The 144,179-nt window shown below is 35.9% G+C and overlaps 2 protein-coding genes across 2 annotated transcripts; one reads left to right on the top strand and one right to left on the bottom strand.

Annotated features, from left to right (window-relative positions):
- Positions 1-25,862: 25,862 nt before the first annotated feature.
- On the bottom strand, positions 25,863-126,776 carry PLCZ1 (phospholipase C zeta 1). The gene is given in 16 exon segments (XM_020994333.2): positions 25,863-25,984; positions 30,610-30,759; positions 51,025-51,142; positions 56,829-56,998; positions 59,794-59,910; positions 76,968-77,124; positions 81,267-81,497; positions 87,206-87,355; positions 95,829-95,973; positions 97,919-98,019; positions 98,022-98,105; positions 100,726-100,748; positions 106,620-106,848; positions 123,774-123,897; positions 126,053-126,199; positions 126,630-126,776. Coding segments are annotated over 15 exon segments (1,896 nt in total). The 5' UTR covers positions 126,064-126,199; positions 126,630-126,776; the 3' UTR covers positions 25,863-25,898.
- A 46-nt stretch (positions 126,777-126,822) lies between these two features.
- Positions 126,823-128,215, top strand: CAPZA3 (capping actin protein of muscle Z-line subunit alpha 3). The gene has a single exon (XM_020994372.2). It carries the CDS (start codon positions 126,973-126,975, stop codon positions 127,873-127,875), a length of 903 nt encoding a protein of 300 aa, XP_020850031.1. The 5' UTR covers positions 126,823-126,972; the 3' UTR covers positions 127,876-128,215.
- The last annotated feature ends 15,964 nt before the right edge of the window (positions 128,216-144,179 follow it).

The following is a 144,179-nucleotide window of genomic DNA, read 5'->3' as shown; positions in this document are numbered from 1 at the left end:
AGAAATCAACAGACAGAGAAAGAGATTAATAAGACCTTGGAAGTGGTCTCATGAGGGCTTGTTACAGTGCATATTGAATTATTAAGTGGTCAGTCTCTATTCTTCAGTCTTCTTTCACCCATTTAGGACCTTCTGAGTTGAAACCAGTGTAAGGCAAATAAGGCTTTGCAATGGGAATAGCAAAATTTATAGAGTGATAAATCGGTGGTACAGGAATGTAGGGAGAGTGGCATTAGTCTCTAGGCCCACCAGTACTCTAGGTTCTGTTCTTCAAAGCATCAGGGTCAAGAGGAAGTCAGAGCTAGACATCTCATTTTTCCTCTTTGCTAAAAAGGAAGAAAGAAAGAAAGAAAGAAAGAAAGAAAGAAAGAAAGAAAGAAAGAAAGAAAGAAAGAAAGAAAGGAAGGAAGGAAGGAAGGAAGGAAGGAAGGAAGGAAGGAAAAAGGAAGGAAGGAAGAGGAAGGAAGGAAGGAAGGAAGGAAGGAAGGAAGGAAGGAAGGAAGGAAGGAAGGAAGGAAGGAAGGAAGGAAGGAAGAAAGGAGACGTCTCGGTCCCAAATTGAGACCAAAGGGGAAACATAGAAATGGAAATAATTAAAAATCTTCCCATTAGACTTGAAGGACTGTGGAACCATGGAATTGGAACAGTGTGACATCAAGGCTAGTGCACATGCTGATATAGACAATAGGGACCCCAAACAATATGCTTCCTTTTGTCATATTTCCATTTCATGTCTTTCTCCATGGCTACCCCTCCCCCCCCCAAGAATGCAAAGAGATGATTAGTCTGGGTCAGGTAGAAAGGGCAAGTTACTGATTCCACTGCCTAATCTTGACCCTTTGCCACTCTCTTCCTGGGAATACACCTTACCCATTGTCAATGAGAAGACAAGGTGGTTTCTCAGTGTCCTACCTGCATGTAGACAAAAATGTTAATGATGGAGGGAAAAGGCCATTGAGCATACCTTCCTCCCTCCCATGCTTTCCAAGTTGCATAGGTCACACTTAGTCTAACTATCATTTAGGTATCAATAAATCAATAAGCATTTATTAAATATCTACTGGTGTCATGCACTGTACTAAGTGATTGGGATACAAAGAGAGTGAAAAAGTCCTTGCTTTCAAGGAGTTTATATTCTAACAGAAAAACAAAAACAAATAGGCACACACAAAATACATAGAGAGCAGAAGGAAACAGAGGGGAAGGATCTAGAACATGGGAGAACTGGCAGAGACATCTTGCATTTGAGCTGATTGTTGGAGTAATAAAAGCACAAGCCACAAGAGCGTGGAATCAGCTGTACAGATATAACCACTGTAATGTGACTATAGCAAGAGCTTCTCCAAAACTGCAAATGTCCTCAATCAAGGGAAGTTACAGATCTATCATTGACACAGTTCCCAACTGCCGTTCCACTCATACTCCAGGAGGATTACAGATTGTTACAAGTCGACCAGGTGACAAAGTACTAAACTTGGATTCAGGAAAACCTGAATTCAAATTCAGACTCAGATATTTATTAGCTCTATGTCAGTGTGTGATCCTGAAGAAATCATTCAATCTCAATATGCCTCAGTTTTTTTATCTATACAATTGGGATAATAATAACAGGAACTTCCCAGAATTGTTGTGAGAATAAAATAAGATAGTGCTTTGTGAATGTCAGAGATATATAAATGCTTGTTATTAATAATGGTTGTTGTTGTTGAAGCTAGGTCATCTAAGAGATGGAAGTAGAAGAGAAGAGAGTTGCATGTAAGGGGAACAGCCATTGCAAGTTGACTTGGGAGGTGAAGTACTCTGTTGGAGGAACAGCAAATAGGCTAGTATAGCTGAATTGTAGAATATGTAAAGGAGACACAGAGGTTCCCAAAGTTATGTGGCCTACTACCCCCTTTGCAAAAAAAAAAAAATTTACTCAGCACCCCACCCCCAGCCAAATCTACTTTCTTTAACCTTTTGATGGTTTTGTTTGTTTTGTTTTGTTTTAAATTTGCGTCATTTCAAACTACTACACCTTGCCCCCATGATTCCAGCACACACACACACACACACACACACACACACACACACACACACACACACACACACACAGGGCAGTATCGCCCACTTTGGAAACCTATGCAAGTGTATAAGAAGAAAAAGTAAGAGGCCAGGTTGTGAAGAGCTTTACAAGCTAAACAAAGAATTTCCAATTTAATCCTGAAGGTATAATTAAGAAGTAATTGCCCTATTTCTCTCCATTTTACATCCAAACTCCTTTTTAAAAAAAATCCTTCTAAGCTCCTTACCTTCTCTTCCACTCCTATCAATCACTTCTCAATCCCTTGTAATATGGCTTCTAACCTCTCAACTGAAACTGTTTTTCCCAAAGTAATTAAGGATCTCTTGATAACTATGTAAGGGTATGGTGGATTGAATCAATCAATCAACCCACCCTACTTAAAGTAACTAACAGTATGCTCTTGCCATGATACCTTTATCAGGTGAAAATATTTATTTTGAAACAGTCAATCAATCAAAGGGATTAAAGGAGACACTAAAAGTCTTTAATCAGTTTGAAAGGAGTAAAAGCACTGGATTAAATAAAATGGCATTACACAGGAAATGTGCTAGGATTGGCTGAAGAGAGTGGGTCAGTCATACCCTTGGGAGCCTTGATAAAATAGCATGCCAGTTTGAAACCCAGAATTCAAACAGTAAATCAGTCCAGTGGAGAAAACATTTCCAACCAAACCTCGGAAGGAATGACTTTTGCTAGAGGAGAGAGCCTCCATCTCATCTTTACCCCATCTTGACCAAAGAACGACCTTGGAAGTTTGGCAGATTTGAATCGTCCAGTGGTATCCTTCCAGTGTCTCTGGAATAACAATGCCTGGCAGCAGTGTGTATATTGGGATCCAAGACCAGACTAAATTCACTGAGAAAAAAGAGCTTCCAGATTCTGCAAGGAACCCCACAGAAAGCAATCCTATGCCCAAAGGGAACAGAATGAGGACCCCACAAAGAGAAGAAGAGGATTTCTAGCACCCAGGAGCTGTGAGTCAGTAGAGTCTTACTCTACCACCTTAGAAAATACATGTTTCTAAAAGCTAATTAAGCCTGGCTGGCTAATTAATATCAATTAATAATCAATGGGAGAGAATCCTGAGCGATACTAGTAGGTATTTGTGAGCTATACTAGTAAAGAAAATCAACCACAATCCCTCAGATGACTTACCATTTGCACCGTGAAGGGTAACCCCAGACCTCCCCCTGGCCCCAGTTCACTAGTCCAGCAATCATTGAAAGACTAGCTCTTTAGCTAAAACACACAGCCTTTTTTCAGTAGTTCTTATCCTTCTTGGCCTCTCTTCAGCTTTTGACTACTCCAATCCTATAAAAAATTTTTCCTCTCCTAGCTTCTGTGACAGAATTTTTTCCTGGTTCTGTTGCTGTCCACTTCCCAGTCTCAGTCTTCCTTTTACTAGATTATCATCCACACCTCACATCCTAACTATGGATGTCCACCAGGGTTCCTACCTGGATGTGTTCTTTTCTCTTCTCTCTCATCATCCCCTTTTGGTTATCTCATAAGCTCATGAGGATTTATCATCTCTTTGCAGCTGACTTCCAAATCTATATAACTAGTGAAAGCCCTCTCCTGAATTAAATCTAGTTCCATTATTCCAGCTACTGTTGGCTATCACTAACTGGCTGTCCTTTAGACATTTTAAACCTAACATGTCCCAAATAGAACTCATTACCTTATTCCCTAAACCTACACTTTCTCCAAGGGCTATTCCTATTAAAGGCACCATAATCCACTCAGTAACTGAGATTTACAATGTTAGCAACAGTTTTTTACTCTTTTCTCTACCTCACCGGTCATATCCAATCTACAAAAATGTTTTAAGCTGCCTCCACCGAGTTCAGACTTTTCTCATCTCTTGTCTAGACAGTTGCAGTAGCCTAACATTTTGCAAAGGACTATAGCCATAGTCTCACATCTTTCCTTTTCCCAATCTGTGCTCCATAAAGCTGCCCCCAAAATTTCCCTAATGCACAAATCCGAAGATGTCACTCTGTTGCCTAAAAACATTCAGGGGCTCTATAATGTCTCTAGAATAAGATTAAAACTCTTCACAGGCTGCCTCAAATATATATATATATATATATATATATATATATATATATATATATATATATATATATATATATATACATATATATGTATGTATATATATACATATACATACATATATATGTATATATGTATGTATGTGTATATATACACATACATATACATACACATATGTATGTGTATATGTGTGCATGTATATATTTTTTTTTCTTACTACACTTGGTAATCTGTCTCCCATTTCAGTATTTTTATATGAGTTATTCTTCCTGAATGGAATATGCTACCTACTCATCTTTGTCTCTCAGAATCCCTTGCTTCCTTCAAGGCACATCTCATGTGGTATATCCTTTGGGTTGTCCTTCCTGAGACCCATGGTTGTTATTCATCACTCCCCCTCCAAATGATTATATGTATACCTACTTGTTAATATGGGCAGGTAGGTGGTTCAGTGGATCAAGTGTTGGGCCCGCAGTCAAGAACATTCATTTTCCTGAATTCAAATCTGGCCTCAGACAATTACTAGTTGTGTGACCCTGGGCACATCACTTATCCCTGTGTGCCTTAGTTTCTTCATCATCTGTAAAATGAACTGGAGAAGGAAATGGGAAGGTACTATAGTATCTTTGCCAAGAAAACCTCAGAGGAAGCCACGAAGAACAGGACATGACTCAAAACCACTGAACAACAACAAACAACAGAGTCTGTTTATATGTTATAAATGTGTGTGTGGCCATATCATAGTGCACATTGAGTTGTCTGGTGGTAAATAGTAGCTCTTCAATCTTCTCTCACCTTAACATTTAGTTCTCTCGGTACTGAAACCAGGGTGAAGCAATCAGGGTTTTGCCCCAAGCTGAAGCAAATTTGGAGACTGACTAATTGTTGCTTTGGGAACACTGTAGGAGAAGCAGATAAGATGCAAAATGGAATGTTTCTGTAAAGCTCCTAATAGAATGGAAGCTTCTTGGGGGTACAGACTATTCGGCATTTTGTCTTTGTTATCCCAGTGCCTAATACAGTACTTTATACATAGTAGACACTGAATAAAAGTTTGTTGGATTTAATTAGAATGAGAGTTAACAGATAATCCACAGGGCTGAGCTCCTCCCCTCTCCCTAACCTTTTAGTGCTCTGGGGTCTCAGTCTCCTGCCTCCTCCCCTCCCCCACTGAAGGCTCCATCCCTGTCTCTTGCCCCAAGAGTAAAAGTTTCTAGGTATGGCTCTGGAGTCTTTAGCATAGTGTGAGTATTTGATCAAATGAGACAATACTTGAAAAGCACCTAGCAAAGTGCCTGACACACAGCAGATGCTATGTAAGTGCTAGTTATTATTATTTATTATTATTTAACCCCTAATTATTATATATATTTAGGTGTAGTGAGTGAAACGAGTGGGAAAAATGTTGAACGAATCTGAGGACCTGAGTTCATATTCCACGTTTAACCCTTCACTACTGGTGTGTCCCTGGGCAAGTCAATTATCCCTTTCAAGCCTAAGGTTTCTGATCTGTAAAACCAAGGAGCTGGACAAGTCAACCTCTAAGGTCTCTTCTATCTCTAATACTCTAATGCTATGATCCAATGGATTTGGAATTAGAAGATGTCAGTGTGAGTCCCATTGCTGACTCAGCAGCTTGTGTGACTGTCCCATGCATTTTTTCATGTCTCCTGCAATGGAGCACTCAAAGCTGGAGTGTTCAAATACATTCCTTTAATAAAAACACATCAATCTCTAGGTAAAAATATAAATACCTTTAAATAACAACTCAAAACAAATTCTAGAGGAGCATATTTCACAAAAAGTATGGAGTGAAACAATTTTCCAGCCCAAGACAAGTTAGAAGTTTAGCAGGAAAGGTCTGTTGCACCAGGGTGAACGAGGAGCTCAGTCCAGGACAGCCTGTGCTAGACAGACCAGGCCCCAGCAAACCAGGGGCAGCCCTCAAGGTGACTGAATCAGTGGCAGCAGTGGTGGTTTCCAGATCTGTCACCCCACAGATGGTAAGAGGATTGGACAACAGGTCAGAAGAGGATTTACAGGGGTCCCTTTGCTGGTACCAGGGGCAGGACTCTGTTGCATCACCTGTACTTGGATCTGGGTCACAATCCTCAGTCTTAGTCACAGTGTGAGGAGGAACAGTAGCACAGAAGAACTTGTAGGTACTGGTCATAGTTCCAGGGTTGAAAAGAGTGCTTGTGGCCACTCACAAACCAGTGCCCAGTACAGAACAGTAGTAAACACACCTCTCCCTAGATCATACCACCTTGGAAGAGCCAAAAACTTACAGGTCCTCAGAATTATCTCTGAAAAAAGCTGCACAAAAAAAAATCTGAAACTTGGGACAGTGCTCCCTCCCCTTGGGAAGCAGAGCCCCACTTTAGCACAGAGTTAAAAGTCAAGAAATAACTGGAAAATGAGCAAACAACAGAAAAAAAAAATTCTGAGCCCAGAAAGTTAACTATGGTGGCAAGGAAAATCAAAACACACTCAGAAGACAACAAAGTCAAAATTCCTGCATCCAAAGCCTCAAAGAAAAATATGAATTGGTCTCAGTCCATGAAAGAGCTCAAAAAGGATTTCAAAAATCAAGCAAGAGAGGTAGAGGAAAAATTGGAAAGAGAAATGAGAGAGATACAAGAAAATGATGAAAATAGTCAACAGCTTGGTAAAGGAGGCACATACAAAAAAAAAATACTAAAGAAAATAACACCTTAAAAAAATAGGATAGGCCAAAAGGTAAAAGCAGAACAAAAATCCAAAGAAAAGAAGAATGCCTCGAAAAGCAGAATTGGCCAAGTAGAAAAAGATACACAAAAATTCACTGAAGAGAACTCCTTGAAAAATAGAACTGACCACATGGAAAAGGAGGTACAAAAGCTTACTGAAGAAAATAATTCTTGAAAAGTTAGAATTGGGCAAGTGGAAGCTAATGATTCCATGAAACATCAAGAAACAATCAAAAAAAATTGAAGGAATGAAAAAAGAAAGACTGTGAAATATCTCATTGGAAAAACAACTAACATGGAAAAGAGACCCAGGAGAGATAATTTAAGAATTATTGTACTACCTGAAAGCTCTGATCAAAAAAAGGGCCTAGATATCATCTTTCAAGAAACTATCAAGGAAACTGCCCTGATATTTTAGAACCAAAGGTTCTATTGAAATTGAAAGAAATTGAAAGAATCCACTAATCACCTCCTAAAAGAGATCCCAAAATAAAAGCTGCCAAGAATATTATAGCCATGTTCCAGACTTCCCAAACAAGGAAAAAATACTACAAACACTATAAAAAAAGAAACAATTCAAATATTGTGGTGCCACAGTCAGGATAGCACCAGATTTAGTAGCTTTTACGTTAAAGGATTAGAGGGCTTCAAATATGATATTCCAGAGGGCTAAAGAGCAAGGACTACAACCAAGAATCATCTACCCAGGGGAAAAACAGATATTCAGTGCAACAGAGGACTTTAAAGCATTCCTGCTGAAAACACCAGAGTTGAATAGAAAATTCAACTTTCAAATACAAGATGCAAAAGAAGCATAAAAAGGTAAACAGGAAAGAGAAATCATAAGGGATTCTGTAAGGTTAAACTGTTTATATTCCTACATGGGAAAATTATATTTATATTTATTTATAACTCCTAAAAACATTCTCATTATTAGGGCAGTTAAAAGGAGTATACATAGACAGAAAGCAGAGGTGTGACTTGAACACGATGGTATGATTATCTAAAAATAAAACAAAATTAAGTTTTTTCTCTTGAGATGGGTAGTATCTTTCATCATTAGCCCTGCAGAAAGAAGTATGTACTGGGAGAAGGGGAAAGGGAGAGATAGAATGGGATAAATTATCTGACATAAAAAGGCCTGAAAGAGATTTTACAGTAGAGGAGGAAATGGGGGAAAAGAGAGGGAGTACACAAACCTTGCTCTCATCAGAATTGGCTCAAAGAAAGAATAATTTACACACCGAGTTGGGTGTAGAAATCTAAGTTACCATATAGGAAAGTAGGAAGGGAAGGGCATAAGAGAAGGGGGGAACTGACAGAAGGGAGGGAAGTTTGGGGGAGGTAAAAGTTAGAAGCAAAACACTTTTGAGAATGGACAAGGTAAAAGGGAAGAGAGAGTAGGATAAATAGGGAAAATAGGATGGAGGAAAATACATAATAATCATAAGTGAAAAAAATTTACAGCAAGTTTCTCTAATAAAGATCTTATTTCTATAATATATTGAGAACTGAGTCAAATTTATAGAAATAAAAGCCATTCCTCAACTGATAAATGGTCAAAGAATATGTACAAGCAGTTTTCAGATGAAGTAATCAAAGCTATCTATAGTCATATGAAAAAAATGCTCTAAATCACTATTGATTATAGAAATGCAAATTAAAACAACTCTGAGCTACCACCTGAAAACTGTCAGGATCGCTAATATGACAGAAAAAGAAAATGACAAATGTTGGAGGGGATGTGGAAAAATTAAAATGCTAATTATTATTGGTGAAGTTATATACTGATTCAGCCGTTCTGGAGAGCAATTTTGGAACTATGCCTGAAAGGTTTTAAAATCATGCATACCCTTTGACCAAGCAATACCACTACTAGGTCTGTATCCCAAAGAGATTTTTTTAAAAAAAGGAAAAGGACCTATTGTACAAAAATATTTGTAGCAGTTCCTTTTAGTGGTAGCAAAGAATTGGAAATTGAGGGGATGACCATCAATTGGGGAATGCCTGAACAAGATGTATACAATTGTGATAGAATACTGTTGTGCTATAAGAAATGATGAGCAGGCTGATTTCAGAAAAGCATGGACTTACATGAACTGATGCAAAGTGAAATGAGCAGAATCAGTAATCATAGTAAACCATCATGCAAATTATGTACAAAGTAACAGCAATTATGCATGATGGTTTACTATGAATAACAGCTATTCTCAGCAATACAATGATCCAAGACAATTCTGTAGGGCTAATGATGAAAGACACTATCCATCTCAAGAGAAAAAACCAGTAGAGTCTGAATGCAGATCAAAGATACTTTTTCTTTACTTTATTTTTCTTGGGATTTTTTCTGTTTTTTCATTCAAGTGTTATTTACATGGAAGTGTGTTTTGCATGACTACACATGTATAACTATGTTAAGTTGCTTGCTATCTCAATGAGGGGCAGGGGAGGGAAGGAGAATTTAAAGCTCAAAGTTTGAAAAAAAATTGAATTGTTTTTAGATGTAATTGGGGAAAAAAACAAATTATTAAATAAAGGGGAAAAAAACAATCTACCAGGAAGAGAAAAAGAAATTCAAAATAGCTGCAAGAAGATTAAAAACTGGCAAGGAAATTCCCTGTGGTGTTAGGAACTCTCTGCCGACACCCTAAACTGTTTTTATAACCTTGTTGCCCCAAAGACCCACAACTAAGTAGCATATTAGTCCTCTGGGGTGATGGGGCGGGGCGGGGGGGGGGTGGGGGAGGGTGTGGAGGAGACAGGAAGTAGAAGTTAACCCAAACTGCCCCAGGTCTACTCCATTGCTTTTTGGCACACAAGAACCTCAAACTGCTGTAAAAGTCAGGCATTTAACTCAAGCCTCGCCAGTTCCACCAGTATCCTGGCCCACAAGATAGGCCACAAACAAATCACTTCACCTTTCTGGACTTATTTCCTGACCTGGAAAATGAAGATGTTAGATTACCTCCCTGCGTGAAGAGGAAATCTCTTAAACTCTCTGAGACTTCGCTTCTTCACCTTCAAATCAAGAGGATTAGATCAGATATTTCCATTACATTTGCATGTATATATTGTGTATATGTGTATACATTCCTTTAAGTGTCAAATATTAGGATCCTATGATGATCTTAAGTCACTTCACCATTCTGAATTTCAGTTTCTTCTGTAAAATCAGTGATAATAGTACCTATAATATCAAATATAATATTTGATTTTTTAATCAAATTTTTTCCTTACTCATGCAAAAGTTCTTTGCAACTCCCCTATTTAATTCTGGTACAAAAGTTCATTTTTATGTGAATAAAACACTTTTTAAATACTGAAAGCATTATATAAATGTGAACTATTATTGTTAGCAATAGTGATTATTATTAATGATAAGGTTGACTGTTTCTTCTGCCTGAAGTGATAATTGTGTAATTCCTGGGCTGCTAAGATTTTGAAATTTCCTACTTAGTGTATCTTTATTACTATGATTGCAGGTAGACAACACAGATTTATCTTTCAATATATTTCTGTGTATATACACTAAAAAGCTGGGGGAGTTGGAGAGCAGGCTAGAAGGAAGCAGTGGCTGTAGTAGGCTGAAGGTGGTGATGCATGCTTGGTCAGCTGGGACTGCTAAGATATAATGAGCTCTCCCCAGTAGCCCAAACCGTGAAATTATGCTTTACCACGCTGTTCCTGCCATCTTGTCTTGCTATTGTCTGGGCTGTGCCCTATCAACTACACCTATAGCTAGCTCCTGCCTTGTGCCTATGTTTTCCTAATTGACTACAACTCATTTAGTCAATCAATAAGAACTTTTTTAGCACATACAATGTGCCACACACTTTGATAAGCTCTGAAGATACAAAGAAAAATGAAAACATAGTCCTTGCCCCTAGGGAACTCAAGAATCTAACATGGAAGACAACATGCAACCATATGCAAACACTTACATATATGTAGAGGGAGATCTATCTTTTTATGATATAGACATACGGATAGAAATCTCTATATGGGTATACACATTTGTGTGTGTATATATATATATATATATATATATACATATATATACATATATATGTATACATATATATATATATAATTCATTGCACTTTCTACAAAAAGCCTTTCCCATTTCCTGTAATGCTAGTGTCTTCTCTGTGAGATTGCCCCTGACATACATGCATATACATATGTGTGTTCGCATATATACACATATTTGATGTACATATACATACACATATGCTTTTATATATCATGTATGTGTTCACACATATATTGCTGATATCTTCCCTTTGTATCCCCAATTATAATCAGAGGTGATCTCAAAGTGTAATCCAGGTTCCAGAAACAAAGGAGTGTCTTCCAAGAGGAACTGGAAGGATGCCAGAGTAACTTTATCATAGAGTATGTAGAAGGGAATAAAATGAAAGGAGACTGGCAAGGTAGGAGAAGATCAGATTTCAAAAGATTTTAAAAGCCAAACAGAAGATTTTTATTTGATCCTGAAGAAAATAATGAGTCATTGGAGTTTATTGAGTAGAGGAGTGACAGTCAGACTAGTACTTTTGAAAGATCACTGGAAACTGAAAGAAGAATATACCAGAATGGGAAGAGATTTGAGGCAGGAAGATATACCAGATGTGCCTAAACCAGTGTAGTGGCAATGTCACAAGAGAGAAGGAAACATACAAAAGATGTTATGAAAGTAAAGCAGGTAGATTTAACAACAAATTATATATAATAGGTAGAAGACAGCAAAGAGTCAGGACAATACCTAGGTTTTGTGCCTGAGGGACTGGGAAGATGGTGATGGAATCTTCAGGAAAGATTGGAAGATGGGAGGGCTTGAGGGGAAAGATAAGGGTGCAATGATAAATATTTAATGATCAGTTCTGCAGGAAAAAAAATACATATGACACATTTTTAAAGTTTAATTTGCACCATTAATATTTTCTCCATCACATTCTTAATTCTAGAAGCAGCTATGTGGTTGAGTGGATAGAGCTCTGGGACTGGAATCTAAAAGACTTGAGTTTAAAGCAGACACTTGACTAGTTGTATGACCCTGGTCAGTTATTTAACCTCTATGTATCTCAGTTCAACTGTAAAATGGGGGTAATAATGGCACATACATCTCAGAGCTGTCATGAAGATTAAATGAGATATTTGTACTTAGCACAGTCCCTGTTCTATAGTAAATGCTAGATGGTTTTTTAAAGATAGACAGGTAGATAGTCAATAGACTTATCTATACATATTGAGGGTATCACAAAAGTCTTAGTGTATTTTTAAGCTCTCTCTATATACATTTACATATAGAATATACCTGCATAATAGCTGAGGTGTATGGAGTGTTCAGGTGTTCACACCCTTGGTGTGAGGGCTTTCCAATCCCTTTCCAGAGCAACTCATCCACATTTGGTGCCTAACTGATTCATCTAACTCTCACCTGTGGCTTCAAGAAGCTGTAGCATGTACAGCAGCCACACCCCAGTAAACCGTCTTACCGACAGGCTAAACCGGGTTGAGAATAACAGACAGACCTCATAACTGCTGATGAGTTAGGGCAATATCTACCCCGAGCGTGTGAAGGCTTTCCCTAGTGGAACAAGCAGATCAAAACAATTTGTTCCAATGGACATGAAAGTGGCTGAAGCAGGCACTGTGGAGCTCTTAGGGTTTGGTCAGGCAGCTAAGACAGGAAGGTCATCCACTGCATCCCAGGCCATTGCCAGTTGTCTTGACTTTTGTCCTGCACTGAGCTTCAGCGACTCTGGAAGAGAGAGTGAGGTTGATGGCTTTGTTCAACTCTGCCTCACTTAAATCCAATTCACACACAAATCAAGACATCACCTGTGATGTCATTGGTCCTCTTCAAAAATGAAGGACAAACAACAATCACAACATATATGTATAATATTATATAATATAATATTACATTATATTATAATTATATTATTGTATTATATGTAGTACACATAAGTATTGTGTATTTTGTGTCTTTTTTAATTACACAGTGATAGTTTATTCCATTAAAAACACATCAATTAAAGCAGAATGGACTGTCCTATGTATGCTGATCTTTTAAAATGCTGTTCTGCTTTAAAGTTAAATTGAATTCACTGGAGCTGTCTTGCATTTTATTTTTCCTCTCATCCCCTACCTCCTTCACACACACACACACACACACACACACACACACACACACACCTCCCAACCACCCATGTACCAGGATCATTTCCCTAGTGTTGATTTTTAGTGGCAAAATCAAAATGATACTTCATTCTTGGTGCTTTAATCACATCTACCTCCTGCTGGGAGCCTTGTAGTGATTTTGTCATATATTATCAAGATAAAGTTCATCACCACTCACAGAATTACTTAGCAAACTTATTTCCCTACTGCACTTTTCCTTTTCTTTACTCTGTTCAAAGAAAGCTGTCCACTTCACTCTTATCAACTGATACCTGATTATATTCAGTTTTATTAACTTGGGTGCTTAATTATGCAAGTCCGTGATTGTCTTTCTTCACATTTTCTTCCAAGATATGTAAATATTTTCCTAATGATTTTGAGAAAGAAATAACTAAGTTGATATTTTGGGGTTTAATATATTTATACATCTATGGGCATTTACTATACCTTGCTTTGCAAACCAGGTATGCAAACCAGGACTTAAAGAGAAAATTCACAAGAATTTATATTTACAATGATTTTTCTGATCACAGCTATGCTTAAATATATCTAAGATTATAAATATATACCATTATATCCATTATGACTTGAATAATAATAACAAATAGTAATAATAAAGTAATAACTTTAAAGTTTTCAAAGCTGTTTGCATACCTTATCTCATTTGAGCTTCACAACAACCTTTTGAGGTATACACTACAAGTATTATCTTGATTTTGCAGAAGGTGAAATAATGGCTCTAAGATAGTAATTGATTAGCTTATGTCTAGTCAATTAGTCTTGACATAGTTATAATACTGAAGTGAGTTTGAGCTCTTGTCATTCTGACCACAAATCTTACTTTTTATTCTCACTTCAGTGATTCCCATTTAATGGTTTTCAAACTCTTTGGGGGTTCTAATGATAGTCCAAGGACCTCACACCAAAAATTCTTTAATGATGGCACCAGAATTCCAAAGCTAAGAGGGTTCTGCTGCTGACAGGTGCTTATAATATATTTAGGTCTTTCATGTGTTGATTGTACTAAATGTCTGGTGAGATCCCTTCCAATTCTCAAATTCTGCAATTGTGGGGGCAGGGGGAATGGAGAATGGGAACACATGTTTCAGGGAAAGGAGAATATGATTTTTTTATACGTTGTAATGCAGGAAGTACTTGAGCACTTTAGTTAATAACAGGCCATTAAATAAGACCATATAACATAAGTGGAGCTGTATATAGTAAACCCTCTTCCCACATACCAACTGATGACACAATGGATATCTTGTTCTTTGGGGGGGGTCCTGGATCCCTTTCTCTAAGATAGGTAAAAATAGAGTGATTCTCCTTTATGTGATATAGATTATCCTTTTTAAAGAAATATTTATTTTTTGTCTGTACAATATTAACATTTATTCTGTAGTTCTGCTCTTCCCCTAAAGCTTCATTAAGGCATAGAGTTGACTTGGGGTTCTCAAAGTCTATGTCACTAAAGCACAAACTCTAGCAGGCACTTTCCAAGCTGGAAAGGCTTTGGGATATGGACCCAGATATGTACTGCCTTAAGACTAACCTAACTAAAAAAAAAAAAATTTTTAATTTAAAAAAAACTAACCTAACTAAGAAGGCTGGCCATCAGGTAGTGATTTTGTTTAACCACAGAATCTCGTGAAGACAAGTTATCAAGGAGCTGACGGTCTCTGATTTTCTTGCATGCAGAGGAAGGACTCTCAGCAATAAAATCAAATAATCTTTTTAATATTAAAAGAGTTATTTTGCCATTGTTCTGCCAAAAGTATATTTGGTTACTGGCCTAAAGAAAGATAATATTAAAATAAAGTCTTTTAGATCTAAGATTCTCTATGTCATATAACTAAATACATTCTTCTTCCTAAATCTACCCTCTGGATTCATTGGGAAAATTGATCAGACATTAAAATTAATGAAGTATGGGATGTTTAATATGATTATATATGTATATGTGTATATATGTGTATATATGTATATATACATATTATATATATACATATATATACATATATATATACATATGTATATATAAATTATATATGTATATATACATATTATATATATACATATGTATATATATATATACATATGTATATATAAATTATATATACCCACATCACCTTCCTCTCAAACATGAAGCTCCCAAAATCACAACCCAAATTTCAAGATACTCTGTGGGTCTTTTTCCACTCATTACAATAGCTCACAATTTACTCTCTCCCCATGTGTTAATTTTTTTTCTAGTCAACCAGAGGACAGGATTATTTCAAAGGCATACTGGAATATCATAAAAAGAAAAGAAATACTAGACCCCTGCAACACTATATACTTAGGACACTCTCCCACAAAGACACATATCATCAATGGGAGTAAAGGGCATCATTAGATGTTGTCATGATGAGAACACGTGTAGGTAGGGCACAATTCATGCCTTTGCCACTTCAGAGCCACTGATATCTTCTGGTGATCTCTTCACAGGGTTTTCTGTAGGGGTGTAGTGCTTTCTTCTGGGCTTACCCCCAGACGTCATGTTGCATTTCTGCTGCTCCCTGATGGGTATCATATCTCCACTTCTCTGCCTTTCTTTCTCTCCTAGATGTTCCTCTTTTCTTATAGGCAAGTAACTACTCTGGTTCTATGGTATCTGCTGCTGAGTGCCAGCACCCTCTGGGCTTCAACTCTTTAGGGTGAGCTACCACCTCAGCCTGATGACTAGAAAATATCTATCTGATAAGGACTGACTGATAGCTCTTCAGGCATAACCAGAACACATCTGGTTTATAAAAGCCAGGTAGAATGGCCTCAGATCAGAAATAAGTGTTTTGCTTTTAACCCTATATCTGAACTTTAGATCAAAATAACTTTGTTCCAAAAAAGCTGACAGGATTAGAAATTCCCAAGACCCTCTCTGGTTTTCCAGGACAAAAAAGAGGCAAGGTCATTGTTCTCCACCCACTCGACCTAAATTTATTATGAGTATCTGTCAGCAGCAGAACCCTCTTAGCTTAGGAATTCTGGTGCTCTATTTTAGTTATTGAGGGTGTGGGGTGATGGACAGAATCTTACTGTCTCTTTATCCATACACACATGCACACATACACACACATGCACACACATATACACACACACATACACGTTGTAGTTACTCCATGACACATTCTTGTGTCTTTGTCCTAAAATCACTTAAAATAAAAATGCATTTTACCACTACAGAATATATGCAAGACAGTGAATGTATTTAAACTAAATGTCCTGTCTTAGAAGTACCTGAATAATTATGTGGTAAAAATATCATTTTTGTTACAGTATGAGAGAGAAAATGCTGTCGAGAACACTGGCACTCTTTTTTGCTGCAATGATTTGCATATCCTGCTTAGTAGACGTGCTCTGATTATTTTAAGATGATAGCTTACAACCTATCATCTTAAAATGATGCATATCAAATCTCAGAGTTAATTCTTTGGTCTCTCATTCTTTTGGTGGCATGTGCTGCTGAAAATGATTTTAGCACAGAATTGATGTGGCAGGAGAGCAAAGGAAGAACAAAATAAAGCAACAAATAAACATACTGGACTTAAATCAATTTGTTTTTCTATTTGTTGTTATTGTTCAGTCAATTATGTCCTACTCTCTGTGACCCCAGTTGGAGTTTCTTGGCAAAGACGCTGAAGCAGTGTGCCATTTCCTTCTCCAGCTCATTTTACAAGATGGGGAAACTGAGGCAAACAGGGCTAAGTAAGTTGCCCAGGGTCACACAACTAGTAAGTATCTGAGGACAGATTTGATAGATCTGATTGATCACAAAGATAAATGTTCCAGACTCCAGGCCCATCACTCTATCTGCCATGCTACCAAACCCCCCTGGATTTTTATGTATGGATCCTAAAGGTAGTTTCTCTGTGCACGCATGTATGCATGTATGCTTTAAACTACAATTCATTATAAACAGTAAAGAAGGATGCTGGATGATGATGTACAGTGGAAAATTGCTGATTTTAAACATAAAGACAGTACTCTCTATCAGGACTTGCTTTGTTTCCCACCTTCCTTTCTAAATTATAATTTCTCTTGCTATATTTTCAAATTCATTTTTAATATCTATAATTTCTCTCTTTAAATCCTTCCTTTGAGAGGCAATGTGCATAGGAGATAGAATGTTAGACCTGGAGTTAGGAAGAGTTGGGTTGAAAATCCACTTCTAACACTTAATAGCTATGTGAGTATAAGCAAGTCACTTAATTTCTCTGATCCTATGGCAATTCTCTAAGAAAATAAAATTTGGACACATTGTAATTTGTGATACTAGAAGGAGTTTAAAATTATAGAGCAGTCAATTCTTGATATCAGTAAAGTCTGAACATGGTTTTTAAAGAAATAGTTGAATTAGTATGGCAGTGTTCTGGCTATATAGATGAATATTGGCTAACCTAGCTTTCCTTCATCATCTCAAACAGTAAGATTTGTGTCAGGTAAAACAAATGGATGACAAAAAAGAAGGAAAAGGAAATAAATTCTTACAAAAAAAAAAGCTGACAGAAAATAAAACAACCTTAAGACTAAAGAGATGAATAAACAAGAAAGATCCATGTGTATAAGTAAAAAGACATGCCAAGGTGGGCAAGATTGGAGGAGAAATATCCAGAAGAAAAATAATGAAACAGAAACTATGGGCCTCCAGAAGCTGAGACAGAACAGATGGAAGTGTAACATGTACTAAGGAGATTCAAAAGAATCCCTGGAGTTGTTGAGAAGTTTAATTGAAGAACTAAAGCATGAGAAATGTCAATGATCTCTGATTTTCTTCATGTTCATGTTTATTGATATTTGTAAAGTTCATAATGGAAAGAAAAAATGTTAAAACAAAAAAAGAAAATAAATCTTGCCTACTAGGTTATGACATTCCCTTAGACATGCATCAATACTTATGTCTTAGATAGGAACCACTGTTAGACAGTGACCTCAGCCTAGAATGCAATAGAGGGAGTAGACTGAGCAGGATTAAATTTGGAAAATTGTATTATAAGGTGAGAGCATTGCTGAAGTGTAAAATGGATAATTTCAATAACTTTGAAGTTTTCTTGTATAAATAAAAACAATGTAGCCAAGAATAGAAGAAATGCAGAAAATTGTGGGGAAACTTTCATATCTCTGAAATATCTTTCAATCTCTCAGATAGGATGTGATTGTATTGGAATATTGCTGCGGTGTAGGAAATGATGAGCTGGTTGAACCTATGAAGGAAGATACTATCCACCTTCAGAGAAAGAGATGACAAATAGAAATATGCACAGTATGATTTTGCATATATGTGTATGAGTGTATATGTGTGTATATGTTTATAAACATCTATGTGTTTGTGTATGCACACATATACATATATGTGTGTATATATGCATTTAAGTGTAGCCTTCTTTGGGGGGAGGAAAAGAGAGGTGAAATAAAGTAAAAAGTGCACAGCGGAGAACAAAATAAGACCTAAAAGGAGGCAAAGAAAAGCTGGGTAGTGGTGAAAACAATGTTTAGTACTTATTATACAGGTTTTCTTGAAATGGGAATTTGTTGTTTTATATTGAATACTCTCTTACGTTCTGCTGTGCACATGGCAATGTTCTTTTTTTCTTTTCTTATTTTGTATTTAAGTTTAAAATGAATAAAAAATTACAAAAAAAAGAAAAAAGAAAATTATGTAATGCTTTCAAATAATTTTTTGTACTGCTTTATAGCTTCATCATGGAATGTCATAATCTTAGAAGAAGCAAATTTGCAAATAATCTAAAGAGAATGGCTGAAAATATTTCCCTTAAGTACCACAAAATAAAGTAGTTCATCTGTACTTTTTAACTCCTTCTACTGTCATATATTATAATATCTCCATAATTTATAGTCTGAGGGAATTACCGGAGGTTCAGAGAGGTTAGATAACTTACCTATATTCACACAGCTATTAGGTATCAAAAATGGGTTTACAACTCAGCTCTTCCTGATTCCAAGTCCAAAATTCTATCTACCTATGCACATTGCTTCTCAATGGAAGAAATTTGGAAGACAATTATAGCTCTTAAAAATAATCTGGGAAGATAAACAAAAGAATGGATGGTTTAGAATGGAAAGTGGGAAATATTAATAGTGAATCTGTTGAAAAACTGAATAGCATGGACAGAATGGAAAAATGCAGAATTACAAAAAAAAAATGTTAGATCGAAGTAATGACAGCAAAATTAGAAGAAAACATAAGTTCTCTAAGGACTAGAGCAATTACATATCCAAACAAAAATATTAGGAAAAAATTAATATATTTGGCAACTATTGAATGGGATTTTTAGGAGTATACTTTTTTTTTTCAGCATCAAATAGCACCTTTACAAAAATTAATCATGTGTTAGGTAATAATGCAAAAAAAACACAAAAATTTTAAAGCTGGATTGCCCCTTGAGAATTCTAATAAGCATCAGACAGTAAAATGTATTTTAATTATGTGGATTGGTTATATAAAATTGAAAATCTTTGCAGAACAAAATCAGTGCAATTGGTATATGAGGAATAACTATTGATGAGAAAATAAGTTGCATAAAATATTTCTGTTAAAGGTTAATATACAAGATTTTAGAACTAACACAAATATATAAGCAAAAGCCATTGAATAAGTAGTGAAAGGATATACCAGTTTTCAGTAAAGAATTTCAAACTATTAACAATCATAATTATTAATATTAAAAGATATAAAAGTCAAACACCTCTGAAGTTGTACTTCATTCCAAAATAAAATATCAAAGATGACAAAATTTAGGAGTTATCAGTTTTGGAGGGGTTATAAAAAAACAGACATTGATTGGTGGAGCTAGAATATGTTCCAACCGTTCTGGAAAGCAATTTAAAATTTTACAAAGAAATTGATTAAAATGTCTATGCCCTCTGACCCAGAGTCTCATTAGGAGCCATATGCCCTGAGGATATTAAAGATAGAAAGGTGTCATATACACCAACATACTCATGGCAACATTTTATAATGTAGCAGAGATCTGAAAGCAAGATCCATAAATTAAGAATGTGATCAGTTAATTATGGAATATGGAAGTAATGGAATATTGCTATACCATAAGTAATAACAAACATGAAAAATTAAAAACAAAACCAGAAAGACTAATATGAACTGATGCAGGTTGAAAGAAGAACCAGGAAAACATTTTACATAATATCTACATAAAGATAAATGGAAATAACAAATGAAACAATGCCATAGGAATACAATGACTAAGATTGTCTCTAAAGATAACATGGGAAAATACACAATACTCAGTACTTCAAAGAGGTTAAGGACTATAGGTATGAAACATTATATAACCTGTTAGATAGTTGTTGTATGTTGATGTATGTTGATTATGTTTTTTAACATAATCTTTATTATGAGAGATTATTCAATGGTTAGTGGAGAGGGGAGAGAAATAAAAATAGGGTGATATAAAAACAAAAGATATTCATAAAAAATTAAATGTTAATATTTTTAAAAATTGATTTACTCTATATTGTGGATCTGCTTTCATTGATATGGCTCCCTCCCACTAGACATATTCTTATTTCCTCTGCTTCTTCATAGTTTGCATTTGTCATACAGGGATTTGTTGCCCACTAGTTTATAAAAGGTAGTAAATTTCTGGTATGTAATTCTAGCCATTTAATTGAGTCTTTCAAGGTATCCTGTAGATGCTAATGCTGTACAGTTTCTACCATTTGACTATATAATTTGCAATATCAATAAGACTCATTATTGGATAATTTTTCTATACTTTTTGATGGCAATAACATGATCATGAATCACTATCATATGCCTTTGTTTTTATAAATAAATCTATATTGCTCAGTCATTTCTCTCATGTTTTTCTGTTAACATGCTATTAGTGGATATCACATATGGAGTTTCTTTGCATTCTACTCTTGGCTCTTCATTATTTCATAATCTCTGTCTGGAGATAAGCCACTTCTGGTTATATTCAACAAATCCAGTAGCTGTCAATCTTCACTGTTGCTCCATAATTTATTAACCTTGTAAAATTTTCTGTTTAAACACTTCTAAAACTGTTGTTTATCCATTTTACTTTGTCAAAAATATTCATGGTATAGTATAAGTGGCAATTGCTCTAATTATGTTTTTCCCATTAAGCATTGACTTCGAGGGGCCAATTTGTCCATCAACTTATACAGTCTCAGTTTTCTTCTGTCCTTGTGCTCAATGTATCTTACTTGTAGATGACTAAGGCTTCTGAAAGTATTACTGCTATCCATTGGTCAGATTTAACTGCCAGGTTCAAACTCAAAGCTTTTAGTATCTGTTCTTCTTTATTGCAGATTAAAAATCTTATACTTAATTTCCAAATGACATTTTGATCATATTAGAGAATGTTTCCACAAGATGAGATTGGTGTTTAATGTATTTTTCATTGCAGTCATATAACTTGGTCTCAACCTTTTATGGTTTGGTATGACTCCCTCTTTTTGAAACTATATTCAGTTCTATTCAGGAGCAAGGATAATGGATTGCTAGGCACAAACACAGTGATCTTAACCATGGCCCCAGATGATGTCATTTTATATCAATTTTTTTTGCCATTGGTGTGTGTCCACTTTTCCCTGTGGACATGTGTTATTATTTATGGAAGTATTTACATATTTGTAATACATGACCAAGCCATGAGTATAGAACTAAGCATTACAATAATTTTTAAAAAGGTAATACAAATGTTATTCTGCTTTCAGGTGGCTTGTTCAATAGTCACCAAAAAAATAACGAGTTGATTTTTTCACATCTAAAATTTGGGGACACACCCCTTTTACTCTTCAACCAATGGAGTGTTTCTATTTAAATATCTATAGACTGAGCAGTAAACACTGAATGCTTTGTAACAAGTACATAAACAGACAATCACTGGTGGAATGGGATCAGACTTGTGTAAGAAAAAATTGGCAAAGTGCCTTGCTAGTAATTTGTACATCACTATAAAACAATTGAGCCAATAATTTTGAATCTTATCCTGGCTTACCACTTTCTTTTTCTGCAGGAAAGCTCACCTCCTTTGAGGTAATAGTTCTGTCATCCATTATATTGATAATATGCAAGATTTCAGTTTGCATTTCTCAGCCTATATAAATTCATACATATATATATATATATATATATATATATATATACACACACACACATATATATATATAAATTATCTAAATGTTTATGTGTGCATATATGTATTATTCATGTGTATATACATGCATATGCAAACACATATTCCTATATTTTCTATATGAACTACGTTATTTAACACATATGAAAAGTATATGTGTTACGTATAAACATATAATGTAGATGCATGTGTATGTGTATATAACTTTATAAGTACATCTATACACATATTGCACATATATATATGTATATATATATATATATACATATTTTAGCTTGATGTAAGAATATTTCTATAGCATACAATCAAGCATATTTGCCTCAATTTCTTTTGGGATCTGCTCATATTTTCTAGCATGGCAAAAGATGATACTGGTTGAAAACAGAAATAGCCTCAAAAGTAGTCTAGATAAATTTACACCTAATAGACCCATTATTCATCAATCAAGGGAAGGTAGACTATACGGAGATATGTTCCTGTCTTTTGAATTCAATGTTAAGGATGACAACATGTCCTTTAGTGCTATTTTGATAGAAGAGATATGGGCTGAACAAACCACGAGCATGCTTTGTCCACTTTATTTTCTCCTTATCTTTCCTTTTTTCCCTTTATTTCATCACTTTGCCTGCTTTCTTTTGATATTTTTGTATGATAGCACTCTTCCTATTGCTCTTCAGTTTGGGTTTTTTTATCATTTTTTTTCAAGGAAATCTGACTCCAGCTTTATAGAACGGTCTTGTGGGTGATATTCTTGGAAAATATTGTAGGGCCAGCTAGGTGGCACAGTGGATTAGAGCACCAGCCCTGAAGTCACGAGGACCTGAGTTCAAATCTGGCCTCAGACCAAACACTTGACACTGTATAGCTGTGTGACCCTGGGCAAGTCATTTAATCCCAATTGCCTCGCAAAAAAAAAAAAATTGTGTCACTGAAGTTAGAAATAACTAATTAATAAGAAATAAGTTAGAAATAATACATGGATATACACATCCAATAATTCATCATTTTTAAAGTTCTCATTTTGCTAGCCCTACAGATTTGTTTCTGCGTTCCATCTATTTTGTGTACATCTCATATGTACCTACTTATGTATATGTTGTCTCCTTCATTAGAATATAAGATCCTTGAGGATAGGGATTGTTTTTGCCTCGATTTTGTTGAATCCTCAACACTTAGCACAGTTTCTGGCACATAATAAGCACTTAATACTGTATGTTGATTATTTAATTAATTTATTTGGAAGAAATCAATCACCACTATATTGCTCTAGAAACTCCTTATGGCCAAAGCTTCCTGCACCATTTCCATATCTTTACCACTAATCCTCCCAGAAACTAATATCACATCCCAGGTTGCAGAACCTACTCACAGGGAATACATAGCGGATTTCTCCTCATGTATCTGAGAGATAGTTTTTAAAATCCTCAATCTTCTCTAGAAAGTGAAGTCCCCTTTACAGATTTCTCATGTAAAAAAAAAGTATGTAATACTATACAAAAAAAAAGAAATATAAAATCAAAAGTGAAGGAAATAAACAACTTGAAGATTACAGATTTTCCTTAAAATTATGTTCCAACAATGTAGCAGCATGTACAGAATGTAATAGTGATTGGGAGACTTTCTTGGAGGGCAGTGAGAAATAGCAAAAAGACATTGTAGACAATAAAAATTTGTCTAAAGGAAAGTAAGAGAGAAAAATCTATCTATCTCATTTCTACTGATCATAGAGTCTCTCAGTTCTACAGACAATTCTTTAAACTATGTTGCAGAGAAGATGCTCACTTGCATCAGTAGAGGAAGTAGACTCATTCCCAGGTTCTCTCTATCAATAAAATCATAGTTCTAGTCCCTATCTCTACCTTTCTTTCTTTCTTTCTCTCTTTCTGATTCCGTAAACTATTGCCATGAAGAGACACTGGTGATTCACTCTTTCATCTTCAAAGAACACAAGGACGAGCTGTGGCAGGTTTATGGTTCTCCGACAGGCTATGCAGATAGGCAGCAAGTGAAAATGACTATCAAGTAACAACCTGAGAAATTAAAGATAACCTAGCCAAGAGTTCAATAAAACAGCCCAGCAAGTGGTCAAACATTCCAGCAATGAGATCGAAACAGGAGAACCTAGGAATAATGACATATAGTATTGATAGTACCTGTTTATTCTTCCTAGTGTCCCCAAGAATGAAAATTGGTAAATTGATAGACTTTCAAATTTTTTTTATTTTTAAGAAGCATTTATTAAGTTCCTATCATCTGCCAGGCATTATGCTAAGCACTTCACAAATACCTCATTTTATTCTCACAACCACCCTAGGAGGTAAATGTTGTTTTCATCCTCACTTTACAGATAAGGAAACTGAGGCAGACCAAGGTTTAGTGGCTTAACTATGGTCACACATCCAGTAAATGACTGAGGCCATATTTGAGTTCAGTTCTTCCTGATTCCAAGCCAAATGCTCTAGCCACTGAACCACTCAACTGTTTTGACAACCTCAGAAGTTTCTAGTTGTTGTGTTTGTCCTTCATTCTCTAAGAGGACCATGACATCAGGGAGATGATGACATGGCTTGCAAATGACTGATTTGAGTGAGGGAGAACTATGCAAGATCACCAGCCTCACTTTCTCCTCCCCAGAGCCATCTAGGTCCAGTGGCCAGATATTCATCAGGACAACTGGAGATGGATTCAAGAACAAGAATTAGTGGTGGAATTTTAATAGAAAAACTTTTAGTCTTAAGTGTAAAAAATGTAAATAATTAACATACTATCATGCTGGAGAGTTCATTTTGTGTTTTGCTGGGCAGCAGCAGATGGTTCTACTTATGCAAAAAGTCATTATAGTCACCCTTCATGTTGATGTAGGATATTTATTAAGTTTCCACAGTCTGGTATGTGAGGTATATGACATTCTGAAAGGCATAATCTTATTGCTGTCAGGAAGGTCAGAATATGAAGTAGAACAGAAGTTATATTTAAAAGTGAAGAGTAACAATATGTACATGCATTGAAAAATTTTAAAATTTATAAAATGATAACTCAGCAAGACGAGACAGAATTATACATAAAGACCATATACAAGGAAATTGTATACGGTTATAATGAAAAGTCAATTTAATAGACCTTCATAAAATGTCTGTGTAATTCAAATTAAATAATCAAATCTTTTTTATATTTATGTCTGAGAAGGTGGCTAATTAATTTTGAGGAAATAGGGCACAAAGAATCTGACAATTTAATTTCAACAACTAAATATACTATGTAAAAGTCAGACATTTTTAGATTCCTCACTCCATTTATACTGCTAAATATTTTACAACCATTTCATTTCCTTTTTCTTTTCTTTCTTTTTTTAGTCCAGATTTATTATTTCACTAATGATGGGAGCTCTGGTGAGGAAACTCCCTCTATCAATGCAGTTAGGCAATTATTCTGAAATTCTCAACTTAGAGAAGTTACATGGGGAGCCAAGAAGCTAAGTAACTTGCCTAGTGTCACATAGACAACCTGTGTCAGAGAGGAAGCTTGAACTCATCTCTTCTTGATCCTCAGGACAGCTTAGTGGCTGCTACTTCATAGTTGATCAAAATATGGAGAAATTACTTACATGTCAATAAAAAGAATAAGGACATCATCTTTTTTTTTGCTTTATTGAGCTGCATAGCATGTACAATACTGTAAATTCTATTTATGGTACCACACATAAACAAATAGTGATGCAGGGTCAAGATTGTCACCTGTTTTGGAAAATAGAGGAATAGTGCGATAACCTGTAATGAAATCATAATTGGTTAGAAAAATGAAAGTAAGTAAATTAAAGGTTGCTATAGTACTACTACAGAAAAAGAATGATTTTTTGGCTAGGCAAATAAAGAATAACACAAAACATGTTTTAAATCTGCCAAAATAAAATGATCAGCTTCTATTCTTATATAGTCCTCTGTTTAGCATAGTTTTGATATCTATTAATGATAGAGAACCAGTACAATTAGAGTTGAATGTTTGAGTGGAGTGATGTGGCCTAATTATTGAAGAAGGATATCAAAAATGGTTGATAGTGAGATTTTTCTTTGAAGCAGCTGTAAGATGCTATATAGTCTCTGGGATCTACTCCTGGAGAAAGGGGACTGATTTGACCACTACCTCCCTTCTTCCATTAAAGCCACTGGACCTTTATCAACCACAGTCAAGTGAGCCTAAAATCAGTAAGTGGCATCATAAGTAGAGGCTCCATCAATTTAATACAAGGACCTTTTTGTTGATGTATTGATTGACTTCTGTTAGTTCCTACCTACACAACTACCCCAGACTTGCGGCCAACAATACTTCCAATCTGTGTTCCAACCTCTTATTCTCTTACTCTTTGTGATCTCAAACCACTGTCTGACCAGACATAAACTCTTCTTTACCAAAGATCTGTCCCTTCCTCTTATAATTCTTTCACTTCCTGGTGCTATTTGAAACTGATCTGTCCTCTGAGGAAAACACTCCCCTTATCCACCCTCTCCAATCCTGGTCGTTTCTTCCCTAATCTCCCCACCCCAAAAAAGCAGGACAAGGAAGAGGAAAATAACATGCTCTTTTCTCTCCACTGCCATGTCTAGATCCTCTGTCACTGTTATTTGACAACCTCTCTTTGCTTAAAGTTCATCCTATCTTGATCCTTGTAGCTGCCATTTATTTGGACATATCTTCCTCAATGACTTCACCACCTGATTTATGATCTTCATCTCCAAACCATACTCTAACAACATCTTTAATAGCTTCAATAGTCATACTGATGACCCTTCTAATTGGCTTCTTCTTTCCTTAATATCCTAAACTCCCATGATCACCATCTTCATACTATATTGGCCATTCAAGAACCATACGTTATACATAACCATCAGTCCAAAATCCTTACCTTCAAGATCTCAAACTGAAATTCCTTTCTGATCTCAGTTTCCTGTTCAGAAGAGTCTCCCTTGGACTCACTTTTCCTAAACCTTCACTTTACCTTCATTGAGAATTCCTGTCCCTCAATCTCTCTTTTTTCTTAGTTTGTCATTTTTTTTCTGGTCACATTTCCTTCCATTTACTCTAAGGTCAACCACTTCAGCATGCTCTTCTCCAGTTTGTGTTTACCTTACTCCCTGACTTTCTTCTATTCCTGTTCTGTCCCAAACCTACTTCTGAGATGTCAAAAACTGTTGGAAGAATTAAAAAAAAAAAACAGTGCACTGATGCTTTATGCTATCTACCCTTAACCGGGTCCCTTTTCCTACAATACAATCATTTTATTTATCTCTTACTGATTTCCAAAAGGTGGGATTTTATAAGAGATTATGCTTGGACATGGAATAGTAAGACTTGAGGTTAAATCTTATTTCTTAAACTTATTGAACTATATGACTTCTCTGATTCTCAAGCAACTCACAAGAAAATAAGTTATAGACAAGTTGTGATCTACATTATGGATAGAGTTTTGCACTCTGCATTGGTAGAAAGAATGTTAACTATGTTCTGTTTGCATGAAGGACAGATCTGGTGAGAGTTTGGGAGAAGAGAATTCTTTTTGTTTCCAGCTTTTATTTTTTTCAGCCAAAGACAAGGTTTATTAGAATATCCATTATATTGGGCAGACTCTTAAGGAGTCTGAACATTAGTAAATTATTGGCTAGATTTTAAGAATCTAAGCTGTGGCTGGATTGTAAGAATTCCGACAGTGGCTGGATTATAAGAATCTAAGCAGTGGCTAGATTTTAGGAATCTGAGCCTGTTTCCAGCTTTTAGAGAGGACACAAATTATTCCAGCTCTCTTCAGAGAGGTCCCTGGAGGAAAAAAAAGATTTTAGGAAGAAGCCAACATGTAGAGAAGCCAGTACCTTGAGCATGTCCTTATATTCAACTTATATCACCAGAGACTTCAGGGAACTTCTGTTTGAGTGAAATTAGGGACTATCTCTCTTTTGGTTGAAATAAGATATCTCATTCCCAGTGAGAAGTTCAATTGCTCTTTATATTGTCTGGCAAATTCTAATCTGTATAACTTCTTTAATCACTGTTTACTATCACTTTGGAAAAATAGGTTTGTGGTGATTTTTGCATAACTAAAATTTGGTAGGAAGGAAGTCAAACCTGTGGATACAACCTTGGAAACACTTTTCTATTAAAACTTAACCACTAGGAAAGTGGCTTGAACCTAGAAATTATTTCTCCTGGACTAGCAAGATTCCATCCTGATATTCCCTCTCTGATGAAAGCAGAGAGGCTAGCTTCATGCCCCCATTCTTTTGCTCCCTTCCTGATAAGAATCAGTCTCCTTTGAAGAAGGATGGGTGATATTCCATAGGTATCAATTCCTGTTTCCCTTTGCATCACGTTTTGGTAACCCTTGTGGACATACACATAATGTACATGTTAAGCATTCACACCTTACACTGACATAAACCACCAGTCCTTTATGTGTTGAAGTATATTACCTACAAATCCTCCCGCCAAAGCTCTTCAAACTCTCTCTTTTCTTAAGCCCCCAAATGCACCCTGTCCTCCTTTCCTAACTGATTCAGTTTTTTACCTCTCTAATGAATCTTTCACACCAAACTCAAAGTGATCTTTTTGATTCTTAGGTCTAATCAAGTCACACCCTTGCTCAAATGCTTCCAATATCTCCTGCTTATCTTCAGTAGTGGTATCAGTCTCAAAGAGAAATGGATCTTTATGGGGCAGCATATTGATTAAGGAAATCACAAGTTGTCATTATTTATGTTATATACTATCTGTAATTATTTTTCTTAAACATTCCCCAATTACTTTTTAACCTGATTTTCTTTAAATTCAGACTTTTCTAGGCAGCTGGTAACCCTTAGACCTTAAATTTGACACCTGTGGTCTACAGGATGCTAACTCTTGCATTATGGCATAAAGTTCTTTCCTGTATGACCTAGCCTACTAGACTTGCTAGTCATTTCCTGGATTCATACTACTTTTTCCTACTTCTGTTTTATATCCCTTTAACTCCCAACATATCTGACTGTTGAAATATTTTCTTTCCTTTAAGACTCAACTCAGAAGCCTTTCCTGATAAGTCTCACTAAAGAAAATCTCTCCTTCTGAATTTTTCATGTCTGTTTGACTTTTCCTAGGAACTTTACCCCCCATTTTAACTTGTATTACAATTATCTGTAAACACATCCACCCACCCCCACCTATATTGCATGTTCCTTAAAGAGAGGCAATATTTCACTTTTTGTCTTTGTAACCCCAATACCAAGAAAAGTACCTGCCAAATCATAAACACTTAAATGTTTATTGAATTGAATTTAACACTAAGATTTATCAAGAATTTGCTCAGATAAAGGTAAGAAGAGTAGGCTGTCCAATAATGGGAGCTGTGAATTAGACCATGAGTTCCTTGAGGAGACAGGTTGTGTTTTTTGCCTTTCTTTGCATCTCCAGTGCTTAGCACAGTGCCTGGCATGTAGTAATCACTTAAAAATATGTGTTAACTGATTGCTAAGGACTGAGATTAAACTACAAGAATATTTTCAATTTGTGAAACTGATGCCTTTTCCATTTGTTACTATCCCCATGCCTCACTATTGTTTTTCCTATAGTGCTTTTTTGTTATCAAGATATAATACTAGAAAAGTCCAACCATTTAAAAATGTTAATACATCTGTCATTTCTGGTCTACTCTGCAATAACCCCAAGTCAAGTCCACAACGCTTATCACACAAACAATTTTAACATGCTTCTATATCATATCCCTCCCTCTAGCCTTTCCTATATCCAATTTATCCTGCTTTCAGATGACAAATTACACTTCCTAAGGAATCTGACCGTGTCACTCTCTAGTGAAATATATCGAAGAAGCTCCCTCTTGGATAAAATCTATACCCAGCCTGACATTTAAGGCCCTCAATAATTTGGCCTCAACTTACATTTCCAGCCTTTATAGTATTTTTTTTCACATTACTCCCTTTCATGTCACACTGAACTTCTAGATTATTTCTGTTCTTTCCTACCTCAATGATTTCATGCAAGCTGTCCTCCACGCCTGCAGTGGATTTCCTCCATATTGCCACCTCTTAAAACCCTGATCTGCCTTCAAGATTCAGTTTATGGTTTTTTTTTCTTCCATTAAGTCTTCCCTAATCTAAAATTGAAAATGTTGCTCCTCATACTAATTGGAGAATTTTGGCTAAACCAATCTTTACCCACATGACATTCCTCCTGGTATCATGCTTATTTTTGCATATGTTATCTTCTCTATTAGCCTTAAAGCTTTACAATGGTATGGACCAAGTTGTCTTTGATTGTTATATCAATAGTGCTTAGCATATTATTGAATTACACATTGGCAGTACTTAATATATGTTTGTTGAAACTGAAATATTAGTTTTAGAAGAATTACCTTTATCCATGCATAGCAGTGGTAATGTGTATTGTCCGAGAAATTCATTTGAACCTATTGTAGACTGATTTTCAGCAACAAAGCGTATTAGGGCCATTTCTGGGGCATGGATGGTAAATGTGAAAGTTTCATTCCACTGAGGAGTAAAAGCTGAAATATAAAATAACAGATTGTAGTCAAAGAAATAATGTTTGGATAAAATAAAAGGTTAATTTATGTTTATAGCTTTTCCTCCATACCCTTACAAGACTAATATTGCCAAGAAAATTTGTTACATCTCATTTATGATCCTATTTAATCATCTTTTTTTTCAAATTTAGGATGACTGATAACATCTGTTTCTACTATTATTTTTAAATATTCTCAACATTCTCTCCAAAAATGAATATTTTCATATACAAAAACAGAAAAAGATAATTAAATGTGAAATGAAAAAATTTCTATTATAAACAGATTACTTTAAAAAATTAGAATGTGAGAAATTCAAAATGTTCTTTCAAAGATGCCTTGCTTGTCTGTATTTCTTTCTGAACTTCTGTCTGTTCTCCTCTGTGCATTATTTTTAAAATGTTTCAATGAGCAGCTTTTCTTTCTTTTCTTTTTTGGGGCAATACTGTTGTGGTTTCCCCCATGTTTTCCCCAAAATATAATTCTTATGACCAACAAATAATCAAACCAAATAAATTCACACATTTGCTGTGTCCAAAAATGTATGTCTCATTCAGTATCTTGAGGCCATTATTATTCTATGCCACAAGAAGTGGGTAATCTGTTTCATTCATCGCTGATCCTTTTGAGTCATAATCAGTAATTTGATTAATCAGAGGACTCCTATTTGTTTTCCTTTATAATATTTGTTACCACCTAAATAGTTCTACCTGGTTCTTTGGTTTATGAGCCTAGATATGGAATAGCTGGATCAAAGAGTGTTTGCAGTTTGGTGATTTGGGGGGAAGAGTTCCAAATTGTTTTCCAGAATGACTACACCAAAGCACACCAGTAGGTCTGTTTTCCTGGATTCCCTCCAACAATTTTCATTTTCCTTTTTTATCTTTACCTATCTGATAGCTGTCAAAATTCTTTAAAATTTCATTTCAGTCAATTAATAAATACTAAGTGCCTATTATGTAATAGGCACTTATTATGTAATAAGTGCTGGGGATACAAATATAGAGGGAAAAAAGACAGTTCTTGACCACAAGGAACTTACAATTTAAAGAGGGAAGGTAACATACAAAAGGAAACTAAAAAGGAAGAAAGAGAGTGGGAAAGAAGGTACCTGCTTGAGAGTAAAATGAAGTCTAGTGCAAAGGTGTGTAGCTAATGGGAAATGAAGAAAGGGCTAGCTTGGAAGTCCTCTTTAAATAGAGGTTTTGAGAGTACTTCTTTGCTCTTCTCCCCAGCCCTCCAATCAGAGGGGCAGAAGATACTGATAAAGTATGAGTACCAGGGATAATTAATCTCCCAGAATAATTTCTCTAATTATTAGTAATCACAAGTATTTTTTTCACATGAGCTTTGCAAACTTGGATGTCTTTAGACAATTGCCTGTTCATATAATTTAACTTTATTTTAAAATGTCTGTCATTTTTTAAAATAAATTTTTATGTCTTTTTTTGCATAATCGTAGCTGGACTTAATATCCTTCCTCCTCCTTTGCCAAATAGCCATTCCATATAGCAAAAAATAATTTTCAAAGTCACAAAAGAAGAAAAATCAGCATAACTGATCAACAAATTGAAAAAAGTCATAAAACATATTCAATGTACAACAACTGTAGACCTCCAGCCTCCATGAAAGGGTGGGTTGAAGGTATTTTCATATGTCTTCATTCAAGTCATGCATGATTTTAATAATTTTATTAATCATTTGATTTTTTGTAGACACTTTTTTTTCCCATTTATATTACTGTAGTCATTGTACATATAGTTTTCTTGGCTCTGTTTACTTCACTATTAATCAGTTCGTGTAGATCTTTCCATGCTTCTCTGTATTCATCACATCCATAATTTCTTGCAGCACAGTAATATTTTGTTACATTTAGGTACCACAATTTGTTTAGCCATTCCCAAAGCAATGAATATCTACTTTGCTTCCTGCTCTTTGCTATCACAAAAAAATGATGCTAGAAATATTTCGATGGAGAGAACCAAACAAACTCAATGTTGTATCATTGCCATCATTTTGTACAGCTGCCAGAGTTAAGTCTCATTTTCCAGCAGGTCATGTAATTTCAAGGAAGTCATTTATTATTGTACTACTAGCAGTTTTGCAGGATGCAGGTGGATGCAACCAATCAGAGTCCCCAAACTCTGGAAAGTCACTAAATCTAAAAATAGTAATATTAAAAATAGTAACTTTACTATAGAAGCAATTGTAAATCTCTTTTTAGGGACCTTCTGCCTACTGAGGGGGTCCTGGACCCATTGCATGCCTTGTTAATAAATTGCATAGCTCAGACTTTGTTTCCTGATTTATTATAAATTCACTCACAACGGGTGTTTATGGGAACTTTCTCCTTATAATGGTTTCCTTGGGGTATTAGCCCAGTAATGAAGTCTCTGGTTCAAAGAGAATAAACATTTTAGTCATTTTATTTGCATAATTCCAAAATTATTTCCAATATGGCTGTACCATTTATCAGCTCCATCAACAATGTATTTGTGTACTAATTACCCCACAACCCCTCCAACATTGACTATTGTTATTTTTGTTGTCTTTTCTATAGAAATTTTCAGGGAATGAGGTGACACCTCAGAGTTATTTTATTTACATTTCTGTTATTAATGGTGATTTGGAGCGTTCTTTCATGCAACTGTGAGTACTCTTCAATATTTCTGTTGAGAACTGTTTATATCCTTAATCACTCATTTATTGGGAATGGCTATTAGTTATATATGTGCATATCTATTTGTTGATTTTATATGTATGTGTATATATATATATGTATGTATGTGTGTGTACAGTTCTTTTTTGTCATTGACAGAATCATCCCCAGATATTTTATGCATTTTGAAGTTATTTGGGATGAGATTTCCCTTTCTATTTTTGTTTCTTAGATTTTGTTAATATTATATAGAAATGATACTGATTTTGAGCATTTATTTTGCAACCTACAACTCTCCTGAAGCTGTCAATTGTCCTATTAGTACCTTTGCTGATTCCCTAGGATTTTCTAAGCAAACTATGTTATCATCAACAAATAAAGATAGTTTTATCTTCTGTTTGTCTATGTGTATGCCTTTAATTTCTTTCTCTTATCTTATTGTTGTTGCTAAAATTTATAGAACCATATCAAATAATAGTAAGGAGAATAAGCATCTTTTCTTTACTCTCATATTTATTAGAAAAGGTTCTGGTATATCCCTACTGGATATGATGTTTGATTTTGATTTCAAATAAATGATTTTTGTATTAAAATTTCTCTATGCTTACACTTTATAATGTTTTTAGTGCTTTACAATGATTAACTCATTGTATCCTCACAACAACTCTGGGAATCCCCATTTTATAGATAAAGAAACTGAAGCAAATGGGTTAAGTGAATCACCCAAGATCACACAGCTGGTCAGAGGCAGGATTTGAATTTGAGATCTTCCTGAGTGACTTCTGGGAGTGGTGCCAAGATGATAAAGTAGAGGAAGAACTACAGCCAAGCTTTCTCAACATTCCCATCTAAACAGCCTTAATATAATGCCTTCAAATTGAATCCTGGAGCAAGAGAGCCAACAAAAGGTCAGAGTGAGGCATTCTTCCACCCCAAGACAACTTAAGAGGTCTGAAAGATAGGTCTGTGACACTGGGGAAAGGACTAGGACAGAACCCATGTGGATGTAACATCAGTGAAAAGACTTTATGGTAGTGACAGAGGTTTGGGAACTCTCATTCCAGAGATGGTAAGAGCATCAGGCAACTAGTCAGAAAAATATTACAGGGGAAACATGTGCTAGCATTGGGTGCAGGATAGGATGCTGTTTAGCAACTCAATTGCCCATAGTCACTCCCAGATCACAGTTCAAAAGTGGAGAGGAGCATTTTTAGTTATGAAGGGAGCAAGGGACTTAAGGAACAGTATTCCTTGCCGTTCAAGGAGGGAGAGGCCCTGAGGAGCATTGTCAATTATAATCCCAGGGGAGCAGGGACCCTGAGGAGTAATATCGCTTGCCATCTCAAGGAAACAGGTATTCTTCTTCAGTAAGGACTAAAGCACAGACCAGGAAAGCAATAATGACACCTCTCCACAGATCACACCACCTAAAGAGCACAGAAAACTTCCATACACCTAGAACTAGTTCTAGAAACAACAGTGCAAAAAAAAGTATGAAGCCTGGGACACTACTCACTCCAAACCCCCACTCAAGTAACAGAGCTCAACTTTAACACAAAGTTCCAAGTGAAGAAATAGGCTGATAAAATAAGCAAACAAAAAAAAATGACCCTAAAAAGCTACTATGGTGATAGAAGAGATCAAAATATTAACTTAAAAGACAATGATGTCAAAAGAACTGCAGACAAAGACTCAAAAGAAAAAAAAATGAATCGAACAGATTCCTAGAAAAGGTTTAAAAATTATTTTACTAATCACATAAGAGTGGTAGAGGAAAAATTGGGAAAATAAATGAGAGAGATATAGGAAAAACTATGAAAAGGTAATTGGTTGTTGTCCTTTGTTCTTGAAGAGGACCAAAATGACATCGTTACATTGGAGTCAAGGTACCATCTGCCCAACTCTGCATGATCAGAGCTTGGAAGGCTCTACTACAGGTTGGGCACAAGTGGTCTATACGAACTTTCGGAGTGGAGATATATTTGCACATCTCATATTTCTTTTGAGCTACTGCAATTCTGCTTTGCTCATGGAGCATAATACCTTCTTTGATGTGGACATTTCATGCTGGGTGGTCCTTTGCCAGTGTCTCCCATGTCACACAATCAATTCCAAAGTTCTTCAGAGAGGCCTGAGAGTGTCTTGTATCATTTTTTTCTGACTACCATGTGAGCATCTGCCTTATGTGAGTTCTTTGTAAAATAGTCTTTTAGGCAAATGTACATTTGGCATTCAAACAATGTAGCCAGCCCATAGGAGTTGCGCTTTCTTCAGTAGAGCTTGTATACTTGGCAGTTTAGCTTAAGCAAGGACCTCAGTGTCTGGTACCTTGTCCTGACAAGTGATCTTCATAATTTTCCTAAGATAATTTCAGTAGAAGCAATTTAGCTTCCTGGCATGGTGCTGATACACTGTCCAGATTTCACAGTCATACAGCAATGAGGTCAGCACAATGGCTTTGTAGCCCTTCAATCTGGTGGGCAGTCTAACATCTCTTCTCTCCCACACTTTCCTTCAGAGCCTTCAGAGCATCAACCTCATTATCTATGTGTACATTCATGAAAAAATGTTCTAAAGTAAGTAAATTTATCCACAATACTCAAAATAGCTTCACTTTCTATAACTGATGGTTCTATGGATGGATGGTGTGGTGCCGGCTGGTGGAGAACCTGTGTTTTCTTGATCTTCATTATTAGGCCAAAATTAGCATAAGTGACAGACAATCAATCTATACTTTGTTGCATCTCAGCCTCAGAGGCTGCGTTGAGTGCACAATTAACAGCTTGGTAAAAGAGGCACAAAAAAGAAATACTAAATAAAATAACACCTTAAAAAATAGAATTGGCCAAATGGAAAAAGAGGCACAAAAGTTCATGGTAGAAAGTAATTGCTTTAAATTTAAAATTGGGCAAATGGAAGGTAATGACTCTATGAGACATGAAGAAACAATAAAACTAAGTCAAAAGAGAAAAAATGGAAGATCATGTGAATTATCTCATTGGAAAAACAGCTGAACTGGTAAATAGATTAGGGAGATAAAGATTGATATCATAAATAAATTGAGAGAGCTTGGAAAATCTCACTTGTCAGATCTATGCATAAGGAAAGAGGTTATGAACAAGAGATAAAGAGGATTATCAGAAGAAACGTTGATAATTTTGATTACATGTAATTAAAATAAAAAGGGTTTTCACAAATAAAACAAGTACAGTCAGAGTTAGAAGGAAAGCAGGAAATTGGGGAGGGGAATTTATAACACTTTTCTCGGTAAAGGCCTCATTTCTCAGATATATAGAGAATGGAGACAAATTTCTAAAAATAAGAGCTATTCCCCAATTAATAAATGGTCAAAGGACATGAACCAACAATTTTCTTTTTCTTTTTATTACTAAAACTTAAATATATAATAAGAAAAGAAAAAGACACATTATAAATGTCTTAAATACAAAATAAGAAAAGGAAAAAAAGCATGTCATGTGCACAGCAGAACATGAGAGGATTTAAAGTATATAGCATTGTTTCCATTTCAAGAAAGCCCATATAATAAATACTATGCATTGTGTTGAGAGCTGTCCATCTTTTCTTTGCTTCCTTGTAGTTTCTTTTGTTCTCTACTATGTACTTTTTACTTTGTTCTTTTTTCCCCCTTCCTCCCTTCCAATTAAGTACAGATATATTTATATATAAATATATACATACACATCTACATATCTACACACACATACATATATACATACATGCATATATAGACATATATTTTCCTTAACAAATTCTACTTCAGATCTTTGTGTTTATATTTGTGCTTATCTCTTATTTCCTGTCCCTCCTAACTCCTCTACTTTACTTCTACCTCTACCTTCCCCTCCTATTACTTAACCTACACCCCTAGAACAATCCCTCCCTTTTCTCCCTTTCCCATAAATGTAAACACCCTTCTATACCCCACTTTGACTATTCCCTCCTCGCCTCTAGAGCTCCCTCCCTTATCCTTCCAAGGATTCCTCCCTTATCCTCTCATTTCCATTAATCTAAATACACTTCTATACCCTGTCTTTAATATATTCCCTCACCCTCAATTCTAGAGATCCCTCCTTCACCCTCTACCCTTTCCCTATCTGCTTAGAGTTTTATTTCTTTCTGAATTTAGAAGACTTTCATACTCTTCTAGATACATATGTATTGTTCCCTCTTGAACCCATTCCCAATGAAAGTAGGTTTCCAGAATTAAAAGCCCTCCTCCTCCATCTAATTCCTCTATGTTGGTTCTTCTTCTCACATCTCATTTGTATAACTACTCTTTTCGGCCAGAAGTCCAGCTCTTTTACTCTTCAATATATAGTGTTCCAAGACCTGCAGTCATTTAGTGTCACTGCTGCTAGGTCTTGTGTGATTCTCCTTGTGGCACCACCATGTGTAAATCGTTTTTTTCTTGTTGCTCATAATATTTTATCCTTGAGCTGGGGTTTCAGAATTTGACTATGACATTCCAGTGGCTTTTTGCTGATCAGTAGATTTTTTTTTTATTTCTACTTTTCTCTCTTGTTCTGATGCTTCAGGACAATTTTCTTTAATTATTTCTTATGTTATTATGTCCAGAGTCTTTTTTTTTATCATAGCTTTCAGGCAGTCTGATTACTCTTATGTTTTCTCTTCTTGACCTTTTCTCCAGATCAATTGTTTTTCTTATAAGATGTTTCACATTCTCTTCTATTTTTTCATTCTTTATATATTTTTTTTATTTCTTGATTTCATAACTTTGCTGGCTTCCCCTTGCCCAATTCTGATTTTCAAGGAGTCATTTTCTTCCTTAAGATTCTGGATCTCATTTTCTAATTGGTTAACTTTCTTTTCTTAATCTTCTTGTTTTTCTTTCTTTCTATTTTTTTTAGCTTTTCCTCAATCTCTCATTTGATTTTAAAAGTAATTTTAAGTTCTTCTGTGACTTCTTTTTTGATCAGGTGACCATCTGACATTACTCGTTGGGGTAGAAGAAGATTCTGTTGCTTCAGCATCCTCCTCTGAAGATGAACCCTGGTCTTCTCTATTCCCATAGTAAGTTCCATGGTTGGATTTTTTCTCCTTTGCCTCTGCATTTTTTTTTAATTGTAATAATTTAGTTTTTGTAATCACCTCTAATCCTGGCGTGGAGGATTGTGCCTCTGCCCTCAGATCCTCATTCAGTTCTCCTCTCCATACTGGAACCTAAATGGAGACCTCCAGCTTCCTGTAAATGCCCACAGCCAGTGACATCTCCACCCCACTGCCTCTATACTCACCTGGCACATACTAGTTCCTTCTCACCCCTGGCCACATCTCTGCAGCACAGCTGGGTCTGACACTACTTGTTAGCAAAGGTTCCGTTGACCCTCTCCAGCACAGGTAAACATTGCTGCATCTGGGGCAGAGGCAGCCTCCCAACTTAGCTAACCCAAAGGCTTGCCACTTCTTGTTGTTGTTGTTGTTGTTGTTGTTTAATTTTATCAATTTCTTTTGATTTATCAACAATCACTTCCATATGCTTTTGAGTTGAAAATTTTTCTCCCCCTTCCTCCCACCACCCTCCCCAAGATGGCACACAATCTGATATAGGCTATACGTTTACATTCCTATTAAACACATTTTCACATTAGTGAAGTTGTAAGTAAAAATTAAAACCAATAGGAAGAACCATCAGAAAGAGGAAACAAAACTCAACAGAAGAGAAAAAAAATGATAGTGATACAACTTCCATAGTTCTTTCTTTTGATGTGGATAGCATTTTCCATCAGAGGCCTCTGGAGATGTCTTAGATCCTTGTAATGATGAGAAGGGTTAAGTTTATCAATATTAGTCATCGCACAATGTGACTGTTATTGTGTACGAAGTTCTCTTGGCTCTGCTCACTTCACTCAGCATCAGACCATACAAGTCTTTCCAGGTTTTTGTGAAGTCAGCCTGTTCATCATTTCTTATAGCACAATAGTATTCCATTACATTCATATACCACAACTTGCTCAGCCATTCCCCGATTGATGGGCATCCTCTCAATTTTCAATTCTTCGCCATGACAAAAAGAGCTGCTATGAATATTATTGTACATTTGGGTCTTTTTCCCATTTGTATGATCTCTTTGGGATATAGCCCTAGAAGTGCTATTGCTGGGTCAAAGGGTATGCACATTTTTATAGCCCGTTGGACATAGTTCCAAACTGCTCTCCAAAATGGTTGGATCATTTCACAACTCCACCAACAATGTTTAGTGTTCCAATTTTCCCACATCTTCTCCAACATTTATCATTTTCCTGTTTTGTCATGTTGGCCAATCTCATAGGTGTGATGTGGTACCTCAGAGTTGTTTCAATTTGCATTTTTCTAATCAATACTGATTTAGAGCATTTTTTCATATGACTGTGGATGGCTTTAATTTCTTCATCTGAGAACTGTCTGTTCATATGCTTTGACCATTTATCAATTGGGCAATGGCTTGTGTTCTTATAAATTTATCTTAATTCTCTATATATTTTAGAAATGAGGCCCTTATCAGAGAGACTGGTGGTAAAAATTCTTTCCCAATTTTCTACCTTCCTTCTAATCTTAGTTGCATTGGCTTTGTTTGTGCAAAAACTTTTCAATTTAATGTAATCAAAATTATCCATTTTGCTTTTCATAATGTTCTCTATCTCCTGTTTGGTCATGAATTCTTCTGTTCTCCATAGATCTGATAGGTAAACTATTCCTTGTTCTCCCAGTTTACTTATGTATCAGCCTTTATATCTAAGTCATGAACCCATTTTGACTTTATTTTGGTATATGGTGTGAGATTTGGGTCTATGCCTAGTTTCTGCCATACTCTTTTCCAGTTTTCCCAGCAGTTTTTTTCAAAGAGTGGGTTCTTATCCCAGAAGCTGGGGTCTTTGGGTTTATCAAATAATAGATTACTATAGTCATTGACTACTGTGTCTTGCATATTTAACCTATTCCACTGATCCCACTCTATTTCTTAGCCAGTACCAAGCAGTTTTGATGATTGCTGCTTTATAACAATTTAAGATCTGGAATTGCTAGGCCACCTTCCCCTGCATTTCTTTTCATTAGTTCCTTTGATATTCTGGACCTTTTGTTTTTCCAAATGAATCTTGTTATTATTTTTTCTAACTCTATAAAATAATTTTTGGTAGTTTGATTGGTATGGCACTGAATAAGTAAATTAGCTTAGGTAGGATTGTCATTTTTATTATATTAGCTCGGCCTACCCATGAGCAACTGATGTTTTTCCAATTATTTAGATCTGATTTTATTTGTGTGAAAAGTGTTTTGTAATTGTGTTCATAGAGTTCCTGGGTTTGTTTTGGAGGTAGACTCCTAAATATTTTATAATGTCTACAGTAAGTTTAAATGGAATTTCTCTTTCTATCTCTTGCTGTTGGGCTTTGTTGGTAATATATAGAAATGCTGATGATTTATGTGGGTTTATTTTATAGCCTGCAACTTTGCTAAAGTTGTTTATTATTTCAAGTAGTTTTTTACTTGATTCTCTAGGATTCTCTAAGTATATCATCATGTCATCTGCAAACAGTGATAGCTTTGTTTCTTCTTTGCCTATTCTAATACCTTCAATTTCTTTTTCTTCTCTTATTGCTAAAGCTAAGGTTTCCAGTACAATATTGAATAACAGTGGTGATAATGGACATCCTTGTTTCACTCCCGATCTTACTGGAAATGCTTTTTGCCACTTGTTGTTTAAGCAGATCTAGGACCTTAGCCTGTAGGTGTTTACTTTTCACAGGAACCAAATCACATCCTGAGATTTTTCTTCAGATCTCTGATTGTCCCAGGAGGATACCTGTTCTACCACTGCTTTGATTTGTTTTTAGCACTCTCCATTTTCTCTGAATCACCATTTCATCTCTTTTGTGAAGGAAAATCTTTAGAGCTTGGAATTTTCTGACCTACTCCTCCATCTTCCCAGAATCCTCCCACAAGCAGTTTTCAAAAGGAGAAATCAAAGCTATCAGTAATCACATAAAAAAAATGCTCTAAATCACTATTTATTAGAGAAATGAAAATTAAAACAACTCTGAGGTACAACCTCATGCCTATCAGATTGGCTAACATGACAGAAAGTGAAAAGGACAAATGCTGGAGGGGATGTGGAAAAATAGGGGCATGAATACACTTGATGGAATTGTGAACTGATCCAACCATTCTGGAAAACAATTTGGAAATATGACTAAAGGGCTATAAAACTGTAGCAAAACCTAGCAATGCCACTAAGTCTGTATCACAAAGAGATAAAAATAATTAAAAAAGCACCTATTTGTACAAAAAATATTTATTGTTTATTTAGTTGTTCAGTTGTGTAAGATTCTTTGTGACCTCCGAGACTATAACACACCAGGACCTTCTGTCCTTAACTATTTCATAAGTCTGTCCAACCTCACATTCATTACTTCCATGACACTATCTATCCATCTTATCCTCTGCCATCCCCTTTTCCTTTTGCCTTCAATCTTTCCCAACATCAGGGTCTTTTCCAGTGAATCCTTCTTTCTCATTATGTGGCCAAAGTATTTAAGCTTCAGCTTCAATATTTGTACTTCCAATGAATAACCTGAGTCACTATTGACTGATCTGATCTCTTTACTGTCCAAAGGAGTCTCAAAAGATTTCTTTAGCACCATAATTTGAAAGCATTAATTCTGTGGTTCTCAGCTTTTCTCACAGTCAAACTCTCACGGCCAGACATTGCTATTTAAAAAAATCATAGCTTTGACTACACAGATCTTTGTTGGCAAGGTAGTACCTCTGCTTTTTAGTATGCTGAGCAGATTTGTCATAGCTCTCCTTCCAAAGAGCAAGTGTCTTTTAATTTCATGACTGTAGTCACAATCTGTAGCAATCTTTGAGCCCCAGAATATGAAATCTGACCCTACTTCCTTTCTTCTCCCTCTGTTGCCAGTAAGTGATACGACCGGTTGCCATATTCTTAATTTTCTTCATATTAAGCTTCAAGCCAGCTTTTACACTTTCCTATTCTACCCTCATTACAAGGTTCTTAATTCTTTTTCACTTTCTGCCATCAAAGTTGTATCATGTGTATAGCTGAGATTGTTGACATTTCTCACAACAACCTTAATTTCAATGTTTGGTTCATCCAACCTTGCATTTTGCATAATATATTCTGCTTATAAGTTAAATGAATAAAATGACATTATACAGCATTGTTGTACTCCTTTCCTAATCTCAAACCAAATCAGTTGTTCCCTGCTTGGTTCTAACTGTTGCTTTGTGACTCATATACAATCTTCTTAGGAGACAAGTAAGATGATCTAGTATTTACATTTCTTTGAGGACTTGCCACATTTTGTTGTGATCTACACAACAAATTGTTGTCATTGAAGAAGTGGATATTTGTTTTTTTCTGGAACTCCCTCATTTTCTGCAGAATTCAACGAGTGTTACCAATTTGGTCTCTAGTTCCTCTGCTTCTTTGAAAACCAGCCTGCACTTCTGGTAATTCTGAGTTGACGTAATGCTAAAGCTTAGCTTGAAGAATCTTAAGCATAACCTTGCTGCCATGTGAAATGGGTGCAATTGTTCAGTAATTTGATCATTTTTTGCATTGCCCTTCTTTGAGATTGGGACATAAACCAATCTTTTCCAATCCAGTGGCCACTGTTGAGTTTTTCAAATTTGCTGGCATATTGAGTGCCACACCTTAACAGTATCATCTTTTAGGACTTTAAACAGTTTAGCTGAAATTCCATCACCTCCACCAGCCTTATTGTTAGCAATGCTTGACTTCATTCTCCCTGATGTCTGGCTCTAGATCAGTAAACATAGCATCATGCTTACTGGTGATACTAAGATCTTTCTTATATAGTTCTCTATATTCTTGCAACTTCTTAGTCTCTCTACTTCTGTTAAGTCTCTACTAATTTTGTTTTTTATCATGCCCATTTTTGCATGAAACATTTCCTTGATAGCTTTAACTTTCTTGAAGAGATGTCTTCTTCCCATTCTATTCTTTTCTTCTATTTCTTTGTATTGCTCATTTTAGAAAACCTTCTTATCTCTCCTAGCTATTCTCCAGAATTTTGCATTCAGTTAGGTATATCTTTCCCTTTCTCCTTTACATTTCACTTTCCTTCTTTCCTCAGCATTTGTAATGCCTCATGAGACAGCCATTTTGCTGTTTTGCTCTTTTCTTTGTAATGTTTTTTTGTTGCTGCTTCCTGTACAATATTGTGAACTTCCATCCATAGTTCTTCAGGTACTCTGTCCATCAGATCTACTATCTTAAATCTATTCATCACCTTCACTGCATATTTATAAGGGATATTATTTAGTTCATAACTATATAGAATGATGGTTTTCCATACTTTCTTCAATTTAAGTCTAAATTTTGCAATAAGAAACTCATGATCTGAGCCATAGTCAGCTCCAGGTCTTATTTTAACTAACTGTATAGAACTTCTCCAACTTTGACTGCAAATATATAATCACTCTAATTTTGATATTGACCATCTCATGAGGTCCTTGGGTAGAGTCACCTTTCAGTTGTTTAAAAAGAGTGTTTGCTATAACCAATGAGTTATCTTGACAAAACTCTCTTGATCTCCACCCTGATTCATTTTGTACTCTAAGGCCAAACTTGCCTGTTATTTCAATTATCTTTTTATTTCCTGCTTTAGCATTCAAATCCCCTATGATGAATGTGATATCTTTTTTTGGTGTTATTTTGATGTTGTTGTTGTTGTTCTTTAGTCAATTAGTAGTCATATCCAACTCTTTATGACCCCATTTGGAAACTCCAAATTTATTGGCAAAGATATTGGAATGGTTTGCCGTTTCCTTCTCCAGATCATTTCACAGATGAGGAAACTGAGTAAAAAGGTTCAAGGGACTTCCCCAGGGTCACACAGTTAATAAGTGTCTGGGGCTGGATTTGAATTCAGGTCTTCCTGACTCCAGGACTGACACTCTATCCACCATGTTACCCAGATGCTCTAGAAGATGTTGTAGTTCTTCATAGAATGGATCAACTTTGGCCTCTTTGGTTGAACTTATAGCACCAACCAATGGTTGGACTTGCATTACCATGATATTGCATGGTTTGTCTTGGATTCAAACAGATATCATTCTGTTGTTTTTGGAACTATACTCAGGACTGCTTTTTGTACCTTTTTATTGACTATGAAGGCTACTCTATTTCTTCTAAGGAATTCCTGCCCTCAGTAGTAGATGTGATTATCACCTAAATTAAATCCACCCATTCTCGTTCATTTAAGTTCATTGACATCCAAGATGTTAATGTTTAATCTTTCCATCTTCTGTTTGACCATATCCAGATTACCTTGGTTCACAGATCTTACATTCCAGGTTCCTATGCAATATTGATTTTTATAGCATTGGACTTTCATTACCAGACATATATACAGCTGAACTTCCTTTTGGCTTCAGCCCAGCTGCTTCACTCTTTCTAGAGCTACTTGTAGTTGTCTTCCACTCTTCCCCAGTAAAGAATTAGACACCTTCTGGCCTGAAGAACTCATCTTTTGATGTCATATCTCTCAATATATTAATACTGTCTATGAGATTTTCTTTGCAAAGATATTGGTGTGGTTTCACGTTTCCTTCTCCAGTGAAGCATCTTTTGTCAGAAATCTTCACTATGACCTGTCCATCTTGAGTAATCCTGCATGGTATAGCTCATAGTTTCATCAAGCTACACAAACCCTTCTGCCATGACCAAACAGTGATCCAGGAGGGGCAAAAATGTTTACAGCAGCTCTTTTTGAGGTGGCAAAGAATTGGAAATTGAGGGGATACCCATTAATTGAAGAATGGCCAAACAAATTGTGGTATAGTATTGTGATGAAATACTACTATGCTATAAGAAATTATGAGCAGGATGTTTTAAAAAAAAACTGTGAAAACATATTAACTGATGCAAAGTGAAGTGAGAACCAGGAGAACATTGTACACAGTGACAGCAATATTGTAATAATGATGAACTATGAAAAACTTAGCTACTATGATCAAGACAGTGATCCAAGACAATTCCAAAGGACCTATGATAAAAAAAAAATGCTATCCACCTTCAAAGAGAATTGATGAACTCTGAATGCAGACTAAAGCATACTTTTTTCACTTTATTTATCTTTCTTGCTTTTGTATTTTTTTTGCAACTTGGCTAAAATGGAAATATGTTTTGCGTGACTTCACATTTATAATTAATATCATATTGCTTGCCTTCTTACCTGGTGGAGGAGAGGCAGGAGGAAGGGAGAGAATTTAGAACTCATTTTTTTTAAAAATGAATGCTAAAAATGTTCAATGTAATTCAGAAATATTTAATGAAATAAATACAAATATAATTTTTAAAAAAGATCTTCCTGACTCCAGGCCTTGTACTCTATCTACTGCACTACCTAGCTGCCTACAAATGTTCAGCCTTTTTTCACTATTCCTCTACTGTCCTGCAGAGATCTTTTTTGCAGCACCCAACACTGTCAAAGCACTGCCTATTAAGACTTCAGCAAATTTATGCAATTTGGAGCCTAGATCTCCATAACACTATAAAGAGGGAAAGTGGACTGAGCTGTGAGTTTGTGGAGTTTTTTGTTTTTGTTTTTTGTAACCACCAGGGATTGGAAGAAATGCTGAGTGAGCACAAGTTAGGCATTACTTTATCAGTTCATGGAGGTTTTTACTTTCCTCTGGGGCCCTGCTGCCCGAGACCATGGAAACAGCTGGAGTTGCTTTCACTCTGGTGCATTATTTTTGCTTTAGAGATGTTTGAGAGGTGAGGATCTGAGAAAATGCCTTCTCCTCCATCTTGTTGGTCACATGATCTGAAAGTCACCTGACATTTTCTATATTTCAATTATTTCCTTTGATCGTTTGAATCATTTTCCATAGGAAAAATTGAGGAATGAGGATGTTTAAATGACTTACCCAAGATCATATAACTAGTTAGTGGTTGACTCATCCTTTTCTACAAACCCTTGACCCAGTGATTATTCTGGTCACCTTAAGTTCTCTGTCCAAAAGGGATGATTAATATAGTTCTTCAATTGGGAAACTATGCAGTATTTTTAATGATCCTATAAGTCCCTCAAAACAAAACTCTGTCTTATTAACATCAAAGATCTTCTAATGATGATGGCTACAAATGGCTATGAATCATGGAATGACACAACTTCCAAAAAAATCAGTATTTCAGACTGCTGAGCAATCAAGAGATGCATAGTAGGGGGGAAATCATATTACTGTTATTTATGATCATTATGATGATCATAGCTAACATTTATATAGCACCTACTATATACTGGATGCTGTGTTATACACTTTACAAATATTTGATTCTCACAACAACCCTGACAGGTAGATACTGCTAAAACCATTTAATAGTTAAAGAAACTGAGGTAAACAGTGACTTTCCCAAGGTCACATAGCTAGTAAGTGCCTGAAGCTGAATTTGAACTTGTCTTCCTGACTCTAGGTCTAGAGCTCTACCTACTACATCACCTAGCTGCTACCTATAAGCATAGATAGTTCCACCAATGAAGAATTATTTATAAGAAGAAATATAAAAGGCAATATCAAGGAGTTTTATGTCTGGAAAAATAGTATAACTAACATGCTTTCATACTACCCATGTAATGGGAGGACATCCTAGAATGTTAGGGAGACCCCTCTGTGGAAGATTTTATAGATGTATATGAATAGGAGTCACAAAGGGTAAGAAGGTGTGGATCTGTTGGGACCTGGACCATTGGAAGGAATACCCATATTAACAAAATCAGAGATCTAATTATAGTATTAGAGAGTTCCAATTATATATCCAAATATTACTCTCTAATGAATAAAAAATCATTCCATGCGATGGAATGCCAAGGGGCCACATTTCCTATTCTTTAAAGCCAAATTTATCTACTCCGTGACATAGACATCCAAAATTACAAATATAATTTTACTTAATTCTTAATATGCTATATACCCTGATCCTTAGTTCTGCTGCTTAATGAAGATTCAAAATAAAAAATAATCAAATCTAGAGTACATAACAGCTAAGGGATAGTGCAACTCCTAGAATTCCTTTTGCTAGGAATTCTTCGCCACTTTGTGAGGCCTTCGTGAAGGCACATCATAGTGTGTTTTGTTTTGTTTTGTTTTTTGCTGAGATCCTTCTGTAGTCCTGAAGCTGCTTTTCCCCATATGCCTAATTTGTACTTGAATCCTAATGCAGACACACTGCAGATAGTTATTGCAGTCCTATGGATGCTGCTAGGATACTAATGAGAAGTCTAAATCCTCCAACCTTCCAAAGTTCACAAGGTCTGGTCAAAGGCAGGGGAAGGAAGGAATTTACTCTCAAGAGGTTGGTTGGAACTATACTCTTTCCTACACTGGAAAATGATTGAACTCTCAGATTTTGAGCTAATATGAATCAGTTCCTTGTACCTTTGGAAATTAGACCTTTATCAGAGTAACTGGTTGCAAATATGTTTTCCAGTTACCTGATTCCCTTCTAACTTTAGTTATGTTTGTTTTGTTTACAAGCAAGCTTTTGCAAACAATGGGTCTCATCTCTACTATCTCACAATTGACTAAAAATACAGAAATGTAAGATCCATACACATACATAGATGTATGAATATACAGATATAATTCATATATATATGCCTATACATATGTGTATGAGTTACATATACATATATACTATATTAATCATGTATGTGTATATATACTATATGAATTATATGTACCTATACACACATAATAAACATGTATGTGATGAATATATAACGTATAGGTTATATGCATATATAATACATAAACATATGTAAATGCAAGCATATGCATGTATATCTGTATATGCATGCATATATGAATGTGGATATATTTTTATTCTCAATGTTTTGGTCAATTGTGAAATAGTAGAGATGAGATCCATTGTTTGCAAATACTTACTTGTAAATAAAACAAATGCAGTTAAAATCAGAAGGGAAGCAGATAATTGGGGAAAATATTTGCAACAAGTTACTCTGATAAGGTCTAATTTTCAAAGTATATAAGGAAATGATTAAGATTAGCTCAGAATCCAAACATTCAATCATCTGCCAGTGTAGAAGAGAATGCAGTTCCAGTCAAACTCCTCAGAGTAAATTGCTTCATCTGTAAAGGTAGAGATAGAAATATGAAGACTCAGTGTACTGTCTTATAGACTCTTTTACCTACATAGCCTTTTACCTATGAATCAATAGCATTAGAGATTTCTTCCAAGTTGTGTCTTTCTGGTAATAAAAACCAGAAGAGGAATAAAACATGGAAATACATGATCAAAAAAAATATTCATCACATTGATGGAGGAGATCTAGCACAGAGTCCAGGTAAGGAGAAATTCTTTATAGGTAATGAAGTACTCCAGATTCTTCTGTTTGTGGATGACATTGTATTGATTGCATTAAGCCTTACAATACTAAAGAGTTTTCAGGAAGATATTTATGATTATTCAAAAGAGTTTGGTCTGTCTATCCAAGGAAGAAAGACCAAATAGATGGAAAATGTTTATTTTCCAGATCTCAGCATACATCTGAATAGACACCTATAGTGCTTTGTCCAATAGTACACCTATTTGGAACAGGCAAGAGAAGTAGACAGCAAGCTGGGTTCAGAATTGAAAAAGGAGGAAAATTGACTGGCTTGCTTTCAGGAAACTGCAAAGCACTTTTACAGGCACCAAGGTTCCCATAAGAGCATAGGCCCGTATTTTCAATTCCAGCATTTGACTAGTATTGTCCTTAATATCACTATCTCCAAAGAACAAATAATACTCATCCTACAGAGAGCAATGGACTATATGTATACAAAACCAATGAAGACTTCTAAAGCAAAGCAATAGTACACAATATCATCCAAGAATTATATGACAGAGAAGAAATGGTGACAATGAGACATGAGAGCTAAATATCTAGAATGCTTCTCTGGAATCTTCCTGTTATTTGGAGAAAACAAGGGAGGCCTCCAGAGTGTCACATGGATGCATTGTGGTGAACATTTGAAAGGAATTGAATGTATTGGAAATTATGTGTAGGCATAAATGGACTGTGATATGCATCACTAAAGGAAATTCCTGAATTGATGAGATCAAAGACCCATTTGGGTATTTGAGAGAGTATATAAAGCTCATGAAGAAAGATAGAGATCCCCTATAAGCTCTCCTAGTTATATCCCACCTGTATTATTGTGTCCATTCCTGGGTATCATGTTTTAGAGGAGATATTTATAGATTTTGGAGTTTGCCAAGGGGGTGTCACTCAGTGAGGAAAACGAAACCGTGCAATATTAAAAAAAATTATTAAACTAACTGGGAGTGTTTAATCTGAAGAGAAGACTTAGAGGGAGACCTGGTAGCTATTTTGAAATGTTAAAATGATTGTCATGTGAAAAAGATATTTGAATCTCTATATGTTGCCTTGAACTAAGATTAGTGGGTAGACTATACAAGGAGGAAGAATTCAGCTCAAAATGGCTTCCTAACAATTATAAACATATAAAAGTACAATGGCCTTTATTGAGAAGTATAATTTCCTAGTCACCTGAAAACTTTAGTGGAGGGTTGGATAAAAAATTTTCATGGATATTGCAGAGGTTTCATGATTTGGATTATTGATTGACAGAATTTCTAAGATCTCTTCCAACTCTAAGATTCAGATGTCACCAGTTCCTCTCTCTCCAGCTGCCGCCAAAAGTACTGAGAGCAATACTTCCCAAGCTTACTCTGCCTTTCCTGAGGCCAAGCATTAAGGTAGCCTCTGAGGGAAAGAGGAGGTGGGGACCAGCCCCAGACCACTTTCTTGCCCATTCATGACATATTTCCATGCTTGGCCATAGGATGTATATTAAGATGCTTCAATTGGGGTCTGGAGAACAATCCCCAAAGGATTGGTGGGATATAGGATCATTTTTAGAGCCATTTTGGAGCATTTGGATTCATTCCAGAATAGGCTTGAGCTTCAGGATCATACAAAGATTCTTATCATTCTTCCCCTAGGTAATGGAGTGATCCTAAACTCCTTATGGCCTCCAAATTGTCTTGGATTCTCCAGCCTATAAAGTTCTGAATTTAGACATTCAAGAGTTATCTAGAATAGAAACTGGCCTCCCAAACTCCCTGAGTCTGACTTGAAACCCATAGATCCTTAACCTAGAAAAATTGAAGAAGTTTAAAGACATTATGTTCTGCCATGACATTCAATATTCTTTTTTTTTTTTATCATTACGTATATGGGGCTTGAGAATTGAGTTTTCTGAAGCTGGTAAATAAGTACTGTCAATTTAGCAATATGTCAAGCAATGGAAAATACAGGCATGATCAATAAAAACTCTGTAAGCCAAAAAGAATGACTGTATGAGAATTTTTTAAATCTTTCTAAGTTTACCCAAAATTTAAAATCTGCTCATTAATAATTGCCATATAATATTTTAATAATCTTGAATCTAACACAAAAAATTAACATAAATCATGACAATTCATAAACATTTTTATAAACAAAAGATTTCATTTTTTAAAATCCAGCAAAAATGACTTTAGAACTTACCATTTTTTCTAACTACATGAGTCTGTTGTTTTGTTTGATCATCTGGAATGCCATATATTTCTATCAGCACTAGTGGGTCATTCTTATTAGTAAGAGGTAACTGGAAACCACTTATGAGCTGCACAAATGGAATTTAAGCATAAGAATAATTTTGAAGTATAAAATTTTCATCAGAATTAATTCATTTTCAACATAAAAATATATATTCAGTAATACAAGGAGCTCAGGTTTAGATAGCACTTTTAAATTTTCTTTGTGCTTTACATACAGTATCTCCTTGGAGCCTCCCAACGAGCCACCTGAAAGGTGGATGCCATTGTTTTAACTATTTCATAGATAAGATATCTTAGGTTTGGAGACAGTGAATCACTTTTGCAAGGTCACACAACTGGCAGTATTCAAACCCATGTCTTCTGGTTCTAAGATCAGACAATTCAGCACCACCTCTCATTAAAGGAAATTTGATCCAATCTAAAGCTATTTTTAAATGGGCTAGCTAGACAAAATAAAGTTCCCATTTTCCCCTTTTAGCCAATTATATAGATATTTTCATGGAGGTAGTCTAAATGATTTCACCATAATAAAATTCCATAGTATCAGATAATATATATATATATTATACCTTTAGTTGTGCTTTGGTACTTTTAACAGATATTTTTGTTAAGATAAGCTAACTTATTTTGAGAATTTGAACTAATCTGAAAGCTACCTCTACTCATATATATGTGTGTATACATGTGTAAATATATATATATATACATATATATGTATATATGTGTGTATTTATGTATGATAGACCCCAAAGACAGTGAAATCACATGATGCAGCCTTTCAAATTAAAAAAAAAAACATTGTTTTTCTTACATTAGAACTTCCAGATAATAGAATTTATACAAGAATTATTTATTAATAATTCTTTGTCTTATCATCTCTCACTAATTTCCATACAACTGATAGAAAGTAGACCAGAATTAGATTATAACTGTGTCCTATAAAATATATCTCATATATATGTAAACAAAACTCCAGAAGAGAAATATATATATATACAAATACATATAAATATATATGTAAGAAATATATAATATGAATTGTGTTTCATTTCTGACTTCTATTATTTAGGCCAATGGTTTAGCTAAAGCAGGGGTTCTTAATCTGAGGTCAGAAAAATATTTTGACAACTATATTTCAACATTATTGGTTTCCTTTATATTTCTATGTATATTATTTGTTGCATTTAAAAACATTATTCCTAGAAAGAGGTTTGTAGATGTGACCAGACTGCTAAAGGGATTGATGATTTTTTTTAAAAAAAGGCTTTTTCATGTGATCACAAAAATTTAACTTATATTTAATTAATTTAGAGCTGAAAGGACCCTCAAGAGACAATCTGTTTCAGCCCATTGGCTGTTAACACAGAGCGATGTAACAGAAATCCCTAAGGCATTTGATTTGGAGTCAAGAGAGATCTAAATTTGAAGCCCAATTCTAATATTTAATGTGTGACCTTGAGAAAGTCTTTAAACTTCAGCTTCATCATCTTTAAAATAAGAATAATAACTGTGTAATATCCAGCTCACAGAGTTCTTCATAGAGAAAGGCCTAAAGTGATATATAAATTATGAGTTGTTATCTCATAACAAGTCTAGCCATACTACAATATTATTTATTATAACTCTCTATTGGTGACTCATCACCCTATGGGACTGATAGTTTAAATACACAATATTATATTATAAAGAGTAGGCAACCCTCCATAGTAAGGGGTTAATGTTACTGTTGCAAGGTGGTATAATAAGTTTCCTTTATGCTGAAGTTTCCCCCTTTCTCCTTGGCCAAGATTTCTCTAGGTTCATTTTAGATTTTTAAATGTAAAATCATTTGCAAATGGGACTTCATACATTTATCACAAATTGGCTTGTACTTATCCACATTTTCCATCAAGATTCTTATCTCCACAATTTTGCATAACCCAAAGGAAAAACTCATATTATATTTTAGAATACATTAACTGAATAAAATCCAATTTTAAAAGATACCATATTAAAACTCTGGGTGGCTAAAAAGTCCTCGGTGCTATCTTTCCACTCCAAGTGGCAGTATCTGTCCCCTCCTTCCCCTGCCTTAAAAGCTGAGTTCCCAACTTTATTTTCTCCAAGGGAACCCAGGTCACATATGGAAGACGTAATACTATCCCTGAAGTTCTCTTTCTCCACTTCCCCACTTGTAGCATAATTCTTCACCTCCCAGATGGCTATTCTGTGAACGTTTGCCATAGACACATGAGACTCAGGAAAATAATCAAATAGACTCTTTCCCAGAATTCACTAGGTTAGCGATTTGAAACTCATGAAAAAGACTTCTAGGAGAGAGATAAAGGAAGAATTTCCATTTTGAGAGTTGCAAAGAAGTTCAGGACAAGGTTGCAATGTTGGAAAGATACATCCTTTCCCTACCCTGTAGTAGGAAATTTGCCAACCAACAAACTGTAGAGCAACAGCACCAGTAGTGCCAGTGGAAGCAAAAGATCCTGGAATGGACAGATGACCCAGAACTGCCTCTCAGACACAAAGTCTCTGAAATCTTCTTTTCCTGCTGCCCCCCCCCATTCTTTGTAGGGTAAAGGAGAAGAATGACCCCTCTGTTAACTGCAAAAATCCTTCGATTTCTTTTCTCCCCTCAAAATGGGGTGGAACTAAGGAAAAAGAAATTATTTTATTTCCCATCACAAGCCACTAAGGTGGCCACTTCCTTGTGAATCATTTGATGTTCAATTGCTTATTAATATTATTGTTTGGATTAGCATGATAACATCTCTTAAATAAATATCTCTTTGGCTTGTGTCCAGCCCCCAGCCAGACACACCAGTGCTTTTAAAAGAAAATCTCTGTCTCTCCCCTCTCTCCCCTGCACGAACCCCAGATCTACACTCCTTCCCCTTTTAATCCCTGCAAAGCCACATACACACACAGGCAGAGAATACCTTAGAGAACCTGTCTTTTTGAGAAGAGTTTTATAATTTAAAAAATGAACAGACTATTTAAAAGGAAAAAAATGGGAAGTAGGTTCAATGAGAAAGCCACCATGAAGTAGAAGATAGTTGGGTGAGAGTTTCACTGTTATGGTCCATGGTTTACAGGAAGCATCTATAGTCTACCCGCTTGCTCTCCCCATTCCCTCTCTTTTGCAAGTTCCTGGTCCTGGTAGTGACTGAAACAGCAATGATATCAGTGCACTGTGTAGTAGCTGGCTGCCCCAGTCCTATGTCTCTTTTAAGAGGATGAAAGAGGGAGACAATCTTTCCCCAGGGAAATCACACTTCCAATGGTTTTTGGATCAGTAGGTGCTGATGATGGTTTCTAACTTATCCTGCCAGCTTCCTCCCCAGCTACAGTCCAACTCTTTCACTAAAAGGGAAGCTACACAACTAAACCATCATCCTCTGGATTAGTTAGAAAGGCTATTGTGACCAATGAAACTCCATATAGGAAAAGTCCCATTGTTGGTAAGGGCCAAGAAATTGGGGGGGGGGTCATTGCAATTACTGGCTAGGTACCAATGTCAGCTTTGCCCCTTGTACAGGAAGAATTTTTAGCACAAAACACAGTTGCTTATCAGATACCTATAGACACCTACCACATTATTATTACTCTTCTGCAAATCTTATTTTTGCCACATTTGGGGATTCTGTCCATGTCATTAATACCCTTCAGTAACTGAAATCAAGTACACCCCCATAGGCTTTTGTTGATAACTCTTCACTGCCTTTCCCACCGCCACCCCCCCATCCCCACCACCTTACCACCACAGTCAAGGTCTCAATGATTATTAGATTACATATCTAGAACTGGAAAGGATCTGAGAGACTGTCAAGTTTAACACCCGATTTTACAGATGAAGAAACCGAACCCCGAAGTGACTTGCCCAAAATCACACAGATGAGATTTGAACCCAAGTCTCAAACTCCATTGCCAGGGTCCTTTCCACTGTACCATGAATGGAAAATAGTGATCTCACCAATATCCTCCACTCCTGCTCTCACTGTTTCATCACAAATCCGTGATGTTACCTCACTATCTATGCTGTCTTGGGAAGGATTTTCTGTGTACCCTGGTAGCAGTTTTCTCTCCTGCACTGTAAACACTGAATTCTAGGCACGTTAGATGAGTAGAGGAGTAGCCTACTCTTACACCACAGGCATAAGCAGCTTCATCCAAAATCACTACCCAAATCTCTGTTAAAACCAGCTCCCTGCCACGTAGCCTTTTTCTGGTGTGCTTTCTAGCCTGACTCATCGGTATTACCATCAGGCAATCCTGCCATGGTCTCACAAAGTAGTCTAGCCCTTTAGGTTTTTATTTGCTCCACTTATCTAAATTTCTGCTTGCTACCAAGTATATGAACCTGAATTGGTGCTAATGGGGTTTCATGCTTTGAGATGATGAGTCAGTCTCCTTATTGGCCACTGAGCAGGAAGAGAAGATGACTCAGTAGGTATTGAAGACAGTAATATCAACCTTGGTGGCCTCTTCCTTTCTGGCTTGGGATTTTGTCAGGTCTATTTAGAGGTTGGGGAGAGCAATGGTTTGCCTGTGCCCCAGTCTGGCCACCATATGACTGTGAGCAATGTCCTACCTAGGTGATCTTGAGCCTAGACTTTGAGCTGCCTTTTCTGTGTTTGTTCCTTTCTAATCTTAGATGAATAAGTACCTACACCCAAAACAGACTTGTCTAGGGTCGGAGACAATTTTGTTAGTTAGAAAGGTGTGGAGGTATTGTGTCTTTTTCGTTGGAGTTGACTGGGGACGCAAAGGGAAAAGTCCCCACCTTTTGGAAATGACCACCAACAAGAAGATAGGCCCATTTTGCCAAAAGACCTGGACCAGCAAATGTTTGAGCATTACAAAACCAAAGTGAAATATAGGAATGATTATTCAACAATCCTTCATGCTACTTTTATGCTCCAATGAGGTTTAAATATCAGTGTCCAAAGATGTCATAACAGTCGTTATAACTTAGGTTACTAAATCTTGTTTAAGTTGGTCTGTCAATGCATCCTATAAGACTTGTGCATCTTTTCAGCATTTATTTTGTGCTTTGGAAATAAATACTTGTTCCATTCTTAATTTACATTGACTACATTCTTAATCTCTCCTTTAAGAAAACATGAAGCAAAACCTAATAATTGGGCAATTTGTCTCTGGGTTGTTGGAGTGGGTGTTCAATGAGTCAAAGAGTTGAAAAGGGAGAGCCTTAATACCTGTCATTAAAGGCCACTCTCCTTCAAGACCGATCCTAGTTGGTTTCTCATTGGTCTAGAGCAGAAAGGCCCTTTGGGAAAAGGGAGTGGTTATAGTGCCCCAGTCCCTTGGGCCCAGCTAGGTTCTTAATATTAGACTAGCTTATGATAAATCTTCACATACTTAAGACACTTATAACCATATAGAATGACCATGACCTTGATCATCTTCATTTTGAAATTTCTTTTTTTTTTTTTTGCATAACCCTGTCAGAAATGTGACATGGAAGATATAAAGCTGAACTTAGACACAGAAAAAAACATGGATTCAAATACTACCTCTTGACCCCAGACAAGTCACTTAATCTCAACCTCTTCTAGTCCTAGTTTGCTCATGTGTAAAATAGAATTAATATTACCAGTAACACATGTTTCACAGTGTAATTATGAGGCTCAAGTGAAATAATGTTTATAAAACTTTTCAAGCTTTAAAGTATCATATAAATGTTAGCTATTAGCAATAGGAAACATGAACCAATATTCAGAAAACTACCATCAAACATACCCTTATTGAAAGTGTAGTTGGATTACATTCTTTAAATTCATTTGGAGAGAAGTTTAATTTAGGATTCCTTAGTATTTCTGGTTTTAAAAGATATCCACAGCCACCGTTATCTAGAAATTTCCCATTCTGCAGATCCATAGGTAATCCAGGGGTTTGGAAATTTAAGGCCACTGTGAAAAAAGCCATTATTGTTATGTTTTGAGGAAATGGAGGCTGCATTTAAGGAACATCAAGTTAATTAATCCATTTAAAATTAATCATGCTACATTTTTTAAAAGAGTATGTGACATTGGAATAGTATTCATAGTTTGGTTGCATATTCTCCTTTTGTCACTTATCTATAGGCTGACATCAATTTTTGTGCAATTGAATTGGAAGAACTAATTACTAAAATAAATGATGATACCAATCATAGAGAACTTCATTCTTTTAAATCATATTCAGTACATATTGCAGAGGAGAAATAGATAAGAAAGGAAAGGGCTTAGAAACAGCAGAAAAAAAAATAATCATTAGGATTCATTGATTAATTTCTTCTGACATTCCTCAACTCTTTAAGAGGTAAAGGTAGCATCAGAATAATGAATTTCTGAGAAGAAAATGGGATTGCCTCTAATTGACAAACTGGGGCACCAGGAGAACTTGTCAAGAAAGGCAGATGAGTTCTAATTTCAGTGTAACAGTCATTCAGACAAGGTTCAAGTTGGCTGCCTTGTACATAGAACTAAACTGTTTAAAATCCTGGTGGTTGTGATTTTTCTCAGCCCAGGAAGTGAAAAATGTATTGCTTTCTGGGAACTAGAAGACAGGTTCAAGTCTTATCTTTTCCATATACCTGCTGAGTGACCAAGTCATTCTCTCCCTACCCATTGGGTCTTCCTTGCTACTCTCACATATGTCCAAGTCTCCTTCATCCTAAAAAAAAAACATAAAAAACGACCCCAACAACCTCACTTTATCCAATCATCCTTGATCTCTATTTATGATTGAACAAAGTGAGGTTATTGACTCTCTTCCCCTTTTCAGCTAAATTCCTGAAAAAGCCATCTCTACCAGGTGTCTTTACTTCTTCTCTTCTCACTTTCTTTTAAACCCTCAACAACTTGGCTCTGGCTTTTAATCTCATTATTTGACTAAAACTGCTCTCTCTAAAGTTACTCAGGAACTCTTAATTGCCAGATCTAATGACCTTTTCTCAGTTCTTATATTTAATGACTTTTCTGCAACCTCTGATACTATCAATCACCATCTTCTCCTGTATATTTTCTCCTGTATATTCTTTCATGACAATGTTCTCCTACCTGTATGACCTCTCCTTTTCAATCTTCTTTCCTCAATCCTCATCAAAGTTGCACTACCCAAAGGAATATAAATTTTGATTGCTGAAACTTCACAAAATATCTTGGGGTTTGGGGGTTAGAATTTTTTTTCTCTTCTCTACTTATTTATTTTATTATTTTTAAAAAAACTGGGACAATTAACTTATTTGTCCCAGGTAGTTTCATTTATGATTTCTTGAAATAGAGCTCTGAAAAACCGGGCTTTGATAAGGCCCACTGGAATTCAAATGGAGCTACCTGACCATGCCTTAAACCCAAATTACTCTCCCTCTCACTGATTGGCCAATAATAGGTCCAGGCCCACACCTCACTTGGTCATTGTTTGGATTTTGATGGCTCAAAGTGAGTGTAAATAGCAATTTTTGAGTAGGCAAACTAGGTCATCTTTTGCCTCATTTCTTACCTAGCCCTAAATCACTAAACGAATGTTGCCTCAGACAAACTGAGATCCACGAAAGACCTTAGCTTAAAAGGCCAAGGTCTCCTACTACATCTGGGGCCATTTCCAGTTGTCCTGACCTATGTCTTGTCTTTGGACAAGATACTTAAGACACTTATAACCATATAGAATGACCATGACCTTGATCATCTTCATTTTGAAATCTCTTTTTTTTTGCATAACCCTGTCAGAAATGTGACATGGAAGATATAAAGCTGAACTTAGACACAGAAAACATGGATTCAAATACTACCTCTTGACCCCAGACAAGTCACTTAATCTCAACCTCTTCTGGTCCTAGTTTGCTCATGTGTACAATAGAATTAATATTATCGATAATACATGTTTGGACTCAGATGACCCTGGAGGAGAGAATGAGGCTGATGACTTTGCACAGCTCTGCCTCACTTAAATCCAATTCACTTGTTAAGTCAAGATATCACCCTTCTGATGTCATTGGTCCTCTTTGAATGAATGAAGGACAATTCACTAATCACGGATGTCCCTAAAGGCTTTGTCCTAAGTCTTCTATTTTCACTCTGTACTTTCTCACTTGGTGATCTCATCAGCTCCCAAGGGTAATTATCATCTCTATGCAGATGATTCCAAAATTTATATGTGTGTGTGTGTGTGTGTGTGTGTGTGTATATATATATATGTATATATATATATATATATATATATATGTATATATATATATATATATATATATATATCCAGCTTTAGTTTCTCTCCCGAGCTATAGTCCCACATCACCAATAGCCTTTTGGACATTTTGAATTAGATGTTCTATAGGCATTTTAAATATAATATGTCTAAAACAGCTTATAAATGGTAAATAAACAGTAAATTCACACCCTAGCTGTTTAAGAGTTCCCTCATCCCTATTTTAATCTAAGAATTGCTTCACTTTTTGGAACATATGATTTTTAAAAAACATTCCTACTTAGACTTAGTCAACATTATGAGATATCTAGCATATTATTAATTCTAAGAGAAAAGATGAAGGGAATCAACATCTATTTCAGTAAAAAAAATCAATATGTATTGATTATATATATATAGCAAATATATACGCTATATATATTATACATATATACATATATAGTGAACTACCAAAATATCATTAAAACAAAGTAATCTTCATTTCATATTTTGTAACTACAGATGCAATGGCTCAACATACCCATCTGACATCCTACATTCCAAAATTCTTGAGGAATGTAATTAGAAGAGTCCGTTCTGGTCGCTTTTGGATAAATTCTTGTAATGAAGCTATTGGTATGTGAGATAAATTCACGAGCTAAAAGCAAGTATTATTGGAACATTGTGAAATATTTCTGTATTTGAAATAAGTGAAATAAGCCATTCTTAATCTTCTTATTTGTAAAAAAAAAATATTAATTTTTCTTCTAGAATAAATATTTTAGCATTTTTAATAATTTTAGCATGTCATATTAGTAAAAGCATATACATTGAAAATAATTATACTTTACATTTGTATAGTTCACTATAGTTTTAAAAGAGTTCCTTAAAATAACCCTGTGAAGGAGACAAAGCAAACATTGTTATCCTCATTTTATAGATAAGAAAATAAAGAATTAGAGAGATTAAGGATTTAACCATATTTTCATGGACTTGTCCAGAAATGCTATCATCAAAGGACCTTAGAACTAGATGTGGAGGGGCTATTAGAAGTCGTGTTTTTGAACCCCTTGTTTTATAGATGATGGAACTGAGGCCCAGAGCCTCACAGTCATATACATAGTCTCAAAGGTATAAGAAAAACCTATAGCGGAATAGAAGCATATAACATAAACACAAAAAATAATCAGCATTACTAAACGTCACTAACAAAAAAAACCAGATGATAATAGTAAAGAGAAATAAAAATTAAACAACCACAATAATATGTAGTAGATACTTGGGCCTTAACCCACCATGGGACAAATACAGAAATAAAGAAAGTATCAAACATCTGAAGAGATATCTGCATAATGGATAGATTGTTAGCCTTGAAATGAGGAAACATGGGTAAAACCCAGCCCCAGGCATGTATCAGTTTGTGTGATGATAGGTGAGTCACTTATACGTTCATTTTTTTCATGTATAAAACACACTTATACCACCTGCCTCACAGAGATATTATGAGGGAAGAACTGTATAAACTTTAAAGCTCAATATAAATTCAAATTGTTAGTATTGCTATTTTTGTTCCAAGCATAGGTCAAGACAATAGAATAAAAAAGGACTATGTTACCCAAATTAATTTATACATACAATGCAAGGCCAATCAAAGTAATAACTGACCACTTTATAGAGGACAGACACTAGACCCATGTCTTTCTTAGTATTAGCAACTTCTATGTCAGGAAACTCCTTCTACAAATTCAGGTTAGTATCTTTGCTACAACTTACCGTCTTAGAGAGCTGACTAAAGCAGTGAGGGTTAAGTGACTTGCCCAGAGTTACATAAACAGTATATGTCAGAGAAGGGACTTGAACCCAGGTTTTTCTGGCTTCAAGGCTAAGTCTCTATGCTTTACACCAAGCAGTGTCAAACTCAGGAAAAACAGGGGCCACTAACCTAAGGATACCGTGGGCCACCTAATGACAGTATATTGACATTATTATTTCTTTTCTGTTATATTTTGATTTATTTCGTTAAATATTTTTTCAGTTAAGATTTAGTCTGATTTGGCTGGTATTGAGGAATATTTGGCCCTCCCTCTATTCTACTCCTGCTACCTCCACACTGTGGCCCTCAGGCTTGGGATGCTTTAGCACTACTCCATACTGCCTCTCTCTATAAACATAAAATTTATGTAGAAGAATGATTAAGTAAGTGAGCATCAAAGGTAATTATGGAAAGAAGGAAAATTATACTATATATAAATCAGTAATCATCAGAACTACCTGATAATGGATACAAATGGAAAAATAGTTCTCAAGAAAAAAGCAGAGATGTCCAAATTAAATTAATGACATACAAGAGACTAGAGTTTGACATAGCCAGGCAAGTAGGTGGCACAGTGGATAGAATACTAAATTCCAAAGTCAGGAAGACCTAAATTTAACTCCTGTCTCAAATGCATTAGCTATGTGACCCTGGACAAGTCACTTAATCTTTCTTAGCCTCCGTTTCCTCACTTATAAAATATAGTAATAATTGCATCTACCTCACAGAGTCGTGGGAAATCAAATGACAAAATATATATAAACTGCTATCATTAAAACTAAATATTTATATTTAAAGTATTTATATATGTGTGTGTGTGTGTGTGTGTGTGTGGTGTGTGTGTGTATACACTAAATAAATAGCTGTTATTATCACTAAACTTTGTGGAAATAGTTCAATAAAAACTGTATGGTATTAATTAATACCAAATTTATCAATGATCATAAAGCATAACCCTAGATCTATTACAATTATAGAGAGAAGAAAGATGTTTATGTATTCAACAAAATATAGAAAATTACAGGGGAAAGTAAATGGATTCAATTGTATAAAAATAGCTTTTACATTAAAAAAAAAAACAGTGCCTGGAATACAAAGGAAAGAAACTTGTAAGAAAAAAATTTTGTGCTAAACACTTTGATGAAATAAGAAAGCTATATTAAAGAGACAAAAGATAAGCGATCAAGGAGTATTAAAAAGTAATTCTCCAAAAAAGAAACAAATTATCAATAACCAAATAAAATTATTCAAACTCTCTAAGAACCCACAATGCAAATTCAAATAATTTTGAGTACCTACACAATTAACAAAGATATTTCAATAATTCCACTCAATTTCATCAAGTATTTATTAAGCATCTACTATGTGTAATACATGTTGTTTTTCAATCACTTCAGTCATATCTGACTCTTCATGATCCCATTTGGGGTTTTACAAAGATACTGGAGTGGTTTGCCATTTCCTTCTCTAGCTCATTTTACAGATAAGGGACTGAAGCAAACAAGGTTAAGTGACTTACCTGGTGTCACTGGGACCTGATTTGAGGCCAGATTTGAATTCAGCAAGATGAGTCTTCCTGACTCCAGCCTGACACTCTATATGCCATGCCACCTAGCTGCCCGTGTATTTTCAATTATACATATGCACATGCACACACATGTGGGTATACATATGTGCAAATGCACATATGCATACATATACACACACACATATAAATACACACTTATATGATAAACACAAAAGCAAAAACAAAAGAAAATTTAAGCTCAAGGATCTTAAATTCTACTGGAAGCAATGCAACTGCATCCTGGCTTTCCAGTACAGAGAGCATTGCTGGGGACGAAAGGGCGGGAGGGGACACTCAATATGCCAGAAGTAGCCATAACTAACAAATTTATCTTTTACCCAAAATTCACACAACCCATACAGTTTGACCTTAGCATTAGTTGAGGACTCCAAGAAAAAGGAAAACAGAGAATCCATATTGGCCAAGCCATGTGAAGGAGCAAGGAAACTATTCTAAATGATTCTACTTCCTTATTACAAGCCAGCAGCACAAGAAGCCAGCGTTCCAACTGTTCCTTGATTATTTGCTGTCTAAGATGTATTTCCATTGACAGTAATAAAAAGCTGTTTTCCACCCATATTGACTAGCATGATTTAGTGATAGGGGCTCAGGTTGAGACCGAAAAAAATGTATTTGTCCTTAAAAAGACAAGAGACACTTTTCCCTTCAGTGGAAGGTGAGGTGAGGTTGATGAGGGGAGTCTCCTGAATTGCCATAGAAGAGAGGAAACATATAAATCATTATTATCTCCTAGCCTTTATGAGAGAAACTCTTGAAGTACACATGAGAAAACAAGAGAAAGACGACTTTCAGGGAAAATGGGAAAACTAATAATGCAACTGATGACTGGCAATGGGTCTGTCATGGTATTGCTTATAACTAGCCAATTACCTAGAAGATTTTTTATCACCAAACCTAATTCTCCACCAAAACTTAGAAGTGAGGCCTGCAATATAAAATTGTTAGTTATTACAGTTTATACCAGTGCTGTCAAATACAAATAGGAATAAGGACCACTAAATGATACATTAGGATCCTTGTGGGTTACTTATTAACTTAGGAAACCATGTATTAACATTATCTATGTTTTGCTAGAAGCAGCTATGTGGCTCAGTGGATAGAGTACTGGGCCTGGAATCAAGAAGACATGAGTTCAATTCCAGCCTCAGGCACTTACTACCTGTGTGACCTGGGCAAGTCATTTAACCTCTCTTTGCCTTAATCCACTGGAGAAGGAAATGCAAACCAATCCAGTAATTTTGCCAAAATCAGAAACCAAAAACCCATGGCCAGAATTGGCATGCTAGTCCACCGAGTCACAAAGAGTCAAACGGGACTAACCAATAAGAACAATGTTCTATTGCATTTGCTTTGTTGTTAAAAATTTCCCAATTACGTTTTAATTTGTTTAGCCACACTTGGGAACATCGTGATCCACCGTAAAGACCACAGGTTGTATGTTTGATACCTCTGCTCTAGGCCATCATTATCATCATTATACATTATTATCTGTATTTAATGTGTAGGCTTATTCAGATAAGACCTAGTTCAAGCTTATTTTATATGTGAGTTCTCATCTGCTACATTAATGAACTTTCCTTACATGGGAGCTTCAGTTTCTTCTACATGTGGGAGCCCATTTATACATGTGGAGAATATATGTGTTACACACAAAGCTCATGTTTATCTTCCTAGCTCTCATGTTCTATGTTTCTAGATATTTTATCTAGAATTTATTGAATTTATCTAATATGCAACAAGTATAAAGATAAGACATAATTCAAAGATAATTTGAGGAGAAGGCAGATAGGTGGCACAATGGATAGAATACCCAGGCCTGAAGTCGTGAAGACCCGAGTTTAAATCTGGCCTCAGACATTTACTAGCTGTGTGATCCTGGGCAAACCACTTAGCCCCATTTGCCTAAGTTTCCTCATCTATAAAATGAGGTAGAAGAGGAAACAGCAAACCACACCAGTGTCTTTGCCAAGAAAACCCCAAAAGGGGTCACAAAGAGTCAGATATGACTGAAAGGACTTAACAACAGCAAATAATTTGAGAGGAAGATAATTTGAGGAAGGAAAGAATGCTAATAATTGGGGGGAAAGCAAATAGGCCAGTGTGGCTAGAACATGGAGTGTGTGAAGGTGAAGACTATGAAACAGGTCTCGAAAGGTAGGCTTAAGCCAGACTGTGTAAGTCTTTAAGTACCAAGCAGAAAAACTGGTGTTTGTTGTTGTTTTTTCCTATATACAATAACTGGCTATTGAAGATTCTTGAGCAAGGAAAGTCATAAGTCATAGTAAGACTTATGCTTTAGGAAGATCATTTTAGCAGCCAATTAGAGGGTGGATTGGAGAGAGAAGAGGCTGGAAGTAAGAAGACTAATTAGAAGATTTTTGTAATTATCCAGGTGAAAGGTAATGAGGAGCTGACCTTGATGGTATTTGTGGATGCATGTCTAGTGATGAGCCTACTGTAGGTAGGCAATTGGAGTTAAGTGACTTGCCCAAGGTCACACAGCTAGTAAGAGTCAAGTGTTTGGTCCAAGGCCTGATTTGAACTCAGGTCCTCCTGACTTCAGGGCCAGTGCTCTATCCACTGTGCCACCTAGCTGCCTCAGACAATACTCTTGAAACCTACCTCCCAGGAGTCTATTCCTTCTCCTACACGGCAATTTTTTCCAAATACTTTTGACAAGTGTTATGCTGGTGAATGTTTGACAACTGGCTTTCAAAAAGTTTAACCTGTGTTATAAATATTTTTTCTATCACTTTCTTGCATCTAGATAATCAACAAAACTATAAATTATCCCAATTTTTGTATTTGCAACTTTCTGAGGCATAAATATTCACATTTAAAATATAACAATAGGCTTTGGAGAGCTATTATAAGCTAGCCCTAGCATACCCCTGCTTGTGATCCTGTCTCCTCTAGGTCCTCTTTTCTTGATTAAAAATCTGCAATTGTTTCAACAGATATTCACATAGCATAAGCTCAGTGATTTTCACCATCTTTTTTACCCTCTCTAGTGTACTAGAGGTCTTCATCTGGGGCCTTTTAACATTATGTCAGTAGCAATGAAACACTTGTGTTATTCAACCATCTCTCTCATTATGTGTTATGTAGTACTTTTCTGACCACAAATAAGACCACATTGTTTCCCTGACGAATTTTTTCAGCCACTTCATGAATGCATGTCTTCATTAGTAATATCATCATAATTTACTTACTTGTGTCTATCCGTGATCTTTTGAGTTACTCTTAATTTTGAAACCTTGGAGACTGCAGTGGTAAGTTAGGGAGCTCAGTAATTGCTTTCTGATCCATTTCAAAAGTATATATGATGTGCTAACTAAACAAAACGTCCTAAGAGAATGTTAACTTATTTACTGTAGCCATAGCATGCTTTAGAGTCAAAAGACTGGCTTGAGAAAGTTAAATAAGAAATGTAGTCTATGAAAGAGCCTCATAGTATATTTGTTTCACTAATCTTGAATACCCTGAGCTGTGAAGTCCCAACCTAAGGAACTAATGGTTATCTATGTGGAAGAGTAAATCCATGCTTTCAGGAAAGTTTTTCAGACACTATCTAAAGTCATAAGAATAGGCCACATAAATTTGCAAAGTCAGCCATAGGATGACTCAGCCTCTCTCGCCTTCCATTTTTCTTTCCTTCATGCCATCAACTAATAACAACACTGAAAGATCCCAAAGTGTAGTTTTTGGAGCAGAGACAACAGATAAAAACAAATAAAACCTCCAATACCTGTGTATTGCAGGAAGCAAAGACAATTGGCAAAGCATCACCAACATATGCTAGAGATGGGATGTTTCTTGTCTATAGGGGAAAGCTTGGAAACCATCTTTGATGTTGCCATCTCTATGAGCTTTCTGGGCTGCTGCCACACCATGTAGCTAATCTGACATGTCAGGCACCAGTCCAGGTGGCTAGAAATTCAGTTGAAGCCCTGAAGACCTTTACCCCACCTTGATTTCCAGCTGTTCCAATGTCCCTTATAGCTACAAGAAATACCCCTCAATAAGTTCATTAAGCTACATAAGTTTTTTATATGCACTGTCTTTTCTTTAATGATCCTGATCCTTTACCACAAAATCATTTCTAAAAAGACCCACTTCTATGAGATAATGGAAAGTGGGCAAGAGAACTTGATCAATTTTCCTTCTTATTTATTCCCAACCCAGAGTTTAACTCAGACACACAGCATCACTGGGAAAATTTTTGCTCTCTTTATCTTGTTTTTGCACCATAAAGAAGTTTGGAACCATCGAATGTAGTGTCTAGCTTCTTAAATCCTATCGAATCCACTCTTCTCCATATATTTATTTCTAAGAGCGATTTATTGTCCATGTGCAATACCTAAAGTGTATGAACTGATGGACTTATTCAATGGACTCCTCATCCAAAATTACATGTCATAATCTATGCAATATGCATCTTCCTCTAGTTGATTATTCCTGTATGAATTATTGGATCAGTCTCTTGAGTGGTCACAGATAAAATTTAAGAGGCCCCAGAGTATGCTGGACTACATTAATCTTAGCATTATTACTATAAATGAAATAAAACAAAATAAAAACCAGTAGGAAACTGCAGCTAAATGAAATGATAGCTCACACATTTTCACTTAGATAAGTATAAGAGATGGTGGAGCTGGCTTCATACTGCCATCAAATGACATCATTTTATGGGATGCTTGTTCACCTTGCTTTGGGTTGTTTATGATGAACAAAAGGAAACATGATGAAAATAATTACAGCTTATGTGCTCTTTTCTTTGACAAAGGATGAAGAAGAAAATTCTACAAAGAACTGACAATATCCTCAAAACCAAGTCAACAAAACACTTACTACAAAGGTAGGGAAATGAACAAAGGAAAATTCTATTTTGGATCTCATTTTCACTAAAAAGAAAAAACTGGTTGCTAAGGTAAAAATTACGAAAATCTTTTACATTTCATTTATGGAAAATTTATTAACTTCCTACTTCATGCTAGACAATATGCCAGGCACAGGAAATAAAGAGGCAAAAATGAAACAGTCCCAGTGCCTCAAGGCACTTCTACATTATTGGAGGGCAAACAACATGGGGGCAGCATGGTACAATACACAGAAGGTATCAGAAAACCTTGGTTTGAAAGCCACTTCTGTCACTGTTACCTTTGCAACCTGAGCAAATTTCTTAAATCCTCTAGTCCCATTCTTCTTATCTGCAAAATGAGGAGATTGCACCAAATGACCTCTAAAGCCCCTTTTAGAGCTAAATCTTTTATCCCATACACAGTTATATAAAAACAAAGAAACTTTTTTTTTTTAGTTAAAGAGTACTAACAGAAGAGGTCTAGAAGGATCTTACATAGGAGATAGCACTGGAACTAAGTGTTAAAGAGGACTAGAGACCAAGAGAAAATGGAGAGGAGGAGGCATAGTCCAAAATTGAGGAGCAACATTTCCAAAGGCATGGAGGTGGGAGATTGAATGCCACATATAGGGAACAGCAAGTAGAAAAATTTGACTGAAATACAGTGAAGTAATGTTAAATAAATTTGGAGGGATACGTTAGAGAAAGATTATGAAAGTCTTTATACACTGAAAAAGGTTGTATCTTTTCCTAAAGTCAATAAGGAGCCACTGAAACTTCTTAAGCAGGGAAGTGGCATGGTCAGACTTGTGCTTTGGAAATACCAGTTTGGCAGTGGTGTAAAGGATGAGAAAAGAGGAGAAAGACTTGTATCAGGGAGACCAATTAGGAGCCTACTGAAACAGGCCAGATGAGAGATGAGACATAGGATTTGGTCATGCAAATGCAAAAAAGGGAAGATATATGAATGATGCTGTAGAAGCAGAATCAGCCAGTCTTGGGAAATGATCAACGTGAAACTTGGGGAGGGGGACACAACCGTTGCGTTTCGAATTTTAGACAGAGAGAGGATAGGCAGAAGAAGTCTAACATAAAACCTACATTTTGGGAGAAAGGATTTCAAAGAGTTCATGGAAAGAAGATGATCCTTTGGACTAAAAATTGGCAGGATGGGAATGTCTCAAAAATGAAGTTCTAGAGATATAAATAAAAACAATTCCAATGCAGAAAAAAGGAAGAATTTTCTGATGAAACTAATATGGAGGCACGTAAACATCATTCACCAACAAACATAGATGTTTAAAAAGACATTTGTGGAAGATGGAAGCAAGAGCAAGTAACAAAGGACGAACATAAACATTCAGCAGACATCACAAGAATAGTGTCAGGAGGGGCAGCTAGGTGTAGCAGTGGATAGAGCACCAGCCCTGAATCAGGAGGACCTGAGTTCAAATCGGGCCTCAGACCAAACACTTGACACTTACTAGCTATGTGACCCTGGGCAAGTCACTTAACCCCAATTGCCTAAAAAAATAAAAAAGAATAGGGTCAGGAGTGCAAAAACATAATAATTCCCCTAGTAAGGAAAACTAAGGATAACAAAAAGGGGGTTTCTGTAGTAATACTGAGGAAATACATAGGACAATTACTCAAGGCAAATGGGATTATGATGATAACTGATGATAGCAAGAAGGCGGAGTTCATCAGCTCAAGGAGAAAATTATCTTTGGCCTGGAAAGAACAGAACAAAACTAACTAACACAGTTGATACTTAAGATAAATAGGGAGATAGTAAGAAAACATTTAGCATCCAAGTCAACTAGGCCAAATGAATTAACACGTTAGGCAGTGAAACAACTGCCAGGTAAAGATTGTCTGTGATCTTTGAAATATCATTGAGAATAATATCCATACTGCAAGGTTAGGGAAGAGAAAATATCCTTATTTTCAAAAATCAAAAGAAAACGTAATCTGTAAACTAAAGAATGGTGACCTCGACTTCAATTCCCCCAAAAATATTCTAGCACGGACAATTAAAGAGAGGGTTGGTGAATATTTAGAAAATGAAACAATTAAAAAGAACTAGCATGGTCTCACCCCCAGGTATCCCCTTGATGCTCACCCATCCCAGACTTTTCAGAATCCTTTTGTGTGCTATCTTTCTCCACTAGATTGTAAGCAACTTGAGGGCAGGTACTGTCTCTTTTTTTTTCCTTTCATTTATATCCCTAGTGTTTAGCAAGGTCTTGACACATAATAGGCCCTTATTAAATGTTAATCAAATTGAATTGAATACAAATATAAAATACATTTGGTTACATTATAAATTTCCATGCTGATATCTTTCATGTCAGCTTTTATTTTTTCCTTGGTAAAATGAAGTACGTTTTTTTCCCAAGGTATTTCTGTAAATTTTTAATTTGCTTATTGCTCTGAGAATATTTAATAATCTCTCTGGCAAGAAAATTATCCATAACTGACTTGGGATGATGGGTCCTGTGTTTTATTAACATTGTATGGATTTTTGTTTAGACACAAGAATTATCATTCATTTTATCACACCGAAAGTCCATATTAGCAAGGGTATTACATAGATACTAATTATTCTAAATTAGTTATTTCCTATTATGGTTTGACTTTACCTGCTAGTTAGTTTCTTTATATAACCTCAGTTTTCTCCTTGATAGCCTTATGTTTGATGTGTCTTGCCTAGAGAAGACAAAGGTATTTGTAAATACTATCTTCATTCAGTGATCTGATTTCATTTCTGAATTCAAGCTCACAGCCTTCAGTTTGACATGTATTAAGAATTTTACATATATTGAGCACAAATCGTATGTTAGCTCAGTGGTGGTCTGGCCCCCTCAACTTTTAGATGCCATGAACCAGAACGAATCATGCTGACACTAGGTGCAGCCAATGAGCACCTGCAGCTACATGTACTACTGTGAAACATTGAAGTTATGGATCTTACGTGAGCATGTTGCTTTCCATTTTTGTAGAGAAAACTAAGTTTCAGAATCCTCCCATGAAATAGCCATTCTATCATTTATTATATTAATGGCATGCAAAATTTATATTTCATGGTAAATACACCTTGTGTTTTTATTCAAGTGTACTTCATTTAACAATGTAGATGACATCACAATTTCACATCTTTCTTCTTTGAGGGTTTTCCCTCTTCTAATACCTTTGTTTCTCAAGCTTTTAAAATAGAGGGCCTTTTTTATGTTGAATTGTTTATTTTGTTCTCTGCACTGCAGCAGTGGGCCTGGAGTCAGGAAGGCCTGAGTTCAAATATAGCCTCAGACACTTCTTAGCTCAGTGACCTTGGGCAAGTCACTTAGTCACTGTCTGCCTCAGTTTCTTCAATTACCAAACAGGAATAATAACAGCACTTGGCTCCCAGGGTTGTTGTGCAGATTGTATGAGATAATATTTTTAAAGCAATTAGCACATAACAGGCACTTAATAAATGCTTGTTCCTTTCCCTTGTGGTACCTTTTGATTTTTTTGTTAATTGTTAATTAAGGGTACCAAGAATTTCTCATATATTTTTATTTTCTAGATTCCATTTGGCATGTTTCTTTTCCAGTAACCTTAATTAGACATTATGGTGTTCATGATTTTACTATATGTATTGACTAGGTATTTATGTATTCTTCCAATGATTTTTCACAGGTCTTCAGTGGTTTTCTCAATACACTTCTACAATGGCAGGTATTTTACACCTGTCCTAAGTAGTATTACTAAGTAGCTCCACCTTTACTCCTATGACCTTCCCCATGGCAATAACTATATAATGTGTGTGTATATGTGTATATCCATACACATACACATACACATATACAGACACAAGCACATACTTGTATGGGTCCTAAAATCTTTTTACACTGTCAAATAGTGGGGAAATGCATTTGTTTATGCTAGCTTTCACAGATACGACCCTTTGGGAATTATTCTGTTTGGGTTTCTAAAGCCTTTATGACCTGGCCTTTTCAGCTTTTCTAGTTCTCTCTTGCTTTATACTCTTCCACCTCTCCTTTCATGGATTCCATGATACAGTGATACTTGCCTCCTTGCTGTTCCTCATATATGACACTCCATCTCCCAACTCGAAGTATTTTCACTGATTATCCTCATTCCTGAAATGCTTTGAGGATCTCTCAATTTCCCCAGCTTCATTCAAGTCTCACTAAATGCCCCACCCTCTGAAAGAAAATTTTCTCAGTCCTCCTTAATCTCAAAGCCTTCGCTCTGAGACCATACCCAATTTATCCTGTATATATCTTATACGTAGTTGCTTACATATTGTCTCTCCCATTTGACTTGAAAGTAGGTACCGTTTTGTGTCTTTCTTTGTTTCCCTGGAACTTAGCACAGTACTTGGCACATAGCCCTTAATAAATACTAATTGACTATTAGCAGGATTTGTGCCATCAAACCCAAAATGAATTTTTTGAAACTCCACTCTAAGTATGCCCATCTCCTTTTCAAAATTGTTTGAGGCATAAATTTTATTTTTGCCACCTATTTCGTCATTAGGTAGCAATTCTGAAGTTTGTGTTCCATGTAGATTTACAGCACCTTCAGGTCCTTCAAACTTTCCCTCTTCTGATTTAAGTAACTCCTTAATTTTCATTTTTATTTTATCTAATCTGAGTTTAAGACTTGCTGAATTCATCAGCAAGTGCATAACTTAAAATGAAGAATATCATTTCAGTGAGGAAGCAATACAAAAATCATTCCAATAGCCAAGTAAGCTGTTTCTAATTTCGTTAAGATATAGTACTATCACATTAAGAAAACATCCATGTTTTCATCTATTTCCTATGTTGTTTTGATTCACGCACTTCAGTGGATGGTATCATCTATACCTAAGCATTTCCAGCAGAAGGGTTATTATACTTCTGACCTGTTACAAGGTACCCTTGCATCTTTGCATCCTTACGTTCTTGCATTCTTGCCTTCTTGGAGTAACAAAGCAAAAAAGAGCAGCAATTACATGTCAAGGTTATCATCAATATAGTTCCAAATAGGATGAGGCTGCAACCACATGCCACCCTATTTTTAGGTTCATAGGAGTAGTAATGTCACACTGGTCATTGTTCTAGTATTGTCAGAGCTTAATTAGCCAGAATTTAGGGATTCCTGTGAGGACTTCAAAGGTCAAAGCATCCCAGGAAACAAAGCTCCTGTTGTATATTGTCTTGGCATGCATACTCTTACTTTGCCATTTTTCATCCTGCCCCTCACGATATGTATGATGGATTGGGCTTTGAGGATGTTATCATTTTTATCATTATTACTGTTGTTTGTGCGTTCAAATTTGTGTCTTTTGTTGATGATCACTAAGTTTGAAATCATTATTTTAAAAATTCTGAATAAGTATAAAACTAGGTTGGTTACTCTAATAATCACCACTAGCAAAGGCATGCTAATAATGAAAAATGTATAATTTATTTTCCTTGAAAAATTACCTAAGAAGGGGACTAGTTAATTAATAATTATTTATTTATTTATAGTTATTATTTATAACATATGATTACTAGCAATATATATAAGTATTTATAGTTCCAAAACTTGTATTATTTTGATTTTGATTAAGTATATTGAAATTTTAATCTGATTTAATATTCTTCAAAAGAATCAAATGAAATTTAATGATTTTCAAAGCAGCAACCTAGCCTTGCCCATATTTACTCTGCATCTTCCTTACAGTTTCCCTCACCTTTCACAAATTTCACACAAAAACCCCTTCACATACAACCCAAGGAAATCTACATAAGGAGTACAGGCAAATGAGCAAGACTGAATATTTGGTGCAATGGTTCCAGGTGCCAATCTATATGAACAAGTAATCTCACAGATTTCCATGTACCATTGATCCACCCAGAAGCATTAGCTTTTGAAGTGAAAGCTATACATATTTTTTTAATGTCTCAAGGAAGAGGACGAGAAGAGGGTTCAGACATATGCTGTTCTTTATTCCTCTTCTACTTGAAAAATTTTATGAAACTTATTCAGTCACTGAAATTCAAGGAATGAGAATTATTTTTCCCTGACCAGAGGAAAAAATTATTTCAGCAAAGACACAGAATGTTCTGTCTCTCTCTATTTCTTTCTGTCTCTGTGTCTCTTTGTCTCTCTTTTCTCTGTCACTGTCTATCCTTCTTCTCTACCTCTGTCTCTTCCTCTTTACTCTGGTTCTCTGGTTCTCTCTGTGTCTATAACTCTGCATCTGTCTCTCTTTTCTTTCTGTCTCTGTCTTTCTGTGTCTCTGTATATCTATCTCTCTCTTTGTCTCTATCTCTCTATCTCTGTCAGTCCCTGTCTTTCTCTCTCTGTTTCTGTTTCTGTAACTGTGTCACTCTTTTCTCTATCTCTGTCTGTCTCTGTATCTCTGTCTCTATGTCTCTGTCCCTCTATCTCTCTCATTCTATCTCTCTCTCTCACTCTCTTCATGCCTCAAGTAATTATATTATCAAGTAATAACTTCTTCATTTACCATAAGGAAATTGTCATAGTTCAGAAGGTCAAGAAATCAGAAAGAGGAAAATCTGTTGTGATTCTACTAATTATTAATATGGAGCAACTGGTTTCTAGATTGGAAATAAAGGGAGCCTTTGGAAGAAGTGACCACTCCTTCCTTGAGTTTCTGATGGAAAAGAGGAAAACCAGAGACTGTCTTATATGTACTCTAGATTTTAGATAAGCAGGCTCCAAAGGTTCAGAGGAAAAGTTAGGAAAGATTCCATTGACTAAAAGTCTACTAGGATGACATCCAAGGATGAATAGGAAACTCTCAAGAATGAAATTCTAAAGACACATCCAATGTGGACTTGTGTATTATAAAGATTACATTCACAATGGTGTGAAGAATGATTTGAAGAAAGGAGAAACTGGATGGAGTCAGGGAAATTATAGTTAGGATCTCATTACTATAGTTTAAAGTGTCTAGGTGAGAGATGAGGTCTTGAACTGGTTTGATTAAAGTAGAACTGGTAAAGCAGATGTTAGAGATACAGCAAAAGGAAATTCTGTAGGATTTGGTAAGTGATTAGATGTGGGAACTGAGTGGAGAGCCAAATAAAAGATGAAAGTTTCAACCCTGGAGTGTGAAAAAATGGTGGTGTCCAAAAGAAAAGGGGCAGGTTTTGGATGAAAGATAATGAGTTGTTTTGGGGGTAGATATGTTGTGTTTGGAGTTTTGGTGGAATATCCAGGTATAGATGTTTAGTAAGCAGAAATGGTTATATAGATTTTAGAGTGGATATATCATTCTGAAAGTCGTTGCTGTTGAGTTGTTTTTAGTCATATCCAACTCTTTACAACCCCATTTGGGGTTTTCTTCACAAAGATACTAGAGTGATTTGCCATTTCCTTCTCCAGGTCATTTTCCAGATAAGAAAACTGAAGCAAACAGGGTTAAGTGATTTGCCTAGGATCACATAGCAAGGTAAGTGTCTGAAGCAGGATTTGAACTCATGAGAATGAGTCTTCCTGATTCCAAGCCCAATGATCTATCCACTTCACCACCTAGGTGCCCCTTAGTGGTCATATAGGTGGCATTTGAAGCTTTTGGAATTTATCAGACTCAGAAAAAAGATTATATAAAAAAGAAGAAAAGTAAGGATAGAGCTTTGAGAAGAAATCCTTATTCAGTGGGAAACAAGAAAGTAAGGAATAAGAAAAGAAGATCAAGAAGGAAAAGTCAGAAATATGGACGTATAATTGGCGAAGAGAGCTTTTTTTTAGGCAATTGGTGTTAAGTGACTTGCCCAGGGTCACACAGCTAGTAAGTGTCAAGTGTTTGGTCTGAGTCCAGATTTGAACTCAGGTCCTCCTGACTTCAGGGCCGGTGCTCTATCCCCTGCACCAATAGAAGTGTAATTGGAAGAGAACAGTGTCAGAATCCAAAGGAGAAGAGAGCACCCAGGAAAAAAGGATGTTCAGCAGTACCAAATGTAGCAGATATGGCAAGGAGGGTGAAGCCTGTGGATGTGGCAATTAGGAGGTCACTGATTACCTTTAGAAGAAACAGATTTAGTAAAATAATGAAAACTGAAATCAGAAGGATATCCTTAACTCAGGGCAGAGAACTTGATTCTCTAACTCTTTATTCATAAATAGGAATGAGAAAAATGTCTCTCCTTTACCATCATTCTATAAAGAAATTCCAGCTTGGCCACTTATTTCTCTTATCATGAAGCTTGACAAGCAGTTTGGGTACCTAGCCTCCTACTCTTAACCATTTTCTAAGTAGGTGGGAAAGCACTTAAGAAAAAATGTTTGCCAGAATCTTCTAAGACTGCCATTTTTAAATGCATTAGCAATTTGCTCAAACCAGACCTAAGTATAAGCAGGACTGGAGTGGAATAAATAAAGGGGAAGGAATGGAGGTTGGGGGGTATCTTCCTTCTTCAGGATAGTGACATATTATGATATGAAAAAGAAAATACTGAAGTGAAAAATAGGCAATGTGGTAAAAAGAAAGGAACCTTGGTTTGAAATGTGTGAAATAAGGCAAATTATTCAAACCCTTCTTTTAATTTCCCCATTTTAAAGGGAAAAAAAACTGAGTTAATAATCCCTGAGCTACCTGGAAACTGGTGGCATAATGGATAGAGCACTGGTCCTGATGTCATAAAAATCTGAGTTCAAATCTAGCCTCAGATATTTACTAGTTAGGTGACCCTGGGTAAGTCACTTAATTTCTGTTTGCCTCAGTTTCCTCAACTCTAAAATGAGGATAATAATAGCACCTACCTCCCACGGTAGTTGTGAAGATCAAATGCAATAATACTTGTAAAACACGTAGTGCCTAGCACATAGTAAATGCTATAAATGTTAATTAATAGTAGTAGTAGTAATACAGTAATAATGTAATATAATATAGTATAGAATAGTATTATCATAGGGATAAAATGAAGTAAAATAGCAAAGTTAATTTAAAAGGAAAGCTTAAACCACTAGGTAACTAAGTATTGTTATTAAAATATTGTATTTGCTGTAATATTATTAATTTTAAATATATAGAACCAATATTTACATCTATAAGTCCTGCCAAATAAAACCCTTTGGGCTTAACTCAAAGCACATGCTTTTTAAAAAAATTACTTTATTAAAAAATATACATGTTTTCTATGAAATCAAGGGCATATGTTTTATATATGTGTATACATATACATATACATATATAAGTTTTATTAACTTAGTAACAAAATAAGATTTTAAATAAATGTATGTTATAAATAAATATAAACATTATATAGCTAAACCAAAAGAAATTGCCTTTCTGGTTTTTGTGTTTGGTTTTTTGGGTTTTTTCCAATTACATGTAAAAAATTAACATTCATTTTTTTAAATTTTGAGTTCCAAATTTTCTCCCTTCCTCCTCACCCCTTCCCCCCCCGCCCCAGCACATTGAGAAGGCAAACAATTTGATATTACCTTTCTGTTTTGAAAGTTTTCTTGCATGTAACTCCCCAATAGAATTATTCTCATTGAATTTCTGATAAAGTTGGGCATGATGAAAGCCTTTGAACTTCTCGGATTTGGTGTAAATGACAAGATCTGACAGCTCCAAAGCTATTTTTATCTTTCTGGTCTATAAATAGAATATAATTATTTCACAATGTTTCATAAGTTCTTTGAAAGAAAACCTTCTTTCAAATCAAGAACTACACTTTCAATCCTGTGGCCTTAGTGCATTGTTGGCAAAGTTATCATATAGAAAATCATTTTAATCTAGTCAATGTCCTTCTTTTGTAAATATAGAACAGGTATTTAACATTAATATGAAAATAGCACAATTATACATCACATAATATACCACAAAAGATACAATGTTACCCAAAAAAAGCTAAATCTTTCCAATTTTCCTCCAGTGAGTTCTATTCCTCCTCATCAAACAAATGAATTTCCTTTGCATTCATCCTGTGTGTCTGTGACATGTTCTGGGTAACCAGAGCAGTAGCCAGCTTCATGGTAGCGTAGAAAGAGAGCTGGACTTGGAATTAGAAGGCCTGTGATTTCCCTCATGCCTAGTCATTAGCAGGTTTCTCCCTAACCTTATATAACACTGCAGAGAACTAGGGCCTTTTTCTCTTTTCACAATGAAAAAATTGTAGTTCTGCTCCTGTATATTGAGTATGTTGGTTTGTCCCAAGGCTCTCTCCTTTTTTTTTTTTTGTTTTGGTTTTTTTGTTTTGTTTTGTTTCTGGAGGCTCTCTCCTTTATGAGTGGCCAAATGGACTTGAACTCAAGACCTGGATTTGAATCTTACTTTTGTTTTTGGGGGGTTTTTTGTTTGTTTGTTTTTTGGCTGGGCAATGGGGGTTAAGTGACTTGCCCGGGATCACACAGCTAGTAAGTGTTTTGTGTCTGAGGTCACATTTGAACTCAGGTCCTCCTGAATCCAGGGCCGGTGCTCTATCCACTGCACCACCTAGCTGTCCAATAACTGTTTATTAAGAGCTTATTCTGTTTCAGGCATTGTGCTAAGCATTGGGGATACAAAGAAAGGCAAAAGCTGTTCTTTGCCCTCGGCAAGCTCGCAGTCTAATAGGGGAGACAAATACAAACAACTACGTACAATCAAACTATATACAGGATAAGTAAGAAATACTCGACAGGGAGAAGGCACTAGAAATAAGAGAAATTGGGGAAAGTTTCATGGAGAAGGTAAGATTTTAGCTGAGTCTTTAATTAGGAAGCCAGAAGGCAGAGAGGAGGAGGGGGAGCATTTCATGCTTGAGAGACAACCAGCAGAAATGCCCAGAGTCAGGGGAATGGAGTGTCTTGTTTGAGGAACAGCAAGAGAAGCCAGTGTCACTGAAACATAGAGTAGATTGGGGAGGGGGGGGAAGTTGTAAAGTGTAGGAAAACTAGAGTGGGGGCTTAGTTATGAAGAGCTTTGAATGTCAAACAAAGGATTTTATATTTTATTCTGGAGGTGATAGGGAGCCACTGGACTTTATTGAAGTGGGATGTGGGGGTGTGGTCAGACTTGCACTCTAGGAAAATCATTTTGATGGCTGAATGGAGGATGAACTAGAGTGAGGATAAATTTGTGGCAGAAAGACCAGCCAGCAACCTATTATAATAGTCTGAGCTGAGGAAATTAGAGGCTGAATCAAGGTGGTGTCAGGATCAGAGGAAAGAAGGGTATATATTCAAGAGATGTTATTGATAGGCCTTAGCAACAAGATGGATGTGGAGGGATGTGGGAGAGGGGGGAGTGAGAATGAGGAGTTGAGAATGATACCTAGGTGGTGATCCTAGAAAAGTAGGAAGATAGGAAGTAACATACAAGTTTGAGAGGGGGCAAAGTTTAGGGGGAAAGATAAGTTCAGCTCTGAACGTGTTGAGTTTCAGATGTATGTGGGACATCTAGATTGAAATATCTGATAGGCTATTGGGGATGTGAGACTGGAGGATAGTAGAGAGGTTAGAGCTAGATAAGTAGATTTTAGGATCATCAGCATAGAGACTACTGAATTATTATAGAGATTGTTGAATCCGTCAGAGTTGATGAGATCACCAAGTGAAATAGCAAAGAAAAAGAAAAGAGGGCCCAGAACAAAGTCCTGTGGGACACCCAGGATTAGTGGGCACAACCTGGATAAAGATCCAGCAAAGGAGACTAAGGACAGGTTGAATAGGTAAGAATATATCCCAGTGTGGTTGGGAGGAAATTATTATTACTGACAGTACAGGATGGGATATTATGCTGGGGTGATTTGAAATATAGAACTGAGAAGAGAGGAAGCTTTCATAGCATACATATACATATGTGTTTATATGTGTATATACATTGCTGACAGGTAATGATGTGTAAGGAAAGCTGCCCTGAGATTGGGGAACAAAATTGAGTGATTTCACCCACATACAGAATGGAAAAGTGAAAATCATTTAGTGCAAGCATATCAGAGAAGCACACTAGTCATTGTCATCTAACAGGTCCTAGTTCTCTAATAAAGATCTGCCTCACAAGCATTAGCCCTAGCACCTAAGTACATGAATAACACGCTAGGTAGATTTTTGGTTTTTGTCATGAAATCATTGGTCTTCTCCAATAAATGGTACAGATCACAATCCATCCCCACCTTTTCTTCCTACATGGCTCTTAGCAATGTTCTCCCATAGATCCTCCACAGGCATCTCTCTCTCTCTCTCTCTCTCTCTCTCTCTCTCTCTCTCTCTCTCTCTCTCTCTCCCTCTCTCTCTCTCTCTCTCTCTCCCTTCTTCTCTCCTTCCCTCCTTTCCCTCCTTCCCTTCTCTCTTCCTCCCTTCTTCCCACTCTCCCTCTCTCCGTGGAATATGTAGGCTGCTTATCAATTTTCATATGTCAATAACAGTGACATACATGGCACATGATAAGGTCAACTTATTTTCCAGTCCTACATCTCTCTGTGGGTATCCTTTAAGTTATTTCTCCAGTGCAATTCCTCATTCAATCAATCAAAAGGCATTTATTAAGACTTCTATGTATCATATTCTGTGTAGGACAATGGAGATGCAAAGACAAAACTGTCTCTGCCTTCAAGAAGCTTAAAGTGGTACTATGTTTCTGCCTCCTCACATTTACTGTGTCCTACCATTGTCTTTTAGGTGACCTATAATTTTAATTCTTGTGGTATTCTGGTATTCCATGATTCACAACCATTTAACAATATAGGAAAAAGAGAGATTAGAACTACACCTGGGATTTCAGCGGATAGGGAGCTGTCAGATGAGGAAACTCCCTCTACCTATGCAAGCTAGAATGTTCTGCAACATTGCCTAGAACAACTCAAATGACTTGCCCAAGATCACACTGCTATTATCTGTCAGAGGTGTGACTTGAATGAAGGCTTTTTGGGATCCAAGATAATTTTCTGTTTACTACACCATGGACATTTTTAACGGACCTTCATTATAGGGAAGAGCTTGAGTTCATTACAAGAAGTGCACAAGTTCAACCTAGTCTGTTCTCTTTATCAATTCTTGTTCCAGTTGCAATGTCAATCCAAACCATTTTTCCTTAATAGGTTAAGGCTAATATCTAACAATAGGATACAAATCTAATTTGTTTATGATATATTTCTGTACATAACATTGACATACATGGCACATAACATGCACATGACATGTAACTTTGGAAAGTAGGTGTAATCTTTTCTCTGATATCAACTAATTCAAAATAAAATTTGAACATTGCACTCAGGTTCCTATGATAAGTAAAAAAATATTTAAAATTGTAATAGCATACATGAACTGATGCAGAATGAAATAAGCAGAACATTGTACACAGTAACAGCCACATTATGGGATGACTGACTTTGATAGACTTGGCTCTTCACAGCAATGCAAGAATCTAAGACAACTCCAAAAGACTCACATTGGAAATTGCTATCCACCCGAAGAGAAAGAAATATGAAGTCTGAATGCAGATGGAAGCATACTATTTGCTCTCGTTTTCCTTTCTTGTTTTGTTTTATTTTACCCTCACGACAACCCTGGGATAAACTTACTCCCATTTTATAGATAAGGAAGCTGAGGAAGAGATTAAATAACTTGCCCAGAATCACAAAGCTAGCATCTGTGGAAATATTTAGACCGAGATCTTCCTCACTCAAGGTATAGCATTCTATCCAGTACACCACCTAGCTGCATCTAAAGCCTCTTTATGTTTGAAACCAATACACAATTGGAAGGGAATAGTAAGAAAAAAATCTGCTCACTGGTAAATTTTTTTAAGTTTCTTACCTTTTTTTTCTTAGAATAACCAATGAAATTCCTCATTAGAGATGATTTTTCTTTAATCATACTAATATGTCCTTTTGAATATTCTACATCATCATCATCATCATCTTCTTCTTCTTCTTCTTCTTCTTCACATTCTACAATCTGGCCATGTTTGTCACTACCCACTCTTCCAACTGTCTCTTCTATTGTTCCAATTTTCTTATTTTTTATTAGTATTTTGAATTTCAGTGCCTATGGATGTAAGTTGAATGGTAGGTATAATAATTCATTTTTACTGATTCTCCATAAACATATTAATTGAAAAGCATCTCATAACATTTAATTAATTAGAAAGGATGGCTGGTATAATCTACCAGTATAAATGTTATACTTTAGCGTATGTGGTCCTTGCCTCAGGGTAAAGGGCCTGGGAAGGAGGTGGCAAGGCAAGGCAAAGCTGAGTGCCTAAGTGGGAGTCACCTCCTGAGTAGGTGCCTAGGGAGAAAATGCAGAGCAGGATACATGGAAGGTGAACAAGGCAGGATACAAAGCGGGGTAGGCTAGAGGAAAAGGGAAGGACAACCAAGGGAAGGTGGGGCATGGGAAATGGGGGGCCAGGGGAGAATGGGATGGAGATAGGAGCTGGGAAGGTGGTGTTAATGAAGGATGGGAAGAGGGGGTGCTCTAACACTGGAGGCCAGAAGAGGGTCATCCAAAAAGTCTAATTGATCTCCATTCCACATTTGTGGGGTGTCGCTAGCTACGAGCCTCCTACAATCTTTTCTGAGAATAGGGTCATGAGAGAATTTGACAAAAGTCATTATGTAGGGAATCTCCACTCATTTTCCTTCTCTGCTACAACATCGTTCTAACTCTGAGAGAGAATGTTGCTATAATGTCCCAAAAATGGGCCATGCCTCATAATTTTCCAGGTGATACTGAGACCAAACAGTGTTGCAAAAGAACACCAGCCTTTTCTTTTTAAGTTCTTTAGAGAAACTAAATTTTTCCCAATTTTGTAAAAGACAGCCCAAAGGCAAATCTTTGGGAATTGAAGAGGATTGACATTTTGTAGGCATGGGGGCTAGAAGTCCCTTTCTCTTTAAAGGAGGATTTGGGAATAAGCCTCGGGAAACAAACAAAAAAAACAAAAGCCAAAAAAGTCCCTGAAGTTTTCCTAATTCCCTAGCCCAATTCCCTAGCACAGAGAAAGTTGAGAGGATTGAGCCTACACTTCCCAATAGGAAGTCCAAAGGCATGCCCAGGTCCATGGTCAAACAGAACCACTGGACTGAGAGCTTGAGAGCATCAGGCTGACCTGGGAGGTCAGGCCCAAAAAGCACTTTCAAGACAAGCCTTCCTAGTTGCTTGGAAATCCACCAACTGCAGGGCAAGAAAGGGATTAGGGAGAGGAGGGAAGGCTTATGTACCTTCCAGTCTTGACTGGAGAAGAGTTTAGGATTAGGTAGTTCTTCCCAGTCAGGGAACCATATGTTGGGGTCTAGAGATTTAGGGTAGCTAGGACCCCAAAATCATGACATGCGGGTCCTGCCCTGAATGAATTCCCACCCAAGCCTTCTTTCAGCCAATGAAAAGGTTTGTTAAAGATCCACCATATTGGCCAGACTCTTAAAGAATCTGAGCATGTGTGAGCTATTGGCTAGGTTCTTAAGGAATCTGAGCCATTTTGAAAGTTTATAAATGGAGATGCAGAAAAAGCTTTTGACAAAATACAACGCTCATTCCTATTAAAAACACTAGAGAGCATAAGAATAAAAGGAGTCATCCTTAAAATGATAAGTACCATCTATCTAAAACCATCAGCAAGTATCATATGTAATGGTGAAAAGCTAGAAACAGTACCAATAAAATTGGGGGTAAAACAAGGATGTCTATTATCACCACTGTTATTCAATATTGTACTAGAAATGTTAACTTTAGCAATAAAAAAAGAAAAAGAAATTGAATTAGAATAGGCAAAGAAGAAACAAAACTCTGACTCTTTACAGATGTTATAATAGCATACTTATAGAATCCTAGAACATCAACTAAAAAACAACTAAATAATGTTAGCAAAGTTGCAGGATAGAAAATAAACCTACATAAATCATTAGCATTTCCATATATTACTAACAAAGCCCAACAGCAAGAGATAGAAAGAGAAATTTCATTTAAAGTTTTTGTAGATAATATAAAATATTTGGGAGTCTACCTGCTAAGACAAAACTAGGAACTGTACGAACACATTTACAAAACACTTTTCATACAAGTAAAGTCAGATCTAACTATTTGGAAAAATATCAGTTGTTCATGGATAGGCCAAGCTAATATAATAAAAATAACAATTCTACCTAAATTAATTTACTTATTCAGTGCCATACCAATCAAACTACAAAAAAAGTATTTTACAGAGCTAGAAAAATAATAACAAAATTCATCTGGAAGAATAAAAGGCTCAAAATATCAAGGGAATTAATGAAAAGAAATGCAAGGGAAGGTGGCTATACCAGATCTCCAATTGTATTATGAAGCAGCAATCATCAAAACTACTTGGTACTGGCTAAGAAAACAGTGAGTGGTGGTGGTGAATCAGTGAAATACGTTAGGTACATGAGACACAGTAGTCAATGACTATAGTAAACTACTGTTTGATAAACCCAAAGACTCCAGTTTCTGGGATAAGAACTCACTATTTACCAAAAACTGCTGGGGAAACTGGAAAATAGTATCACAGAAACTAGGCATAGACCAGCATCTTACACCCTATACTAAGATAAAGTAATGGGTATAAGATTTAAATATAAAGGCTGATACCATAAGCAAATTAGGAGAGCAAGGAATAGTTTACCTGTCAGAATTGTGGAGAATGGAAGAATTTAAGGCCAAACAAGAGAAAGAGAACATTATGAAATGCAAAATGAATAATTTTGATTACATTAAATTGAAAAGTTTTTGCACAGTTAATGCAAGCAAGATTAGAAGGGAAACAGAAAGCTGGGAACCAATTTTTACAACCAGTGTCTCTGATAAGAGCCTCATTTCTCAAATATATAAAGAACTAAGTCAAATTTATAAGAATACAAGTCATTGCCCAATTGATAAATGATCAAAGGATATGAATAGGCAGTTTTCAGACTAAGAAATTATAGCTATCTATAGTTATATGAAAATACTCTAAATGATTAGAAAAATGCAAATAAAACAACTCTGAGGTACTACATCACACCTAACAAATGGGCTAACATGAAAAAACAGGAAAATGACAAATGTTGGAGAAGATGTGGGAAAATTGGAACACTAATGCATTATTGGTGGATTTGTGAACTGATCCAACCATTTTGGAGAGCAATTTTGAACTACACCCAAAGAGCTATAAAAATCTGTATGCCCTTTGACCCAGCAATACCACTTGTATCCCAAAGAGATCATAAAAATGAGAAAGACTTACATGCACAAAAATATTTGTAGCAGCTCTTTCTGTGGTGGCCAAGAATTGGAAGTTAAGGGGATGCCCATCAGTTGGGGAATGGCAACAAGTTTGTGGTGTATGCATGTAATGGAATACTATTGTTCCATAACAAATGATGAGCAGGCAGGCTTATGAAATACCTGGAACGATTTACATGAACTGATGCTGAGTGAAGTGAGCAGAACCAGGAGAACATTGTACACAGTAACAGCAACATTGTGCGATGACTAACTTTGATTGACTTAGCTCTTCTCAGCAATGCAAGGATCTAAGACAACTGATGATGTAAAATGCTATCCACATGGGATCTAAGACAACTCATGATGTAAAATGCTATCCACATCCAGAAAAACAACTATGAAGTCTGAATGCAGATCAAAGCATACTATTTGCTCTCTTTTTGTTGTTGCTGTTTTTATTTTTTCTTTCTTGTGGTTTTTCCCATTGGTTCTAATTTTTTTTTACAACATGACTAATGTGAAAATATGTTTAGTAAGAATGTATATGTAGAACTCATATAAGATTGCATGCTATCTTGGGAAGAGGGGAACATAAGGAGGGGGAGAAAATTTAGAGTTTGAAATCTTATGGAAGTGAATGTTGAAAGCTAAAAATAAATAAATAAATATTTTTTTTAAGAGTTTATAAATGGAAGGATAAGATGATAGCCTAAATAACAGGCTCACAGAAAATATTTTTTCAGGAGATGTAGCACCTGGTTATTTGTTCATGCTTCTTTCCCTTTTCCACTAATGACACTATTCTACTAATCCCCCAGGGTCAAAACTTCAATCGCTTTTGTTTCCTTTTCTATCACTCATGTATCCAGTCATTTACCAAATCTTATTGCTTCTTCTTCCTCAATATTTCTCAAATCAATTATTTTCCTCTTAGCACAGGTCCTTAATACATCTCATCTATTCTATTAAAATACTCTCTGAATTAATCCTCATTCTTCTTGTCTCTTTGAAACTAATCTGTGGCATACTAGGTACTATTACTAGATTAATCTTCTAAAGCAGAGCTTTAATGAGTCATTTGTTCACTTATTGATTCTTGTCAGGCCTCTATTCAATATCCTTCAGTGATTCTTCTTCGTCTACTACAAGAAATTCAGATTTGTCAACTTGGCATTGAAAATCCTGCACGTATTGGCCCCAATCAATTTTCTATTTTTATTCCACATGACTTTTACATATGTATGCTATTCTTTAATCACTTTGGATTTCTGTACATATCCCATGCTTTCTGACCTCTGCAAATATACTCATGTTGTGTGCCTACCTCATCTAGAAAGTCTTACACCCATGTCCACCTATGTAAACCCTAAACATCCTTCAATATCCATCTAAATTCCTTCAAGAAAGATTCCCTAAAGCACTCATTTCCTGTACTGGACACAATTTCTTCCTTCTGCAAATTCCAATAGTATTTTTTTTCAGAAGAAATTGAACACTTTTTATTGACTTGACCTAAAATCTCAGCATGAAAAATTTTCCTTGGCTTGAAAGCTATCTGACAGTTTCCCTTCAAGGAAGCCAAGACACAGGTGGTCTTAGAGGACTGCATGCTCACCTCCCTTCTTTTGTCTTTATTCTCCAAGACTTTTTTACGGTTTTATAAATTCAGTTTCATTCAAGAAGCATTTATTCATTACCTTTAGTGTAATGAATAAATGTAGCAAGTATTATGTAATGAAATTAGGTAGCAAAGGCATTATGCTAGACATTGGCGACACAAAGGGAAAAAAATCAGCCTCTGCCTTCAAAGAGCTTATATTTTCCTAGAGGATAGAAAGAGGTCAACATGTAAATACAAGACAGTTTGAAGGAGAAAGTACCAAACATTACTAATAATTAATGAAAATGATTAGTTAACATAGTCGTATAGCACTTATAGTTACGAAGTGCTTTAACACAATATATTTACATTTTATCTTCTCAATAAGCCTGTGATTTAAGTAGCAAATGCCTTATTATCCCCATTTTACAAATGAGGTAGCAGTGGATAAGAATAGTTCATTTATTAATCAACAAGAATTTGTTCATCACTTATTAAGTGCCAGAAATTGTACTTGGCACTACAGATAAAAGGCAAAAATGAAATAGACCTTGCCTTCAGGGTTAAGTGGTTTGTTTGTGATTACACGGCTTAGAAGTAGGAACCCAAGTTAAAGACCCCCTTCCTCTATGTTATATGGAAATAATTTTGTACTTAGGTATATATTCACATGTTATAAATATGTCTTTAACTGATATCTTAACTGAAGAGTTATGAACAATAATTTACTCAGCATAATCAGGATCACAGTTAAAATATAAAAATTCTAAAATAGTAAACCAAATTATCACAATAACTTAGCTCAAAAACCTGAATTTCTGGAATCTTAAACATTTCACATTGGACAGCTGTGTGGAAGAAGGATTAAAAAGGGGAGAGAATAGAGGCATTCTGTTATTTTCAAAGCTATATTAACCAATGCTGTAGTTACCTCAGGTGAAGGTAATTCATTTGGAAATTTTTCAAGCGCATCAGAAAGAAGTGTATCCCCAAGAATACTTTGCAAATTACTGGCCATTATTTCTTGTTGCTGAGGGGAGCAGTGATTTTCTAGAGAGAGCACCACTGGATAGTCAGATGCCTAAAAAGAGATTATGATTAAGAGTAGTCACCAGAAAGACAAAATAATTTTATTGAAAATTATCATATAAATACTTTGGCTTTTTCATACATTTTAAAAGTTTAGGTATCTTAGACAACGGAACAAGAGAAGTTCTTGTGGATTTGATAAAAAAAAGAAAAGTGGAGAAGAGAGCCAATACAATTTAGATAAGGAGAAAACAATCATGGGACATTTCTTTTTAAAAACATAAACTTCTAAAATTATGAGTAGTTAGAAACAAATGATTAAAAGAATTACGTACAGATGAAAGTGCCCCCCAAACAGCAAATAGGGAAAATCAATAGATATGTTTAAAGGTAATATTCTCAAGCGATACTGATAATTCAATAAACATCTATAGAACATTTACTCTATGCAATTCATAAAGATACAAAGGTAAATAGATACAAAGCTCTCCAGAATTTTAAAGTCTTACTTACTTACAGGAGTTTACAGGAAGGTAAAAGCAAGTTCATAGGTAAATAAATACCACATAATTTTCCAAAGAAGAAAGCACTAAAGTAATCAGGAAAGGTTTCCCATAGAAGTTGGCACCTGAGCTGAGCCTTGAAGAATACCAGGGATTTCTGAGAGGTGGAGATGAAGAAGTCATTCCAGGTATTGAGGAACAGTATGTTCAAAGGTATAGAGATGAGGCATAGACACTAGGGGTTTTTGAGAACTAATTAACATTGTTGTGTAACAGAGGACTGAACAATGAGCTCAGACCCTGAAAGCATGTTCTTCACACACACACAACACACACACACACACACACACACACACAACACACACACACACGAGGCTATGGAGAGTTGTTTCTGGGAGAGCTGTGAGGACATAAAGGAGGTGCATTATAGAAACTGGAGCGTGACTAAGCATTCTGTAAGTAATTACAGTATGTTAGCCACATGTTTTAATAGCATCCTCTTCATGGTGTAAGGGGAGAAGCGTCAGACCCTCTCCCCATCTGAGGCCAGCATGTGACCCCATGAAAACAGACCTCAATCCTTTGCCTTAATTTTTCACTTTAGGTGAAGTAAATTAATCTGAAGTCTACAACCTTTCGAGTTTTAAGAGGTCAGGGCAATAAGACATCTGGGAGTCCAGGAGTTGAGTCACAATGAGTTTTTCAGACAGCCCAGCATCAGAGCCTCAAGGAGCAAGGACTCATCCCAGTGATAGCTAAGGAAAGGACTCATCCATTCGTCATGCCACATTTGAACGTGAATTTGGTAAGACCAACACTACGTAAAAACTGCATTAAGCCTGAGTTCATTCTCCCCAATAACAAAGAAGATAGAGGGAAGAACTGTGCCTCTAAGATATTGGGAGATGGGCAATGTTTGTACTTCCATTCTTTCTATGTCTTAGAAGTTAATATGCCCATGTAAAAGCTAATTGGTTAAATGGAACTGAGCAAGAAAAAAGAAAAAAAAAGGAGGGTTAATAAAAGTGATACATTTGAAACAGCCTTTATAAAAAAAATCATTTTTTATACTATGTTTCTAATACTGCAGGAGTTTATTTATTCAAAAACAGTCACAAAATGTTATCCTGTCTACAATTAAAGTTGTTATATTGGCAGAATGTAGTTAATAAAAGGCCTAATAAAAGCTTTTAAAAAATGGAACTGAGCAGCTAGGCACTGTTGGTTAACAGTGGAGGAAACATACCCAGAATAGGTACCCATGCTTATAATTTTAAAGAAAATGACCCCAACCCTGTCAAGGTTACCCCTAGAGCCCTGGGGAAAGAGATATAGCCAGACACACTTTGCAATCATTGAGTTCATGGCATACTGGCTACATTGGGATTTATACTTTAAGGGGGATAAGCATTCCCTTGAAGCCCTTAAAGTGATTTTAACTACCTCAGTCTTTGAACTGGAGGAGATTTGAGTTACACCTGAGAGTTTTAAAAGACATATATAGCCTGCAGCAAAGAAGACTGATAGGAAGCAACAGGGAGACAGCATCCCTAGTCCCATTCAGGACATAATGATCTAAACAAGCATCATTTGTACATGGGCAACACCTGACAGAAAAACATCAAAGAGAAGACGTGTAAGCAGTAGGGGAAAGTAGAATCAGAAAAAAGAGAGATCAGAGTGGACTGCATGGCTTCTCTAAGTACCTCAGAACAAAGTACTTGGGCTAAGGCTACTGGAGGTCCTCACCCTGAGTTCTAGTTTCTGAGTTGCAGCTAGGCATCTGGCAGCTGGGTGGCATAGTAGATAGTATTGGACCTGTGGTCAGAAAGACCTGAATTCAAATCCAGCCTCGGACATGAGCTGTTTGACCTTGGTCAAGTCTCTTAACCCCTATTTGCCTGCGTTTCTTCAACTCTAAAAAAGAGATGATAATAATAGCACCTAACTACCAGGGCTGTTGTGAGGACCCAATGTGATGTTTGTAACACCCTTAGCACAGCGGCTAGCACATAGTAGGTGCTACATAAATGCTAGCTTGTCATTGTCATTGTCACTATCATCATCATTTGCCTGAAAGGCTGTATGGCCCACCTTGCTCTCCCCCTTCTCCATCACAACTCCTCCCTACTTTCAGTTCTAACTCATTTCTTCTTTTCCAGCTTCTTCTGCCAGGTAGCACCAATATTTTCCATTTCAGCTTGTTAATTCCCTGATCCTTCTTCTCAGTCTGTCCTGATGAAGTCTGCATGTGTCTCTTAAAATTCCTGAGTGTGATTCAAGTTCCTCCTCCCAAATCAAAGATCGCAAAAATTCAAATCACTTTCAGGAATGCGAGGGAATATTTTTTCCCTCTGATGTTAAAAAAAAGTCTCAGAATGCCAGTCAGTTCTCAAACTCCTATTATATCTGGAATGTTGAGGACCAGGAATAGTTGGTATAGATGACTACCGTGAGTAGAATATAATGTAAATGAAGGGAATTAATATGAAATAAATTTGGAAAAGTTAAATTGAATCCAGAATGTAGAGGCCTCTAACTGCTAAGCTGAAGAATACAAATATGAAAACACTAAGATTTTTGAGCAGCGGAATAATATAGCCAGATTTATGCCTTAGGCAAATTATTTTGGCAACTCTGTAGAGGGTGGATTGGAGAGAGGAAAACATAGAAGCAGAGAGTCCAATTAGGAAGCTATTACTACAATCCAGATAAATACCTGAATTAAAGGTGATAAATACCTGAATTAAGATAGTAACTATGAATGGGAAATAAGAGGATGGATGCAAGGAATATAATGAAAATAAATCAATTAAGACTTGGCAATTGACCTGACAGTGGGGGATGAGTGCAATAGATGATTAAAGGATGAGGGCAAGTAGTGCTATAGGCTAAAGCCTACAAATTTCACACTAAAAGCTTTCCCAATAAAACAAGGGAGTAAAATAAGAAAGCCTCCTCTCCTCTTTGATTTTTTCACATAGTTCTAGAAATGCTAACTGCAGCAATAAGATTGGAGAAAGAAATTAAAGACATAAACGTAGGAAAAGAACAGACAAAATTATCTCTGTTTGCAGATTACATGGTGGTTTACTTAGAAAATCCAAGGGAAACAACAAAGAATTTAATCTTCAGTAAAGTAGTAGTATACAGTCAATTTATGAAAATCATCAGCATGTAGACACAGCAATAACCACATCCAAAAGGAAATAATGAAAAGAGAAGTTTCATTAAAAGTAGCTGCAAAATGCATTAAATATTTGAGAGTCAATCTACTAAGACATATTTTAGACTTTGAAATTGTAATTATAAAGCACTCTTTAAAGAAATATAGAATGACTTAAATAATTGGAGGAGTAATCACTGTTCATGATTGGGACATGCCAACTTAATGTATAAGTAATATACACAATATATGATATATAAATAACCATACTTCCTAAATTAATTTACAGATTTGGAGTTATGCTAATTAGACTACCAACAGGTACTTTATAGAGCTAAACAAATATCAAAATTCATTTAAAGGAACAAAGTCCAGACTGTCAAGGAAAATAAGGAAAAAAAGTAGGAATAAAGGAAGGAATAGCTCTTTCAGACTTCAAATGATATCATAAAGCTGGAATCATTGAAACTACTTGATATTGGTTGAAAAAATAGAAAAGTAGGTCAGTGGAAGCAGATAGACAAACAAGAATCAGAAACAACTCAATTATTAAGAGAGAAAAAAATTATTTGAGGAAGAACTCCCTATTCAACAAGAACATCTAGGGGGGAAATGGAAAGCAGTTTGGCAAAAATTGGGCGAAGGCCAATAATATAGGATTTTTTAGGATCAGGTGTGATTTCTTTGGTATAGGGAATTCCCAATAAAGAAACTCCCTCTACCAAGGCAAGCCAATCACTTCTCTGAAAATTTTGGTTTTAGAAAATAAGTGCTTGGGGCACTGAGAGGTAAAATTATTTGTTCAGGTTTACACAGATAATGTGTATCAAAGGCAGGATTTAAATTTATATCCTCCTGACTCTAGGATTGGCTCTGTATTCATTATACCACAATGCCTTTACACCTTAAACCACACGCAACAAAAAATGGAAAATGGTTTTGTGACCTGAATGGTAATGGCCATAGAATCAAGAATTCAGAAGGAAAAAAAAGCTCACATGATTTCCAGAGCTATGATTAGAATGAGAGTTCTATCCTAAACAAAGGAAAAGGGTAATGACAAAAGATAAATAATTTGAATTACATAAAATTGAAAATATTTTGCACAGATTAAATTAGTATACATAGGACAAAAAGAGAACCATCAAGTGAGAAAAATCTTTACATGGAGTTATCTCTGATAAGTGTCTGTATTCAATATAACATACATATATACATAAATGCATACATGAAAATAACTCAAACATATAAAACTAAGAACCAGTACCCAAATGTATATGTGTGTATATGCAAAGGATATGAATCAGTAATTCTTTAAAGAATTTCATAGTATTAACAACCATATGAAAAGTTGTCACCTTTGAGTACAAGATAAAAGCAATTTTAAAGAAATAAGGAATGACTGAAGTAATTGGAAGAATTATCATTGTTCATGATTGGGCCATGCCAATTTAATGTATAAGTAATATACATAATATATGATATATAAATAACCACACTACCTAAATTAATTTACAGATTTAGAGTTCTACCAATTAGACTACCAACAGGTACTTTGTAATGCTAAACAAATAACAAAAATCATACAAACTCTTTTGTACACCTCTCTGAGGAGACATTAGTGAGTCATCTTTTTATTTAACTACAATGTATGGGCATGTTCTGGTTTTATTTATAATGAGAAAGCCAAGATTGGTATAGTTCAAGATATTGCATAGATCCTCAGATTAGATCTAAAGACAATCAAGAAACTGACCTAACAATTGGCACTAAGCAGATGAAGAATGCACATTGCAAAAATTATGTAATATAGTTGGGGTGGTGAATTGTTGAGCTAGTGCAAGAGTTCACTATCTTAAACAGGAATTGCTTATGGGCAATAAAGTATACCAAGAAATAAGAAGTAGAAGGAAAGAGAGGGTATAGATAGGATTTGACAAATTGGGCATTTTTTGCAATGAAACCAAAATACTCCAAGATCACACACACACACACACACACACACACACACACACACACACACACACACAACACAACCCACATGCTTTTAAATACCATTATTTTTCCAGTGATACCATGTCTCTGAGAATTATGGACTACCTAAATTAGTTCTATCTTAAGAACATAGGGAAAAATTAAAGAGAGAATTAAAGGCTTTCTGATCATTTTTCATTATTACTTGGCAGCAAATGGTAAACCAGGGGACTGACTGGAGAAGAAAAAAATATATAAAAATATGTATCCCAATGACATTTATTGGAAAATTTTGTTTAGAGTCCTCTAAGGCTGTAGAGGACTAGAGATCTGTATGGGAAATTCTTTGGGGCCGAACATAAAGCTGAGTTTCCACCACCTATATGGCCATGTAGTTGAGGTGTGAGGTCAGCTAATAGTTTCCAGCTTATGTTCAAGAAAGATCCTCTCAGTTTTATACAGTAGTGATGTTTGACCTGTTTTCCTCTATTCCCAGGGGCTTTAGAACAGTGATTGTAGAGAGACATGATATTTTTTGTTACCTCTGCTCCAAGATATATACTTTAGCTTATTGTATTATAATTGGCTGAGGCAGTGAAAGAAAATGAAAAGGGAGGGAAGTCACCTTATATAATTGGCTTTGCAGATTTGTTAAGCCTGTTCCTGTGGCTTTGATTAGTATTTGAGAAAACTATCCCAGAATCCATGAGTTTATTGTTCATATAGATGGGTATTAGATCATAAGATAAAGGACTGAGGTCCTCTTAATTGATCTTTTAATTGCCAGATTTGGTGGCCTCTTCTCAATCCTCATCCTCCTTGACCTTTCTGCAGCCTTTGCCAGGGTTGGTCACTCTCTCCTCCTTGATATTCTATTCTCTCTAGGTTTGAAGGGCTCCACCTTCTCCTGATTCTCCTCCCATCTATCTGACCACTCCTCTGTCTCTTTGCCAAATTGTCTCCCAGGTCACACCCTCTGATCCAAAGGGTTCTGTCCTGGACTCTTTTCTCTTCTCCCTCTGTACTGTTTCATTTGGTGATTTCATCAGTATACATGGATTTAATTACCACATCATTATCATGTCTATTGCTAATGATTCTCAAATCTACCTAGTTGCCCTAATCTCTCTACCAGCCTCCAGTCTTGTACTTTCAACTGCCTTTCAGCCATTTTGAACCATATGTCCAGTAGACATCTCAAACTCAACATTTCTAAAACTGAACTCATTATGTTTCCCCTCTAAATCTTCTCCTCCCTCCTAACTTCTTTATTATGTTGAACAGAGGTGTCAAACATGTGACCATAACACTCTTGAATACCAAATCAGATTAAAATGTAATTGAGAAATATTTAACAAAATAAATAAAAACACAATAGAACATAGATAATACTGAAAGTTTTCTTAATAATGTGATTCTCTTATCAATATTTGACCTTCAGGAATCCTTACATATGATTTAGTGGCCCTTTTTCTAATTGAATTTGACACTAACCTCCCATTTCCTCAGGCTTGTGCCCTACTTGTCATCCTTAGATTCTCACTATCTCTCACCCTACCCCATGCCCACCATACTCACTCTGTTGCTAAAGCCTATAAATTTCACCTTCACAACATCTCTTCACTAGGCTTCCTTCTCTCCTCTGACACTGCCACCACTTTGTGCAGCCCCATCACCTTACACCTGCACCATTGCAATAGCCTACTGGTGGTCTGCCTACATTAACTCTCCATTTCAATTCATCCTGCATTCAGCCAGCAAAGTGATTTCTCTAAAGTGCAAGTCTGACCAGGTCATACCCTGTTCCTCAGTAAACTCCAGTGGCTCTCTATAACCTCCAAGATTAAATACAAAAAAGCTTGTTGATTGATTGAAACTCATAGACAAAAGATGATGAGGACCTAAACTATAGGAGTAGTATAAGAGCAGTGAAAAGGAGACAGTGTAGGAGATATTAAAGAGATATGCCTAATCAAGCATTCAATCAATAAATACATAATAAGTATCTACTAGTCTGGGGACACACATACAAAGAATAAAACAATCTGTCTCTCTTATAGATTATAGGATTAAGGTATAGATTAAGTTTATAGGATTTTTATAGGATTAAGGTATATATTAAGTTCATAGGATTTTAGTGCAAATCCAATATGTGTCAACAGTGTGATGTGGCAACCAAGAAAAGTTAACGTAATCTTAGGCTGTATTAACAGAGGCTTAGTGCCCAAAAATGTAAGGAGGTCAGAGTCCTACTGTACTAAGCCCTTGACAGACAACATCTGAAGTTTTATGTTCAATATGGCCTCTATTTTGATAAGAAGAACACTCAAAGGAGGGCTAGTAGGATAACAAAGGATAATTCCATATGAGGGTCAGTTGAAGTAAATGGATATGTTTGTTTCACTTGGAGAAGACTAAGAGAAGGATGTGAGAATTGTTTTCAAGGATTTCAAGGTCTTGTCAAGTGGAAGAGAAATTGGACTTGTTCTACTTGGCCCAAATAAGGTACAAGTTGGAGCATTCGGTAAATGTTGCAAGGAGGAAAATCTAGGCTTAACAGTAGGAAGTTCCTAATTAAGAGTAATCCCAAAGTGGAATTCCATGGCCTTAGGAGGTGGTGAGTTCCCCCTCCCTAGAAGTATTCAAATGGATAGAAAAAATGGGTAATTACTTGTCAGATACATTGTAGGGGATATTACTATTCGGGTAGGGAAACTAGTTTTCTAGGCTCTCTCTTCCTACTCAGATTCTATGAATCTATAGTATTGGTAAAATGAGCTTGCCTTTTTAGCTAACAATATAACCTGAGTATTGTTGCTCAAAGTTAATACTACTGAGAACCTGGATGAGGTAATTACATTTTAACAACAGTACATACATACCATAAATGCATACTTGTTGATCACCTGGATGACAGTTTTAAACAGAATCTTACTTGTTAGTGTATGCCCATGATACACAACAGGTTCATTTTGTGATCCATCCCAGCAGTCAATTTCTAAACAGCGACATCCTTTCACAAGTGCACTGAATAAAACAAAAATAAAATACTTCTCAGACATCTCACCCGTGTAGGGAAGTCAGTAAGATAATAAATAATCTAGAACAGGTCACCCCCAAAAAATGCTTTCTTTCTTTTTAAATAAATACATTATTACATGTTTCCTAATATATTGGCAAGTCTAGTATTATGAGGATTCACAAGTCTTCTGGGAAACCAGCAAAGGCATACTACAAGGACTTGACTTGTCATGAAATAAAAAACTTCCCCACATCTCCCACCTATTCAAATGTTCCATTTGTCTCTACTTGGGTTTCATTTGGGCAGCTAGGTGACACGAATGACAGAGTGCCCAGCCTGGAGTCAGGACGACTCATCTTCTCGAGCTCAAATCCAGCCTCAAACAATGACTAGCTGTGTGACCCTGGGCAAGTCACTAAATCCTGTTTGCCTCAATTTCTTCATCTGTAAAATGAGCTGGAGGAGGAAATGACAAATGACGCCACTATCTCTGCCACTATTATTCTATGCTGTATCGTCTTAATGATTCACCAAATTCCATAGTCAGACTCTTTTTTCCTCCTTTAGCTTAAGATGCTTCTTCTTGTTAAAATCTGAATACCTCTTAAGTGAGAAAATCTTGGGTCCCTTGCAACTCTAAAATTTTCTGCTCTTTTATAATTGTCTCATTAGTCATTTACATGTTTAATGAAATTTAATTCATCTCATCTTGCTTAGGAGGCAGGTTTTGATCATAAGTAAAATGGAGAGACATTAGGAATCCTGGATGCCCAGGTGAAAGGAGTGTTTGTAGGGACTGCTGAAAGTGTAGGGAACACAGAATGTTGATGCTGATGAAATCAAAGGTGAGTTTCACCTATGTCACAATTTTTCCCTGTTTCTACTCCTTGCTTGTTTTAGAAAACATCACTTCTAAGAATGATATATCAAGCCCTAAGCCTCTGGTGCTCACTTTCTCACCTGTCTGATTCATACATTCTCTGCAGCTGGAGGTGAAGAAATTAGTAAATGTTTTTGTTTAGAAATTCTTTATTAGTATTGGGTTTGGGCTCCATCAAAGAGTCACAGAGAGAGCACTTTCTACTCCACTGAATTTCTAAAATCTGTTATCCATCTAAGTTCCCAATTACTGTCCTGTGTTATTTATTGGAATAAAATCTTTGGCATCATTACACTAGATCTGAAATCTAGCTTTAAGTTCAAAGTAGTTATTTTAACTCTATAGATTGAATTTGTCACACTTTTACTACTAGAAAGCACATGTTTTATAAGTACCTATCTTTTTACGTATATTTTGAAAACTGCTTCCAATTGGACATTTCTCCTAATGTCAATGGCATAATTGTAATGATAGAGTATAAATCAATAGAGATTTCTCAAAATCATATAGATTTGGTATAATAGGTAGCAAATGAAATAATATACATGAAAATACTTTTTAATTATGCACTGTCTAAATGGAAAGTATTATTTCTATTCATTACATCGGTAAGAAATTATATTTAAAACATTCAGAATTCCATATGATCTCCGGATTTCACAGAAATAGCTTTATGGATGTACATATCTATAAACCATATCAGGTGCTGGCTTATGCACAAACTAGTTTCAATGTTAATAGGAGGTGGAAGTAGGAATTCAATCTTTATTTTTCTCTTCATATTAACTTCATTAATTATTAAACTAGAAATAACTTTTTTTCACCCCTAACTGGTCAGTGGGCATAAACATGGCCTTACATAGGAAATTTATCAAATGTCTCACTAGGAAGCTAGGTGGTTATGAGGCACACAGATAGGAATGTTCCTTGCCTACCTTCTCCAGCGAGATGCCAAGCACTCTCCTCTGTACTCCTGCCAATTGATGGTCCACATATGGTAAGAGCATAGGTCAGGAGCTAATTGCTTTTTAGGTGGCACAATATTTCAAATTAAATACAAAAATAAATACCTTGCATAGCCCCAAAGGTCACTTGGCCCTATTAACTGCCCAGAAATCAGGTAGGTATTATGAGAAGATGAAATAAAGTAATCGTTTAAAGGACGAGTCATATATCTTGATAAACATGTGTGCAGTCCTTTTTAAATAGCAAGCAATCATTCGAGTCCATGTATCTTATAAATCCTTCGATTGTCATCTGGTGTTGTTTTTTTCACTACAAACAATATTAAAAAGAAAGCAAAAATTATTTTTACCAATTAAAAGAATGTCTATTTCAAATATGTGTAGCAGTGGATGTTATCCCTAAAACATTGATACATAGCTAAAACTGCTAGAATTTCCAATTGTCCTGGTATACAAATTTTAATAATTTAGCTTTAAGATCTTCCAGTTCAAAATTAATTTAATAAAATTTATCATTTAATTATGTCAAATGATTTCATTCTTATTTGATCATCAGAAAGCAAAGCATATAAAATCCATATAAATTTGTTCCACTATTTTAAAATATAATAGCTAGCGTTCTTACATTTCTCTAAGATTAGCAAATTCCTTCATGTATACTGTCTCATCTGATCTTCACAACAGTTCTGGGAAGTAGGTGCCATTATTATCGTAATTCTAGATATGAAGAAACTTAGGCCCACCAAGGTTATGTAACTTGCCAAAGGTTACATAGATAGTTAAGTATCTCTTATTGACTCCAAATTCTCTATGCACTGTGCCATCTAACTGCTCCAAAATATGCCATATTTACCTCCCTTAACCTAAAATCTGTAAGAGATCATTTTTAAGGCAATTTGGGCTAAGTGACTTGCCCAGTGTCTGAAGCCAAATTTGAACTCAGGTCCTCCGGACTCCAGGGCTGATGCTCTATCCACCTGCTCCACCTAGCTGCCCCAATTATTTTATTTTTTGAATGGTAAGGTAAGTATTATTTACTTCACCATTTAATTTTTAGTTTTCAAAAGTATTTGTCATGAGACTCCATTATATAACAAGTTTTCCTAGTGCATTTTAAATTACAGTTAAGGGGGGAAAATAACTAATGTAATTAGGAACTCTTCTATTGCTTCAAAACAAAAAGTTACACCTCTATAACCCACATGTGAATAAGTATCTTATTTAATAAGTACTTTAAAAGTATGCTTATTTATTATAAACAGCTTGAGTGCAAGGTTAGTTTCTTCTTCATGTTCTATAACCTCTGATAGCACCTAGTACAGTGTGTGTGCTTGTGAGACCTTCATCTTGCACACTTCTGCGTCAGAGGCTGTGTAAATTCAAGGACATGGTATTATATGGCACCAAAGACATTGTAAATTCTAACAGCTATAATTTGTAAGTGTTTATTGCCCTTTGTTCTCATATAATCAGTAGAACTGATATATTTAAGTACACTTCAAAATATGAGGAAATAAATAACAATAGTTGTTTTCTGGTGACAAAATAGGAATTAAATTTATTTGTTGTTTTGTAGATGATGCTAAAATGGAGGTGAAATTGAGGCTACCCAGCACCTTAGATAATAGAACCAGAATTCAATTTAGTAAACCTGTAAAGTGTGTAGTGACCAAAGGATAAGTATAAAAGTATATATTTGTGAAGTCTCAAACATAAAATGAGCACAATAAATGTTTGTCCAGTGAACGAATAGACAAACATAGGCATCAAAAATTCAATAGCAACCGCACCTGTGATTTAATTTGTATGGGAAACTCTGAGGAAAGAAACTCCATCTATCTATGCAGGCCAGCATCTTCTCTATAATCTATAGTCTTAAAGAATTACATAGGGCAATGAAAAGATTAGTGACTTGTCTAGGGTGAAACAGCCAATATGTGTTAAAATGCAGTACTTAAACCTAGGTCTTCCCAGATTTAAGGTCAGTTCTCAATCTACTTAGCCTCAAAAAAATACAACAAAATAATTATAACCTATCATATTTGAAGGTAGCTAACAAATATGTAAAAGTCATAGTAAAATGAAAATTGAAGATGACTCCATAATACTACTATCACTAAATCTGTAAAGCTATTCTGGAACTATCAGCTCCTACTGTCACCCCCAATATTCCTTCTTCTCTGCCTACAGGTTATGCTATCCCCAAGCATTTGGTAAAATAATTGTAAAAGCGCTATCAAAAATTATTTAGCTCATTGGAAAAAGTATGGAGCAGGAAAAGGAAATATTTGTTCATTAAAAAAAGGAAGAAAGAAAAAGTATGGAGTAAAGTTGGGCCTTAAAAATATTTAATTTGAGCAACCAACTTATTTCATCCAATTGCCTAGCACGTAGAAATTATGGAATAATTATACACATACATTTGTATAATGGATAGAGTTCATGGGTCTCTGACCTATACTAGCTTAACTTCTCAGTACCCTCAGGCAACACTCTAAAAACAAAAATTGCAAAACAGTAGCTGATCTACATTAATATCTAGTATTGGGAGTTTCACTGGGAGTTCCCTATTGTGAAAGTGAAAATTGATAGCCCACTTTACTGTGTGTTAATTATTGATTGAGAATTATATCTAATCACTGGAATTAGTACTTAGGAATTAGTTTGATTCAAAAAGAGAGTTTGACTTTTTAAAGTTAGAGTCTATAAGATAGTTTGACTTCTTTATGAGAGTCTAACTTCCTCATTTCTATAGGCTACAGGCTGGACTTGATCTATTTTACCCTAGAAAGGAGGAGGAAGGATGAGCTGATATGGTCATAAGAGGCTCTGTCTGATCACAAGCCTAGCACTGGATCACTCTGGTGTAGGGGGTTACCTAACACAGGACTTTCCAGAAGATGTTGACTAACTCTGTTTTCTCCCTTGCCCCAGACTTTGGACACCCCCTTTTGGAAGTCAGCATGACTATGCCAAATGTAAGCCCACCCTATACCTTTACTCCACTTTTACTATAGACCAATCACAATTCTAATTTAGCATCATTGAACCTTATATAACCAACTGTGTAAAAGACTGCTCTGTCTGCTGTTAATGAATCCCTGACCACTGAGGGGCTTGGGATCTCACTTTATTGGCCACTGCTAGACTTTAATAAATTTGTCATGCTTGGAATTTTGTGCTTCAGTTTCTCTTAATCACAGATTCTTATTGTGACACTATACCAGTGAAATCATATTTCTAGAAAAAATATAAAAATTATACACACATACACACACACACACACACACACACACACACACACACACATACACATACACATACACATAGTGCCAGAAGAATAGAATATTTGATTAAGGCAAGAGTTCAGAGACAGCAGGCATGTTCTCAGTCTGTAAGTAGAAGGTGGCATATCCCCAAGAAGCAACTCAGAATCTACCTTATTAACTCTTTGTTTCTTCTCCAGTTGCAATTTGGGCTATTCCATCATACCCCAGAATTGGTCCTGGAATTATCTAAGAAGTACCCTCAGTCCCTGAAAACTCTTCTTATCATAGGATGGCTATTTCTAGCACAGTCCCCTAGGCCAGCCCTTTTACCTCCTTTTTGTGTGTTATCTTCCCCCGTTAAAATATAAGGTCCTTGAGAGGAGAGACTATCTTTATTTTTGCTTGGCAAATGATAAGTGCTTAATAAGTTCTTGTTAACAGATTCCTGAACCTTCCAGGGACAATATAAATTTATCCTTTCATGTAGTCCAATAATTCTTAAATTATCTCTCCTTGGGGGCAGAGCCAAGATGGCAAAGTAAAAGCAATGATTTGCTTGAGCTCTCTCCCAGATTGCTCCAAATACCTGTTAAAATGGCTGTAAACAAATTCTAGAGCAGCAGAACCCACAAAAGGACAAAGTGAAATAAATGTCCAGCCCAAGACAACCTGGATGGTAGAGTAGAAAGGTCTATTGTGCTGGGCAGGGAGAGCAGCGCAGTTCAGCATGGGCTGTGCAGGCAAAGACCAGCCCTCAGTGGACCTGGAACAGGCCTCTGGGGACCAAAGCACTAGCAGCCGTGGTGGTTTCCAGATTTCTCAACCCACAAATGCCAAAGACAACTTAGAAGGTCTGTCAGACCTGGGTGAGAGAGGAGCACAGTCCAGCTTCAGTTCTGGCACAGCCTCAGGGCAGCAGCTACTTCTAGACCTCTCCACTCACAGATGGTAGGGGGATTGAGCAGCTGATAAGAGGGGGACTGCAGGGATCTCTTTGCTGGTGCTGAGGCAGGATTCTCTTGCTTTGCCCATATTTGGATCTGGGTCACAGTTCTTGGTGGCAGTCCTGGGGCAAGGAGGAGTGTTGGCCTGGTAGAGCTTGTAGCAGTGGTACAGAGAAAATCCCCCTTACAGTTCCAAGGCAGAAAAGAGTGTTTGTGGTCACTCATAGACCAGAGCACAGGCCAGGAAAGGAGTAAACACCACACCTTTGATCATACCACCTTGGAAGAACTGAAAATTTATAGGTCTCTAAAAGTATCTCTGGAAACAGCTGTGCAAAACCCCTGAAGCTTGGGACAGTACATTCTCCACACTGGAAGCAGACCCCCTACCTTAACAAAGAATTTAAAAGTCAAGTAATTGACTGGGAACATGATGAAACAGCACAAAAAAAAAAAAACAGACCATAGAATCTTACTTTGGTGACAAAGAAAATTAAAACATACAATCAGAAGAAGACACCAAAGTCAAAATTCCTACGTTCAAAGCCTCCAAGAAAAATATGAATTGGTCCCAGGCCATGAAAGAGCTCAAAAAGGATTTTGAGAAGTAAGAAAAGCAGAGGGAAAACTAGGAAGAGAAATGAGAGTGATGCAAGAAAATCATGAAAAACTAGTCAACAGCTTGCTAAAGGAGACCCAAAAAATACTGAAGAAAAAACACCTCAAAAGAGACTAACCCAAATGGCAAAAGAGTTCCAAAAAGCCAATGAAGAGAAGAATGCCTTAAAAAGCAGAACTGGCCAAATGAAAAGGAAGTCCAAAAGCTCACTGAAGAAAATAATTCCTTAAAAATTAGAGTAGAGCAAATGTAAACTAAAGACTTTCTGAGAAATCAAGAAATTATAAAACAAAACCAAAAGAATAAGAAAAAAGAAGACAATGTGAAATATGTCGTTGGAAAAACAACAGACCTGGAAAATAGATCCAAGGGAGATGTTTAAAAATTATTGAACAAGCCGTGATAAAAAAAAAAAGAGCCTAGACATCGTCTTTCAAGAAATTTTCAAGGAAAACTGCTCTGATATTCTAGAACCAGAGGGTAATCACCTCCTGAGATCCCCAAAAGAAAACTCCTAGGAATGCTATAGCCAAATTCCAGAGTTCCCAAGTCAAGGAGAAAATATTGCAAGCAGCCAGAAAGAAACAATTCAAGTACCGTGGAAACACAATCAGCATAACACAAGATTTAGCAGCTTCTACATTAAGAGATCTGAGGGCTTGGAATATGATATTCTGGAGGTCAAAGGAGCAAGAATCACCTACCCAGCAAAACTGAATATAATCCTTCGGGGGGAAAAAAATGGATAGTCAGTGAAACAGAGAACCTTCAAATATTCTTGATGAAAGGACCAGAGCTTAAAAGAAAATCTGACTTTCAAATACAAAATTCAAGAGAAACATGAAAAGGTAAACAGGAAAGAGAAATCATAAGGGACTTCTGAAAGTTGAATTGTTTACATTCCTACATGGAAAGATGATATTTGTAACTCATGAAACCTTTCTCAGTATTAGGGTTGTTAGAGGGAAAAAATATATGCATATATACATATATATGTACAAATACATATATGTATATATATATACATATACATATACACATATATTATATGGGTATATATATATTTGTATATATGTGTGTGTGTATATATGTGTGTGTATATATATATATACACGTGTGTATATATATAGTGTGTGTATGTATACACATATACATGTGTCTCTGTGTGTATGTATATATATGTAAATATACACACACACACACCACACACACACACACACACACACACAGAGGTCCCAGGGTGAGTTGAAAGATGAAAGGATGATATCTAAGAAATAAAATTAAGGGGTGAGAGAGGATTATACTGGGAGAAGGAGAAAGGGAGAAGTAGAATGGGGTAAGTTATCTTACATAATACAGACAAGGAAAAGCTTTTACAGTGGAGGGAAAGTGGGGAAAGGTGCAAAGGAATGAGTGAATCTTATTCTCATTGGATTTGGCTTAAGGAAGGAATAACATGCACACTCAATTGAGTATGGAAATCTATCTTACCCTACAGGAAAATGGGGAGGGGGAAGGGGACAAGAGAGCAGGGGGATGATAGAGAGGAGGGCAGATTAGAGGAGGGGGTAATCAGAAGCAAACACTTCTAAGGAGGGACAGGGAATAGAGAATAGAATAAATGGGGGGTGGGATAGGATGAAGGGAAATTTACTTAGTTTTTCACAACGTGACTACTATGGATGCTGCCTCTGCTATCTTCACTCCACCCCCAATCTAGGTTTATTCTTGATGGGATACTTCAGAAACCATCTGAAAGAACTTTTGATCAATGATATCATCACAGAATCCAGTATCCTGAATGTATTATTTATAGTAGAGCATGAAACTAAAAACTAAAAAACTAGAACAAAAAACATAAAACTACCAAACTCTGAACAAGAAAATAAAAATGTATCAGTCCACTACAGCAAGGGTTCAAGAAGTCCTGGACTATTTCTTAGACTGCCAGTAGCTGTCAATGTTGGTGTTGGATTTAGGCATGAAGAAGTTCAGATTCCTATGACTGATGATAAGTACATAACAGTTTTCATCTGCCCAATTAGATTTTTACCGTTTGAATGTTTGCCCCAAGGTGTCTCAATGTCATGTGATACTTTCCAGTGACCAATGGAAAAAAATAGCAAGAGATATGCATTTTCTGGAAGTGTTGGTGTATTTAGACAGTCTCATTGCTTTTGCAAAGACACTGAGAGAACATGAGGATATTCTAGTGAAAATGTTAGATCAGCTAGAGAGAAGACTGGTCTGAAGCTATCATTTGACAAGTGCCAGTTTTTCAGAGCCTCTGTCAAGTGTGGAAATTACAGGATCTTAGCAAGACATAAGACTAACTGAGAAAACATATTGGCCACATCCAAAATGATGTAAGATTTATGAACATTTTTAGGTCTTGGAAGGCTATTATCACAAATTTTTACTGCATGCTGCTATAGTTAAACCATTAAATAATCTCACTCATGGATATGTGATAGAAGAGAATCAGAAAAAAAAAAGTGGGAAAAGTTAAAATTCTCTCAATGCTATGGAGCCATTTGGAGATTACTAGACAGACAAATATGAAAAAACTTTCAAAGACTTTGTCAATTTCCTTTTACATAAATCAGGTTTGGTCTGTGTGGATCCATGGAAGCCTTTTGTCCTGAGTACAAATGCTAATTTGGAAGGCTGTGAAGCAATTATCTACTGTAAGAGTGCTGACCATGAGGACCAGATTGTATTCTCCAGTAGATCTATTGACAGTAAGACTTGCTATCCCATGAATAAACTAGAATACGTGGCTTTGAAGTGTGCTTTCACTAAGCAGTTTAGAGACTAGGTGAATGGAACTAAAAATTAGATATAGAGACTCCCTGTGGTATAATCCAGAGATTAAAAAATGCTAATAGGCAGCTTATACCATCAACCAGCAGCAGTGCTTACAGTTCATAAGAATCTGAATGACCTAACCTATGACGAAGGGAACTTATTATGGTTCAGGAGAAAGCAAAGTGGTTAAACATGTACCCAGATGGTAATATTAATGTTTGTCCATGTAATGTATGCCTTGCATGCAATTGCATGTTAGTGTATGTTAAGCCATATGTTAATTATTGCTAGTATTTTGCATATATTATAGCTTCATTTTTGAATGTGCATAATTTTGAGCATACAGTGAGTACTGTATTACAGTGAGTAATATACTATTACTATGTAGCATGGCTACTAGATGGTTTAGTGGATAGAGCACTGAGCTTGGAGTCAACAAGACCTGAATTCAAACCCAGCGTCAGACACTTACCAGGTATATGACCCTGGGCAAGTCACTTAGTCTCTGCCTTAATCCACTGGAGAAGGAAATGGCAAACCACTCCAGTAACTTTGCCAATAAAATCCCAGAGAGAGTATGGCCCACAGGGTCATAACTGAATGACCAAAAAACAACAATTTTATATAGCATACATTATTATTATATAGCTCTAGCATTTTTATCCAGTTTGCCAACCTTTAATAATACGCTAGAAAGAAAAGGAACAGACCACTGAGTATTCTTTTGGAGACCCTGAACTGTAACTCTAGCTGTCAATCATAGGTGATCTCCAAAGTGATGTACCTGAGAGAAGGAAATACATTGACTATAAAGCATAGATGGTGGCCATAGATAAGGAAAGAAAGTAGAAAGGAAGAAAATGGGAGGAAAGGATGAAAATAGGAGCAAGGAAGGCAGACAGTAAACACACAGAAAAAAAAAGAATGTGTTAGAAGCAAGAGTTAAGGGAAAGAAGGGTATTCCTTGAAAAGAAAGGTTATATACAAAACATGGTCAATATTGTATGTAGGAGAATATATTAATATGGTATGTCACTGTTTTCATACAAAGTAATATAGGCCATCATCAATTTTCAATTCAATACTATTGACTGATAAAAAGTATGTCATATATAACAACAAATATTTGCAATGAAACACTAAAGCAAGTTAAAAATAGATCATACCTTCTTCGATGGGCTCATATTTTTGAATTATTTCAGAGGCAATGATTTTACTCATCTTAACATATTGTTCTTGTTTAAGAAATTTTATCAGATTTTGTTCAGATAGAATTTTGCGATTTGAAGAATAGGCATTGAAAATCTGAACAACTTCTTTTCTGTAGGCAAAATTTCGATAAATTGCTCTAAATTCCTCTATTGTTATTTTTCCATTCTTATGTATGTCATTTTCCTACCAAAAAAAAAAGAAAGAACTTATGGAGTGACATAGGCATTTTTTAACCAAAAAAAGCATATTTTAAAGCAAAGTATTTTATGTATAAAACTTTTTTTTTAAGTGAGGCAATTTGGGTTAAGTGACTTTCCCAGAGTCACACAGCTAGGAAGTATTATGTGTTTGAGGCTGCATTTGAACTCAGGTCCTTCTGACTCCAGGGCTGGTGCTCTATCCACTGAGCCACATAGCTGCCCCTGTATAAAACATTTTAAAGAAAATAAAATGTTACTGTCAAAAACCCACATAGACAGAAATGTGAAGCCTCTTATGTAAGGTGGTGGACCAGGAAAGAGCCAGGGTCTTAGATCATCACTTATGTTATTCCATAGTGAAAAATGTTGATTAAAATGAGAGGAAAGATTATTTTCATTCAATTCATTCAACAAATACTGTTGATTATCTATTACAGGGGTGGGGAACCTGTGGCCTTCAGGCCACATGTGACCATCTAGGTCTTCAAGTGTGGCCTTTTGACTGAATCCAAATTTCATGGAACAAATTTTGAAGTTTGGATTCAGTCAAAGGGCTGGTCTATTAGAATGTTAGAATCATACTGTGCTATGATAGTTATAACATTATAAAAATAGATAACTACCCCTGAATTTGTAAACCAGCTAAGGGAACAAGAGATAAACAATTGAGTTAAATAACAATTGAAGGTAGTGTATTATGAAGTTTAGCATGAGTAGAAGGGAGAGATGATAAGCCATATAATCATCCAAAAGACAACCAGCTAGTGTCATCAGGGAAAGTTCATGGAAGAGTAGGGAAGGGAAATAACCCTTGAAAAATTAATAGTATATGGATAAACTAACAAGAAAAGTAAATATATTCCAGATGGGAGATTGGCATGACAAAAGACATGGAAGAAGTCATGTACAAAATATACTTAGGAAGCAGTAAGTAGAATTAAAAACTGAAGGTTGGGGCAGCTAGGTGGCACAGTGGATAGAGCACTGGCCCTGGATTCAGGAGAACCTGAGTTCAAATCCGGCCTCAGACACATAACACTTACTAGCTGTGTGACCCTGTGTTGACACTTAACCCCATTGCCCAGCCAAACAAACAAACAAACAAAAAACTGGAGGTTGAGGTATAGTGAGTGACAAGGTCCAGATGGTACACTGGGGCTATACTGTAGAGGACTTTATATGACCATCTAAGTTTGTACTTTACTCTATAAGCAATGGGGAACTCCTTCTTTGAGTAAGCAAGTGACATAATGAAAACAGTTTTAAGAAGCGTAATTTAATGGTCATGTGCAAAACATCTTGGCATAGGGTTAGAGGAAGGAATTGCATAAAGAGACAGTTGTTCTATAGAATTCCAGTCTTGAGAGAATGAGGAATAAAATCAGGGCAATAGATAGGAATAGAAGGGAAGAACGCTATTATGAAGGCAGGACCAACCATAACTATGGCTTATGTCCTCTGGATACTATTCAGTCTATCAATGTCATTTTTAGATGGTTATCCCAGAACTGAACATAAAACTCTAGATTTGATCTGATCAAAGCAGATTATAAAGAGTTTATCACCTCCCTAGTACTGGACACTCTTCTTCTCCTAATGCAGATTATATTAGCTTTTTAATCAGCCATACTGCTGACTCATATTCAACTAGCAACCTATGAGAACTCCTATATTGTTTCTAGACAAAACATCATTGAGCTATACTTCTCTAATTTTTTTTTTACTTATAAAACTGATTTTTCAAAGTATAAGACTTTACATTTATAAGTATTAAACTTCAGAATAAATTATATTCGGCCAAATTCTTTGAACTATTAAAATTTTCTTTGAAACTGAATCTGTTAGCTGATTTTTCGGTTCCTCCAAGATTTTTGCCATTTCAAAATTTGATAAACATAGCACATATAACTTTATCAAAGTAATTAATAAATGTATTAAATGAAACAGGGCCAGAAAGTCCCCTTAACACATTTTTTCAAAGTAGAAATATAACCATTAATGATTGGGCTTTGAATTCAATCATTCAACCAGTTCTGAGTTCATTTAACTGTATTATCACATATTGATCAATCAACATGCATTTATTAAGCTCTTAATATGTGGTAGGCACTGTGCTAAATTCTGGGGATATAAAGAAAGGCAGAAAATGCATTCCTCAACTTCAAGGAGCTCAGATTCTACTGGGGGAGGCAATATACAAACAACTACACACATTCAAGATATATGTAATGTAAATGGGAGGCAGTTATCTCATGGAAGAGGCACTAACTGGGAGTGGGAGAGGGAGTGTCAGAATTGAAGAAGGTAGGAATTGAACTGAGTCTTAAAGAAAGTCAAGAGGAAATGAGGAGAAATGCTACTCTAGGCAGGGGGAACAGTTAGTCCCCCAGAAAAGGCATTGAGATGAACACAATTACGAAACACTTTTCACACAAAGTTAGATCTAAATAATTAGAAAAATATTGATTGCTCATGGGTAGACTGAGCCAACATAAAAAAAATGGCAATTCCACCTAAATTAATCTACTTGTTCAGTGTCATACCAATCAAACTACCAAAAATATTTTATAGAGCTAGAAAAAATAATAACAAAATTCATTTGGAAGAAGAAAAGTTCAAGAATATCAAGGGAATCGATGAAAAAAATGTGAAGGAAGATGACTTAACTATACCAGGTATTAAATTGTTAATCATCAAAACAATCTGGTACTGGTTAAGAAACAGGGTGGTGAATCAGTAGAACAGATTTGGTACACAATACATCATACTAAATTACCATAGCAATCTAATGTTTGATAAACCCAAAGATTCCAGCTTTGGGGACAAAACCTCACTATTTGGCAAAAACTACTGGGAAAACTGGAAAACAGTACAGCAGAAGCTAGGTATAGACCAACATCTCACACTGTATACCAAGATAAAATCAAAATTGGTACATGATTTAGACATAAAAGGTGATACCATAAGCAAATTCGGGAAGCATAGAATACTTTACCTGTCAGATCTGTAGATAAGGGAAGAATTTAGAACCAAACAATAGAAAACATTACAAAATGTAAAATTAATAATTGTAATTATATCAAATTAAAAAGGGGTTGCACAAATAAAACCAATGCAACCAAAGTTAGAAGAAAAGCAAAAAACTGGGGGGGGGAAGTTTTAGAGCCAATATTTCTGACAAAGGTCTCATTTCTCAAACATATAGAGAACTGAGTCAAATTTCTAAGAATACAAGCCATTCCCCAATTGACAAATGGTCAAGGATATGAATGGGCAATTTTCAGACAAAGAAATCTAAGCTATCTGTAGTCAGATAGAAAAATCCTCTAAATCACTAGTGAGTAGAGAAATGCAAATTAAAACAGCCCACACCTATGAGATTGCCTAATATGACAGAAAAGGAAAATAACAAATGTTGGGGGGAATGCGGGAAAACTGGGACACTACTCCACCACTGGTGGAGTTCTGAATTGATCCCACCATTCTGGAGACCAGTTTGGCACTATGCCCAAAGGGCTATAAAACTGTACATATTGTTTGATCCAGCCATACTACTAATAGTTCTGTATCTTGCTGAAATTTTTTTAAAAGGTATGAGAGGCAGGGAAAGAAAGGACTGATTTGTACAAAAATATTTATAATACTATTTTAGTGGTGGCTTAGAATTGAAAATTGAGAGGTTGCCCATCATTTTGGGAATGACTAAACAAGTTGTAGTATATGATTGTAATGGAATATTGGCTTTAAGAAATGATGAAGAGGATAATTTCAGAAAAACCCAGAAAGATTTACATGAACTGATGCAAAGTGAAGTAAGCAGAACCTGGAGAACATTGTACACAGTAACATCAATATCCAAAGCAATCTCAAAGGACTTATGATGAAAAGTGCTATCTGGCTCCAGAGAAAGAATGGATGGTGGGGCAGCTAGGTGGCACAGTCGCCCTGGAGTCAGGAGGACCTGAGTTCTAATTCAGCCTCAGACTCTTGACACTTACTAACTGTGTGACCCTGGGCAAGTCACATAACCCGCAATTAACTCACACACACACACAAAAAAAGGAATTGATTGCATCTGAATATAGATTGAGGAATACCATTTTTCAGTTTCTTCCTTGAATTTTCTTCCACAAAATGACTAATATGAAACTGTTTAATATGCTTGGATATGTATAACCTATATCAGATTGCTTACCATCTCAGTGAAAGGGTAGGGGAGGAGGGAGAATTAAAATTTGGAACTAAAAACTTAAAAGAATGTTAAAAATTGTTTTTACATGTAATTGGGGAAAAATAATTTTTTTTAAAAAAAAAGAAAAGGCATAGAGCAGGGAGGTAGAGAGTCTTGTGCAAGGAACAGTAAAGAGGGTCCTGTCATTGATCATAGAGTATATAGAAGGGAGTAAAGGTAAAAAGACTGGAAAGGTAGGAAGGGGCTAGGGTGTAAGGCCTTTAAGAGTCAAATATAGGATTGCATATTTTATTCTGGAGATATTAGGAAGTAATTGTAGTTTATTGAGTAGGGGATGACATGGACTTGTCCTTTAGGAAAATCATTTTGTCAGCTGAGTAGAGGATGAACTGAAGTGGGGAGAAACTAACCAGCAGGCTATTACAATGGTCCAGATATGAAGTAATTAAATCATGTACTGTGTGGAATGGAGAAAGGACATGTACAAAAGATATTGTAAAGTAGAAACAACACATTGTAACAATAGACTGGATATATGTGAAGTGAATTTAAGAGAGGAGTGAGGTGGCTCCAACTTTGCAGCATCTAGCTCAGTTCTCCCCATTTTGTCTCAAAAACTAGAGAGTATGAGAGACTGCCACACGTTTTTGCTAAAATTTAGTTGAATTATATCTACAAAATTCCACTGATCTATGTGTACTCTCAATTTCAAAAAATAGAGTTTAGTATGATATGAGTTGCCTTTGTTGATACCATATTAAGCTCTCCATGATCACTATTTGCATTTCTGCACATCAATTAAATATTCCCTTATAATATATTTTAGAATATTGGAAGATATTAAAATCAAATTTATTGTAATTTGTAGGTTTTACCTTTTCTCTCTTTCTCTCTCGAAAGTCTGGAAATTTGCTCTTCTTCAATGTTGAAATTATACTCTGTCATTATTCATAATTTTTCTGAGATCACTAATGGTGGCTTAACAATCGCATCTCCTAATTCAGTGTCACAGAATATAGTTTATCTGGATTTAATGACCTGAACCCATCAAGGGTACCTACGCTTTTCTACTATCTTCTTTTTTTATCATAGGTACCAATTTCTGATTAACAATTTGCCTCCAATGTATTTGTGTTAATTTCCTCTATATTGTATATTCAATGCTTATAAGAAATATTTGACTAAAAGATTTTTTCCCAATAAATGCTTTTACTTCATAGGTTAACTATATTTATTTTGTTTATCCACAATCTTTTCGATTTCAGGTAATAAGAATTATCCATTTCTTCTTTTTTATGATTTCTTCTTGATCTTTTTTATTAAGAATTCTCCTTAGACATAGTTATAAAAATTATCTGATCTTGTCTAAATTTTTAATGGTGTGACCTTTAATGTTTGGAATATACATTTTTGGAATATACATATACTTTTTTTAGCTTTTTGTGGTATATGATATAACATACTAATCTAAATCTTTTTCCACAAAACTACTTTCCAGTTTTCCCAGATGTCTTATCAAATAAGAAATTCTTCCCCAAGTAGTTCATGTTTTTTATCATTGATTTGTTGGAATGGTGCTATCAATGTCAGAAATGATATAGTTTTATCAATGGAAATGCTACTAAAGGGAGATGTTTACTATCTTCTTTACTTCTGTGCCCTAAGAACCACTGAGTTTTTCCATCTAACTTGAAACTAAAAACTCCTGTATTTGTTGCCTCGCCCTATTAAAAGTGAATTCCTTGAGAGCAGATACTGTTTTGCTTTTTTTCTATTTGTATCACCAGTGCTTAGCACAATGCTTTACACATTGCAAATAAATGCTCTTTATTCTTTCATTCATTCACTCAGATTCTAGACCTTTTGTTCTTCCCAGTGCATTTTTTTATTAGTTTGACTAGTCCCTGGTAGTTTATTACTACCCATAAAAATATAAAATGTCTAAATTAATATAACATGAAACAGAGGTTTCAAACTACCCTATCCCAAATAGTTTTTGAAGAAATTAGCAAAATTACCTTCATGGTTTGTGCAATTTCATTTTCAGAGATCAGAATAAATTTTCCGTTTCATGTTCTATTAATTTAGGGGTTTGATATTTTCTAGATAATTTGTTGTGAATTCACTTGTTCATTTTTTATTTTGGTTACTTCATTAATTGGAGTGATATTTCTTGCTTGAAGTTGGACTGTGCCAACATAATAAAACTTATGAATTATCTAAGCAGGTTTTATACATTTAGTGTTATACAATTCAAGCTACCAAAGTTTAAGAAAAATAATATTGAAATTTATATATGTGTGTATAGATAGATAGATAGATAGATAGATAGATAGATAGATAGATAGATAGATATCCAAAAGAAGATTTAGAATTTTAAGGGAAATATTGGGGGGGGGTGAATGAAGAATAAATAGTAATTCCATACCTCCTCTTTCCTAGACACTATGCCTCTCTTAATGAAGCCCAAAATGACATTAGCTCCCTTAACTACAATATCACACTGCTGACATATTGATTTTTCATCCATCCCCCAAGTTTTTTAGTACTGTACTTCATTAATCTTGACAAACTCAAGTGAATGCCAATGCAAATTATTAAATATCTGAATCCCACAATATTTTAGACTGGTTCATATAACATTATTGTGTTAAAGAAAAGTTAAATCTTGGATTAATTGGAATAACTAAAACCTTCAAGTAACTTTTTTTCCACAAATACATTAAATCCAGATTGACACTGGGGAGAGATTATAATGCTGAGGATTCCTGATTGAAAGTTCAAAAAGCACAGGGAAATTCTGTGAGAGTTCAATTCAATAACTCCCAAGACTCTGAGTTCAAAGAAACATAATGATTGGCTGATGAACCAAAAAAGAAAGAGAGAGAGAGGCAGAGAGAAAAAGCATGCTGCAAAAATAAGTCCTATGAGAGCTCAAGTACAGAGAAGTCAAGAGGATCAGAGATGAGAAGGGATAAGAAAGATAGCAAACATGGAGAAAGAAGTAAAATGGAAAATTATAAACAGTAAAAAGAAAGGGAATAAAAGCACAATAGACAAAATGAAGCCTACGTAAGGTGGAGGGAGGAGATGTGAGAGAAATTTTTTAAAAATCAATTCATTATATTACTATACACACAAAAACAGTGAATGTTGTGGAAGATAGTTAGATGTGCTGTCCTGTGAATTATAATACAGTACCAACTATCCAATCATTTAGCTTATGTATGTGTGTGTGTGTATGTGTGTGTGTGTGTGTGTGTGATTCAATCCTCACAACATTACAAGATAGACTTGGCATCTATTATGATTCCCTTTATACAGATTAGTAAAATGAGGCTCAGGTCTATGGAGCAAATTGCCAAAAATCATGCAGATACTGAAGTAGCAGAATTAGAATTTTATCTTGACTCCTAGTTGTTCATGTTCTATCACACTGCACTGTAAGAGAGACATGAAAAATAGTTCTAAGCCTAAAAGAAGAAAAATAGATATCTATGAACATCTTGGAAAAAATAAAATAAGAAAGATCTGGTATAAGACTTTGATGTGGTCCCATTAATATTATGATGCTAAGGCTCAGAAAGGACAATAATTTTATCTGCTGATTCTAATCTTAATTACTTTTTTGAGAACTTCCATATTAGGCATACAATGAAACTAGTTTAGCTAGGTCATGTATTTTTTTGTAAATTAATTTTAGAAAAGCAATCTTCTTGCCTAATCCTTAATGAAAATGCACTCTTTAAAAACAAGCAAACACACAATTGCAGAATTTTAGAGTTTGAAGGGACATGAGGAGCCATATAAATCCATCTTAAAAGAAAATGCACTGTACAGCATACATGGTAGATGATCAACCATCCTTTGAGTGAAGACCACCATGTGAGGGAGCCTATTATTTCCCAAGGTCAGTCATTCCATTTTGGGGTTGCTCTTGTGATAAAGTTTCTCCTTACATGAAGCCTAAATTTTTCTCTCTGCCACTTCTACCTGTTGTTCCTACTTTAGAAATAGACATCACAAGTACAAGATGGGGATAGCATGGTAATATAGTCATTTATCTGAAAAAGATATAGGGGTTTTAATTAACTTTAGACTCAATATGAGTTAATGGTATGATGTGATCACTAATAATGCTAATAGAAAATTGGGATGCATTATGAAAGGAATAACTTCCAACAGTAAGGAGTCAATAAACCTACTGTTCTCTGCCCTAGGCAGGTAGCATTTGGAGGAGTGAGCTCAGTTCTGAGCACTACATTTTAGAACACAGTCAATAGAGCTATGACTAATTTTCTTGAAAGTTGAATATTATATAAAAAGCATTGAAAAAATCTTAATATTAAGGTCCAGAACAAATGTGTGGGGTGTTTTTTTTTTAAAGAAATGTAATTGCTCAGCATAGTTTATCCCCTGAAAAATTTTGGCAAAACAGAATGATCTATGCTAGTTTAAATAGAATAAGAAACAATTTGTGATTTTAAATGTGTCAGTGTTCTAAACTTAAACTAATAGAGCCTTTGATGATTGACAAATCTAGTGTCCTAGATATTTCAAAGGTATTTGAGGGGTGGCAGGGGAGAGAGGGAGGCAATCCTCAATCGATCTATTCTCCCATTATCCAGTTTATGAAATCACAACAAAGAAGGTTCATAGCAGCACAGATTTAGAGTTACAAGAGAACATAGAAGATACTGATTCCAACTCCTTTATTTTACAGATCCAGGGTCACAAAGCCAGTAAGTTTGTAAACAGAAATTGAATCTAGATCTTCCTGACTCCAAGTCCAGAATGCTATCCTCTGCTCCAGTCTGCTTCTCACAGTCATTTTTTCCATCATTTAATGAGTTGTGAATCCACTTAACTCTACCATCATCTAACCTATATCCATCAGCTGTATCCACAAAAACAGCATGAATATTTTGTTGAGTGATTTGCTGAAATATAAACATACTGTTCAGTTGTTTTCAGTCATGTCTGACTCTTAGTGATTCTATTTGGGGTTTTCTTGGCAAAGATATTGGAGTGGTTTACCATTTCCTTCTCCAGCTCATTTTATAGATGAGAAAACTGAGGTAAGCAAGGTTATATGATCTGCCCAGGGTCACACAACCAGTAAGTACAAGACTGGATTTGAACTCAGGTCCTCTGGACTCCAGGGCCAGCACTCTATCCAGTGTACCACCTAAAAATGCCACGTCTATAATATTCCCCTAATCCATCATTCTAATCATGTCATTGCATCAAAGACCTATGTGCAAATTGTAAATCAGTCTAATTACCTGAATTCTAATAAGAGCCACCTGAACTTTCTATCCCTTTCTCACGTTATTCAGTGTAAATTATATTTCAGTCAAACTAGACTAACCCTGTCCTGCAGACATGCCCTGCTCTTTCACTTCTAAGATTGGCTTATGATAATACATGTTTGAAATAGCTTTTTGGCTTTCAAATTTTTTGGCTATTAAATTTTAGCCCATCCTTTTAAAGCCAAAGGTAACTTCCTCCATAAAGCTTTCCTGACTCTCAAAGTCTTTAACGGTTATCAAAGGCTCTGCCACTGATCTTACAAAACATCTCAAGGTTCTACAGCTTCATCAGTTTTATTGATCCCTTTTCCAATGCTGAATGCAACAACCTATCTCTAAGAAAGGGAGAGCAGCTGTGACTATAAGATATATCATTCTATGGCCATCTTACGTAAGAAACCTCTCCGACTGGGCTATGCTTGCCCACAGTCTTTCCCCAGGCCCAGCTTTGTAGAAACTAGCAGAACTTTACACTCTGTTGGGATATAGACTTTATTTGGACTTTTCAGGGATTTTTTAAAAATAATTATTTCTTTATATGTCTTATCTCCATACTCATCCATTCGTAAGCTTCAGGAGGGAAGGTGCCGTGTCTTATCTAAACATTATAGCTCCCCCATCCCCCAGCAGTGTGCTTTACACAATTCAACTGAATTCAGTTCAATTCCACAAGTGCCTATGTTCAAGGTACTCTGCTAAGTTTTGGAGCTACAAAAACAGCAACAAAAAACAGCCCCATTCTCAAAAAGCTAACATTCTCATGGACAAGGTAGGCACTTTACAGATGTTTGTCAAATTAGTGATCAAAGACGCTGATATCCACTAATTAAGGGTTAAATGCCTTCAGTTCAGAATTGTTATTGCCCTCGGAACTTTCTCATCCTTCTTGGGGTCCCTGATTTTTATGATTCCAGGTATAATGCCACATTTTTATGATCTCCTTAAAGAGCATATGAACACTCACTAGACAATATGATGACTGCCTTTGGGAATAGCAACATAATTTCCCCCAATTAAAATCATCTTTTGTGCCCAGATCATTTATATTGATAATATGAAAACGATTTGAATTCTTCAGGCTAGAAATCCTACACAGTTAATTGCATGAATTAAAGTAGGGGGATCAAGGAGGTCTTCTAACCTGAACATTTTCAGTCAAAATAGCAAAACATAATTTGGGATCTTTGCAGAACATAGCTCTTGTCATAAGCATTTAATGCAGCTTGGATCGTGTAGTCATAATCACCGAGCAGAGGACTACAATGCTGCATTCTCTATAAAATAATTAAAGATATATGCATTTACCTCTATAATCTAAAAGAGGCTTGTGATAAGTCTAGATTATAAAGTTACAAGTCATAGGCTTTTTGACACTGATAATAGCAAAGGGTTATTTTATATTTGGGTATAATTTCATTCTGCAAAGAACATAATTCTTGAGTGGTAAGTAGTGACACAGTGTCACCTGACATTCTGTAGCTTAGAAACAGCTCCAACATCATAAGGTGAAATGTTACTGGCAAAATGTAATAAGTTTGTGTTCATTGCACTGTCCTCACAGACTCAGAACTTGATATTCCAAAAAACAACCTTATGTGGTAAGTTCAATGCTGCAGAAAACTTTTTTTTTCTGGTAAGCAATAATGGAATTCAGCAATGGTTGAAATTCATCTTCCTCACATATATGCCCTTTAAATACTTGAAGATAGATATTATGTACCTCACCCACCCCAAATTCTGAATCTTCTCCATGCTAAGGCTGATGGGTTCCTTTGACCAATCCTAATAGGTCATGGATTCAAGGCCTTTCACCATCCTGGTTTCCCTACTTCAGTCAATCTCCAATTTGTTAATGACTTTCTTAAAATGTGGCACCCAGCACTGAACACAATACTCTAGCTATATAATAAAAGCAAAGAACATAGGACTATTATATCTCTATGAACTCCAATACCACATTAGCTGTTTTCACTGCCACACCATACTGCTGACTCATATTAAGCTTCAAGTATTCTAAAAACCCCAGATATTTTTCAGAACTGCTATCTATCCATACCTCCACCATCTTTTACTTATGAAGTTAATATTTTTTGTACCTAGGTGCAAGACATTGTAAAGACAAATTTAATTGTCCCTATTAGATTACATCTTATTAGATATAGCCCAATGCCAGCCTTTCAAGATCCTTTCCATTTCTGACTCTGTCACACACTGTGTTAGCCAGCCCTCCTCCTTTTCTGTCATCTGCAATTTTGATGAGTATAACATCTACATTTTTATTCAGCTAATTAATAGAAATGTTAAACAACGTAAGTCCAAGTGCAGATCGCTTGGGAAACACACAGGACCTCTTGCCACACTGATATTAAACCATCAACAACTACTCTTTAATCCTGGCTATCCAACCAGTTTTGAATCTATTTTATTGTCTCTGTCTAATTCACTGCCCTCCATTTTCCCCACAAGAATAACATAAGATGCTTTATCAAAAACTTTGCTAAAATCTAGGTAAACTAAACCTACAACATACCCCTCATCTACTAATTTAGCAATACACACACACACACACACACACAAAAAAAAAGGAAATTAGGTTAGTTTGAAATGACAAATTCTTACTAAAATCATTGTGGCTCCTTGGAATCACCACATCCTTTTCTAAATGTCACCGACCACATCTTTAATGATACATTCCACAATTTTCCTAGGATTCAAAGTTAAGATCACTGACCTCTCTTTTTTGAAAACTGAGACATTTGTCCTCAAATCTCACGGTGCTTCCAAATACTTATAAGTTTGGAATAAAACTTAAATTTTCAGAGAAGACCAATGTGTGATTTATTTTGCTTGACTGAAGAAGGAAAAGGAAAGGGAGAGTGGGGGAAGGTAGGGGAATAATTGGAAAGCTACTCTGAATCAGACATTGTGCTAAGTACTTCACAAATATTATCTCTCTTGATCCTCACAACAACCATGCAAAGTGAGTGCTGTTATCATCCCCACTTTACAGTTGAGGAAACTGAGGCAAACAGAGGTTAGGTGACTTTCTTAGCTAGCAAGCATCTGAGGTCAAATTTGGACTCAGATATTCCTGAATCCAGGATCAGTGCACTCTCCCCACTGCTTGACTATATTTATTAGTTACAAGAAAAGGCTTTCCTGGGAGGGAGTAGGAATTGTAAAGAGGAAAGGGGTAGAGATAGTACCATCATAAAAAGAAGAAGAGAGTCCCAATGAAACATTAAAGAAATAGGGCGCAGCTAGGTGTCTCAGTGGATAGAGCACTGGCCCTGGATTCAAGAGGACCTGAGTTCAAATCCAGCTTCAGACACATAACGCTTACTACCTGTGTGACCCTGGGCAAGTCACTTCACTCCATTGCCTACCCCGAAAACAAATAAACAAACAAAAAAAGAAATAAACAGAAGGGTGCAAAAGAACTTTAAGAAATGGAGCCAGACAAGTAGTGCAGTGTGGGTATTAGCATGTTATATTTAATATATACCTTAAAAACAATATGTACATAATAGAGATTCATAGTTTCATATGTAATTCTCCCTTTCTGGTGTTTTTGGTATGGAAAAGTTTGTGTTTCTTAATGTTTTTACAATTCAAAATAATTTTTAAAAATTATATCATGAGATTTAAATTCCAACACTTTGAACCAACCCTCTAATGATTTTCTACCCATACTGCTCAGATTAGATTAAATAACATCATGCTGCCTACTCTCTGGCCACAGTTCTCATTTTCTTGTGTGCCAAACATTGGACTCCACCTCTAAGACACTGGTTTCTGGGTAAACTTTCATCTTATCTTGACCAAAACCACCAGGACTCTGTAGGACTCTTTGGCTATCTAGATACCAGCTCCCCACTTCCCTTTGTGAGTTGTTTTCTCCCACTAGAATTTTAGCTCCTTGAGGTCAAGGATGGTCTCATTTACTTGTATTTGTATCCCTAGCTCTTGGCATTACTTATCAAGCAATAAGTGCTCAATCTATTTATCTGTCTATCTATCTATCCATCTATCTATTTATTATCTATCTATCTATCTGTCCAGCAATGTATCAGATGCCAATGCTTAAGCAAACAACCATCTACAGTAATAAAACTATGAAGCTTTAAAATAAAATTAAAGCATCAGAAGAAATCAAAAGTACAATAAAACATAGCCGTTCTATTCAAAGGAGGGTTCCAAGAAGGTAAGAATAGAAAAACATTTTTACAAAACATCTAAATTTTGAAGAAATCCATGGAATACTAAAGTTGTGTAGCTTTCTCTTAAGAAAAGTTTAAAATGCACACTTAAAACTTTATTGAATGCAGTTTCTGTATTTATCTACCATGGAGGACCGGTCTTTCTCAGTAATGAGAACGTGTTTTGTCAACCCGACATCCGCATTTTCATATGCTCCCTCTCCCACCCACACTGGATCACTTCTGAGAGTAATTCCAAGTTCTCTCTGGGCCCTTAGAGTGCCAACAGTTTTCTGAGTTCTTCCCCTTTATAGGTAACAACCCTTGTCTCTTTTCTTTAAGGTCTTAAATGTCTAGACTTATCCATTAAGACTCTTTGTTCAAAGTTCCTCACCCAATAGGAAAACTCTGCCAATTGTTACATCACTACTGCATTTTGATAAAATTCATTTTAAATTCTATTAAATTGCTAAATCCATTAGCTTTTTCTCAGGTTTTGTCCCTCTTGACCTCCTTGAAGTTCTTTTTGTCCCCCTGGATACACTTTCATTTCTGTACTTGCTCACCTTCAACCTGTAATGACCACTTCTTCTCAGATTTCTATGCAGATATCACCCCAAGTTCTGTCCCTAACCATGGAGATACGCCATGGTTCTATCCTGTGTCATCTTTTCTTCTACATACTTTCTTAGTGACTCCATCAGCTCCCATTAGCTAAGTTATTATCTGTATGAATATGACTCTCAGATATAAAAATCCAGCCCTCATCATTTTCCTGAGCTCTATCACATTTTCAGCTGGATATACCCAGGAATCTTAAACTCAATGTATCTCCCCAAATAATTAAATTTTAGTGAGACAATGGGAAATAATTCTGAGGGGGAAAATTGTCTGAAGAGACTAATATGAATGCAGAAAGAATAGACCTAACTATATATACATACAAATTTTTACATATACACATATACACATCTATACATACAGTTCTGAGTATGGATGACTAAACAACTAAGGGCCTTTGTATATGCAAACACACACACATATCAGTTCTCTGTGTATCCACATTGGATCATGGAGATATATAGATAACATATGTACATGTACCCACATACATGTATGTATGTATGTATATGTGTATACATGCATGGAGTAGAAACACAAAGGAAGGTGACAGAATGGCTACAGAAGTGTAGCATGGTACTGTAAGAAGAATATCAGGAGTAATAAAGCTCAGAATGATCTTTGACTGGTGAGAAAAATTAAGCACAGCAAAGGTTGGGAGTTATAAAAAGCTACATTAGGATTAAGAGAAGGATTAAATATGGACAAAATCATTGTTCAAGGAAGATGAGATAGTGACAACTGACAACATATAGAGGGTATTGCTGCTCATTTTTATTTCCTTCTGGTTTCCCTGCCACAGAGAATGACCTTTTCATTGAAAATGACAGAACAAAAAAGGTTAGAATGGAGGTGCTAACACAAGATATATAAGGGGAAGTAAGAAAGCACCTAGCTGCTTAAGACAAATTAAAGACACTTGACCTGGATGAACTAGATTCATGAGACTCAAAGTATCAGTTAATGTGATTGCCAAACCACTTTCAGTGACTCTGAAAGAACATAGAAAACAGGCAAGTAAGCTATTGAAGAACTAAAAAAGGACAAATGCTATTCTTGATTTTCAAATGAAAAATGAATGAGTAAAGTCTACAAACTACAAGAGAATGAATTTGATGTTGATTCCTAGAAAAGTTTGAGAATTGATTATTAAAGTATTGGCTAATTCGTACATGAATAAGGAAACAATGATTTTTTGAAGGTCAGAATTGCCTCAAGAAGAAGCCTTCCCAAGCCAAACTTATCTCTCATTTTGATAGCATTATTAAATAGATAAATCATGGAATTCGACTTAGTTTACCTATATTTTAGCAATACTTTTGATAGAGTATCTATTCTTGTAGAAAATGTAGAGTGATTTGAAACTCAATTAATGGTTAGAAGTCAACTTAACGGGTCTCTAGCACACTGCCCCATGTGCTTGGCCTTATATAACCTTTAACATTTTTAGTAATAATTTGGACAAATGCACACATAGAATGCGAATTTGATTTGAAGAAGACCTAGAACTAGGAAGAATAGCTAACACATTGCACAACAGAGTCAGGATTCAAAAATTAAGAAATTGACAAGCTAAAAATCTAGTAAAAATTAAATGTAGAATAGATCAAAGTAAAGTTTTATACTTTGGTTCAAAAGAAGAACTCCACAAGTACAAGATGGAGGAGAAAAGCTTACATAGATTTTTATCTGAAAAAGATTTGGGACTTTTATGAGATCACATGTTAAATATCAGGCATCACAATATGATGCAGAGGCCAAAAGAACTGACTTCAGCCTTTGGTTGGGTTAAGAAAGATGCAACTTCCTGAAATATAAAGGTGATAGTTTCCTAATACTTTCCTCTGGTCAAACCACATTTGGAGTATTGTGTTAAATTCTAAGAACTTCAGTTTAGGAAAGCTTCAGTGTCCAGAACAAGAGGCATGCGTAAGCAGGCAAGTATTGAGTCCTCACTTCTCCCTCCAGTTTTAGCTTAGCTCATGCTCCAAGAGCAGGATTTCCCTTGTCAAGCCCTAGTTATCTACCCTCTACCACCTCTTGTTAACTGGCTTCTACCACCCCACCCCACCCCGCTTCCCTATTACTGGCTTTGTTTTGGCTTTGGCTAGTAACTAATTGGAGTTAACACTGATTTTTTTTTCATGGAACCTTTATTCATATCCTGTATAATAACAATTCATATTTATAGAATAACAATCATAATTGTGACTATTTCTATAGCACTTTAAGACAAAAAGGGCATTAAAACAGCAGGATTCTAGAGAACTTAGTTTCGAGAACAATGATGAGATATATTCTAAATCAGATAAGATTACATCCACATTTTTATGGTCAGTGAACTCTACAAAGAGATTAATCAACGTTGAATTAAATCTTATAGATGATTAAATATTCTCATTCTCTACTACCTTTGTCATATTTTCCTTTTGTCCAAGCTCTATCCATTGTCAGAAATGGGCATTAATGGGTACTTTGATTTCCAAAAGACTTTCATTTGTCATGTGCAATTTGGGTAGGAACAATAAAACAAATCTAATACCAGAAGCCCTTAAAAGAAAATTAAATAAATGTATCTTCTCACCTTAAAAATATATTTAACATGATTAACATCACACCGGATATCAAGCTTTTCAAGTAATTTCACTGTTTTATCTACATCAATTCTTCCAGCTCTAAAGTCCTCCTGAATTACAGAAAAGAACCACGTATGGAGAAAAAACAAGTTAAGGAAAATCTCATGATCAACATTTAGCATATCAAGTTGTTAGCTACCTAAATATTTAAAGTTTGGTTCAGGAGCAGTCTAAAATATTTATTTTAAATGGTGCTCTATATTTTTCTTTAAAAGATACAGACAGTATACTGTATTGGTTCAAATATAGGGCCATTTTAATATAGGCCACACCCCTAAAATAAGGTCATGGTAAAAGGAAATATGAGTATATTATATATGTGTGTATGCATTTACATGTATACATATGTGTGTGTGTATGTGTGTGTGTGTGTATGTGTGTGTAATAATACTGACATCTAAATAGCACTTACTGTTGGTCAGACACTGTGCCTTTACAATCATTATTTCATTTGATCCTTACAACAACACTGGGAGGTAGGTGCTATTATTATCCCCATTTTATAGATGAGGAAATGAAGTCAAACAAAGGATAAATGACTTGCTCAGGTTCATACAGCTAGGAGGAGACTAGATTTGACCTCAGAACTTCCCAATTTCAAGCACAATACTGTATCCACTATGCCACCTGGCTCACCCACGTAGATGGGGAAACTGAGACCCAGAGAAAGGAAGTGACTTATCCAAGGTCACTAGGAAATGTCCTCCAACTTTAAATCCAGAGCTCTTTCTACCATGTAACACTTCTCTGCCCCGCTTCCTGCCATCACACACACATACACTCTTTCTTTGTTTCTGTGTCTCTGTCTCTCTTGCTCTTCTGCTGTCTCTCCCTTATGATCTCTTCCTGTATGTACATATGTGTGTATATATATATATGCATGATAAATGTATGTATTATACACATATTTTCAGCTATACACCAAAGAATAATAAAAGTTAGACTGTATTTGAACCAATATAAGTATCTCAGTGGAGTAAAGGTATTCAAAGACATGAAATGATAAAAATTATAGATGAGAGAAGGAAAACCTGAAAAAGAAAGGCATGACACCAGCAAGGAATATAATAGTTATTGCAGATTCATCTCTTAAAGAAAGAGTTTAATGGTCTTGCTACACTAAGAAAGGTTAAATTCTGAGCACTGACAGGAACAGGAAAAGTATGGCATGTCCATACCTGGAATTTGTATAAAGGACCTCAATGAAGTCCAGAAAAAGAAATCTAAAATGATCAAGTGGACAGATGAACTGCCATTTATTATGAGAATTAAGGAGATCTTTACTATTTAGGCTAGATAAAATGAATGATAAGAGGCAATTTTATCTGATGTGATAAAATCACAGCAGGGATAGATATAGCAAGAACATGGACTTATCAAAACAATGGTAATGGTAATTAAAACTAATGGGAATAATGATGATAATAATAACAATAAAATAATTAATATTTCTGTAGAGCTTTAAGATTGAAACTTTGAAAGGCTGAAGCTCAGAATATATAAATTTGGGGCACACAAAAGAAATGTTATTAATCTCTAATAAGAATTGGAGAAAATTTCAGAAATCATAGGAGTAGTTAGGTTGCACAATGGATAGACTCATAGACAATCAAGAAGATCTGAGTTCAAATCCTGACTCAAATTCAGACAATAGTTGAATGACCCTGAGCAAGTCACTTAACCTCACTGGACCTCAGCTTCATTATCTATAAAATGGACGACTGAATGAAATGGCTTCTAAAGGCCCTCCCAATTCTAAATCTATACTATAATTCTATTACTGCTAAGAGATAAGCAACTAAAATATAAGTACTTTTTTGAAAGATTCAGATAAATTTGTGAGAAATATACCCTATTTATGAGGAATTATGAAGAGCTACTGAAATGTTTTGGGGTACACATCTAAACTTAAGAGGCTGGTATTTAGGATGGAATCATCCTCTTAAAAAAGCATGCCATGATGCAAAGGCCAAAGAAAAAATTCTGTGCTGTATGGATCGTGGGTCAGGCCAAGTATAACAACCCTTTTGTTCTTTACCAGATAAAGAGATTGATATTGAAACTAGAGGAAAACCTAAGAAATCATGAGGTTAACAAAAAGTATATACTCAAGGAATAGATTTTAACCTAACAGAAAATCTTAGAAAAAAAATTGAGCTCAAAACCCAGAAAGGTATGAGATCAGGAGAAAGAAAAGGGGAGGGAGAAGTGACTTCTAAGTGGATATTTGTTCTCCATTTCTCAGACCCTTTTATGTCTTGTTCTCAATTAGTCAAGCATTATATATTTCTTGTTCTTATGATGCATCCAAAGGTACTCAGGTTTGCCTTTTGAAGTAATAGATTTCATTATTGCACCTGCTGCTGCCACGAAGCTGTGGGAGAGAGAGCAGAGAACAACCAATGATCTGTAGCATTTCACTTTCTTTTACATAGCAGTGTGTGAGGTAAAAGACCCTCTTCCAGTCCTTTTCTATATGATCTAGGGTAGTCTACTTTTCTCTAGGCCCACGTAAAACAACACATTTTCCTTAATCTAGAAGGGTTTGGCTTTCTCCCCATGAACTTAGACAATAAGAATGTTTACATTTATTTCTTTGTACATTTATTCAAGCCTTCTCATGATAGAGTGTTTTCAAATAATTTGAGGCAGCTATATCAATGGATCTATACTCATGGCTCAAGAAGTTCAATGAGCCAGCTTCACTAGTATCCCTTACGGTACCAAACATTCCTAACTCTGCCTTGACTCTTAGTGCTACTTCTCTAGTTATCTCCCAGTGTGGAACACAGGCACAGACATACCATCTTTGCAGAGGAGTATTCAGGATTCCTGGGTTCTTTAAATGCTCAGAATATGAACTGTTACACTGGAAATCAGACTATCAGATAACTGCTGGCCTTATGTTTTTCCATGTGAATACGTTCTGTGATGTTCTCAAGAGTTCTAGATGTTGCTGAGTAAAATGCATTATGACAACATTTGGAAGGTCAGAACTTTCCTGACCTTCTATATGATGACGGATGCTCATAAAAACTTCGTCTTGAACATTTAACATGTCAATTGGGAAAGTATCGTTTAAAATATTCTCTCATTCTTTTGGTCATACTTAATTTTATTATCTTTACTTCCCCTACAAGAAAAACAATGAAGAACTTTCGTTATGAGGTGAGTAAGAAAGACAAAGAAAAAGCCATTCGAAGTTTGCTAACACAAGCTCCTCCGGGAGAATTTGTAAACTGTTTTAACGACCTTTCTCTACTTGTTCAAGATGAAAAATTAATGCGACAATATGGCGAGTGGGCCGGTAACAAATACTGCAAAAAATATTTTGTACCACTCAGCATAGATGGACATCAAGTACTACTTTCTCACCACAATGAACTGGGTGACCATCGCTTCTTTGACCCTCACACCAGACTTTCTTTCAAATTTGATGTTCTTGAAAATCAGTTGAAAGACATTGAAAGTCATGGTGTTCTGCGTAATGAGGCAGAATGTCTGAGGATGGTGGTATCCCATGCTTTAAAAATCTATGTGAGCAAACATTTCCCATCAGGAAATTGCAATGTACTTAGGAAAACCATAAGAAATAAAGAGTTCTTAATAGCCTGCATAGAAGATCATCATTACAAAGCTTCAGATTACTGGAATGGCCTTTGGAAATCAAAATGGATTTTTTCAATAACTCCATTTCTCACGCAAGTAATAGGGTCAATTTATGTGAAAGCACACTTCTTTAAACAAGTCAACTTTCATCTTGATATCAGCAAGGATGTGCAGGACTGCTTGGATGTGGTTAACCAAGCTCAACTGGCTTTAGGTTTTGCCAATTTTGTAGAAGAACAAGAAAACAAATTTCAAACTGCAGTCATAGAAGAATTCCAGGACCTAGAGGCTTCACTGAAAAGAATTTTAAGAAGAGATCTTCCAGTGACCCGTACTTATGTTAACTGGCAGAGAATAGTAAATGACTTGAAGTTGGTGATGTATCCTAGGCTTGGATATGTCAATTACTCAAAAAATGTATTATGCCACTGGATCACATAAAGGATTTGTTCCTGGAGCTGGGCTGTTCTTGATTGGGTCATTGTAAAAGGGGAGTAGTGTTCTGTTTTGCTTTTTTTTTCTCTAAAAGATAAGCATTTCCTAGAATGTATGTGTCTGAGCAAAGAAATCAAAGAATAGAGGGGATAGACAATTTGTAAATTATAAGAGATTTCTCTAAGCCAAGGCTGAGTCACTTAACCTCTTGGAGAATGAACTCCTTCCCAAAACTGGTCCAGTAGAACCTGACTTTGGCCTGGAGATTCTTCTTACTACAATAAAAATGAAAATCTCTTATTTCTGGTTCACTACAGCAAAACGAGGAAAAATTCAACCTTCTACTCTCATAAAACCTTATCTCCCGAATGTCACAATGTTAACACTGTACCTGTTTCCTTGGCTTTGGTACCCAATCCATCTTTCCTTTCTTTCCTCTTTACTACACACTCTAAATTGCAATTGTAGTTTTCTAAGCATATTTCTTTTTAAGGGGAAAAAAGACTTAATAGAAATAATCAATAATGTTTTATAGGATCAAATCTGTGATTTTATTGGTATAGGGAATTCTCAGTGAGGATACTCCCTACCAATACAGATAGATTCTTATTTGCATAGGGCATTAAGAGATTGTGTGATTTGCCCAAGGTCATACAGCCAGTTTCCATCAGAGATGGAACACGAATTCTGGTCTTTCTGACCCCAAAGCCAGCTTTCTATCCATTATGCGTACCACCTTTCATTAACAATAATAGCTACCAAAGTTTCAGATGATTGAAAGTACACATAAAAGAATTGTATCTTGCACAGTTTTCTAGAAGTGTTTCAGTTAGGTAACATCCCTCCTAAAATTTAGATCCCAGGACTAAACTCCAGATGTGGTCTGACTAACAGAGTACTATGGCTTATTGCTTTCCTCATTTTGAACCCTATACTTCTGTTAATTCAGTCTTAGATTGAATTAGCTCTGTTGGTAGTCACGTTCTATTAACTCACAATGAATTTCAAATCCAATAAAAACTCTGGCCAGGCCTTTTTCATTAAACTACTGCTTATTTCTGTCACTGCCATTCTATACTTGTACAATTGTGAGTCCAAGGAATTGATTCAACCTTTATGTGTGTGTCCTTACTAAATTTCACTTTGTTAAAGTCATCCTACCCTTCCAGCTTACAGAGATCTTTTGGATCCCTGTTCTATCACCTTAATTTGCACTTTTTCAATGTTTTATATGTATTATTTTAACTATGCATAGATCATATCACCCTACTAGATTATAAGTGCTCTCAGGGAAGCTTTTATCTACTTTTTTCTCCCCTAGAACCTGGTACAGTATTCTAAAAATAGCAGGTTAATAACTTTTTATTTATAAGAGGGATGATCCCATGGAACATACACTCTGACTCCATTGGGATGGTTATGTGTTTTTACTTAATTGATATGACTGGTTCGCATATCTGAGAAGTTGCTTTGAAGACAGCCAGAAGTTGAACTCTGAAGATACTCCTCAGTAGGCTGTACAAAGGTTCCATTCCTCTTCTTTTTAAACAGACTCTTTGGGACTGTTCTAGTGTTTTTCTCCTTAAAATTTCCAACAAGGAGAAAGAAGGGGTTTCTCCTCCTCTCTACCCCACAACCACTAGCAATGTTTGTTAAAATCATAGAATAATCATTATATTCTGGCCTGAGTTTGAGTGACTGGCAACCTTCTTTTCTTTTATGTTTCTTTCTTCTCTAAGCACAGATCTGCAACAAGGAACCAGTAATCCTGAGAGATAAACACTTCTTGCCTGAGCAGCAGTTACCTTATAAATTTGAGAGTTCTGGGTTCCTAAATCAGTCTCAGTTGTCCATTAGAAAGTAATTCCTGAGAGTGGTGGATCAGTGAAATAGATTAGTTACATAAGACACAGTAGTCAATGATTATAGTAATATATTGTTTGATAAACCCAAAGACTACAGTTTCTGGAATAAGAACTCACTAATTAACACAAACTGCTAGGAAAACTGGAAAACAGTGTGACAGAAACTAGGCATAGACCAACATCTTACACCGTATACCAAGATAAAGTTAAAATAGGTAAGCAATTTAAATATAAAGGCTGATACTAGAAGCAAACTAGGAGAGCAAGGAATAGTTTGCCTGTCAGATTTATGGAGAGTAGAAGAATTTATGACCAAACAACAGATAGGAAACATTATGAAATGCAAAATGGGTAATTTTGATTACATTAAATTAAAAGTTTTGTACAAATAAAGCCAATGCAACTAAGACTGGAAGGGAAACAGAAAGCTGGGAAACAATTTTTACAACCAATGTCTCTGATAAAGGCCTCATTTCTCAAACATATAACGAAATCAGTAAAATTTATAAGAATACAAGTCATTCTCCAATTGATAAAGGGTCAAAGGATATGAACAGGCTGTTTTCAGATGAAAAAATTAAAGCTATCTATAGTCATATGAAAAAAATGCTCTAAATCACTATTGATTAGAGAAATACAAATCAAAACAACTCTGAGGTACCACATCACACCTATCAGATTGGCCAACATGACAAAACAGGAAAATGGTAAATGTTGAAGAAGATGTGGGAAAATTGGAACACTAATGCATTGTTGGTGGAGCTGTGAAATGGTCCAACCATTCTGGAGAGCAATTTGGAACTATGCCCAAAAGGCTATAAAAATGTTCATACCCTTTGACCTAGCAATGCCACTTCTAGGTCTGTATCCCAAAGAGATCATAAAAATGGGAAAAGGACCCACATGTACAAAAATATTTATAGGAGCTCTTTTTTTTTTTAAGGCAATTGGGGTTAAGTGACTTGCCAGGGTCATATAGCTAGTAAGTGTCTAGAGTTTGGTCTGAGACTGGATTTGAACTCGGATCCTCTGACTTCAGGGCTGGTGCTTTATCCACTGTACCACCTAGCCGCCCCCATAGGAGCTCTTTTTGTGGTGGCCAAGAATTGGAAATTGAAGGGATGCCCATCAGTTGGAGAATGTCTGAACAAGTTATGGTATATGAATGTAATAGAATGCTACTGTTCCATGAGAAACAATGAGCAGGCAGACTTCAGAAAAGCCTGGCAAGATGTACATGAACTGATACTGAGTGAAGTGATCAGAACCAGGAGAACTTGTACACGGTAACAGTTAACATTGGCTAATTGATTTTGCATTGTGGTCTATAAATAATGTGTTTAATTTTTCTGCATTTATTCATGAGTGGTTTGCACTTTAGTGGTTTGGTCAAGCTTTATAAAGTTATTATGCAATACTGAAAAATATGCTCCTTAAGCAATTCAGTAATTTCCAAAGGTTGAACATGCTTAATTTTTCAAATTTAATGTTTTTAAATCCTTAGCTTCTTTCTTAATTATATCCATTATATTTGTCTAAGTGTGAAACAAGCATGTTGAAATACCCAACAATTATCTATTTACTATCTGTGATAGGACTAATATCTACAATAAAGGCTTCCCACTCCTCCTCTCCTTCTCCCTACAGCGTGGATAAGTTTCCTCCAAAAGTTTACAAAGCTTTTCTCAAGGTCTGATTGGCACATGCCTCTCAGAGGCAGTTTCCTTGTAGCTTCTGGCTATATCGATGTTCTTCCTGGTCACCTGAGGGCATAAAAAGAGTCCTAGCACATGAAGTCTGGGCCTCTTTGACTTGGTGGAAGTCTGAAGATCATGCAAGTCATCACACCCTCCTCTACTAATAATAAGGATACAGTGGCTCTTAGCTTTTATATGTTATTTTCCCCCATTCTTTTTGCTTGTATTCACTTCATCAGCGCTGAGCACAGACCTAGCACATAGTAAGCACTTAATAAATCCTTCTTGTCTTGCCTTGCCTTCCCTTATCCTGTTGAAGTTCATCCTGTTCCAACCATAAACACTGGATTATCTATATCATTATTTTCTCTTTTCCTCAAGTACTGCTGAATGCTGTTGGAGGGTTGCACAGCCGTGATGAATTGGTACATTACAGATTTATGTAATCTAATGTCAGCTGTACCTACATTGCTTCATAGCAACCATTTTCCTCTTTTCTGATTAACTCTATTGCACACACCAACAACTGTAACAAACCTTCTTTTCTCTCCACAAACCATTTTCCTTTCCCCCCCAGTTCCCAACAGCAAAAAACCTCTACTTTCTCACACAACTAAAAAAAATTGAAGTTCTCTGACATGAATTCCTTCACCTCCTTAGTTCTAAACCTCAAATTCCTTTTGCATTATCCCCCACTCACTATTTTTTGGTCCTAACTGAAAGAAAGAGATGGTCCTTCTTGCCAAGGCCATCTCTTCTACTTTTGCTATTCATCTTCTCCATATCTGCTGTTGCTGCTTCTTTTCTTCCTCCTTCTCCTCCTCCTTCTTGCCTTCCCTCTCTTTCCTCTCCTCTTTTTTCTTCCTTTTTTCCCTCCTCCTCTTCCTCCCTCTTCTTTTCCCCTTTTTCCTTCTCATCCTTTGCCTTTTTCTTTCTCCTTCCCTCTCCTTCTATCTCCTTATCTCTGTCTCTGCCTCTCTCTGTCTCTCTATCTTTGTGTATGTTTCTTTCCCTCTCTCTTCCCTCTTTCTACCTTGATGATCTCAGCAGCTGTTACGGGTTCAACTATCATCTGTATACACACAGACGACTCCCAAATCTACTTATCCAGTCCTCATCTTTCTCTTGAATTTCAGTTCTGAATCACCAACTTTCTGTTAGGCATCTCTCCAATGTACCATTAATATCTAAAAATCAGCAGGTCCAAAACAGAATTCTATCTCCTCCTCAAACCCACACACTTCCTAATTTCCCTACTTTTGCAGAGGTCACCATTATCCTTTTTGTCACTGAAGTCCACAATCTTGGAGTCATGCTTAGTCCTCCTCTCTTTCTTGCACTCTTTCCTCTTATAACTCTACAATCTTTATTGCATCTATCCCATCTCCTTTACTCACACAGCCAACATCCTAGTTCAGGCGCTCATCATCCCTCATTTGAACTCTTGCAGTGGCCTCCTAGTTGATCATAATTGATCTCCCTGCCTTCAGTTTCTCCCCTCTCCAGTTCATCCTCCATAAAGTTGCCAAACTGATATTCCTAAAGTGAGGTTCTGACTATGGCACTCCCTTGCTCAAAAGCTTCAGTGGTCCCCCAATATTTCTAAGATCAACTACAAACTCCTTTTCTTTGCCTTTAAGCCTTTCACAAATCTGGATGCCACATATTTTTCTACTCTTATTTTTTTCTTGCTTCCTGTCACTCACTCTATATTCCAGCCAAATTGGCAAACTTGCTGCTTTCCATACATGACATCCCAGCTCTAGTCTCTGTGCCTTTACATGGGCTGTCTTCCGTGCTTGGAATGGTCTTTATTCTTATCTCTTAAATCCCTTCAAAAGTAAGCTCAAATGCCACCTTCTCCTCAAGGGCCTCTTCTTTTCTTATCCTCCTTGTTGTGCTCTCTTCACCTCTCCCCAAATTACTATGCATTATTCTCCATATAATTTGTATATGTTTGTCTATGCACATGCTGCTTCTCTCCAGTAGAATGTAAGCTCCCTGATGTCTGTATCAACTCTGCTTTTGTTTTTATCTTTGCATCCCAAGTCCCTAGCAACATTCCTGCAGACAGTAAACACTTTATAAATGCTTCATAAACTAAATTGAGTTGTCCAGGGAAGTGCTTAATGATCTGTACTTGGTACTAGTGTCGTTTTACATTTTTTGATAAAAGCATAGATGATAGCATGTCAAATTTGCAGATGAAATAAAAAATAAGTATAGCTAACACTTTAGACGACAAAGACAGGCAGTAATATTGGGCCAATAAAGTTAAATTTAATAGGGATAAATGTAAAGTCTTACTCTTGGGTTCAAAAAAATTCAACTTCCAAAGTACAAGATAGAAGGGGAGGGAAAAGTAAAAGGAATCTGTCCCTTCCCTCTTCCTACTACTACTTCATCCATCTTATATACACACAGAAGAAAACTAATGCATTCCAAGATAGGTTTCAATTGATTAGAAGAATGAGAATTAAATTAAAGGCTTCAAAAGATAAGAAAATTAAAATATTCCCCTGCATTTCAACTCTTTTCAAGCTCCATGCAAACAAGCTTCATTTCTTTAATTATAGCGTATATGTAGCCCTTACACGTGAATGCATGAGGCTGACATCTGAGCAGTGATGCAGTATGAATGAAGGTGAGTAAGAAGGGGTGAGAATTTCTGCATGTGGGTGTAGGATATATGGGGGGGAGGGGAATGACCCAAAGTTTGGAAATAGCATCTGTGAGTATATGAGAAGGGAAAGTCCATCTGTCTTTATGTGTTTGCCTAGGGATGACTGGACGAGATGGGATTGTCTTCTCGGAAATTAGTAAGTATGGGTACAGAATAGAATCTAGAAAGATGACTGATGCTGGAATGTGCTTCCTCATTCTTGGTAGAGAAGTAGTGAACTACAGATGCCGAATTCTGCATATTCTGTTGCCTTAACGTATATGTTGAGGTAAATAATAATTTCACCTAACTTTTTCTCTTTTATTTTTCCCAAGGGGTGGAGGGATGGTTATATTAAGGGATGGCAAAGAAAAGATGATCAAAATAAATTGATTAAACCTCTTTTTTTTTAGAAAAGGATACACACAGACACTCATGGGCACATACAGAAGACTATACCAAAAACATTCAGAGTAGGGACTAGAGGAACCTATATTTGGAAACACATACAATTAAGACTCTTAGCCTAAAAATAAAAGAAACAAAAAGAGATAGTAATGGTTAGAAGTGACAGGCCTACATCAGTCTTATCCATAAAACTGGTTTCGCGTTTGAGATACTCAGTCTTCAAATAAATTACTCTATATAATGAGCATGACTTGTAAATGTATGTACAAAACTTCGTAGAAAAAAAACTTCTTTTCTGAAAAATTTCTCCTGAAAATGGGGGTGGCAAGAGGGGGGAAATGGAATGCTAGGTACTTGTCATGGTTTTCACTTGACATTTTATTTGGTTAATCCTACTCACTTGACTATGTCAATCCCACTCACTTTTCTTTTAACAGAATCTATGTGTTAAGCTGAAATTAGATATAAATTATTAATGAGATTTTTTCTGAGAAATGACAGTATAACAAAAATGAGTTGACATTTTTCAAATAGGTATTGGAGTTGCTTCTGAGCCCTTGACACACAACTACATGTATTCTTAGAATGCCCTAGAGTCTTTGACATAAGGTTCAGACAGCAATAGATTTGATTTTTGGCATCCAACTTAAAGTTACTCCACAATTCATAATTCTGTGGGATACCAAATATTTCTGTAGACCATATTATTGCAGTAGAGAAACAAAAGTGACTGTAACAAAATCCCACATATACAGAACATTTCAAAAATACTTCAGGGCTTAGCAATTGTGTGAAAAAAAAGTCAAAAGGCATTTTAAAAAAAAATTTTAGAAGCAGAAAGACACTAGGTGAAACTCTCCTTGCTCATGATCTTTTCTCATCCCCAACCTTCTTAAGGCACCTTCCTCATAGAAAAGCCTACAGATCCAGAGCCCAGTCATCAGTTTCAGTTACAACTACCTTAACTTATCTTTGAAAGGCTTTAATTTCATTTCTTTTCTTCCAATCAAATAAAAACTTTTCTGAAATGTATTGGTCTCCTTCTGCGTGTCTGTGGAATGGATGAGGTAGGAGAGGCTAGAATCTCCTAGTTCCTCTGAGTTCACTCGCTCAGCATCAGGTCCCCAAGACTGGGACTGCTGCCAGATATATGACTTGGAGGAATGAACTTTTCATTCATTCATTCATTCATTCATTCATTCATTCATTCATTCTACTTCTTATAAAGTACATGATGTTTTATAAGAGGTATTAGCCACTGTTAAGCACCATGTAGTTGATAAAGAAGGCCCCTAAGGACCTTCTCAAGATAGAACATTCTACTGTTATGTTTTCCCCATTCTCCCATTGTTGAATCCCTCCTACAGCCTCCAAACTTTGGAGAGGCTCGAGCTAGCCTTCATCTCTTTTCCTGGCTTCTGGATTTTGAAACAACTATTGCCTCATCTTGAAACTTTGTCAGCACCTGTGGCCTCCTTGCCATGGCACATCCAATTGTCTGTGGTGCCTTCTCAATGCAGAATATCCCACTGAAAGGCCTGCCCCCTTCTCTCTGATGCTGGGCAAGTCACTTAACTGTCCAATGCTCTAGGCAACCCTCCACAACTATAATTTGCAGAAAATTTCTGATCTGCATGAGCTGGGGAAGGTTCCTTACTTGGGAGTTCCCTATACCAATTAAATTACAAGGCCTATCCTTATCTATCTCCCAGGAGTTCAAAGTTTAGTTAAGGAAACAAGGCTTCAATATATAAAACAATCAACAGTGCATGGACGTATATGATTATGTGTCAAATAGCTGGAATCCTTACAGGACTCACTCCAGGATTCTCTGATGTGTCCTATCAGTTGGGAAGTAAAGCTGAGCTAAGATTTAGCAATCACGAAATCTGAATTGTAACATGGGTTTTGCCACCTTACATTCAGTGATCTCTCAGATAAGTCATTTTTCTTCTATCAATTTCCATCCTGTTGTATTTTAGAAAAATAGCAAACATCTTGTTGATGTATTTTACTTTCTCAAAACACCTGAATATGTATATTTAAAAAGGTGATTTAGGCTTCTTAAATCTCCAAGTGTTGAAAATCCTTCACCTTTCTGACCATGGAAAGAGAAAAGAAAGTCTTCCTAAAGGAACCTGGAGATGATATGATTCTAGTTGTACAGAAAAGAATAAAAATCTCACAAAATTTTGCATAAAATTATATAATTAGGTTTATATTTAATTAAATTTTCCTTAGCAAGCTGACATGAAAGCACAGCTTACTTGAAGTGTTTATTATTTCTTCTTAACTTACTAATGAATTAATGCCTCAAGTGCATTAATATTAAAAAATCATTGCTAATGACTATATGATCATAAAATAATATTATAAAACTAAGTGTGCTCCATATATTTGTTGATGTTATTTTTTCCACATAAAATTTATGATTGAAAATTTGTTCTGAAGTACCTCCTGGGAATTATCTGCTGTTTCCATTAATATATTCTTTTTTTTTTTTGTTAGGCTGTTGGGGTTAAGTGACTTGCCCAGGGTCACACAGCTAGCAAGTGTCAAGTGTTTGGTCTGAGGCTGAATTTGAACTCAGGTCCTCCTGACTTCAGGGCCAGTGCTCTATCCACTGCGCCACCTAGCTGCCCCCTATTAATATATTCTTGTCCAGTATGTTAGTAACTCTTTTAGCAAATCCAGTTGTTTTGCTACATGTTTTGCACGTAATTTGAAGTACATTATAGTTATCATTGGTATTTTTTCCTCAAAAGGTCAATTGGAAGTCATGTCAATATGTCTTTTCTAATACATACACTTTTTGTAAATATTCTGTTATATCATCTTCTAAAATTTGATTCATTTTTCAAATCTATTTGAAGCAAATATTAAAGGGGCCAAAATCATTGACAGAACTGTGATGAGTCAAAAGTGAAGGAGGTAGTACATTCCAAGCATGAGGAAAACACTGGTGAACACCTCTTCCTGAAAATTATCTTCTCCTGATATTTCTTCTTCTCCAAATTTTCATTATATTACTCACTCCTGGTTTACCTCTTACATATCTGACCATTCCATCCATCTCCTTTGATGGAGCAGCTTTTTCCTCTCCCTTAACTTTGGGCTTTTTCTGAGGCTTTATTCTAGGTTTTCCTCTCCTTTCTCTTAAAAAAAAAAAAGGAAGAGATCAATATGGGATAGTCTAGTCAGGGAAAGTGTCATGGAAAAATGGAACTACAGCTGAGCCTTAGAGATACACTATTTACCTAGGCAGGGTGGAAGGGAAAATATTCTCTCTACATTTTCCTTCTTTCTCAGTCTCTCTCCTAACCTCCAGTCACACTTAAAGAACTGTTTAATGGACATTTTAAGCTGTATGTCCCATAAAGCATCGCAATTTCATTATGTTCAAAATAGAACTCATGATCTTCCCACCAAACCCACCATGGTTCACATTTACCTATTTCTGCAGAGAGCACCACCACCTTTCTAGTTACTTAGGTTTACAGTCTCAGTATCCCTGATTCCTCACTCTCCTCCACCCCATATATCCAATGAGCTGCCAAATTATGTCATTGCTACTTTCACAACATCCATTTCCTTGTCACTACTCACATGACCACTATATACGTAGTTCTATATGTTCATAGTTCATAGTTACATAATTCACAGAACTATATACGTAGTTCAGGCTCTCATTGCCTCTCAGCTGAAGTATTGCATTCCTTCTAATAGCTATCTCTGCCTCAAATCTCTTCCCACTCCAATCTCTCCTCCATATAGCTGCCAAAGTAAATTTTCCAAAGTGCAGGCCCTATCATAAAACTTCCCTATTCAATAAACTCCAATGGTTCCCTATCGCCTCTAGAACCAAATATAAACTCCTCTGTTTGGCTTTTAAAGCTCTTTACAACCTGGTCCCATCCTACCACATCCTCACCACCTTATTCTTGTAAATCCGTGATTTAAAAAAAAAATTCTCATCTGAAGACATTTCAGTTTCGTAATACAAAGAAACTGCCAAAAGTTTTAAGTTTTAGGACAAAAGGTAACAATCAACTAATTAATTTTACCCTGAAAAAGTTAGATTATGTTATAGAATTTCATTTATATATATAAACATACATATTCACCATTCATTTAGTAGTCATAACTGACATATAAATGTAATCTATACATTTTCAAATACATCATATGTGGTTACAGAATACTTAAATATAAGTATTCAATAAATATCTGCTGCTTAACTAACTTCAAGCCACTCAAAAACAAGAATTATTATCCTCAATGACAAAATTTGTGTCCTGTATAAGAAACACCACAGGAAAAGAAAATGGATTGTCCTTTCTATTTTGCCATCAGAAATTATGAATTGGGAAAAAAGTTAGAGTAGAAGTCAGGAGAGCTGAATTCTAATGTGAGCCTTGCTACAAACTTGCCATGTGTTCAGTCTTTCATTATCTGGGTCTATTTCCTCATTTTTAAAATTAATTAGATGAACAATAAGACCTTCTGTTTTGAATATCATATGATTCTGTTACTTAGTATAATCATTTGACCACAGGTAGAAATAGAGTTATGTTATCCAAAGCACCATGTCCTCTTAGAGGCATGTATTAGAATTGTAGGCATAGGGGCAGCTAGGTGGCACTGTGGATGGAGCACTGGCCCTAGAGTCAGGAGGACCTGAGTTGAAATCCAGCCTGAGACACATAACATTTACTAGCTGTGTGACTCTGGACAAGCGCTTAACCCCAATTGCCTCACCAATTAAAAAAAAAATTGTAGGCATAGAATCTCACCAGGAAATAATCATTTTCCAAAAGGACTATTTCTCAAGAATTTCACCAATATCAGTGGTAACATTTTACTCCACAAGTTGTAAGCTTTCTTGGACCAGGACCTGTCATATATTTTTATACTCTCCTCACATTACTTAGCACAGTGCGGAGAACATAATAGGCACTCATGTTGAATTCAGTTTGTTGATTTAAACAATTGTTACTTAGTTGACCAAATCATCCCACCAGTCGGAAACATCAATTTTGAGTTTTAATATTCCCAGAGAGTGAAGCCCTGACTCAAAAACCATAAGATTTTTTTTCTTTATGGCTAGCCAAACTATAAGAAAGAATAAAATATCTTCATTTTAGAATTTTTTTTTCATTTTATTCCTGTCTTCTAGGACTTATAACTGCATATGAAGTAAAATATTATATTCTTTTTAGAGACCCATATTCCTTGTTCTGTAATACAGGAATAAAAAAAAAGATTAATTCACTATTTTACTCTAATTGTGTTCTATTAGAGATCTTGTCAGCCTCCTCCACATTTTCTTTATAAAGATTAGCCAGGTATGTATAATAACAATTCTTTAACAAAATATCTGTGGCTTTATCTGTGTGGGTACTCATTCCACAAAAGCATGTTATACACTCCCCTTGCCCCCTTACTAGAAAGGTTCATTTGTGAATTCCTGCAGTCAAAATAACATCATCTGGGGGCCAACTCTCTGATGATGAACCTTGCCCAATTTACTCAGACTCAAATGTTCAATTTATTCAGACAATGCCTTAAAGAGCCTAAAGTCACCAGCATACCAAAATGAGTCATCAAAGATGATCATGGAGAATACTAATAGCAACAATGGCAGATATCTTATATGTATATAGATTTTTACCATTACTTTAAGAGAAAAATCCATAGTTTACATGACTTGCCACAAAGGTATGAAACATGAACAGAATAGAACTAGAAAGTAAAATCAATGTTAAATAATTTAATCCAGGCAAACACTTACTGGTCCACTAAGAAACATGAGTCTAAAATGGTGGTGTTTACCATTTTTATCTGGTAAATAATAACAATAATAATAGCTACTATGTTCATTGCCCTTTTTTGTTTACAAAGTGCATTGCATGAGTTATCTCATTAAATCCTCACAAAAACATTGTTTGGTAGATGCTATTACTATCCCACATTTTACAAATGAGGAAACTAAAGCAGAAGAGATTAAATGCCTTCCCCAGAGTCATACATCTCATCAGTTTCTGTGGCAGAATTTGAAGTTAGGTGTTCTATATTCCAAATCTAATAGCGTTTCCATTGTGCCTCTGAGCTGCCTAAATAGCTCTGGTATGCAGAGGAAGGCTCTAGCTCTACATTTTTCTGGACACACAACGGAGCTGGGTGTCCCTGTTCTTGGGATTACACCTAGGAAAAGAGAGGTTTTGCCAATCCACAAGCAAAGCTTACATCCAAATGTGTATCAAAAAGAAAAGGGGGGGGAAAGGTTTAGAAGGCAACAATGGACCATGAGGGACCTGGCTTTTAGTGTCATGGTTCTTCCTCTTCCTCTCTCTAACAATAGTCCTGCATTTACTTAAACAGAGGGCTGTTGTGAAGAAAGTTCTCAATTAATGTGGATTCAGATGTCCTGAGCTGGAATCTCATATCTCTACTACTTAATATGTGAGTGATCTCTCTGAGTCTCAATTCCCTTCTCTGTAAAATGAGGGGATTGAACTAAACATCGTCTAAGGGCATTCCTTACTCTTTCATTCTGTGATTCTATGGCCCTCCCTAAGCTCTGTCTTCCCTGACCTCACCAAGAGGATGAGGAGTTCAAGGGAATGACTCTCTCAGTAAAATTAATGTTTGCTGCCCCTGGACCCTATAGGAGGAAAATATCAATTGAATGACCAATAGGCTGCTCTTTGCTATGATACCCCTAGAAACAGAAGGGGTATGTTGTCTATTTCACTGATAGATTCTGAAGATATTGATAGGGGTGGATATATCTCCAAATCAGGATTTTAATGAAATCATCTCTTTCCATTGGTGATGGAGACATTTGTAAAGAGGACACTTGGTAATAGTAGGTAGTTAATAAATTCTACTAAAAGTAGTTAGCACAAGTCCCGTCAGAACACAGGCAAAACAATGTCTTTAGCCCTTGTGTACATGTTCTACATAGGAAAACATATTAATATAACATGTCTATGCATCAAAATCTCTTAAGATGGGTTCAAATCTCCATTTTAAAACCTATAAGACAGTGACCGCATGGAAGCACAGCTGCCACTGGGCTCCCAAGGGTTTTCCCAGTCATCATAGGACAACTGCCAGGCCATATAATGACTCCTACTCTCTCCCTCTGTGCTACTGAGGTAGCATTAGAGTCAGGTTAGTCAAATAAGAGCCTTGGACCAAGAAAGCCTGGGCATAACTCAAGGTCTATAACCAGCAATTCACATTTTAAAGTTACTGTGGTTGCCAGAGCTCTTAAGAGAGAGAGTAAAAAGAGGAAGTATATTACCGTGGGAAGAACACTGGGTTACTCATCTGCTGAAGAAGCTTCAGAGCCTCCCTATTGCTTCTAGGGCAATATAAAAACTGCACAGAGGTCAAATAGGATGCAGAATGAAATAAAGCTATTGTATGCAGTAACGAAGTAACTTATATGAGAACATGTCAGTTGATTAATGGTCAGAAGCCAGATTACAATGAGTTGAAAAGTGAATAGCAGGGGCAGCTAGGCGGGGCAGTGGACAGAGCACTGGCCCTAGATTCAGGAGGACCTGAGTTCAAATCTGGCCTCAGACACATAACAATTACTAGCTGTGTGACCCTGGGCAAGTCACTTAACCCCATTGCCTAGCCCAAAAAAAAATTGAACAGGAAATGAGGAAGTGGAGGCAATATAGATAGATCTTTTAATTTGCCTATAAAAAAGAACTGAGATATGAGGATAGCTTCCTATCTTAATTCTTGTCAGTCATGAGGTGCCATTGTGGCTGTTTGCTGGGTCATAATGAGGCGTGAGGAAAGGAGGGGAATATATGACATGCTTCTCTATCTACCTGTAAGTCATTTTCACAATCACAATCCCTGTTGTTGGCCCAGTCACCTATCTCTCCTTCTTCAACCTGATGGTAATTGAGATCTGGTCCCTAGGCAAGAAGGAGCAAAAGAGAACCCTATGCCAAGAGACTGTAGAAATGGTAAAATAGAACAAGAGCATATATGGGATCCAGGCTTAGCAAATGCCTCACCCCTTCTGTGCGGAAGAGAAGATAGCGCTGTAGGGCCAAGCTAGGGTCCTGTCAATGTCCCTAACTGGCTTGCTCCTGGGAAGATTTGACCACAGAAAGAAAAGACCCTGCCTGAGGGAAATGATCAAAGTTATGGAAGGTGTTCACAATTCTGACTGGATGCTTCCTTCAATCACGTACATCTTTTTTAACAACTGGTTCTCAAAAAAATGTAAGCACTTTTAACTTTAATCTGTATTATTACCATTTTCTCCATCACCTTCTCATGTCTAAACAATAACACAATAATAAATCAAGCCTTGAATTAAAGCATTTGCCAGTTTTTGAGGTGTAAAGCTCATAGAGCAAATTTAACAATTGGCTCTCAAAAGCCAGTCTGATCTGCCATCAGCACACCCATCCCTGGACTTCCTCCCGTCTTTCCCCCTCCCATTACAGTCAGGCACCACCACTTTTCCAATGGTCCTGCACTGGTAGTTTACCTTCAGCTCTCTCATCTACCACTGAAAGAGATCCTGTCCAAAGGAGTCCATTAATTAGAGGTATATCAAACACACAACACACACACACACACACACACACACACACACACACATTGTATCCAGAACCCAGCTTATTTTCAGGTTCAAAGACTTAAGGACCTAGAAATTAACTGAGAAAAAAAAAATTTTTACAACAAATTTCTCTAATAAAGGTAAAATATCTCAGATACATAGAGAATTGATACACATATAAAAAAACAAGAGCTATTATTTCCAATAGATTAATGGACAAAGGAATAAACAGGCAATTTTTAAAAGAAATGAAACATTTAGGCAAGCATGTATAAAAATGCTTCATATCACTAATAAGAGAAAATCAAATTAAATAAACTTTGAGGTTCCACTTCACACCCATCAGACTGACAAAGATGGCAATAGAAGAAAATGAAAATTATAGGAAGGCCTTTATTAGGATAACACACTAATGTACTGTTGATGGAGCTGTGGATTGATCTAGCCATTCTAGAAAGCAATTCACAACTATACCCAAAAAGGAAATAAATTCTACATGTCCTGTAGGTGCATAATACTAAGAACTAAGACACTGCTCAGCACAAAGTGTATACTTAATAAATGCTTCATCTAATTATCTGTCTCTACCCCCAAATGGTCAAAGCCAAAGAGAAAGGACCCATATGTGACAAAAATATTCATAATAACACTTTCTGTTGTAGTAAAGAACTGGAAACAAAGTGAGTGTCTTTCTAACAACTTTGCAAGACTTAAGATCTGTGAAATACAATGACCAATCATGAGAACAAAAAACTGATAATCAGCCATGCCTCTTGCGTGTTGTCAGAGAAGTAGTGGACAAAAGGTGTGGAATGAGACCTATTCAGATATTGTTAATGTGTAGCTTTTTTTTTTTACTATGCTTATTTGTTACAAGGGAGGGTCTATTTCATTTGGGGGGAATAGAGAGATATGTAGAAATAAATGTGGGTGAAGGATTGTGATAAAAAAAAGAAAAGAGCATCAATTAAACTTTTTTTTAATTGCACAGAAGAAAGCAGAAAGAAGTTCAGACAGGGACACAGACAAATGCTAAATTCGTTATACGCTTTTTAAAACCAAGCTGCATGAAATAGAGA

This window comes from Phascolarctos cinereus, unplaced genomic scaffold, assembly GCF_003287225.1.
Source record: "Phascolarctos cinereus isolate Bilbo 61053 unplaced genomic scaffold, phaCin_HiC Scaffold_1;HRSCAF=81, whole genome shotgun sequence".
Taxonomy (NCBI): Eukaryota; Metazoa; Chordata; class Mammalia; order Diprotodontia; family Phascolarctidae; genus Phascolarctos; species Phascolarctos cinereus.
Note: the sequence above shows the minus strand (reverse complement) of the source record. Positions and strands in the feature narration are given on the sequence as shown.

Bases quoted from the DNA above. Each gene is read 5' to 3' on its own strand.
- CAPZA3 (XM_020994372.2), top strand. From the start codon at position 126,973: ATGAAGAACTTTCGTTATGAGGTGAGTAAGAAAGACAAAGAAAAAGCC.